This window comes from Hyla sarda, chromosome 1, assembly GCF_029499605.1.
Source record: "Hyla sarda isolate aHylSar1 chromosome 1, aHylSar1.hap1, whole genome shotgun sequence".
Classification (NCBI taxonomy): domain Eukaryota; kingdom Metazoa; phylum Chordata; class Amphibia; order Anura; family Hylidae; genus Hyla; species Hyla sarda.
In genome coordinates, this window is record NC_079189.1 from 467,553,088 (window position 1) to 467,670,007 (window position 116,920).

Here is a 116,920-nt window from a genome sequence, read left to right on the forward strand (position 1 = left end):
TCAACTCTGCTCGGGGCCCCAAGCAATTGCTTGGTTTGCCTGTCCTGTAGCGGCGGGCCTGATCACTGGTATACTGCAGCCTACAAGCTGATCACTGGTATACTGCAGCCTACGAGCTGATCACTGGTATACTGCAGCCTACAAGCTGATCACTGGTATACTGCAGCCTACAAGCTGATCACTGGTATACTGCGGCCTACGAGCTGATCACTGGTACACTGCGGCCTATGAGCTGATCACTGGTATACTGCGGCCTACAAGCTGATCACTGGTATACTGCAGCCTACAAGCTGATCACTGGTATACTGCGGCCTACGAGCTGACCACTGGTATACTGCGGCCTATGAGCTGATCACTGGTATACTGCGGCCTACGAGCTGATCACTGGTATACTGCAGCCCTACGAGCTGATCACTGGTATACTGCGGCTTACGAGCTGATCACTGGTATACTGCAGCCATCTCTCTGTTTTGGCACTTTTTGTTTTCTATGTTCCTATTTTTCCCCACAGTTGCCATAAGTCAGAGAGGAGTGGCCAGGGATCTACAATGCCCCGGGGCTGCCAAGCCTCTCTTCTCTGGCGTCACAGCACTTCCCCCAGTCTGACTGGCATGCAGCTCTATGAGTGAGCGGTGCTGGGGCGGTGCTGTGATGTGATGTCAGAAAAGAGACTGCAGATCCCTGACTACGCCTCTCTGACTTAGGGCAACTGTAGACAAGTAATTTACAGCATAGAAGACAAGGAGTGCCAAAACAAATGTATGGCTGCAGTATACCAGTGATCAGCTTGTGCTGTGCTGACAGGTTATTGACCTATTTTTATGTGACAGTTGCACTTTAAACAAAAAGTATTCACTATGGGAGAGATTTATGAAAGCCTATGTAGAGGATGATACTCATTTTTTAAAATGGCCTCTGATCGGTTGAAATGGGCAACTCCACCACTGATCCTCTGCACAGGTTTTCATAAATCTACCCCTCTATAGCTTTGATTTGGAGCCTATAATGCATTTGTGTTATGGCCTTCAGCTGAGATGCAGCACAATTCAACATGGTGATCTTTGGTCATGTGACCCATGGGTCCCATTTTTATTTTTGCCCAGGGCAACACTTAGTCTAAAACCGGCCCTGTATATGGCAAATACTCATACTACAGTGGGACCAGAGAAGAGCGGCCGGCCGCCCGCATCTATACATTATACAGGACGATCGCATCGGGTGTCAGAAGTGACACTTGCTGCGATCTGTCTATTAATGCAGGTACTACAGCTCCCAGCATGGTGTAGAGTGTGCTCCATGTCTAGAGCATTAGTACCTGCAGTTGAGGACAGATCACAGCGGGTGTCACTCCTGACACCCTATGCGATCGTTCTATCTAGATGTGAGAAAGCCGCCTTCATCTATACATTATAAAGGACGATCGCAGAGGGTGTCAGGAGTGACACCCAGGGGGATCTGTCTATTAGCACAGGTACTACTACTCCCATCATGGAACAGTCTGTTCCATGCTGGAAGTAGTAGTACTACCTAAAAAATAAAAATAAAAAATTTTGGAAAAAAAGTGAAACACACACTTTATTAAACACATTATTAAAATACATTACTAAGAAAAAGTTGCAGAGAATTTATTTGGATCGAATCGATTTTTTTTTTTATTCGACGAATTGGCCTAATCGAATTTTCAAAAATTCGCTCATCTCTAGTTTTTATCTTAAAAAAAACAAGTCTACGCAATACATTCCCTTTAACCCCTTAATGACACAGGGCGTATCCATACGCCCCCGTTTCCAAATCCTTAAGGACACAGGGCGTATGGATACGCCCTGCGCATTTCCGGCCCCCGCCGCTAGCCGGAGGGGAGCCGGTGCCGGATGCCTGCTGAAATCGTTCAGCAGGCATCCCGACATATCGCCCAGGGGGGTCATGATGACTCCCCCCCCATGTCGGCAATGGCCGCAGATCGCTGAACAATTCAGCCCAGCGATCTGTGGCGGATTCCGGGTCAATCGGGTCTCCAGTGACCCGGTGACCCGGAATTACTGGCTGATCAGGGCCGTCTCTGACTGCCCCGAACAGCCATAGCCAGCAGGGGTGAGGTGGCACTGGTGCCACCTCACGATCGCCCTGATTCGTCGGCCGGTTTACCGGCCGACCAATCAGGGCACCTGCTGCGGGTGTCACTCCCGCAACCCGCTCCACCCCTCTTCCGGAGGACGTGAGCGGGTGCGGGAAGAAGACCCTGGGAGCTGGGGACCCCGATCCCCAGCGTCCCTGTTGGGATCGGGGCCCCAGGAGTGACGGCGGCGGCGTGGATCTGCAGTTGGAGGTGAGTGACAGCCTCCTGCTGTTGCTTAGCAACAGCTCCCAGCATGCAAAAAGGGCATGCTGGGAGCTGTAGTTACGCAACAGCAGGAAGCAGACCACCACAACTCCCAGAATTCCCTTATGGGCATGCTGGGACTTATAGTTTTGCAACAGCTGGAGGCACATTTTTTCTATGGAAAAGTGTACCTTCAGCTATTGTATAACTACAACTCCCAGCTTGCACAAACAGCTAAAGTGCATGCTTGGAGTTGTAGTGGTGCATCTGCTGGTTGCATAACTACAACTCCCAGCATGCCCGTTGACTGACGATGACTGCTGAGAGTTGTAGTTTTGCAACAACTGGAGGCACTGGTTGTGAAACACTGAGTTAAGTAGCAAACCAGTGTGTCTCCAGCTGTTGCATAAATACAGTCCCCAGCCAAATTAGTATGCCTCCAGCTGTTGCCCTTCTGCTGTCGATACATGCTGGGGATTGTAGCTTTTGCAACAGCTGAAGGCATACTGGTTGCAAAACACTGAGTTTGTTACCAAACTCTGTGTTTCACAACCAGTGTGCCTCCAGCTGTTGCAAAATTACAACTCCCAGCATGCACTGATAGACCGTACATGCTGGGAGTTGTAGTTTTGCAACAGCTGGAGGTATTTCCCCCCCCCCCCCCCCAATGTAAACATACAGGGTACACTCACATGGGCGGAGGTTTACAGTAAGTATCCGGCTGCAAGTTTGAGCTGCGGCAAATTTTCTGCCGCATCTCAAACTGCCAGCGAGAAACTACTGTGAACCCCTGCCCGTGCGACTGTACCCTAAAAACACTACACTACACTAACACAAAATAAAATAAAAAGAAAAAAACACTACATATGCACATACCCCTACACAGCCCCCCTCCCCAATAAAAATTAAAAACGTCTGGTATGGCACTGTTTCCAAAACGGAGCCTCCAGCTTTTGCAAAACAACTACTCCCAGTATTGCCAGACAGCCACTGACTGTCCAGGCATGCTGGGAGTTTTACAACAGCTGGAGGCACCCTGTTTGGGAATCACTGGCGTAGAATACCCCTATGTCCACACCTATGCAAATCCCTAATTTAGGCCTCAAATGCGCATGGCGCTCTCACTTTGGGGCCCTGTCGTATTTCAAGGCAACAGTTTAGGGTCACATATGGGGTATCGCCGTACTCGGGAGAAATTGTGTTACAAATTTTGGGGGGTATTTTCTGCTATTACCCTTTTTAAAAATGTGAAATTTTCGGGAAACCAAGCATTTTAGGTAAACTTTTTTTTTTTTTTTAACATATGCAAAAGTTGTGAATCACCTGTGGGGTATTAAGGTTCACATTACCCCTTGTTACGTTCCCCCGAGGGGTCTAGTTTCCAAAATGGTATACCATGTGGTTTTTTTTTTTTTTTTGCTGTTCTGGCACCATAGGGGCTTCCTAAATGCGGCATGCCCCCAGAGCAAAATTTGCTTTCAAGAAGCCAAATGTGACTCCTTCTCTTCTGAGACCTGTAGTGCAGCAGCAGAGCACTTTTCACCCCCATATGGAGTGTTTTCTGAATCGGGAAAAATTGGGATTAAAATTTTGGGGGGTATTTTCTGCTATTACCCTTTTTAAAAATGTAACATTTTTGGGAAACCAAGCATTTTAGGTAAAAAAACTTTTTTTTTTTTTACATATACAAAAGTCGTGAATCACCTGTGGGGTATTAAGGTTCACTTTACCCCTTGTTATGTTCCCCGAGGGGTCTAGTTTCCAAAATGGTATGCCATGTGTTTTTTTTTTTTTGCTGCTCTGGCACCATAGGGGCTTCCTAAAGGTGACATGCCCCCCAAAAACCATTTGTCGCTCCTTCCCTTCCCTCTACTGTGCCCGCCGAACAATTAACATAGACATATGAGGTATGTCCTTACTCGAGAGAAATTGGATTTCAAATACAAGTAAAATTTTTCTCCTTTTTACCCCTTGCAAAAATTCAAAAATTGGGTCTACAAGAACATGCGAGTGTAAAAAATGAAGATTTTGAATCTTCTCCTTCACTTTGCTGCTATTCCTGTGAAACACCTAAAGGGTTAAAACACTTACTGAATGTCATTTTGAATACTTTGGGGGGTGCAGTTTTTATAATGGGGTCATTTGTGGGGTATTTCTAATATGAAGACCCTTCAAATCCACTTCAAAACTGAACTGGTCACTGAAAAATAGTGAGTTTGAAAATTTTGTGAAAAATGTCAAAATTGCTGCTGAACTTTGAAGCCCTCTGGTGTCTTCCAAAAGTAAAAACTCATCAATTTTATGATGCAAACATAAAGTAGACATATTGTATATGTGAACCAAAAAAAAATTATTTTGAATATCCATTTTCCTTACAAGCAGAGAGCTTCAAAGTTAGAAAAATGCAAAATTTTCATTTTTTTGATCAAATTTGGGGATTTTTCACCAAGAAAGGGTGCAAGTTACATAAAAAATTTACCACTATGTTAAAGTAGAATATGTCACGAAAAAACTATCTCGGAATCAGAATGATAACTAAAAGCATTCCAGAGTTATTAATGTTTAAAGTGACAGTGGTCAGATGTTCAAAAAATGCTCTGGTCCTTAAGGTGAAAAAGGGCTCAGTCCTTAAGGGGTTAAGGTTGGGTATTCTAAACAGCTTTTAGATGTCTGTTTTCCCTCAGGCCACATGTAATTTACCACTTTAAAGGTGAGTTTTGTCAGGGGCTCTTGACATTATACTAGCTGAAATGCCCTTTTGAAGTCACCTATGGAAATGTATTGAGCTTCACTTTACACGCACTGTTCAGAATACCAAATGTAATTTACTTTGTACACCTAAGGTATAACGTCCATGAAACTGAGTAGTTTAACCTTTAAACTCTGCACTGTAAGGTATTAGGCCTCATGCATTAACTCATTTGTAAAACAGCTCCCATAGCTGTCTATAGATCCATAATGCCATATTTTCATATGGAAAAAGATAATTCCATAGCCTTTTGGCTAAGATCAAGTGTAGTATCTGTTCTTATCAGTGGTTTAGTCTCTACCATTGATGTAGGATGGATGCTGCATGGAGGAGCAGGTGTTCCGGGGCGTTCCCGGGGCTGGTGCCACATAACCAGCTCAACGGCTGTCCTGATGTGACCTGTTTCCTACGGGTCTCGCCATGAGGTAGAGGGGTGTAGAGGCGAGGTACTTCTGTGCCACGGGGAGTGGTGACGAAACTCACTGGGTGCTATAACTCACTGAGTCAACGCGCTGCACCATTACTCTTCACCTTTGGCACTCACCCTTGGTATCCCGACCTTCTGGCTAGGATCCGGGAAATTTTTATAGATCCGGCTGGATGACCGGGCAGTATATCTGCACTTATCCACTTATTTATTTTTTGTTTTTTGTCACTGTGCCACTTTTACGTGTTGTTTTGTACACAGGATTGGCAGGATACGGTAGCCCTTCTGGGTGTCCCTCCTGGCGGTCTAGGGGAGGTGTGTGTAGCCATTAGGTTCCTCACCTCCCTGCAGCCACTGGGCATCTTGGCTTTGGTCAAGATGCCCTCAGTATACGGCTCCTCGACTGATCCCTTGGTTAACGCCTAGGTTGAAGCCAGGTGCATTTTTGGCCCCTTAGTAGCTTCGCCGAAAAGTGGCATCGAACCTGGATCCTTGCAGGTGCCTTTTGGCCCGGAGGTGAAGGGTAGGTTTGTTGGGGGGCCTCTCTCCTGTTGGAGAAGGGCTTAGCGATAGACCACATCCTTTGTGCACGTTTTTTTTTAGTGTGACACGTTTGAACTTTCTCTTGCACTTTGGGTGATAGAGAGCACTTGCCTCGGCTCTTAAAAAAAAAAAGTAACATAGGGCTGAAGAAACTCATATGTCCATATAGTTCTTCATTGAATTTATACAAAGTCTATTAACGCTTATATGTGGTGAGGTCCATGATTTGTTGCGTATCTGATGATCTGAGAGACATACTTCTGGGATGCCGGCTCGGTTGCATCATCTGTTCTTGGTAGGATCTGACACACAGAGCCAACACTTAGCAATTTGGTTAAACATTAGTGATGTCATCACCACCTTACTTACTATATAGAAAAACGTATGTGACGCACAAGTGTGTACAATGTAAAAGATGATTGTGAAGTGCTTGCTTAGTGCAATACCATAAAGATGTAGCAACAGGAGTTAGTCAGGGTACACATTGTGGACAGTGTTTGTCACATTACTATTTACTGGGCAAGGTGTGGCTTAAAGTATTCTCATATCACAGTGCTATACGAGAAGAAAAAAAAAACATGTCTGCACTCACCATATAAGACGAAGAAAGTTCGGACTTTATTGAAGTAATGTTAATGTACAAAACATATTTGGAGAACAACGAAGCAATGTCCATAAACAGAAATGTCCATTAACGGAGTTCACCCAGGTCCAGGGAGGGAAGGCAGCTACCAGCCAGCAGCCAGAGCATAACAGATGAACGATAGCGCGGTTTCGCGTCAATGACGCATCATCCTTTAAAGGGGTACTCCACCCCTAGACATCTAGATGTCTGATCATTGAGGTCCCGCCGCTAGGGCCCCCTGCAATCTCCCTGCTGCACCCAGCATTCGTTTAGAGCGTCGGGTGATGCGTCGGAGGGTCATGACATAACGGCCACGCCCCACTTGTGATGTCATGGCCTCTCAATGCTAGTCTATGGGAAGGGACGTGGCCGTGATGTCACAAGCCTCCGCCCCGCGTCGCCAGTCATCCGGCATGGAGCGACATTCTCTCCGTGCACCGGATGTCTGGGGTGCCGCAGTGGAGACCACGGAGGTCCCGCCGCTGACTGGCGATGTAGGGCAGAGGCGTGTGACGTCACAGCCACGCCTGCTCCTTTGGATAGGGGATAAGATGTCTAGGGGCAGAGTACCCCTTTAAGGAAGACCTATAGAGAAGAACATGGCCATCAATCTGGGCTTAGAAAGTATAAGAAAGAAGGAAGCAGTTAGGAGATTAGAAAGTGATGAATGTGCATGTGTGGAGATTTTAATGTCAGCAAGAGGCAAAATGTTTGAAGTTTCACAAGAAAAATATTTTATTTCTTTTAAAAACACATAAAATATTTAACACAAAAAAGTACTATTACTAACTTCTATTCCAGAAAATAGCAGTTATATCACCCTAGAATATGTGTCGCATCGCTTATAAGTGATATCAATTAGTGCATTCTCATGAACCCTATGAAATGCTACAATCTCATATTTCTTTCCCCACTGGCAGGATCATAACACTCCCAGCAGTGTGCAGAACGTGTGGAAAGAAGGCCGCTCTTCACTGTCATCAGACGGATTCCTGACACGATCAGCCTCTCATAGAATGTACACATTAGTTATTATTAATGCAGCCCAACCAAAGTAAAAACACTTGTAATACTAAGAATTGGCGCAGTAGTGGACACACTGGGGTTTATTTACTAAGAGTGGAGTGTAGGTTTCTTTGTGGGTTTTGATTTCCGATTGGTATTTTCCCAAAGTATTTACTAAGGTTTCCCTACATTTTGCACTTTTTCCTACGTTTTGCTCTTTTTTTTTTACACATGTTCTGATCTGTCTGGTTTTTCTCAGCTCAAATCCACCACATTTTCTGTGGAAACCTTAGTAAATATGTTGGGATTTTTCAAAACTGCCCTCTTGTCGGGACCATGGCCACTCCCCCTTTCCGGGTTTCTTTTCTTGTAAAATGGAGGGTTTTGTTTTTTTTGGTCGCATATTGTGTTGCAAGGGACGTGCGACTCAATTTGGGTGCAAAACCTGACAAAAAAAAGAGCATGGATCACGTTAGTAAATAAACCCCACTGTGTATATTTATTTATTATTATAATTATTATTATTTTTTTTTTTTAAACAATGGTTGTCATTGTATAGGCACCCGTATACTTCTAGAGCATACATTTAGTGACGAACTTAAAGGGGTACTCCCGTGGAAAACTTTTATTTTTTATTTTTTTTAAATCTCTCTGCTGACATCATGACCACAGTGCTCTCTGCTGACATCTCTGTCCATTTTAGGAACTGTCCAGAGCAGCATATGTTTGCTATGGGGATTTTTTCCTACTCTGGACAGTTCTTAAAATGGACAGAGATGTCAGCAGAGAGCACTGTGGTCATGATGTCAGCAGAGAGCTCTGGGTTCCAAAAAGAAAAGAATTTCCTCTGTTGTATTCAGCAGCTAATAAGTACTTGAACGATTAAGATTTTTTCATAGAAGTAATTAATAATTCTGTTTAACTTTCTGGCACCAGTTGATTTAAAAAAAAAAAAAAAAGTTTTCCACCGGAGTACCCCTTTAAAGACTACATATCAAACTTATGCCCAAAACAGCATGTGAACTGAACGTTCTGCATTATTTTGATGCATTCATTGTATGTTATATGAAAGAAAGAGATACGTTTTCATACAACAATCATAACTAATATCAGCAAAGCATCAAGCAAGAGCATCAGCTTCACCTCAAATAAATTATTTCTACTATATTCTTGCAGGATTTTCTGCGGTTTCAGTTTTAACGGAATTATCTTATTTCATTGTAATAATATATTTTTTCACTTTCACTAGACGCAGTACAGACTGGTCTCCAACCTGCGGACCTCCAGATGTTGCAAAACTACAATTCCCAGCATGCCCGGACAGCCAACGGCTGTCCGGGCATGCTGGGAGTTGTAGTTTTGCAACATCCGGAGATCCGCAGGTTGGAGACTACCGGACTAGAAGAAGATCTCAGAGACAATACAACATTTCCTATATCCATCACACGTATTGTTAGGAATAAATATATCGAGTGTCACTAAAACTGACACCTGTTACTGGTCTCTCTTTGCATGGTATTGTGGAATAGAATGTCATATTTCTTACGGATACATGCTATATATGAACTTTCACTGATCTAGATCATATATCCTTATTAAAAGTCTTTTTTTTTTTTCCAGGCTTCTTCAGGGCAGGATCCATCTATAAAATTTTCCCATTCTTTAACACTTTCTGGCAGATCACCAAAACCCAACATTTGATCACAGCCCTTCTTGCAGAGAAAGATTCCTTGGATTTTTCTGTAGTGTGTCCCTTAAATACAATGGCCATACTCCAGAGCTCCATTAAGAGTCCTTTTGATATGTCCTATAGCATCCGTGGCTTTTGATCATCAAAATGCAGAAATAATGCGTGGTTCTATGTAGCTATTAGAAGTCTGCATGCTGGCATAAAGATTCTTTTGAGATCGCAGAAGAGGAGTCTGTGTATCCACATCGCGAAAGTTATTTTGTTTCAGGCAATGAATCATTTGCTGTGTCCATCCATATGCCAAGCTGTTGAGGAATCCTTGGGAAACTGCAGTAAATGCCTGAAAGACAGAAGTTTTAACAATTAATTTCCTTATATTATTAGCCAAATAAACACCTGGTTTAACATAAAAAAAAAAACAAAAAAAAAAAACAATGTTGCAGACAAATACCAAGTATGTATGTAATAATTGAAGGGGTTATCCAGGAAAAATTTTTTTTTATTTATTTATTTTTTTAATCCTTTCAGTGCTTATGAGCTGCTGAAGTCGAGTTGTTCTTTTCTAAGTGCTTTCTGATGACACATGTCTCGGGAACTGTCCAGAGTAGAAGCAAATCCCCATAGCAAACCTCTTCTACTCTGTGCAGTTCCTGAGACAAGCAGAGATGTCAGCAGAGAGCACTGTTGCCAGACAGAAAACAACAACTCAACTTCAGTAGCTGATAATTATTGGAAGGATTAAGATTTTTTAATAGAAGTAATTTACTAATTTGTTTAACTTTCTGGAGCCAGTTGATATTTGAAAAAAAAGTTTTTTCCTGAAATACCCATTTAAATTCCAAGTAACAATACTACCATGTAAAGGGAACCTGCCAATTGTTTCATAAAGCCCAAACTACGGGTAGCATGATATGGGCAAGGGCTCCCTCACAACAAGCCCGATGATTTACTTTTAAACATTGCAGTGTATTGAAGATAAGCCAGGAATGGGGGTATAAATGAATGGGAAATCAAAGTATAAACTTTTATTACTTATAATGCGCTGTAGTAAGAAATTGTGCCCGTTTCATGCTGCCCGTTGTTGACATTTCTAAACATTCATGGCTAATTAGATAAGTCAGCTGGCAGCCCCATTTTTAGTCACAGCAGAGTCTATAACTATCATCAGGCAGGAGAGGCACGGACCTGGGTGTCTTATAAACCAGATGACAGCTGGAAACGGGGCTTCTGGCTGCCTTATCTACACATCACTTTGGTCCTGGGATGACACTAGGGGAAGCAGGGGTCAGAGCTCTCTGGTCAGGTTTTGACATGGCGTCACAGCTTACAGGAAGAAATAAAAGCTGAAATGAATAATCTATTTGCTTTGGATAATAACACTATTTTAGTAAGTTGCTTTAAAGGGTACCTCTCATCAAAAAAACTTTTGATATATTATAGATTAATGTATGCAGAATAACTTCACAATTGCATGTTATTAAAAAATATGCTTATTTCTATTTAATTTTCCACTTTGAAGAAATGACCACTAGGGGTCTCCCTACCAGTCCTGGCAGCAAGCATTTCAGACTCATGCTGGAGTCCTAAACACTACGAGCTGCCAGTCTGCTTTGTTCACAAAGGAGAACACTCAGAGCTGCCAGCCTGCTTTGTTCACAGCCTGTTTGGCTGTGAACAAAGCAGGCTGGCAGCTCTGAGTGTTTAGGACTCCAGCATGAGTCAGAAATGCTTGCTGACAGGACTGATCGGGAAAAATACAATAGAAAGAAGCATATTTTTCATTAACATGCTATTGGAAAGTTATTCAACATTCATTAATCTAAAATATATCAAAAGTTTATTTGATGAGAGGTACCCTTTAATAAACATTTTGATACCATACACATATTGACTCTTCAAGATGCCTATCTTTGGTCACTTGACTCACTGGATGTTTTCTGTTTGTGGGAATGTGTCGAATTTGAACATAAACACAGTTATGGTGAAACAATAATAATCATACTTATAAAAACTTCTAAGTGGATGTTAGAACTAAGTAATTCATCTTCAGAACAAATAGTTTGGACCAGCAGGATTTGCTTACATCAAAGCTGCTTTTAGTGTTCTATAATTGGTTTAACATATGAAACTCCAGATGCCTCTTTATTTTCTTTTTCCCATCTCCTTAACCACACAATGAGGCATGACTCATGAAACATCTGTACCCCCACAAACATTTCATTATGCTGAGTCAACTATTGAATGGATATAGCCATGGCAGCTTGTGTAAATAAGTGTTGTTCCTTAAAAACAGTTTAAGTAAACTGATTATTCATAATTAGATTTGTTTTCATTTTATATTTAAAAAATGTTTTCCCAAATAAGCCAAGTTTCTGAACCTTATGGTGATGTTCATTCAGGTAGTGTGGCTCTAATAGGCCATATAAATGGTCCGAATGACTGTTCTATGCTTAATGCCAAAAACAAAATCACAATAGTTGGAAAAAAAAACACGAGGAATTAAAGGAGATCTGTCTCTACAACAAATAGTCTATGTCCAAGCAACTACTGAGTCAAACAAGCCAAGAATATTAGGGATAATAAAAAATAAAAATAAAAAAACACAGTAAAAATAAAATCATGATTTACCCATGGCAACCAAGCATAGCTCGGCTTTCATTTTACCAGAGCTTGAAATGAATGCTGAGCTGTGATTGGTTGTTATGGCAAAACCAGACAGTTTTACAGTTTTGTTTTTACAGTTATTATTTATTTACCCCATTTGTGCTGTTTGTTATTAGGAATTATGAGGAGAGCGCCTCCATCAGCATTCTCAGCTTCTGCTTCTGTTGTTGGTTTCTCACCTTCTGTCATGTTTGTGATATTTCATGTTTGTATGAATTATATTTCAAAAATGCTAATTAATATTATCTGATTTAAAAACAAAAACTGAGAGGCCTCTCCTCCCCTTACCATCACGTTTTAAGGCTGACAATACGTCATTTGAATGGATCTGTGTGTTTCAGTTTCCCTATGACATTTGCTGTCTTTGACATACTCCCTGCTGAGCCCCCCCAGACCAACGCCTCCTGCTTTCCTGACTAACTGGGGATTGTATATGTAGCGCTCACTGGCACCTGAGCAGCTGTCCTGTATCTTCTATCATGTCCACTACTCTTCCATCAGTTTGCAACTTGTTTCTCCTTACTTCCTGGTCTTTCCCAACCCTTTTCTCCTTTTGGGATGGAGTCTCTTCTACTCTTCGTCATGTTACGGGGTTGACAATGGTATTAACACCCACTCTTTTCCTCCTGCATCACTGTGAGATTTCCACAAACATTTCTAGCTTGGGTTCTTGGTCATGGCTGCTGGGGCCTCTCCTCTGGAAACAAACAATGGCTCCATCCTTATCACTTTGGGTGGCGAAGGAAAAAAACCTTATGCAAACGGAAGACCTGTCCTGATCCTTAGCTGCCTCTCATGACAAGTTAAACCGCACATGGCCCCCCTGGATGCAATTCCAGGACACTGTTAAATATGCAGGTATTCTGTGTACTCTGTCCCCTCCTTTATCACAGTTGCTACTTTTCTTGCTTAGTTTTGGTGTCCGGATTTCTTGATACAATTGTGCCCTACCTGGCCATCCACCATGTGGAGGGGTTTCCACTACTCCCCCCCCCCCTTCCCCTTTCCTTTACTTATTCTGACTTCCCATCCTTACCCCTTCTTGTCCTACTTCTACCTTTCTCTTCATGTTTTGTTTTTATGCCTCCCCTTTCTGTCTCTCACTTCTTCTGCATTGTTGTTGTTCTGTAAGCTCGCTTTTTTTTTATTTTTTATTTATTTATTTTTGTTTATAGAAAATATCCTGTTTTTTGTGGTTGTACTATGACAGCATTGCTTCAATTACCCAAATTATATGTTGTACATCTTTTTCTCGGGTTTTCAATTTAATGTGGCCCATCACATTGTCCTGTTTGTACTTTATGCACTTTTTTATATTCTGTTCTGTATTTAGCTTCACTGAGAAGGGGGCTGTGATGGATCCCCATACAATGACTGCAAACAGAGAACAATAAGGAATTGCTACATAAAGTATGTTGGAAAATTGCACAACTGTTCATTATACATGGGAAAAGCTTTATTTGCTGTAACTGAAGTAGCCCTTTTAGTTATAGACCATTCTTATTCACTCACCTGGATATAACATAATGCCTGGTAACCAACATTTATCCTCTTCAAGCTAACAAGCGTGAGTGTAACACCTGTAATAAAAAAGCACATTCATAAGCAACGCACAGAATTGAATGGAAAGAAACCCATATTTTAATGAAACACAACGTTTCCAATAAAAGATGCAATATAATATGCTTAATATGTAGACTAGAATTGGCCTATAATTTGGGCAAAAATGAGTACGGTAGTTGAGCTGTTGCAGAAAGTACCAAAATAGCTAAAGAAGACTTTTTTCCTTAATACGAATAGTGACCGTACATGTTAATGGTAGGGTCACACATAGAGCATCTGTAGCTTATTTGACTATGTGCTTCCGGCAGTCACAGAGCGACTGTAGAGCGAGCTCCCTGCTGCAGCCGGGTAGTCCTGCGTGTCAGCTCATGACTGCCGGCGGGAAATCTGCCACTACAAGTGGGACACACGGGGAGATTAATCAAAACCTGACCAAAGGAAAAGTTGCTGAGTTGCCCAAAGCAACCAATCAGATTGCTTCTTTCATTTTTCACAGGCCTTTTCAAAAATGAAACAAGCGATCTGATTGGTTGCTATGGACAACTCAGCAACTTTTCCTCTGGACAGGTTTTGATGAATATCCCCCACAGAGCTGCTTGCTCTGCTTCACTCTGTGACTGTCAGCAGCGCATCCACTCGGGGAATTAGGAAAAATAGTTGTTTGGCCAACAGATATTGAAGGTGATTGACAATTGTGCCAGAATTATGCCACCCGAACCTTTAAATTATAACATCCCAATTAAACCATATAAGGTAATGAAGCCGTGATATACATATCACTCTTTTCTGTAAATACATACAAATGATCTTTAAGGGGAAGTCCACTAACATGATCTGTTGCTTCCCTTTAAGTAAATAGCTCAGTACTACAAAGGTCATAGTATAAACAACCACAATTTGACTAAATGGCGTCAGATCCCATGGTCAGCATGGTCGTTTTCTGTTGTCAAGAAGAAAAAAAAACAGGAGGGCAACAATGCTAAATGGCAGAACTTGTGTATGTAAAACTTACCTGGTAAGCAGCAGAAAAAGAAGATGGCGGGGAACAGTAGGAAGCTATGTCTTGTGACAGTGATGACAGCCCAGTGTTCTTGTAGTGATCTTGAGTCTTTTTGGTTCATTCTGAATAATTGACAGGAATAACCCAATATGACCTAAAAATAGAGAAAACATATTGGTTATGGCCAATATAAGGTATGTTTTGTCTATAAGAATGACAATACCAGTGATAGTATTCTATTCTAAAGTTCTGAGGGACCACACTGTTCTATTTGCTTTACAGCAAACATGAGTTCTTATATAAATACCATAGTCCCTTATGATTTATACTATATTGTTTAATATCATTATTGTTTTCACAGTAAAATATGTAAGACGTTAAATGAGAAAAACAAGCGTTTACCACAATTGAGGTTGAGGAAATTTTGGATTACTCTTGTTACATTGTTTGAAAGACTATTATTCTGATACCATAGAAATGACCATATGACCCTACCTATGTCATTTCAAATGAGCTATCTGGAAGTACCTAGATACATCTTTTTACAGGGGACAAAACTTAACTGTGTTCCCCAAAGCCACACCATTCTTATTCAAGTAGTCTTAAGAAGCAAAAAAAAAAAAAAAAAAAGCAGGATACCCATACAAGTAGCACAGGCTCTAAAAGAGCATTTTTATTTAGTTGTTTTTTTTCTCTCTGCTCTTTTTCCATTTTTCCCTTCATTTCATTTGTCCTTTTTTATTTTGTGCCAACATGGATGTACTCGATTCACAAAATACATGAAAGTCCAGTCTTGGCAGGAAAAGAAACAGAACATACCACATTGCAAGTACTTACCAAAATGCCTATGGTTGAAAGACAAAATGAAACCATGAAGACAGTGGTGCTGTATGTGTGCAAGGCTGCACAGCTGTCAGAACTGTTGCGGTCTAATGTAATGTGGGATCCAATGTTCAGCACCAAACAGCTGTGAGAAACATGGGGAAAAGTCAGTAAAGGACATTGTGTGTTGTTTATGTGATGAAAAGCTGCTTCCACTGCACATATATAATGACAAATACTATGTAGATGTGTAAATACAGCTTCCTGCTGGGGTCACACAAGGCATTTATGTTATAGTCTGGCCATGTAGGCCTATACAGGTATAGGAGTCAAACACTGCAGTTTTATCAGCTGTGTTTTATAGTTTAAAGGGAATATGTCATTAGAAAATTATCTATTTTAAAGGGGTATTCCGGGCAAAAACATCTTATCCCCTATCGAAAGGATAGGGGATAAGATGTCTTAGACATGAATGGAGGGGGCGTGGCGTGACATCACGGCCCCGCCTCGGAAGCCCGGCGGTTTCCGAAACTGCAGACGCAGCTATGCATAGAATGCGGGGGGTCCCAGCGGCGGGCCCCCCACGATCAGACATCTTATCCCCTATCCTTTCGATAGGGGATAGGATGTTTTTGCCCGGAATACCCCTCTAAAATCAAATTTTTATGTTAGGAAATCTGTCATCAGTGTCACCTGCACTAACCTGTTGGTACAAATAGGTAGCAAAGGTGACACTGATGACAACGGTACTTACCTTGTCCTATTCCATGCTGCTGTTCTCCTGCAATCCTCTTCGGTATCTTCAGCCCCAACTTGGAGCATGGGCGGAGCTTAGTGACGTCACTGCTGCTGTTCTCTGCTGGGTCCCACTGCTAGCAAACAGCAGCGGTGATGTCGCTAAACTCCACCCATGCTCAGTCGGGACCGGAGCTGAAGATACTGAAAAGGATTGCCAGAGAACCACAGCATGGAACGGGACAAGGTGAGTACCGTTGTCATCAGTGTCACCTGCACTATCTGTCTGTACCGACAGGTTAGTGCAGGTGACAATGATGACAGATTTCCTTTAAAGTGTACCTGTAACAAAAACTTTTTATATAATGTAGATAATACCATTATATGAATATTTGTAATTACATTGTTTAAAAATGTGCATATTTTTGTCCCTACACCTATTGTCTGTGTGTCTCTGTGAGGAGTCCAAATACAGGAAGTTTGGGTGGACAAGCAGGGCTCTGTGCAGTGAGGACAAGCAGGGCTCTGTTCACTGAGGACAAGCAGGGCTCTGTACACTGAGGAAAAGCAGGGCTCTGTACACTGAGGACAAGCAGGGCTCTGTACACTGAGGACAAGCAGGGCTCTGTGCACTGAGGACAAGCAGGGCTCTGTGCAGTGAGGACAAACAGGGCTCTGTGCAGTGAGGACAAACAGGGCTCTGTACACTGAGGACAAGCAGGGCTCTGTACACTGAGGACAAGCAGGGCTCTGTACACTGAAGAAAAGCAGGGCTCTGTACACTGAGGACAAGCAAGGGCTCTGTACACTGAGGACAAGCAGGGCTCTGTGCACTGAGGACAAGCAGGGCTCTGTACACTGAGGACAAGCAGGGCTCTGTACACTGAGGACAAGCAGGGCTCTGTACACTGAAGACAAGCAGGGCTCTGTACACTGAGGACAAGCAGGGCTCTGTACACTGAGGACAAGCAGGGCTCTGTACACTGAGGACAAGCAGGGCTCTGTACACTGAGGACAAGCAGGGCTCTGTACACTGAGGACAAGCAAGGGCTCTGTACACTGAGGACAAGCAGGGCTCTGTACACTGAGGACAAGCAGGGCTCTGTACACTGAGGACAAGCAGGGCTCTGTGCACTGAGGACAAGCAGGGCTCTGTACACTGAGGGCAAGCAGGGCTCTGTACACTGAGGACAAGCAGGGCTCTGTGCACTGAGGACAAGCAGGGCTCTGTGCACTGAGGACAAGCAGGGCTCTGTACACTGAGGACATGCAGGGCTCTGTGCACTGAGGACAAGAAGAGCTCTGTGCAGTGAGGACAAGCAGGGCTCTGTGCACTGAGGACGAGCAGGGCTCTGTGCACTGAGGACGAGCAGGGTTCTGTGCACTAAGGACGAGCAGGGTTCTGTACACTGAGGACAAGCAGGGCTTTGTGCACTGAGGCTCTGTGACACTCACCCAGCTCACACAGCAGGATGATTGACAAGACAGCAGCCTGCACAGAGCCCTGCTTGTCCTGCCCTAACTTCCTGTATTTGGACTTCTCATAGAGACACACAGGCAATAGCTGTAGGGAAAGCATTCACCCAAAAATAAAAATGAATCAATGTATATTAAAAATATACATATAATAGTATTATCTAGATTATATAAAAAGTTTTTCTTAACTACAGGTACACTTTAACCATATTAATGGTTATGTTTTTCTCAAGTTTTCCATCTTACCATCTATATTTTCTCAGACAGGATTAAGGTAAAAAGTGACACCAGTATCTAGATGCCCAGTGGCGTCTCCAATTCATCTGAATGGGAAAGGTCCTGTCTACTGTTGTCTATGGTCCATAGGCCCTGCTTTAAAGCATATCACTAAATGCTGTTAAAAACAGCTCAGGTAAGATAACAGTCTCCATAATTTTTGGTGCAAATACAATCCTTTTTGAGCAACCTTTAAAGCAGGCTGGGCAACACATGTGTATATCTCAGGTACTTTTCTATTTATGCAGTACATGTGGGGGAAATACAGCGCGGGGGTAGTACACATGATGTACACATGATGTACACCCAAGCAAAAGGGGAAAACATAACTTGATTTACACAGTAAAAGTGTAAGCTAAAGGAGAAACTATATATACATAATTGCATCAACTTTAATGTGGGGTTTCCAAATTTATTGGGGTGAGTCTCCCATTATATCACTTTGCCAATTCTCCACACATTATTACATGGATATATAGAAAATGAAAGGCGCTCACCAAACCTTTAATACCTTAAACTGAGCAAAAAACCTTCTAAACACCTATACCCTAAGTGTTGATAAATAATGCAAAATTGATGAAAAATTTATGGTTCTCAAAGTTATATGGACATGATAACTCATATTCAAAAATCACAATAATATTCACATTAAAATAGCTGTCTGAAAAGCCACAGGGCCCTTGTGACTAACATAGAATAAAATATGGTGGGGACTGCTGCTGCTGCAATAAAGTGCAATAATGGTACCCCAATAACTGAAAAGTATGGAAAGTTAATAGGCATTGAGCCACTTGTAGTCCTAAAAATGTTCTTTTGATAATAAAACAGTCTCTTGCTGTTTTATATTTATTTATATTTAATATAAGACAATGCGCAAACCGCTTGCTCCGGTAAAAGAATAAAACAATGTGCTTGTTCCGGCAAGAGAATATAATGTTCTGCACGCTCCTCAATACAGTAAGAATGTATAAATGAATGAATAGTACAGCGGTGCTATGCACCTCCCACCTATCCCACCAAGGACAACGGGAGACAGGAGTTCTGATCACGGCGGTCTGATCCTGCAGCTCCTCCGATGTCACGGGCTGTGATGTGCCAGCGCTGACCTTCTGCGGGTGTGTGCAGGTACTGGCAGGTGTGTTCATCTGGAGGGTAGATTGTGGACCTCTGCTCTGCGGCAGGTATACGTAGCATTGGCGTCCTTGTGTCTTTGGGCGCGAGGAGTTCTTTGATTGACAGGGCACTGTGTCAAGGGCACCCAATTCGGGCAAATAGTGGTAAGTTGGGCGGCAGTAATCCTCACTAAATAGTAATATAGTCAGGTTGATAGTCAAGCTGGACGCGTTTCAGGATCACCATAACCCATCCAGCTTGACTATCACAAGGACGAGGACGCCAATGCTACGTATACCTGCCGCAGAGCAGAGGTCCACAATCTACCCTTATGAACACACCTGCCAGTACCTGCACACACCCGCAGAAGGTCAGTACTGGCACATCACAGCCCGTGACATCGGAGGAGCTGCAGGATGAGACCGCCGTGATCAGAACTCCCGTCTCCCGTTGTCCTCGGTAGGATGGGTGAAAGGTGCATAACACCGCTGTACTATTCATTCGTTTATACATTCTTACTGTATTGAGGAGCGTGCAGAACATTGTATTCTCTTGCCTGAGCAAGCACATTGTTTTATTATTTTGCCAGAGCAAGCGGTTTGATCATTGCCTTATATTAAATATAAATAAATAAATATAAAACGGCAAGAGACTATTTTATTATAAAAAGCCCTATTAACTTTCCATACTTTTCAGTTATTGGAGTACCATTATTGCACTTTATTACAGCAGCAGTCCCCACCGTATTTTATTCTATGTTATCATACTAAGATTGTTATTATTGTATAGCTAGAAGTTAGCCACATAGGTTGGGTAGGGATATTCCTGATAATATCCTTAGAGATCTAGAATTGTTTAGGGGTTAATACCTAATTTTCCATATAGTTTAGGCTAATGAATTAAAGGGGTACTCCAGTGGAAAACTTTTATTTTTTATTTTTTTTAAATCAACTGGTGCCAGAAAGTTAAACAGATTTGTAAATTACTTCTATTAACAAATCTTATCTTAATCCTTCCAGTACTTATTAGCTGCTGAATACTTTTTTAAGAACTGTCCAGAGTAGGAGAAAATCCCCATAGCAAACATATGCTGCTCTGGACAGTTCGTAAAATGGACCGAGATGTTCCTAAAATGGACCGAGTTCCTAAAATGGACCGAGACCGAGGATTTTTTCTGGAGTTTTTTGGAAAACTGACACCGCAGTTTTTGAGCCAAAACCAGAAGTGTATTTAAAAGGAATAAGAAAAATAAAGGAAGGACTTCTCCTTCCTGCTGGATCCACTCCTGACTTTGACATAAAGGGGTACTCTGGTGCTAAGACATCTTGTCTCGCCCCCTCCCATTGGCTTGCATTGTGGGGGCGGAGCGTGATGTCACACTGGGGCGGGCCATGACGTCACACTGGGGCGGGGCCATGATGTCACAACGGTCCGGTCCCGTGATCGCCAGTAATCAGACCTGGAGCGAACATGCTCCGGGGACTGATTGTAACGGGGTGCTGCGTGCAAGATCACAGGGGTCCCCAGCGGCGGGACCCACGCGATCAGGCTTCTTATCCGCTATACTTTGGATAGGGGATAAGATGTCTTTGTGCCGGAGTACCCCTTTAAAGGGGTACTCCACTGGCCAGCCTTCTGGATGCATTAGGAACATTTAGTTCTGAACGCTGTGCTCGCGCTGTGGGGGTCGGCGTGACGGCCGCCATGCCCCCTCCCATAGACTTGCATTGACCTTGACATGGCCGTGACATCACGAGCCTCCGGCGATGCACCCGACGCTCTAAACGAACACCGGGTGCAGCAGGGAGCCTTTGCATAGGGGATAAGATGTCTAGGGGCGGAGTGCCCCTTTAAGACAGAGACATATGTCTATTAATTACAAAGGATCGGACATTTTGAAATCGCTCATGCCTGACTCTCCTGCCTTCTGGGAATATTTGGTAGGTTACCTTTATTGTAACAGAAGTATCTACCTACCTGCAGAAGAATCTACCTGCCAGCATATATCTTACCCTACTAGTTATTAACATTTAAACAAGGAATCTACATGGTATATGACTATGGAATTACCTGTAGCTGTTATTCCCAAAGCATTTCTTAGTGTTTCCATAATATAATACAGGGCAGATGAATAGTACAGGAACCACACTAAAATACAATTATATTATTATAAACACAGTGAATGTTTACGAACTTGAATACAATAAAAAAAATATAGAAAATCCAATTTTGTGTTTTCATTTTCTTTTAATTACATTCCTTAAAGGGGCCAAACAGTGTTTAAAAAATGATGACCCGTCCTCAAGGCAGGCCATCATTATTAGATCAGAGGGGGTACACAGTCCCAGCACACCCCTGTCAGCAGTATGAAGAGGCTATGGCGTCCGTGCTACTGCTGCAACCTGTTCAATGTATACTGGCTGCAGGCCGGGGCACATGTGCAAATGCAGAAATATTTGTAGGGGATAGGCCATTTACTTTTAAAGACTGGGTTACCCTTTTAAAGTGGCACTGTCATTATAAAAACATTAGACATGTTGCAGGGACTTGTCAAAAGTTTTGATCAGTCAGGGTCTGAGTGTTAAGCCCCCCACCGCTCGGCTGCGATCTTTATCTCGCTGAACAAGTTGAGCTTCACAGATTAGTTAGGAGGTTCATCTTGTGCAGCAAGACGGGGGGTAAAGCGTTCTAATAATGTCTAATAAACCCGCTGATTTTAGGACCAAGCAGGCTAATTAGTTATATTATTATATCATATGATCTTCTAAATACACATATTATGTGTTACTGTAACCATTAAGGTTTCCGGACACTTACTGGGATTATGTCAATCTACTACCATTTCCTCTGGTACGCAAAATATTTAAAAGTATGACAAATAATACTAGCTCCCGAAAAAGGTACCGCTATGTAGATCAATAAAGAAGGACAGCATTTTCACAACAGTCATAAGGGTGGGCAAAAGGATAGATGTGTTCACATGTTAAAATGCATTGCCTGGCTGGGCATTCTAGGCTATTTTGTATCCCAGTCGAGCTTATTTACTTGCAGTCTGACCCTCCTGAAGCTTATTATAAGACTGTTGCTGAGCATATAGATGGGCCTCTAAGGCATCTAAACAATAAGGGGGATAGTTCTGTACCACAACTGGTTACTCCTAATTCATTATTTATTGGTAAGGGGGGATACTGAGATTATAAAACCGCTAATAATAGTGATAATCGTCACCAACAATAGCATGATTTGTTTTACCTGCATAGAACTGTTGTAATTTTTCCCATCCAATATTCTTTATCTGAAATCTAAAAATAGAAGTTGTGATGCAATGATTAGTTTTTATGTTATTTCAATAGTCTATACAGAACACTCCACTTAAAGGAGAACTCCAGAATATAAAAATTGTTCCCCATACTGCCGGCAGTAAAAAAAACTAAAGATGTACATACCTTCCTCCGTTCCCCCGGGGTCTCCGGTAACCGGCTCCGGTCTCCGCCGCGATCCTCTTCCTGGTTGCCGGTGGTCGGAGAGTCATACTGCGCTCAGCCAATCACCGGCCACAGTGAAGTCCCGACTCGGCCAGCGATAGGCTGAGCGGCAGTGTGAAAACGCTTCAGGACACAAAATCCTTCACTACACCGGCACCTGCTGCCGGGGAAAAATCGTCACACTGCCGCTCAGCCTATCGTCGGCCAAGTCAGGACTTCACTGCGGCTGGTGATTAGCTGAGCTTAGTATGACTCTCCGACCACCGGCAACCAGGAAGAGGATCGCGGCGGAGACCGAAGACGGTTACCGGGCGCCACGGGGGAGGAAGGTATGTACATCTTTATTTTTTTACTGATGGCAGTATGGGGGACAATTTTTATATTCTGGAGTTCTCCTTTAAAGGGGTTGTCCAATAAAATGTATTATTTTCCTATTGTCCCCAGGCTGCCTAATAAAATAATAAACACTCTTACTCACCTTCCTCCGCTCCCTCCTAGCTCTGGTATCAGGGTGCCCTGTCTCCTGCCGGTCTCTGCTGACAGTTTGCTTCCCGGAGCCGGCTGGCGCTGTGCACATGACAGCACAGCACTGCTCAACCAATCATGGGTCGCAGCAGTTTTGCCATCTCTGCCAGTGATTGGCGAGCGGCACTGTCATTCCCCAGCTGTAGACAATACGCTCTGCAGCTCAGGGGAAAGCATAGTCACAGGTTCCGGACAAGGGTGCCATAATAACGGAGCTACAAGAGAGCGGAGGAAGGTAAGTTAAATGTTTTTTATTTTATTAGCCAGGCAGGGGACAATAGGAAAATAATACATTTTACCAGGCAACCTCTTCAATACTGAACTTGACCTTCACATTGCAGTCTATTTCCAGAAGTCCCAATATTAAGTCTGTTTGTTTTAGTAACTCTTGGTTATCTTTTTAAGAACTATTTTGAAGCACATCCTCCTGACCATAACATGTAGTTACACGTGAGTCCTGCGACCTGTGTCTACAAGTCTGCACTTAACAAGAGTAAAAAGCTGCAAGGCATAAACGGTCAGCTGACAGGTGAGTGAATAACATTATCTCATGACAACAGCACCTGCCAAACGGTAGGATGTAACAGGCAGCAAGTTAACAGTCAATTCTTTAAGCTAATGTAGTGATAGCTGGAAAATGGACAAATGTAAAGATCTAATAAAGTCTGGCAGGATCTAAATGAGTCAGAACATTTCCAAAACAGAAGGTCTTGTAGGGTGTTCTCGGTATGCAGTACTAAGTACCTACCAAAGATGGTCCTCTGAAGGTCAAGCAGCGACACAATCATGAAGCAGTGACAACTTCATGGCCATCCAGGGCTCAGTGATGTGAATGGGGAGTAAAGGCTAGCCTTTCTGATCGGATTCCAAAAAGAAGCTACTGCAGCATGAGCTGCTAAAAGACTGAATGTTGGTGTGTGTCAGTACACAAAGTGTATGAAAGCTTGCTGTGTATGGGATTGCATAGGCACGGACCGGTCAGAGTGTTCACGCTGAAACCTGTGCACTATCCAATTTGTATACGATGGGCACATAAGAACCAGAAATGGACCATGTACCTTCTTGGCAATGGTATCCCTAAGGCCAGTGACCTCAGCAGGATAATGCTCCCTACTACAAATAGTGTTCAGGAATGGTTTGAGGAAGATGTATATGTCTTGTTGCCAAGTACCACAGAATGCCTTCAGAAGTCTTGTCAAGTCCATGCCATAACAGATGAGAGCTGTTTTGGTAGCACAAGGGGGACCTACAGGTTTTAATATTATGGCTGATTGCTTTTTGGTCTGATAATAACCAGACTGAACTACTTACTACTACTTACCATAAGTGCAAGTTCTCCCACTTAAAAAGATGAGAGAGGCCTGTAATTTTCCTCATAGGTATACCTCAACTAAGAGAGAGTGAGGGGCCGTCAAATGATAAAACAACTTTAAGGCTAGGATCACATACAGTGTTTTCATTAGTTTTGAAGCACTCACATGGTCTTGGAGAATAAAAATGTCCATTTAAAGGGAGCAGGTCGGGCAAAGGTGTGGACAAGAGCCGTTCTGTCTGACCTGCTTCTTTTAAATGGAATTATTATTAATTGATAAGTATTATGATTCTCCAAGACCAGGTGAGTTCTGTCAATTCACCTGAATTGGGCACCACAATAAATGGTCTGGTTGTAGTGCACTTTCCCTGCTGTTTTGATCAGTATTTTTTAGCCAAATTGGGAGTGGAATTGACACAGAGAAATACTATAGTGGAAAGATTTGCCACTATTACTGGTTTTGCCTGGTTTTGCCTAAAATACTGGCCAAAATACTATGTGTGAACCCAGCACGTGTATCGTAAACATACAGGCAAAGCTTTTATAAATGTGCAGATTAATAAATATGATGACTGACCTGAATTAAGTCATGGCCTATTCTTCTTTTGAAATTATTGAAGGTCTGCCACACATAGTTGATCGTGTACAAAAATGTAGAAAGATAGAACATCTGCAGAGCAATACAAGACACGTTAGGAGAACATGACAATGACATCCTACACATAAAATAATTACAACCGGCCATAATGTATCTACTGGTGAGAGGCAACTATTATTTGTATGCACAGAGTCTTTCTTAAAGGGGTACTCCACTGAAAAACATTGAAATCCTTCCAGTACTTTTCAGCTGCTGAATACTACACAGGAAGTTCTTTTATTTTTGAATTTCCTTTCTGTCTGACCACAGTGATCTCTGCTGACACCTCTGTCCGTGTCAGGAACTGTCCAGTGCAAGAGAGGTTTACTATGGGGATTTGCTCCTACTCTGGACAGTTCCTAAAATAGACAGATGTGTCAGCAGAGAGCACTGCGGTCAGACGGAAAGGAAATTCAAAAAGAAAAGAACTTCCTGTGGAGCATATAGCAGCTGATAAGTATTGGAAGGATTAAGATTTTTAAATAAAAGTCATTTACAAATCTGTTTAACTTTCTGAGTTAAAAAAAATGTTTGTAAAGTACCCCTTTAAGGAAACGTTCACATGGGCGGACAAACATATTCAATCTTTCTGCAAAATCCGGGAGGCTGCTGCAACAAAATGTGCAGTGTGAATGGGGCCTTAGAATGGGTGCAACATAACAAGAGCATGGAATGCAACCGTCTCCTTCTGTTTGACTATGTACAAACCACTCGATAAACTTAACTCAAAAAAATACATTCTTTCTTTTCTCTGCGCAATTCAATAGCTCATTGAGGAAGTTCAACTACTGTTCATTTAAAGTAGGGCAATGACAAAAATAGCTGCAGGGGTTAATTCAGCCTTTACCGATAAAAGTAGAATGTATTTTATTCCATTGTACTTGACTTCCTGATCCTGACTTTGCAAGTTTATTTTATCCATATAAGATAAAGCATTTTTTTCTTTTGAAACAACTTTTCTTGTTCAAGGGGTCAATCTTTCTATTTGTGTGGTTTTCTTTCATGTGTATCAAGCTTTAGACAGACTACAATACAATACAGAACAAAAGTAGACTTTGTGTAACTATTCCAATCCCTTCCATACAATCTGCACCTCATATTTACTGTAATAAAAGGATTTTTTTTTTCCTGTCTCTCCATCCCTAGCCGTGTTCCCAAACCCCTTGGTCTCCTGCTGTTGCAAAACTCCCATCACGTTGGCAGGAGATGTAACAGCTAGAGGGCCACAACAAGTGAGAAGACACAGGTCTATATTACTATATATGTTTACACAGGGTATATTACTATATATGTTTAAAAATATACATATGCACCCATTGCTTTAATACAGAAAATCCACTTAAACCTACAAAAGCTAACCATCAAATCTAATATTCACTTTTATGAAACATTTGTTTTATGAAGTGACTTAGACAATAATGGAAATATTCTCAGCAAAATTAAAAGATGGTGCCAAAATGTTCTGCATTTTTTTTATTCAGATAAATTATGAAGCTGAAGGGGTACTCCACTGCCTCAGTTGAGTGCGGGCGCCAGGGCTCATGCCATCACACCACGCACCCTCAATGCAAGTCGCCTCTCCCCCTCCCATAGACTTGCATTGAGGGCGCGTGACGTGACGGTATGAGGAAGCGTTGCCATGATGGCACAAGCCCCGGCGCCGGCACTCAGCGTTCAGAACAAAGTGCTCCAAAAGCTGAAGCAGTGGAGCACCCCTTTCAACAAGAGGATTATGATGTTGCTTATGAGTACATTCACCCTACAGCAGGGTTTTTTTCTTTTCTTTTTTTTTTTTTTTTTTTTTTTTACAGTCAGAGAATCCACAACCTGTTCATCAAAAACATGATCAATGAACCTCATCTTCAGAGCGTATTGGTCACCGAGATTGTACAAGTAATCAATCATGTAATGGGGTTTCCACCCTCTGAATAGAGGGAACCTGGGTCGGATCTCCATTTCGATAGAGTCATCCAGAATCAGCAGGTGGCTGGTAGAGATGTTACTGATTTCATCCGATTGCCCCAATAGGAGACTTCAGTAACATGGGTCCTGCTGGTAATAGTTAAGAAAGGACAATTGTTCTCATGGTGAACCTTTAAGACATCATTGCTCCAACCCAAAATATCTTTGAAGGGACCATATTCAATGGTGTCATCTGATCGGGATGGATTTCCAAGCTTCGTGTAACTCTTGACATTCCGGGAGGAGAGCTTTACACACGTTGTTTGGGATGTGGTTGGGTATGGAGAATAGAAGTAATGGTTGCCTTCAAATATTACAAACTGTTTCTCTGCTTGTGTGATCTGGGTGGGATATGGGTGCAGGATGTGAGTGTAAACGGCTTAAATAAAGACTTTGGTCTTGGCTCCGGGAGACAAAGGGGATGGAAGCTGGACTGAGAATTGTTTTCCACTCTTTCCTTTGACTTTTGTTTCCCGTACTTCCAGGTATACGTCCTCTTCATCCTCTGTTTTCACCCCCAGGAAGGCCAGGTGTCCGGCCAGCTCCAGCTCCAGGGCGACCAGGACCCGGGTTGGATAGCTTCACCTCGGCCGTCACTTTGGCTAGATGGCTGCTGAGGTCCACGGTGCACTTCACATCCTCATTGAGCAACTTGTGGGCCCGGGCGGCGACAGTCAGGGCTGTGAGGAGATAAAGGGTGCGGATGGCGGAGCGCTCCATGTCCGGGGAGCGGAGGATGGACACAGAGAGAGCAGAATCAGAGATCCTCTACCTCATTTCTTTTTATATTTCTTCCAAGGTTCTGGGTTATTTTACTGTATGCTCAAAAAAAGACACCCACAGACAACCATGAAACATTTCAGTATTTGACATGCTTTTTTAGTTATGTCCGTTTTGTTATGTAATACATGACAAACGTGTCTCATAACATAATGTCTCACAAACACTGTCGGAAAGTTTATGAAAATTAACCTAAATTTCAAATGACCCCTTCCGCATTCAGCCTATTTTGGGCGTTGAGGTTTTTTTTTAGTTTTTTTTTTGTTTTAAGAGCTAAAACGTTTTCATTTTTCAATCAATAGCCATATAAGGGTAGTATTTTAAGGTTTAGATGCATGTCTTTACATGTCTTTCAGTCCCAGGGCAACCGTTTGTAAACTGGTGCCCAGAACGGCGTATTCCAGATGAGGACACATCAATGCGGGTCCAAATACAACAATATCCTTCAGGCCTTAGGAAGCCAGAATTTTATTATTCAGCTCTATGACAATAGATAAGCAAGCTACCATGCTTTCCATTTCTTTCAATAAAAAGTGTACTGGAGTAAAGCAGATAATACATAGTAAGGCTGGGTTCATGTGTGGTGTCAGCGGGGTGCAATGCAGGGTAGATGTTATAACCCAAGGGGCAGATGTTATTAACTAGCATCAGTTTCCCTCCGGTGCACGCCGAAGGGAAACTGTGCCGGATGCCTGATATATGTGAACCCAGCCTAACAAAGTAGACTACTGCAGTATATGTTTAATATCATTCCTACATATACCTACAGTAAAGACTATAAATTTGATATGAATAAGGCCCAATAGCGTATGACAAATTGCTGTCCATTACATTCTTACGAGTTTCATCATCTTATTATATTCTATTTGTGGCCCATAGCAACCAATCACATCTCAACTTTATTTTTACCAGCGCAATGAAAAATTAAAGGGGTATTCCAGGATCTTTGTTGCCAAATTATTAAAGCCCATGCTGCCAAATTATTATACTGTGTAATATCCTTCTATTACCTCTATGCGCCAGTTTGTTACATTTTTTATTTTTTATTTTTTTTTACTGTTGTGTCTGACATTTCCCAACATTCCATGTGGCCAGAGACAATGGCCCTGATTTACTATTGTAAACCCAACATGTTTTGTCGGGTTGTGCGTCAAATTCTGTTTGCACCATAATTGGTGCCAGAATTTAAAAAAAAAAACAGACCAACTCTCCACTTTACTGAGAGAACCCGAAAAAGGGGTGTGACTGGCTGGGAAAAGGGGCACAGTTACTGAAAAGGGGACGTGTCCCCAACATTTTCAAAAAATCCCAACATATTTACTAAGGTTTACACATAAAATGTGGTGGATTTGAGCTGAGGAAAACCAGACACATCAGACCTTGTGTAAAAAAAAGCAAAGTGTAGAGAAAAGTGCAAAATGTAGAGAAACCTTAGTAAATACTGTGGAAAAATAAGTGTTGGGAAAGAAACTCACAAAGAAAATTACACTCCACTCTTAGTAAATCAGGGCCAATATGTAATAAGTCACATGGTCTCCAGGGGGCGTGGCTATGCTTTAGTGGGTGGGTGGATAGCATTACTTCAGTACATCCCTTCGACCCTGTAATTTACCACTCATTGCTGTATAATCACTCCCCCTGGAGACCATGTGACTGATTACATATGTCTATGGCCACATAGAATGCTAGGAAAGGTCAGAGACAACAGTGGAATAAAATGACTTGTACTACAGCACTTCAGGGTGTGGGTTTCATGCATAAAAACAGGACAAAGCAGTGCACGGTGGTAATAGAAGCTTATTACATAGAGTTATAACTTGGCATCATGGGCTCAAAGGCTGAATAAAATAAATCATGGAATACCCCTTTAAGGTGGAGCTTTGATTGGTTGATATGGGCAACAAAGAGAATCGTACAATAAGACAGACTGATAACTCTCCCCTACATATGTATACATACGTATTGTTTTTAGCCCTATCCTTATATTATATTTATTAAACATCTCACTCTTTCCTCCACCAAAGCTCCAAGGAAAGTGGGTGAAAATTGCATTAAAGTGATCTTGTATTCTAATGATGTATTTGCAGCCAAGTGTGTTACTTGACTAATACTGCTCAAATTGTTTATAGCCAGATATTCCAAAACAGAAGCTGGGGACTTTTTATGGCAGAAATGGAAACCTCAACTGATGTTGCAACAAACTTAATAGAAGTGAAGTATATTGGAAGAGATTTATTAAAACTAAACTGTATGTATATATATATATATATATATATATATATATATATATTGCATCAGCTGCAAGGGAGACGGGGGCTAGCTTAGCTAAAGAACGGCCCGTCCCTTTTCAAGCATTTCACTGTTACAGAGCAAGGAGGAAGCACTCTGACCATGGTGGAATGGGATCAGTAATGTGCGGAGAGGGGGTCTGGAATCAGACAATAGTCACAGTACAGAATTACAGTTTTGTTAACTTACTTTGGGCAGCTGCCAAATAACTTTCTTTGTTACTGGTAAACTCCTTTAAAACTTCTAGGCGTGAACATAAGTAAAACATTTTCTGCCCTCTGTCTATGTACATGTTTAGTTTTTCTGTATACTTTTCCCATGACAAGTCCCATGAGAAAAATGCATAATATTGTATCAAGATAGGACAATGGAAATGTTGTGCAACTTACTGACATTTGTTACAAAGGAAAAATAATGTAATGTCTGCTAGGCTGTTAATTTATTCTTTTTTTTAGTTATGACAACCATTTGCTCCCACGCAAACTGACCTGGTTTTCCAGTCACCTCTGATGTACTTAGATTGTGCTTAAAGGGGAACTTCAGTACTTTAAAACATATCCCCTATCATCAGAATAGGGGATAAGGTTCAGATTGCAGGTGATTTGAACACTGAGACCCCCAGAGATCTCCAGGTGGGGCGCTGTCTCTTCCTGTGCAAGGAGCGGTGCTTCGGCACCTGCTCCATGCACTGTCTATGGGAGCACTGACATACACGAGTGATGTTCTTGGGTATCTCCAGCACTTTATAGATATGCCAACACGCCCCTCCATGCAGAGGAAGAGTAAGGGCCCTGTTCTGTTTTGTTTGTGTATACAAATTAAAATGAAAGGAAAATACATAAAGTGATATTTAAAATAACACCTATATTGCCAAAAGGAAGTGAACAATGTTATGTATAAACAAGTGTGACTGTACCTATTACTAGTACACTGGATGTAAATATTGGTGCCATACTTGATATGAAATACCTGCCACCCTCCAGCAATAATGATTAAAACACCCCGACATGTTTCACTTTGTAGGGCTTCCTCAGAGGTCTGGGCTTAATGTCAGAGGTCGATTAAAAATACTATATTCACATATACAGTGCAAGAAAACATGGCCCAGGATTATTATTTCATAGAGAACACAAGTATTTAATAATACATACATAAGACAGGAGGGCAGACAGATCCTCACAAAGGGAAAGTAATATGTTTGACCTGAAATATCCATTCATATCTCAGTACGGAACACAGGAAATGAGCAATTTAGTACAGGTTATTGTAGGTAGTTACCTTATCTACATGGATGACTACTGACCAGCACTATAGGGTTTGTTTGCTAATACTTATCGCTATGTAATTAAGATAACTGTCCGTTAAATGTATGCTTATATCTGGTACTATTTAATAAAACAATAAAAATGTATAAATAATTGAATTATAAGAGAGTTATGGATTTACAGCTTTACAGTACCGAGATGAATGCCGCAAATTTAAAGGAATGTCAGCTGTCAGAAAATATTAATGCTTAGTGAACAATGCCTTACAGACTAGTTTCTATAAATAGTATGTCCTTACCTGCCCCAACGCCTGAAGATTAAAGCATGGCAAATTCGGTTTTGGGGCATGCGGTCTGTACAGTACAGCCCCAAGGAGCCAGCAAAAAGCCAGAAGCAAGTTAGAGACACTGAGATAAAACAGTGGCCGAACCTGAGAATAAAAAAATAATTACATATAAAAAAACTTTTCTGGGGTACAATATAATTGGGAATATTATACCTCCAAAAATAGGCAATCAGAATGATGCCACAATTGGTTTAATGCATAACATGAACCACTTATGTAAAATAGCAAATTTCATTTAACACGTATCAAGAAATCTGACATACATTTAAAAGCATGAAATGGAAAAGTAAAAACAAGGCACTGTAGTGACAGATACAGAAAAGGGAAGCGGAAATAAGTAGCAGCAGTACATGGATTACAGGGCACACAGAACATCTGTAATCAAATAGCAGCAAGAAACTCCGTAATGGTACAAGGATCCATAATCAATATTGCTACTAATGATACAAAAGTAGAGGAGATTCCTTTGCATGAAATAAACGGACAACAGCTAGAAGTAAAGGAAAACCAAGCTGAAAACATATAAGTAGCCTGCCATGTGTGCTGCCACCTACCAGCTCCAACCCCAACGTACGTTTCGTGTTGTGATTCATCAGGGGGCTTGTGGTAGGTGGCAGCACACATGGCAGGATACTTATATGTTTTCAGTACAGTATTATTGGAACAGCCATATTGCCTGAGCTGCTTTTAATAGCATTTAGAGATGTGCTAAACAGCAAGCACCAAAGACATAGGAGCAACAGAGTGGAGGGAACCCTTTTCACTTATATGGGAGAGATTTCTAGGCATGCTCTGTGACTGCTGCAAAGGTCATTGTGAAGGGAGGGAGAGACCCTGAGCTCTGATAATCACTTACTGTGAATGGCCGAATCCCATATTAATACTCCTGTCCACCCACTGTGCAGGACTTAAAAGGTGCTGTGCAGGGGCATAGCTATAGAGGTAGCAGTCGCACCCTGGTGCCTAAGGGGGCCCCAAAGCACATCTGCCCCATTAGAGACCAGTAATATAATTGGCATATGGGGCCCTGTTGCAGATTTTGCATCGGGGCCCAGAAGCTACAAGCTACGCCTCTGGTGCTGTGTTGTAGTTCCTTGCATAGGACGTGGACAGGAGTGCCTATATACAAGGAAAAAGCTGAAGAGAACTCACTCCCTTAATTTTAAAAATCAGCAAGGGGCCTAGAGGTCAATACCCACAGTTCATAATGTTATGTCATATCCTAGTGATATGAAAATTAAAAGATGGGAATGCCACTTTAAAATCCATGGAAGAAGATACCACATATTTCACTTAAGTTTACAAGAACCTCACCTCTGGGGATCTAACAGCATTCTGAAATACAGCATACCCAATGATCGAGCCAGAACCTACAATACTAGAGAGAAAACATAAAAATAAGAATTCATGTATTTAAATAAGGAAGCTGTGCTTGTATATCAAAAATATTAGAAATTGGTTTCCTCGTGGGCTTTGTCTACATCTGCACTGTGGATTCTATTTATAAAGGACAGGACAACAAATTGCCAGATTTGTTTGCAGCAGCATCCATTGGATCCAATTTTTTTGTTTTTAAAATTTTTATTATATTTTGTTTACATTTTTTTTATTAATTTACACAATAAAATATAACATTCTGGAAAAATGGATACCAAAAACAAATCAATGATTTGTTCCCAGTACCCATTCCATTTCAGTTACCAGTATTTATCAGTACATTTTCCCCAATATTGTTCTACCTAAGAAAAATCCAACAAATCCATCCATATTTCACTAATCCAACCTCTATATAAATCCGAACTCACAAAGAGAGAAAGGAAGACAAACAAACAAAAAACAAAAAAAAGAATAAAGAAATATAAATAAATAAATAGTGTTGCTCGCGAATATTCGCAATTCGAATATTATTTGCGAATATCGCATATTCGCGAATTCGCGAATTTCGCGAATATAGCGCTATATATTCGTAATTACGAATATTCGTTTTTTTTTTTTCTTCACAGTACACATCACAGTGATCTTCCCTCTCTGCTTCCAGCTTGTGTGGTGTAAAGAAGGCTGTAATACTACTGTGTGAGACTGGGGTGCAAAAATTCGCATATACGAAAATTAGCATATGCTAATTTTCGCATATGCGATTTTTCGCACATGCTAATTTTGTATATGCTAATTTTCGCATGTTAATTTTCACATACACTAATTTTCGCATATGCGAAAATAAAACGAGAATATAACGATTATGCGAATATTCGCGAATATATGACGAATATTCGTCCATTAATTCGCGAATATTCGCGAATTCGAATATGGCCTATGCCGCTCAACACTATAAATAAATACCTACCCATACACATATAGATGTTGGCCCTCATTTACTAACAGGATTCCTTCTCTTTTTGTCGGGTTTTGCGTCTAAGTTCTGTCGCACGGATCATGGACACTCAGAGTGAAAAAAAACCTACAAAATGGGCGTGGTTTTCGGAAAAAGGTGTGTGTTCCCTATATTTCATCCAAAATCACTCGTCTTTTCAAAAAAAACACACTGGAATTCCCCCCCCCCCCTTTTTTTTTTGAGGAAAACACCAAGAAAAACGCCAATTCTGCCGCATGGCATTTTTTTGGCAAAAAAATGCTGCAGCCAGATGTTAGCTGTAAATCAATGAGAAATCGCTAAATTCTTTTTCCACTTGGCGTTTTTCAGTTTGACGTTTTTTTTTTAATCCTTTTGGTGTTTTTTCAATCTTTTTTGGCATTTTTCAGCCCCTTGGCGGTTTTGCAAAATCGCAGCATGTTGAGCCTATGGCGTTTTTTTCCCTGAAATCATGGTGTTTTTTTCTCTCATAGAAGTCTATGGGAGTAAAAAAAAAATGCCAAGAAAAACACCATGTTGTTGCTGGTATTTCTAAAGGAAGAGGAGACCATGACATACTGTAGCAGGTGAGTCCATATAATGACTAGCAGCGGAGTTATAACACTCCCCTGACCACACTTCTTGTTGCTTCTGTGCTAAGATTCTGTATGTGTGCTATATGATGATACACTACTCTCCTTGGAGTAAAAAATACAATAGCAGGGAGAGAAAAAAAGAGAGAAACAAGAGCTGTATCTCATCTAACAATCTACAGTGTTGGACATGGAACTGAAGTTCTATGTCACTAATCTATCCTTAATAAGTAATCAAATATTGTGAGGATTTCTTCCTGAGGACTATGCCTTGAAAAACACCTGCATGATGGTATTTCAAATATTCAGAGGTATCTATGCTGACATATGCTAAGCTAAGCATTGTGAATTATTCAACATGAAGTGAACCTAAACTTGATGGATAACATTAATGCAGTAACGCGGAAGAATTATTTAAAGGGGTTGTCCAGCAAATTTTTCTTAAAAAATGTGCCTAGGCTGCCTGATTAAATAATAAAGCCTCAACTTACCTTCCTTTGCTCCCCGCAGCCACAGCACCCAGTCTCCGCCACGCTCCAGTTCTCAGAGCGGCAGACAATACATCCCATTTCTCCTCTGTGGTCAGTGATTGGCTGAGTAACAATGTGATTTATTGTCTGCAGCTCCGGAAGGGGAGGGGGTGCTGCAATAAGGTTGCGGGGAGCGAGGGAGATAAATAGAGGCTTTTTTGTTTGTTTGTTTTTAATCAGGCAGCCTGGGTACGTTTCTTTTAAAAAAAAAAAATGCTGGATAACCCCTTTAATGATTCTTCTGTGTTCCTGCATTAAAGTTATCTATCTTTTTTTATTCTCCTAGACCAGGGGTCGGCAACCTGCGGCTCCGGAGCCGCATGTGGCTCTTTTACACCTTTGCCGCGGCTTCGGTGTGAGGTGAAAAAGGGAGGGGCAAGTTTTCCGAAGCTACAGTGGGGAGGATCGAGGGCAGAGCCATGGGTTTGATTTTTTCACCGCACGTCTGCAGATAATTAAGCCACGCCCCCTCACGGAGGATGGAGAGCGCAAGAGCGCAGCTCTGCATAATACAAGGAGACAGTGGGAGAGTGGGGACGGACATAGCTCCTCCCTCCCCCTTCTCTGTACAGACAGGACCTCATTTTTCACGGGGAGGTTTCATGTTTTCATGGGGGAAAAGCTCCTCCCCTCCCCCAGCTCTGTACACACAGGACCTAATTTTTCACGGGGAGGTTTCATGTCTGCACAGGGGAAACAGAGCGGGTGAGGGGAGAGGAGACATACTGCACTGCAGGGGCTGGGGAAGATTTCTATGTGTGAGGAGACATATTACACAGGCTGGGGATGTAAAGACTGCAGGGGAATAAATATCATACTGGGAATGATGGGGGGACGGGGACTGCTGAATGACACATGCTGGGAGTTGTAGTCCCTCTTATGTGTGTGTATGCCAGTGTTTCCCAACCAGGGAATGCTGGTCGTAGTAGTTTTGGAACATCTGGAGGCACCCTGATTGGGAAACACTGGTGTATGAACTGCAACTCCCAGGAGATTACTGGTATAATAGAGGTGTTGGTGAACTACAACCCCCAGGAGACCACTCAGATACAATATAGGTGTTGGTGAACTACAACTCCCAGGAGACTACTGAGATAAAATAGAGGTGTTGATGAACTACAACTCCCAGGAGAATACTGATACAATAGAGGTGTTGGTGAACTACAACTTCCAGGAGACTACTAAGATACAATAGAGGTGTTGGTGAACTACAACTCCCAGTAGACTACAGAGGCAGCATGCTGGTGTTATATCACAGACTGAAGACTCCTGAATAACACATGCTGGGAGTTGTAGTCCCTTTTGTGTGTGTATGCCAGTGTATCCCAACCAGGGCATCAGAGGGGAGGGGGGTTTTGCGGCTCCCAGTTTTCTTTCTTTCTTCGGAAACGGGTCCAAGTGGCACTTTTTGTCTTAAAGGTTGCAGACCCCTGTCCTAGACAGACTGGGCACATTTCTTTAAAAAAAAAAAAAAAAAAAGTAGCTGGATAAGCCCTTTAAGGTAAGTATGTTGCAAAGTGTTTACAATGTTTAGGTGCATACAATTATATTTTTTTATGCAGATACCAACATACAAAAACCCTTGTATTGTCACAAGTATGTCAGACCATTTCACATTTGGCTCTTAAAAATAAATGCTGTGTTGGGATTGGTTGGTATTGGCAGATAAGCCAGATTTGCTTCGATTTTTAGTCACCGGCCATTTACCACTTATTTCAGAACATGTATAACATCCGGGGGGAAAAGAAACCACCTACTTTCTCTTCATTATAGCAAATGCGCACGCGATGCGAGCAATCTGCCTCAGATGAAATATGTAGTATTTTATTTTATTTTCACTTATATATCAATTTTATTTTTATTTTCATCTGTATTGTTATTTTTTATTTTATGTCTATATATTGCATTTCTATTTGCATTTTCATTTCAGATGGTATTTTTATTTGGTATCTGTATCTATTTTGGCAGATATATATCTATTCTATACCTATTTTTGTATCTATTTTTATATCTAGTCTTACACTATTTTTTATAGTAACATTTGTTGTATTCCTTTTTACACTCTTTTTTATATTCCTGCATCGATATATTACGGGCCATTTATGTGTGGCCAAATATTTGACTATTGTAGATTGATCCATTCCATGTTTTATGCCAACCACAAGTCAGAACCTGATGCTCCAATCAGAGTCCTTATATAAGTGACTTCCTATGCTATTATTTTTTCTCTATATGGTTTATAATGTTTTACTGAGGAAAGAACCTAAGGCGGTTCCGAAACGCATCTAACTCAGCAATATTTTATTACCAAACATACAGTACTCGCTCAAGCAATACCCACCACTATTCTCAGTGGCTGCGCATCCCTTCCAGTACCCGTGTTCTTGTTTACATTTGGCGCGCATTCATACCATGAGGACACTATCAGAGACTGGACACTGCTACACACCGTCCAAGAACACTCTGACAACAGTAACTTCAGGGCACCATTTAAGGAACATTGTCCCTCTCCTTCATCCAGGTCTGCACGCGTGGCCGGTCCCCATCTACGACCACGGGAGGCCGCAGTCTGTGAAAAAACCAGAAGTCCCACACGCACAGCCCAGGTGAGCGGTACAATGCTCCTAATTTCTATATCCAGACTGTATACATAGCTTATTATGTGCAACTATATGTAAAGGGGTACTCCCTCTAGTGGAATTTTTTTTTCTATTATTTCAACTGGCTCCAGAAAGTTAAAAAGGTTTGTAAATTACTTCTATTGAAAAATCTTAATCCTTCCAGTACTTATCAGCTGCTGTATGCTCCAGAGGAAGTTGAATTGTTCTTTTCTGTCTGACCACAGTGCTCTCTGCTGACACCTCTGTTTGTGTCAGTAACTGTCTAGAGCAGGAGAAAATCCCCATAGCAAACCTATCCTGCTCTGGACATGGAGAGAGGTATCAGCAGAGAGCACTGTGGTCAGACTGAAAAGAACAATTCAACTTCCTCTGGAGCATACAGCAGCTGATAAGTACTGGAAGGATTAAGAATTCATTTACAAATCTGTTTAAGCACAGACTACGCAATATGCATCATTTTGATGCACTGATATGGATTGAACACAACCTGTTCTCTAGAGAAGAAGGAAAAGTAATTTTTATGCTAGAACTTTACAATCTCAACCTGGATATTAACCCCCTAACCACTTCAGGACAACAGATGTAAATGTACATCCTGATCCGGTGGTACTTAACGCACCAGGACGCACACTTACGTCCTGTACATCACGCAAGCACCGGACCGGTATTCGCATCATGCACGCATCCTGTACAGTAGGTCCCGGCTGCTATCAGCAGCCAGGGACCCACCTGTAATGGCAGACATCAGCCACCAAGCTGATGTCTGCCAATAACCCCTCAGATGCCATGATTATTACAGATCATGGCATCTGTGGCAATGTGGGCGTTTAAATGGATGATCGGATCGCCCGCGGTGCTGCCGTGGGGATCTGATCATCCAACATGGCAGCAAGAGGTCCCCTTACCTTCTCCAGCCATCATTCCAGGGTCTTCTGCTCTGGTCTGAGCAGACCAAAAAAGAAGATCGCCAATAATACTGATCAGTGCTATGCCTATGCACTGTTCAGTATCTGGAATCTAATGATCGCTATAAATAGTCCCCTAGAGGGACTATAAAAGTGTAAAAAAAAAAAAAAATGAAAAAGCCCCTCCCTCAATAAAAATGTAAATGTCCTTTTTTCCTATTTTATCCCAAAGAAGCGTAAAAAAAAAATTATAAACATATTTGGTATTGCCGCATGTGTAAATGTCTGTAAATAATGTAAAAGATCCTTACGGTGAACAGTGTAAACGTTAAAAAAAAATCCAAAATTCCTGCCTTTTTTGTCCCATTTTATTCAAAAAATTTTAATTTAAAAGTGATCAAAAAGTTAAATATAAGCAAAAGTGGTATCAATATAAACTACAGATCATGGCGCAAAAAATTAGCTTCCATACCGCCCCGTATATGGAAAAATTAGAAAGTTATAGGTGGTCAAAGTAGACCAATTTTAAACATACTATTATTTTCTTTAAAAAGTTTGAGACTTTTTTAAAGTGGTAAAATAATAGAAAGGAATGTAACCATGGGTAGCATTTTAATCGTATTGACCCACAGAATAATGAAAACATGTATTAAATTAAATGTATTAAATGTACAATGTAAAAACAAAACCTTCCAAAATTTGCTAAATGAAGGTTTTCTTTTCAATTTCCCCACATATATAATATTTTTTGGTTCCGCCGTACATTTTATGGTAAAATGTGATGTGATGTGAGTGATGTCATTACAAAGTACAATTGGTGACGCAAAAAACAAGCCCCATTTCGGTCTGTGGTTGGAAATATAAGAGTAATGATTTTTAGAAGGCGAGGAGGAAAAAAAGGAAAATTCTAAAATAAAATTGGTCTGGTCCTTAAAGGGTTAACTTTCTGGCACCAGTTGATTTGAAATTTTTTTTTCCACCAGAGTACCCCTTTAAGCATACCGGGGCCGCAAGTATTTTCTTGCGCATATTAGACATACCTTTTCCAGCGGTTGAATATATGCTTCGTAGTTATATCTGTCATCCCTATCAGGTACTGACTATTCTATCACGAGTAATGGCACTGAGCAGTGTTGGACTATTTCCTTGTGCTTGTACACTAATATCTATTTTTAGTTTTTGTTATATTTTGCTTTTACTAGCTCGCTAACCTTGTTGCTTTTAGTCTGCATATTGTTCCATCTGTTAAACTCACCTACAAGGGCCCTGTGGAGGAGAACACAACGTAGTGCTGCTATTTTTAGTGTTAATAAATATTTATATTATTTTTTATATTTTTATATATTCTTTACCCATGCTGTATACTCATAGGATCTTGAGCACCAGTGCATAGTATGTTCATTTTGTCTATCCTTTTTTGCACCAAGGGTGCTATCTGGCTAGCCCAATACGCATGAAGTGATCTTTAAAGGGGTACTCTGCCCCTAGACATCTTATTCCCTATGCAAAGGATAGGGGATAAGATGTCTGATCGCAGGGGGCCTGCTGTTGGGGACCCCCGCGATCTCTCCTGCAGCCTCCCATTCATAGGTTGAGATAGCAAAGATCACTCCATGGCTGATGATGGGCGATACAGGGGCCGGGGTATTGTGATGTCACAGCCCCGCCCCCTCAATGCAAGTCAAGTCTATGAGCTCTGTGAAGCTCATGAACGAGGTGCTGCAGGAGAGATGGGGGGGGGGTCCTTAAGATAGGGGATAAGATGTCTAGAGGCGGAGCACCCCTTTAAGTGTGAGCCATTCCAATATCTTGCTTCTTCACATTTTATATGGAGGGAAGAAAAAGACAGACAAAAGTGTGCAGCAATGTGCCATTATTCTGGTAGAATGGAGGAGCAATGTGGGGTAATCACAGTCTGCTCACCTGGAAGTGTTGCGCTGAGAGTGCAACACCTTTAGTAGCCTCTCGTCCGTTATCAGGGTAGTTAGCCGGGGTGCAGCCAGGAGATCTCCCGTCCGGAGTAGGTCTCAGGTCGGTCAGGTAATATGCACAAAGATCCACAACTGTGGGTATGAAAAGGCTCCAATCGGCGCTTCTCCCGGGATTTCCAGGAATATCAGTGTAGCAAGGAACACTCGGATAATCGAGTGATGAAAGGACAATAACATTTATTCACATAAAAAAGCGCTAGGACTACGCGTTTCAAGGGGAGTGACCCCCTCTTCTTCGCCAGGACCTGACGAAGAGGGGGTCACTCCCCTTGAAACGCGTAGTCCCAGTGCTTTTTTATGTGAATACATTTTATTGTCCTTTCATCACTCGATTATCCGAGTGTTCCTTGCTACACTGATATTCCTGGAAATCCCGGGAGAAGCGCCTTTTCATACCCACAGTTGTGGATCTTTGTGGCTTCTTCACATTTACCACTTATGTTACTTTAACTACAGATCTTTACTATAGGCATCACCCTGTACTGTCATGCAGGTGAGTTGGTAACATCAGAGATCCGGGCTGCATGCCCCAGATGTTTCCCTCAAGGCTTCGGATCCCTAGGGGACCCCCACATTCAACCACACATTGCTGCTCCAACATATTTTGAAGGCACTTTCAGCGTTTTACACAATGAATAACTCTGTACCACATTCACTGTACCTGTGTTTGTGCCATGCATATTATCTGGGAATCTTTTCCAAAAACACATGACCTTGGTGAAGCCATGCAATAAATATATGTCAAGGTATAATCTATAACTTTATGATGAGCATGGGTATTGGGGGAAATTTACTAAACAAGTATTTTATACTTGAGACTTGACGTTATGCCTCGCCCCCTTGTGACATCACGCTACGCCCACTCCATTCATGTCTACTGGAGACATGATGTTACGCCACGTTTGCTTGTGATGTCTGGCCGCGCCCACTCATTTTATGTCTATGTGAGAGGGCGTGGCGGCTGCCACACCCCCTCATATAGACATTAAATGAGTGGGCATGGCCAAACATCACAAGCGGACGTGGCGTAACATCATGTCTCCAGTCCCGGAAACACAGAGGTTTCCGAGACTGGAGCAGCAGCCCGGCAGAGAATGTCTATGGCTGGAATACCCCTTTAAATGTGTTGGAATACAATAAGCCCCATTTTTTAAGAAGTTAACACTTTTAAATAAATTTGCCATATTTTGGATCATCCTAAAGCAAAAAAATTTATTCTACACCTTCTATTAGCAAGATTTGGGTTACAGCTTACACCATTTTCTATCATTTGCTATAACAAATCTATCAGAATCGTGCTTGACCACTCCCCATTGACCCCAGGTACAAGAGAAGAGAAGCCTGGTGCAAGAGAGAGCCTGCGCTCTAGCAATGGCAAACTGTGATAAATGCGGGAATGTGGGGCGGCCCCTCTACTGCAAGATGATCAAAGAGTTGCATCATTTTTGCACAGGGAAGTTGCTTGGGAAAAAATGATGCAACTTTTTTATTTTTTTTCACCAGTTTTTTCATAAATGCTCCCCCAATATGTAATATTTTTTTTCCTCCCAAAAATAATAACAATGTTATCATGATTGTAAATACATCTGATATGAGAATGGTCGAAATGACACTTCTCCAAGAAATAATGGATGGATGTCTTTGCACAGTACACCGTATTGTTACTTGCCTTAGCATAGACGTAACCACCTGTATCCATTTCACAGCACAGTATACCTACAGAAAAGGAAAATATTACTGGTGTTAGGAACAGCTTGTGGCACAGCAATACAAACAAACATTAATAGTGCTGTTTAATATAAATAGTGATTGATTTATCAAACCCATATACAAACCTAAATAATCACCAAAAAAAAGAATGGCTCTTCATATTGCAATCTATGGCCACCCAAGTGTAATCACCGAAACATAAGGCCACAACATATCATAGTGTATCAAAAAGATTAATCCAACTTTATTGAATATACATAAGAAATACATACAATATTAAAAAACATATACCGTATATACTCGAGTATAAGCCGACCCGAATATAAGCCAAGGCCCCTAATTTTACCCCAAAAACCCAGGAAAAGTTATTGAGTTGACTATAAGCCTAGGGTGGGAAATACATCATCCCCCCATGTCCTCATCCAGACCCCTGTCATTATCCCCCCCCCCTTTTTCATCACCTCCTCAGTGGTCTTCAACCTGAGGACCTCCAGATGTTGCAAAACTACAACTCCCAGCATGCCCGGACAGCCGAGTTGTAGTTTTGCAACATCTGGAGGTCCGCAGGTTGAAGACCACTGAGAAGGGATTGACAGGTGGAGAGTTCACTCGAGTATAAGCCGAGGGCGGCGTTTTCATCACGAAAAATCGGGCTCAAAAACTCGGCTTATACTCGAGTATATACGGTAATAGGCACAACAGACATATAAAACAGAAAAAAAGAGGGGTACACTCCAAGTAGATAGTAAAAATAGTCCATGGTCACAGATATAAATAAAGAATAAGACTACATATTGCTCATAAGAGGACTATAGCATAATGCACACAATGAGTATGGAACACAGCTGCCAAGAATACAAATGAAGGTATATAAGGAAATGAACTGTGCACCCTGTAGGGAGATAGTTAACCTCAAGCCCCGAATGTACGTTTTTGCCCTTCACTTCCTCAGGGGGCGTGTACGAAGCGAAGGGCGAGAACGTATATTCTACTTGGACTATACCCCTCTTTTTTTCTGTTTTGATGTCTGTCGTGCCTATTATATGTTTTTTAATATTGTTTGTATTTCTTATGTACACTGCTCAAAAAAAATTAAGGCAACACAATGTAACTCCAAGTCAATCACACTTCTGTGAGATCACACTGTCCACTCAGGAAGCAACACTGATTGACAATCAATTTCACATGCTGTTGTGCAAATGGAACAGACAACAGGTGGAAATTATAGCCAATTAGCAAGACACCCCAAATAAAGGAGTGGTTCTGCAGGTGGTGACCACAGATCATATCTCAGTTCCTATGCTTCCTGGCTGATGTTTTGGTCACTTTTGAATGCTGGCGGTGCTTTCACTCTAGTGGTAGCATGAGACGGAGTCTACAACCCACACAAGTGGCTCAGGTAGTGCAGCTCCTCCAGGATGGCACATCAATGCGAGCTGTGGCAAGAAGGTTTGATGTGTCTGTCAGCGTAGGGTCCAGAGCACGGAGGCGTTACCAGGAGGCAGGCCAGTACATCAGGAGACGTGGAGGAGGCCATAGGAGGGCAACAACCCAGCAGCAGGACCGCTACCACTGTCTATGTACAAGGAGGAGCACTGCCAGAGCACTGCAAAATGACCTCCAGCAGGCCACAAGTGTACATGTGTCCACTCAAATGGTCAGAAACAGACTCCATAAGGGTGGAATGAGGGCCCGATGTCCACAGGTCCGGGTTGTACTTACAGCCCAACATCATGCAGGATGTTTGGCATTTGCCAGAGAACACCAAGATTGCCAAATTCGCCACTGGCGCCCTGTACTCTTCACAGATTAAAGCAGGGTCACACTAAGCACACGTGACAGACGTGACAGAGTCTGGAGATGCCATGGAGAACGTTCTGCTGCCTGCAACATTCTCCAGCATGACCAGTTTGGCCGTGGGTCAGTAATGGTGTAGGGTAGCATTTCTTTGGGGGGCAGCACAGCCCTCCAGGTGCTTGCCAGAGGTAGCCTGACTGTCATTAGGTACCGAGATGAGATCCTCAGACCCCTTGTGAGACCATATGCTGGTGCGGCTGGCCCTGGGTTCCTCCTAATGCAAGACAATGCTAGACCTCATGTGGCTGAAGTGTGTCAGCAGTTCCTGCAAGAGGAAGGCATTGATGCTATGGACTGGCCCGCCCGTTCCCCATACCTGAATCTGATTGAGCACATCTGGGACATCATGTCTCGCTCCATCCACCAGCGCCATGTTGCACCACAGACTGTCCAGGAGTTGGGGGATGCTTTAGTCCAGGTCTTGGAGGACATCCCTCAGGAGACCATCTGCCACCTCATCAGGAGCATGCCCAGGCATTGTAGGGAGGTCCTACGGGCATGTGGAGGCCACACACACTACTGAGCCTCATTTTGACTTGTTTTAAGGACATTACATCAAAGTTGGATCAGCCTGTAGTGTGGTTTTCCACTTAGATTTTGAGTGTGATTCCATCCATATCCAGACCTCCATGGGTTGATAAATTTGATTTCCATTGATAATTTTTGTGTGATTTTGTTGTCAGCACATTCAACTATGTAAAGATGAAAGTATTTCATACGATTAGTTCATTCATTCAGAGCTAGGATGTGTAATCTTAGTGTTCCCTTTATTTTTTTGAGTAGTGTATATTCAACAAATGGTTTAATCTTTTTGATACACTATGATATCTTTTGGCCTTATCTTTTGTTGACCATATACAAAACAATCAAACCCATTTACAAACCCATATAGTGAACAATGCAAAATAGACTCCTGTATTGTGAAAAAAAAAGATTAGAGTGGTTATTTGAGCTGCTCTTTAGTTTGGTGTAGTCACTTGAGAGCAAAACATGATCTATGCAGTGCTGTCCTGCGGGGATGAGTAGTGTAGAGCTCTGATGAGACTTCTCATAGGGGGGAATTGGCAAAACTCCTCCCGGCGCACATGTTCTGCGTCCAGCGCATAGGCCTGTTGGATTTGTGTACAGGCGCCCGCCTTTCGGACCACCCTCATGGAGTCTGTTTCTGACTGTTTGAGTGGACACATGCATATTTGTGCCATGCTGGAGGTGATTTTGCAGGGCTCTGGCAGTGCTTCTCCTGCTCCTCCTTGCACAAAGGCGGAGGTAGCGGTCCTGCTGCTGGGCTGTTGGCCTCCTACAGCCTCCTCCACATCTCCTGATGTACTGGCCTGTCTTCTGGTAGCGCCTCCATGCTCTGGACACTACGCTGACAGACACAGCAAACCTTCTTGCCACAGCTCGCACTGATGTGCCATCCAGGATGAGCTGCACTACCTGAGCCACCTGTGTGAGTTGTAGACTCCATCTGATACTATCACTAGAATGAAAGCACCGCCAGCATTAAAAAGTGACCAAAACATCAGCCAGGAAGCATTAAGTGTTCCCTTTATTTTTTTTGAGCAGTGTACTTATTTCATAGCCTTAACATTAAAACCACCTGGTTAATATTTTGTAGGTTGCTCTTCCTTTGTGTTCATTAACCCCTTAAGGACACATTCCATTTTGACCTTAACCCATCAAGGACTCAGGGCGTACCTGTACGTCCTGAGTCCGCTCCCATTCTATAGCGGGTCGGGCCCGGACTCTAACAATGGCCGGGACCTGTGGCTAATAGCGCACGGCACTAATCGCGGTGCCGTGTGCAATTAACCCTTTAGACGCGGCATTCAAAGTTGATCGGCGCATCTAAAGTGCTGCCTGCTAGCTCAGGGGGCTGTTCAGGACCACCTCGGCATCCCGCACCGCTGTAGGACACAAGGAGTGTCCCTTACCTGCCTCCTGGTGTCCGATCACCGAATGACTGCTCAGTGACTGAGATCCAGGCATGAGCAGTCAAGCGGCAGAATCATTGATATATGGTTTCCTATGAGAAACCATTTATCAATGTAAAAGATCAGTGTGTGCAGTTTTATAGCCCCCTATGGGATCTATAACATTGCAAAAAAAAATTGAAAAAAAAAAAGTGAGTAAAGATCATTTAACCCCTTCCTTAATAAAAGTCTGAATCACCCCCCTTTTCCTATTTAATAAAAAAAAAAAAAAACTGTAAATAGAAATAAACATATGTGATATCGCCGCGTGCGGAAATTTCAGAATTTTTTTTATATATCATTAATTAAACCGCACGGTTAATGGTGTGCGCACAAAAAAATTCCAGAGTCCAAAATAGCGTATTTTTGATCACTTTTTATTTCATGAAAAAATTGATAAAAAGTGATCAAAAAGTCTTATCGATATAAGAATGGTACCGCTAAAAACTTCAGATCACGGCGCAAAAAATAAGCCCTCATACCACCCCATACGCAGAAAAATAAAAAAGTTATAGGGGTCAGAAGATGACAATTTTAAACATATAAATTTTCCTGCATGTAGTTATGATTTTTTTCAAACCTACATAAGTAGGGTATCATTTTAACCGTATGGACCTACAGAATAAAGATAAGGTGTCATTTTTACTGAAAAATGTACTGTGTAGAAACGGGAACCCCAAAAGTTACAAAATGGCGGTTTTTCTTCAATTTTGTCACACTGATTTTTTTTCTGTTTCACCATATATTTTTGGGTAAAATGACTGATGTTACTACAACGTAGAATTGGTGGCGCAAAAAATAAGCCATCATTTGGATTTTTAGGTGCAAAAGTGAAAGAGTTATGATTTTTTAAAGGTAAGGAGGAAAAAACGAAAGTGCAAAAATGGAAAAAAGTCCTTAAAGGGGTACTCCGCCCCTAGACATCTTATCCCCTATCCAAAGGATAGGGGATAAGATGTCAGATTGCCAGGGTCCCGCTGCTGGGGACCCCGGGGATCGCTGCTGCAGCACCCCGCTATCATTACTGCGCAGAGCGAGATCGCTCTGCACGTAATGACGGGCAATACAGGGGCCGGAGCATCGTTACGTCAAGGTCCGCCCCCGTCAATACAAGTCTATGGGAAGGGGGCGTGGCGGTCGTCACGCCCCCTCCCATAGACTTGCATTAAGGGGATGGGCCGCGATGTCATGAGGGGTGGAGCCATGACGTCACGCTGCTCCGGCCTCTGTATCACCCGTCATTACGCAAAGAGCGAACTCGCTCTGTGCTGTAATGATAGCTCGGTGCCGCAGCGGCAGCGGGACCCCGGCGATCTAACATCTTATCCCCTACCCTTTGAATAAGGGATAAGATGCCAGGGGCGGAGTACCCCTTTAAGTGGTTTTAAAGGGGCACTCCAGTAGAAAGCTTCTTTTTTTTTTTTCTTTAAATGAACTGGTGTCAGAAATTTTAACAGATTTCTAAATTACTTCTATTTAAAAATCTTAATCCTTTCACTACTTATTAGCAGCTGTATGCTACAGAGTAAATTCTATTATTTTTGAATTTCTTTTTGTCTTGTCCACAGTGCTCTCTGCTGACACCTCTGTCTGTGTCAGGAACTGTCCAGAGCAGCATATGTTTGCTATGGGGATTTTCTCCTGCTCTGGACAGTTCCTGATACGGGCATCAGGTGTCAGCAGAGAGAGCACCGTGGACAAGACAAAAAAGAAATTCAAAAAGAAAATAATTTCCTCTGTAGTGTACAGCTGCTAATAAGAACTGGAAGGGTACAGATTTTTTAATAGAAGTAATTTACAAATCTGTTTAACTTGCTGGCACCGGTTGATTAAAAAAAAAAAAGTTTTCCACCGGAGTACCTCTTTAAGGACAAAGCAAATTTCATTTTTGCGTTTTTGGTTTTTCCTCCTCGCCTTCTAAAATTCATAACTTTTGTATTTTCCATCCACAGACCCATATGAGGGCTTGTTTTTGTGAGACCAATTGTACTTGGTAATGACACCTTTTATTTCACCATAAAATGTATGGCGCAACAAAAAAAATTATTTTGTAGGAAAAGTGAAAAGAAAAAAGCAATTTAGCAAATTTTGGTGGGTTTCATTTTTACGCAGTGCACTTTATGTTACAAATGGCATGTTATATTTATTCTGTGGGTCAATACAATTGAAATGGTGCCCATGTTTGCATGTTTTTTTTATTACTGTACTCCTTAAAAAAAGATCAAACTCTCTAAACAAAATTAGTATGTTTTAAATCACCCTATTCTGACCCCTCTAATTTTCTAATTTTTCTGTATAAGGGGCTGTAGGAGGGCTCATATTTTGCGCCATGATCTGTATATTTTATCGGTACCACTTTTGCTTATATGTGACTTTTTGATCACTTTTTATTTAATATTTTCTGGGATGTGATGAGACCAAAAAGTAGCAATTTCTGACTTTTTTTCTTATACGCTTTTTTTTATGCTTTTTTTGTAAAATGGGGAAAGGGGCCATTTAATTTTTTTATTGGGTGGGGCTTTTACACATTTTCTAAAAACTTTTTCTTCACATTTACTTTTTATTTTTTATGTTCCCATAAGGGACTATTTATAGCAATCATTGGATTGCTAATACTGTTTAGTGCTATGCATAGGCATAGCACTGATCAGTATTATCAGCAATCTGCTTCTCTGGTCTGCTGGAAAGCAGATCAGAGAAGAAGACGCCAGGAGGATGGATGGAGGTAGTTCATGGGATCTCTATCTGCCACCTTGGCTGATCTGATCCCCAGGGCTGTGCCGCGGGCGAACAGATCTGCCCTTAGAAGTGCTGCATTGCCGCAGATGCCATGATCTGTATTTATCACTGCACCTGAGGGGTTAATTGCAGACATCACCACGATCGCTGATGTACACCATTACCGGCTGGTCCCTGGCTGCCGATTGCAGTCAAGATCTGCAGTGCATGATGCGTCATGAACAGGACGTCAATGTACGTCCTTGTGCGTTAAGTACCAGCGCATCAGTATGTACATTTCAGTCCGTTGTCCTTAACACCAATTTTCGTTTTTGCACTTTGGTTTTTTCCTCCTCCCCTTCTAAAAATCATAACACGTTCAATTGTGCACCTACAGACCCATATAAGGGCTTGTTTTTTGCGCCACCAATTGTACTTTGTACTGACATCACTTTTTTTATAACAATCTGTGGCAAAACAAAAAAAAATTATTTGTGGGGTGAAATAAAAAAATTCCATTTTGCTACTTTTTAGGGCTTCCATTTCTATGCAGTGCACTTTTCGGTAAAATAACACCTTATCTTTATTCTGTAGGTCCATACAGTTACAGGGATACCCAATTTATGTAGGTTTTATTTTATTTTACTACTTAAAAAAATTATAACTACATGCACCAAAATTAGTATGTTTAAAATTGTCACCTTCTTTAACTCTTATTTTTCTGCATACGGAGCTATAAGAGAGCTCATTTTTTGCGTGTGATCTGTAGTTTTTATCGGTACCATTTTTGTTTTAATGGGACTTTTTTTATCGCTTTTTATGAATTTTTTTTATTGTATATGAAGTGACCAAAAATGCACAATTTTGGACTTTGATATTTTTTACATGTACGCCATCAACCGTGCAGTTTAGCTAATCTTATATTTTAACAGTTTGGACATTTACGCACACGGTGGTACCACATATGATTATTACTTTTATTATTACATTATTCTATTTGAAAAATGGGAAATGGGGGGTGATTCAAACTTTCATTAGGGGAGGGGCTTATTCACATTTATTGACATTTTTTCTTTACACTTTTAACTTTTTTGAGTCCCCATAGGAGGCTGTAACATGCAATCTTTTGATTGCATTTACTGATCAATGTTATGCCATAGCATTGATCAGTGTTATGCCATAGCATTGATCAGGCTGCTCCAGCCTGCTGAAGTTTCCTGAATCAGCAGATCACCGATCGGACGGCGAGGAGGCAGGTAAGGGCTCTTCCGCCGTCCTCTCAGCTGATCGGGACATCGTCATTTCCTCGCGATGTCCGGTATGCTTTCACGATGTCCGGCATGCTTTCACTTCCGGTATGCTTTCACTTTAATTTTAGACGCATCTAAAGGGTTAATGCTGGGCATCGGCCCGATCGGTGATGCCCAGCATTAATCCTGGGTCATGGCTGCTGAGCGTGTTTTAAACGCCGGTAACGGGACCAAGGCATACATGTACGCCCTGCGTCCGCACTAGGTTAAGGTGTCCTTAAAGGGATACTCTGGTGACATTTTTTTTTTTCCTATCAAGCGGTTCCAGAAAGTTAAACAAGTTTGTAAATGACTTTTATTAAAAATCTTAATCCTTCCAGTACTTATCAGCTGCTGTATGTTCCAGAGGAATTGAGTTGTTCTTTTCTGTCTGACCACAGTGCTCTCTGCTGAAACCTCTGTCCCTGTTAGGAACTGTCTAGAGCAGGAGCAAATCCCCATAGCAAACCTCTCCTACTCTGGACAGTTGCTAACATGGAGAGAGGTGTCAGCAGAGAGCACTGTGATCAGACAGAAAAGAACAACTCAACTGCCTCCTAGCATACAGCAGCTGATAAGTACAGGAATAATTAAAGAGTACCTGTCATCAAATAAACTACTCTAAACTTACTCAGGCTATGTTCCCTAACTATCCTAACACCCCTTCTGCCCTTAAAAATGTTTTTGGAGCTTTAAAAAGCTCTGTATCATACCTCCATTATTGCTCACAGAGTGTGAGCTGCCGGCAGGAGGAAGTGGGCGCTTCCCAACAGGCGCAACATCACTGAAGCCTGCTGGGGGACTGCTTCTGCCTTTTCATCGCTGCTGTCTCCCTGTAGGTAAAACTAATGCTGTGAAGAACAGAAGATCTTTCTGTGCAGCTGTCAGTCAGGCAGGTTCAGCCCAGCATTCTTCTTTGGGCTCCAGCGCTGCACTGAGCCTCAGCCGACTCTCATTGAGCGAGAGCTGTGCCTCGCTCACTTCCATAGTTCAGACTCCTGTCAGGCCGGGAGGAGACCGAACTCACTGTATATATTGCAGCACGGATCAGAACAGCACCACCTAGTGGTTGTTTTTTAAATCACAGTTTAAACATATTTCTTTGAATAATTTTTAAATAAAGTGAATGGGAAAGTGTCTGGAAATTACATAAAGATCACTATATTAAAAGTTTTACTTGGTGACAGGTACTCTTTAGAAATTTTTTTAACAGAAGTAATTTACAAATCTGTTTAACTTTCTGGCACCAGTTAAGTTAAAAAAAAAATAGTTTTCCACTGGAGTGCCCCTTTAAGGTTAAGCATGGACTTCACAACATTTCTAAGTGTCTTGGCACCAAGGCTTAAAGGGGTACTACCGTGCTGACAACTTATCCCCTATCTAAAGGATAGGGGATAAGTTGCCTGATCGCGCGGGGTCCCGTCGCTGGGTACCCCCGCAATCTCACACACAGCACCCCACTCTCATCAGGCCCCGGAGCAAACATCCACTCCGGGTCTGATGACGGGCCGGTGATCGTGACGTCACAGCTCCGCCCCCGTGTGATGTCACGCTCCGCCCCCTCAATGCAAGTCTACGGCAGGGGACGAGACAGCTGTCTCGCCCCCTGCCATAGACTTACATTGAGGGGGCGGATACTCCGGCCCCGTGATCGGCAGTCATCAGACCCGGATCGATGTTTGCTCCAGGGCCTGATGAGAGTGGGGTGCTGCGTGCGAGATCGCGGGGGTCCCCAGCGGTGGGACCCCGCGCGATCAGGCAACTTATGCCCTATCCTTTAGATAGGGGAAAAGTTGTCAGCACGGTAGTACCCCTTTAAGCAGCAGATCGGATTTGTCTCTCTGGCACATCTCACAAATGCTCAAAGGGATATAGGTTTGTAGGCCAAGTCAGTTCCGTGAACTCTTTGTCATGTTTCTTGTACCCTTCCTGAACACTGTTTGTAGTGTGACAGGGCCCATTATGCGCCTCTAAGAGGCCACTGCTATTTGGAAATACTATTGCTATGAAGAGGCTTACTTGTCTGCAAAAATGTTTATATAAGTGCTTGTGTAAAAGTAACATCCACATGAATGCCAGGCACCAAGATTTCCCGACAGATCATTGCCTAGACCAGTGGTTTCCAAACTTTTAGAAACCACGATTTTCAGTCCGTGTCAAAAATCTGACATGCTGAGAAAATGACCAAATCATAGTCACTAGCTGACTACGATCGCATCTGCAGCCCCATAATAGTTAATGGGCCCGTACATGTCCGTGCACAGATACGATGTCAGCCGATTTGAGCTTCTGAAATCGTATCTGTGCAGCGGACACTCAAATCGTGGTGTGAATGCAGCCTAAGCAATGTAGTGGACAGGGGTCACATATGAAGAAAGTTAGTGTGCACTGTGGGTTTTGACACACTTATATTACCAGGGCACCCTGGTTGGGAAACACTGGTCTATGTAGAGGACAGGAGCTTCTTCGAGGTCCTGTACAGAACACGCAATGTCCTAAAAAGTAACATGGAGTCGCCCTCACCTGATGTTCAAAGGAGCAGGTAACCCTGGTACAGGTAAAGTGTACAGAACATGTAATACCTCCTGTACTGTAGGGGGCGCTACCAGACAGCAGTCAGTGCATACACTTCAGTAATACAGGTGTTTTACCAGTAAATTGCCCATTCTGATTGTTTGGTTCTTCCAGCCATTGACATGTTTCACAGATCTGGACTGTCCATAGCATTGTATGTTGAGTCTGGTTTCAAGTTACAATGGTCCAGAAAATACCATTGTATGTTGAAACTATTGTATGTTGAGGCCATTGTAAGTTGAGGGATCACTGTAATTTCTGATTTATCAACCACTGTGGGATTGAACTGGATGGGTTAACCTTTGCTACCTCGATGCATCAATGAGCAATGGACCTCCATAACTCACACATACATTCACATCTTGGCCCTTGTTCCCGTTGCTCAGATCTTTACAAATGGTATGTTTTTTTTTCATAGCTATCATCACTGTAGAAGGTTTTCAGATTTTACAATTAATATATCATTTTTATATATACTGCCTAACTGCATGGAGAAGGGGGGGGGGGCAGGTCAATGGCTACTGGTCCCCCCTTTTTGTAACAAGGAAATGAGAATTTAGGCAGATAAAGCAGCATAAAAAACATCATGTACCAGCAAAGAATTTCTAGGACTATTATCTATTATCTTCGAGCCTCCAGATTGTCCCATCCCTGTTGTATGAGAATTAGGTCATGTAACAGAATTGGAAGTTCTGCTCTGGCAGCATTCTATGCTAATCCAGTCAGTAAGAAGTTAATAGAAGCAGCAGATGTCACCCAGAAGAGACATGTTGGGCACAGGCCTCATACGTGGAGGTGGTTTCTATCTTTAGGGCACAAGCAGTTTATTTTCCAGAACTCTCCCAAATATTAAAACTCCTCAATGAAAAATAGTGTTGGAGGCTGAATAGATATGATAGCAATTCTAAAGTGCTGCTCTACTGGGATGATCACATTACTCTGTTCATCTATCTATATACAGTCATGGCCGTAAATGTTGGCACCCCTCTAGAAAATGAAGTATTTCTCACAGAAAAGGATTGCAGTAACACATGTTTTGCTATACACATGTTTATTCCCTTTGTGAGTATTGTAACTAAACCAAAAAAGGAGGAAGAAAAAGCAAATTGAACATAATGTCATATCAAACCCCAAAAATGGTCTGGACAAAATTATTGGCACCCTTTCAAAATGGTGGAAAAATAAGATTGTTTCAAGCATGTGATGCCCCTTTAAACTCACCTGGGGCAAGTAACAGGTGTGGGCAATAGAAACATCACATCTGAATACAGGTAAAAAGGAGAGAAGTTCACTTAGTCTTTGCATTGTGTTTCTGTGTGCCACACTAAGCATGGACAACAGAAAGAGGAGAAGAGAACTGTCTGAGGACTGAGAACCAAAATTGTAGAAAATTTTCAACAATCCCAAGGTTACAAGTCCATCTATAGAAATCTTTATTTGCCTTTGTCCACAGTGCGCAACGTTATCAAGAAGTTTGCAACCCATGGCACTGTAGCTAATCTCCCTGGGCGTGGACGGAAGAGAAAAATTGATGAAAGGTGTGAACACAGGATAGTCCGGATGGTGGATAAGCAGCCCCAAACAAGTACCAAAGATATTCAAGCTGTCCTGCAGGCTCAGGGAGCATCAGTGTCAGTGAAAACTATCCGTCGACATTTAAATGAAGCGAAACGATATGGCAGGAGACCCAGGAGGACCCCACTGCTGACACAGAGGCATAAAAAAGCAAGACTTAATTTTGCCAAAATGAACTTGAGTAAGCCAAAATCCTTCTGGTAAAATGTCTTGTGGACAGATGAGACCAAGATAGAGCTTTTTTGTAAAACACATCATTCTACTGTTTACCGAAAACGGAATAAGGTGGAGTTCAATGATGTTTTGGGGTTGTCTTGCTGCCTCTGGCACTGGGTGCTTGAATGTGTGCAAGGTATCATGAAATCTGAGGATTACCAACAGATTTTGGGTCGCAATGTACAGCCCAGTGTCAGGAAGCTGGGTTTGCGTCGGAGATCTTGGGTCTTCCAGCAGGACAATGACCCCAAACATATGTCAAAAAGCCCCCAGAAATGGATGGCAACAAAGTGCTGGAGAGTTCTGAAGTGGCCAGCAATGAGTCCAGATCTAAATCCCATTGAACACCTGTGGAGAGATCTTAAAATTGCTGTTGGGAAAAGGCGCCTTCCAATAAGAGAGACCTGGAGCAGTTTGCAGAGGAAGAGTGGTCTAACATTCCGGCTGAGAGGTGTAAGAAGCTTATTGATGGTTATAGGAAGCGACTGATTTCAGTTATTTTTTCCAAAGGGTGTGCAACCAAATATTAAGTTAAGGGTGCCAATAATTTTGTCCTGACCATTTTTGCTTTTTGTCCTCCCTTTTTTGGTTTAGTTCCAATACACACAAAGGGGGACATGTATCAAAGATTTTACCCCTGTTTTGTGTGTATTTTTTTCCGCAAAATTTTGCGCAAGCCCTTTTTTTGCGCAATTTTTTTGCGCACGTTTTGGTAGAGCATGTCCTCCAGATGTGGCTGAATCAGGGTACCTTGGAGTGACATCTATAGTACACATGGATTTATTAACTGCGTACTTTTTTTTTACACCAAAAATTTTGCCGCAAGAGCTGTTTTTTTTTTGCGCAAATATAAGCCATCTTGGACTTAACGTAGCAAGATGCTCTAAATCATTGATTCTATTTTCCAAAGAGTGGATTGAGGAGATTACTATATTTACCCGCAATTTATGAAGCTCATTGCGCTTGATTGATAAATTTAGCGCTTCTGCTCATAATTTAGAATTCGGGAAAAGGGGTAAACTGCTTCTACGATACACAAATAATGATACATGTCCCCCAAAGGGAATAAACATGTGTATAGCAAAACCTGTGTTACTGCAATCCTTTTTTGTCAGAAATACTTCATTTTCTAGAAAAATTTCAGGGGTGCCAACATTTACGGCTATGACTGTATCTATCTATCTATGTATCTACCTGTTTTCAGTATTTCAGTGATCTTCAACACTTAAAAAAAAAAAAAGCAACATCACATGCTTTTAATGGCATTTAGGCAAGGTTCGCAGCATGTTTGTTACGCCGAGCGCTCCGGGTCCCCGCTCCTCCCCGGAGCGCTCGCTTCACTCTCGCTACCGCAGCGCTCCGGGCAGCTCCACTAACCCGGTACGCTGCGATACCGTCTCCAGCCGGGATGCGATTCGCGATGCGGGTGGCGCCCGCTCGCGATGCGCATCCCGGCTCCCGTACCTGACTCGCTCTCCGTCTGTCCTGTCCCGGCGCGCGCGGCCCCGCTCCCTAGGGCGCGCGCGCGCCGGGTCTCTGCGATTTAAAGGGCCACTGCGCCGCTGATTGGCGCAGTGGTTCCAATTAGTGTGTTCACCTGTGCACTCCCTATTTATACCTCACTTCCCCTTCACTCCCTCGCCGGATCTTGTTGCCATTGTGCCAGTGAAAGCGTTTCCTTGTGTGTTCCTAGCCTGTGTTCCAGACCTCCTGCCGTTGCCCCCGACTACGATCCTTGCTGCCTGCCCCGACCTTCTGCTACGTCCGACCTTGCTTCTGTCTACTCCCTTGTACCGCGCCTATCTTCAGCAGTCAGAGAGGTTGAGCCGTTGCTAGTGGATACGACCTGGTCACTACCGCCGCAGCAAGACCATCCCGCTTTGCGGCGGGCTCTGGTGAAAACCAGTAGTGACTTAGAACCGATCCACTAGCACGGTCCACGCCAATCCCTCTCTGGCACAGAGGATCCACTACCTGCCAGCCGGCATCGTGACAGTAGATCCGGCCATGGATCCCGCTGAAGTTCCTCTGCCAGTTGTCGCCGACCTCACCACGGTGGTCACCCAGCAGTCACAACAGATAGCGCAACAAGGCCAACAGCTGTCTCAACTGACCGTGATGCTACAGCAGCTACTACCACAGCTTCAGCAATCATCTCCTCCGCCAGCTCCTGCACCTCCTCCGCAGCGAGTGGCCGCTTCTGGTCTACGACTATCCTTGCCGGATAAATTTGATGGGGACTCTAAATTTTGCCGTGGCTTTCTTTCCCAATGTTCCCTGCACTTGGAGATGATGTCGGACCAGTTTCCTACTGAAAGGTCTAAGGTGGCTTTCGTAGTCAGCCTTCTGTCTGGAAAAGCTCTGTCATGGGCCACACCGCTCTGGGACCGCAATGACCCCGTCACTGCCTCTATACACTCCTTCCTCTCGGAAATTCGAAGTGTCTTTGAGGAACCTGCCCGAGCCTCTTCTGCTGAGACTGCCCTGTTGAACCTGGTCCAGGGTAATTCTTCCGTTGGCGAGTACGCCGTACAATTCCGTACTCTTGCTTCAGAATTATCCTGGAATAATGAGGCCCTCTGCGCGACCTTTAAAAAAGGCCTATCCAGCAACATTAAAGATGTTCTGGCCGCACGAGAAATCCCTGCTAACCTACATGAACTCATTCATCTAGCCACTCGCATTGACATGCGTTTTTCCGAAAGGCGTCAGGAGCTCCGCCAGGATATGGACTTTGTTCGCACAAGGCGTTTTTTCTCCCCGGCTCCTCTCTCCTCTGGTCCCCTGCAATCCGTTCCTGTGCCTCCCGCCGTGGAGGCTATGCAGGTCGACCGGTCTCGCCTGACACCTCAAGAGAGGACACAACGCCGCATGGAGAATCTCTGCCTGTACTGTGCCAGTACCGAACACTTCCTGAAGGATTGTCCTATCCGTCCTCCCTGCCTGGAAAGACGTACGCTGACTCCGCACAAAGGTGAGACAGTCCTTGATGTCTACTCTGCTTCTCCACGTCTTACTGTGTCTGTGCGGATATCTGCCTCTGCCTTCTCCTTCTCTACTATGGCCTTCTTGGATTCCGGATCTGCAGGAAATTTTATTTTGGCCTCTCTCGTCAACAAGTTCAACATCCCGGTGACCAGTCTCGCCAGACCCCTCTACATCAATTGTGTAAACAATGAAAGATTGGACTGTACCATACGTTTCCGCACGGAGCCCCTTCTAATGTGCATCGGACCTCATCACGAGAAGATTGAATTTTTGGTCCTCCCCAATTGCACTTCCGAAATTCTCCTTGGACTACCCTGGCTTCAACTCCATTCCCCAACCCTGGATTGGTCCACTGGGGAAATCAAGAGTTGGGGGCCCTCTTGTTTCAAGGACTGCCTAAAACCGGTTCCCAGTACCCCTGGCCGTGACTCTGTGGTTCCCCCTGTAACCGGTCTCCCTAAGGCCTATATGGACTTTGCGGATGTTTTTTGCAAAAAACAAGCTGACACTCTACCTCCTCACAGGCCTTATGATTGTCCTATTGACCTCCTCCCGGGCACTACTCCACCCCGGGGCAGAATTTATCCTCTGTCCGCCCCAGAGACTCTTGCTATGCCTGAGTACATCCAGGAAAATTTAAAAAAGGGCTTTATCCGTAAATCCTCCTCTCCTGCCGGAGCCGGATTTTTCTTTGTGTCCAAAAAAGATGGCTCTCTACGTCCTTGCATTGACTACCGCGGTCTTAATAAAATCACGGTAAAGAACCGCTACCCCCTACCCCTCATCTCTGAACTCTTTGATCGCCTCCAAGGTGCCCACATCTTTACCAAACTGGACTTAAGAGGTGCTTATAATCTCATCCGCATCAGAGAGGGGGATGAATGGAAAACGGCATTTAACACTAGAGATGGACACTTTGAGTATCTGGTCATGCCCTTTGGCCTGTGCAACGCCCCTGCCGTCTTCCAAGACTTTGTTAATGAAATTTTTTGTGATCTCTTATACTCCTGTGTTGTTGTATATCTGGACGATATCCTGATTTTTTCTGCCAATCTAGAAGAACACCGCCAGCATGTCCGTATGGTTCTTCAGAGACTTCGTGACAATCAACTTTATGCCAAGATAGAGAAATGTCTGTTTGAATGCCAATCTCTTCCTTTCCTAGGATACTTGGTCTCTGGCCAGGGACTACAAATGGATCCAGACAAACTCTCTGCCGTCTTAGATTGGCCACGCCCCTCCGGACTCCGTGCTATCCAACGTTTTTTGGGGTTCGCCAATTATTACAGGCAATTTATTCCACATTTTTCTACCGTTGTGGCTCCTATCGTGGCTTTAACCAAAAAAAATGCCAATCCCAAGTCTTGGCCTCCTCAAGCGGAAGACGCCTTTAAACGGCTCAAGTCTGCCTTTTCTTCGGCTCCCGTGCTCTCCAGACCTGACCCATCTAAACCCTTCCTATTGGAGGTTGATGCCTCCTCTGTAGGAGCTGGAGCGGTCCTTCTACAAAAAAATTCTTCCGGGCATGCTGTTACTTGTGGTTTTTTTTCTAGGACCTTCTCTCCGGCGGAGAGGAACTACTCCATCGGGGATCGAGAGCTTCTAGCCATTAAATTAGCACTTGAGGAATGGAGGCATCTGCTGGAGGGATCAAGATTTCCAGTTATTATTTACACCGATCACAAGAACCTCTCCTATCTCCAGTCTGCCCAACGGCTGAATCCTCGCCAGGCCAGGTGGTCTCTGTTCTTTGCCCGATTTAATTTTGAAATTCACTTTCGGCCTGCCGATAAGAACATTAGGGCCGATGCTCTCTCTCGTTCCTCGGATGCCTCGGAAGTTGAACTCTCTCCGCAACACATCATTCCTCCTGACTGCCTGATTTCCACTTCTCCAGCCTCCATCAGGCAAACTCCTCCAGGAAAGACCTTCGTCTCTCCACGCCAACGCCTCGGAATCCTCAAATGGGGTCACTCCTCCCATCTCGCAGGTCATGCAGGCATCAAGAAATCTGTGCAACTCATCTCTCGCTTCTATTGGTGGCCGACTCTGGAGACGGATGTCGTGGACTTTGTGCGAGCCTGCACTGTCTGTGCCCGGGATAAGACTCCTCGCCAGAAGCCCGCTGGTTATCTTCATCCTCTGCCTGTCCCCGAACAGCCTTGGTCTCTGATTGGTATGGATTTTATTACAGACCTACCCCCATCCCGTGGCAACACTGTTGTTTGGGTGGTCGTTGATCGATTCTCCAAAATGGCACATTTCATCCCTCTTCCTGGTCTTCCTTCAGCGCCTCAGTTGGCTAAACAATTTTTTGTACACATTTTTCGTCTTCACGGGTTGCCCACACAGATAGTCTCGGATAGAGGCGTCCAATTCGTGTCAAAATTCTGGAGGGCTCTCTGTAAACAACTCAAGATTAAATTAAACTTTTCTTCTGCATATCATCCTCAATCCAATGGACAAGTAGAAAGAATTAACCAGGTCTTGGGTGATTATTTACGACATTTTGTTTCCTCCCGCCAGGATGATTGGGCAGATCTTCTACCATGGGCCGAATTCTCGTATAACTTTAGAGTCTCTGAATCTTCTTCCAAATCCCCATTTTTCGTGGTGTACGGCCGTCACCCTCTTCCCCCCCTCCCTACTCCCTTGCCCTCTGGTTTGCCCGCTGTAGATGAAGTGACTCGTGATCTTTCCACCATATGGAAAGAGACCCAAAATTCTCTTTTACAGGCTTCATCTCGCATGAAAAAATTTGCCGATAAGAAAAGAAGAGCTCCCCCCATTTTTGCTCCCGGAGACAAGGTATGGCTCTCCGCTAAATATGTCCGCTTTCGTGTCCCCAGTTACAAACTGGGTCCACGCTATCTTGGTCCTTTCAAAGTCTTGTGCCAAATTAATCCTGTCTCTTACAAACTTCTTCTTCCTCCTTCTCTCCGTATTCCTAATGCCTTTCATGTCTCTCTTCTCAAACCACTCATCATCAACCGTTTCTCTCCCAAGTTAGTTTCTCCCACTCCTGTCTCCGGTTCTTCTGACGTCTTCTCAGTGAAAGAGATACTGGCCTCCAAGACGGTCAGAGGAAAAAGGTTCTTTTTGGTGGATTGGGAGGGCTGTGGACCTGAAGAGAGATCCTGGGAACCTGAGGACAACATCCTAGACAAAAGTCTGCTCCTCAGGTTCTCAGGCTCTAAGAAGAGGGGGAGACCCAAGGGGGGGGGGTACTGTTACGCCGAGCGCTCCGGGTCCCCGCTCCTCCCCGGAGCGCTCGCTTCACTCTCGCTACCGCAGCGCTCCGGGCAGCTCCACTAACCCGGTGCGCTGCGATACCGTCTCCAGCCGGGATGCGATTCGCGATGCGGGTGGCGCCCGCTCGCGATGCGCATCCCGGCTCCCGTACCTGACTCGCTCTCCGTCTGTCCTGTCCCGGCGCGCGCGGCCCCGCTCCCTAGGGCGCGCGCGCGCCGGGTCTCTGCGATTTAAAGGGCCACTGCGCCGCTGATTGGCGCAGTGGTTCCAATTAGTGTGTTCACCTGTGCACTCCCTATTTATACCTCACTTCCCCTTCACTCCCTCGCCGGATCTTGTTGCCATTGTGCCAGTGAAAGCGTTTCCTTGTGTGTTCCTAGCCTGTGTTCCAGACCTCCTGCCGTTGCCCCCGACTACGATCCTTGCTGCCTGCCCCGACCTTCTGCTACGTCCGACCTTGCTTCTGTCTACTCCCTTGTACCGCGCCTATCTTCAGCAGTCAGAGAGGTTGAGCCGTTGCTAGTGGATACGACCTGGTCACTACCGCCGCAGCAAGACCATCCCGCTTTGCGGCGGGCTCTGGTGAAAACCAGTAGTGACTTAGAACCGATCCACTAGCACGGTCCACGCCAATCCCTCTCTGGCACAGAGGATCCACTACCTGCCAGCCGGCATCGTGACAATGTTTTAGCATCTTGTTGAAAAATACTATTTTTTGAGTATGTTTCCCAACAATGGTGCATCCAGCTGTTGCAAAACTACAACTCTCAGCATGCCTGGACAGTCTTTGTGGTGGTGCCCAGGTTTTTGTCAGCCCTTGCCAATAATGATTGACCATCTTTAAAAAACAAAACAGAGAAAAAACTGTTTTACTTACCTCTGCCTGTGCTCCATGGTTAAAGGGGTACTCCGGTAAAAAAAACATTTTTTTTTGTTTCTAAATCAACTGGTTCCAGAATGTTTAACAGATTTGTAAATTACTTCTATTTAAACATCTTAATCCTTCCAGTACTTATCAGCTGCTGTATGCTCCACAGAAAGTTATTTTCTTTTCTGTCTGTCCACAGTGTTCTCTGCTGACACCTCTGTCTGTCTCAGGAACTGTCAAGAGCAGGAGCAAATCCCCATAGCAAACCTATCCTGCTCTGGACAGTTCCTGACATGGACAGAGGTGTCAGCAGAGAGCACTGTGGTCAGACAGAACTTCCTCTGTAGTATACAGCAGCTGATAAGTACTGGAAGATTAAGATTTTAAAATAGATTAAGATTTTGAAATAGAAGTAATTTACATTTAACTTTCTGGCGCCAGTTGATTTAAAAAAAATAGTTTTTCACCGGAGTACCCCTTTAAAGAAACAGTGGATATCAGGTGACTGCTGCAGCCAATCTGGGGCCTCAGCAGTGATGCTTCATACTCAGGAGTATGGAGCGACACCACTGAGACTGCTGATTGGCTGCGGCAGTAACGGGACACCAGAGTGCTAACCTGGGACCACCACTGCTAAAGGCCGAAGCGTTGACTAAGACATCCAGTGTTTGTTCATTTGTTTTTTTTAAAACATGTGAGGACACTTATGACTGTGACACACAGGGGAGAGATGAGGGTACACTTATGACTGTGAAACACAGGGGGGAGATGAGAGGGACACTCATAACTGTGACACAAGAGGCAAAAAGAGAGGGACACTTATAACTGTGACACAAGAGGGAAAAAGAGAGGGACACTTATAACTATGACACACAGGTGGGAGATGAGGGGACACTAATAACTGTGACACACAGGTGGGAGATGAGGGACAATAATAACTGTGACACACAGGTGTGAGATGAGGGGACAATAATAACTATGACACACAGGTGGGAGATGAGGGGACACTAATAACTGTGACACACAGGTGGGAGATGAGGGGATGAGGGGACACTAATAACTGTGACACACAGGTGGGATATGTGGGGACAATAACTGTGACACACAGGTGGGAGATGAGGGGACAATAATAACTGTGACACACAGGTGCGAGATGAGGGGACAATAATAACTGTGACACACAGGTGGGAGATGAGGGGACACTAATAACTGTGACACACAGGTGGGATATGAGGGGACAATAACTGTGACACACAGGTGGGAGATGAGGGGACAATAATAACTGTGACACACAGGTGGGAGATGAGGGGACAATAATAACTGTGACACACAGGTGTGAGATGAGGGGAAACTAATAACTGTGACACAGGGGGAGATGAGGGGACACTAATAACTGTGACACACAGGGGGAGATGAGGGGACACTAATGACTGTAACACAAGGAGAGATGAAGGGAAATTTATGAATATGAAACAAGGGACACCAATGTCTGAGATAAGGGGCACTAATGACTGATAATAAGACGTTGCATAATGTACAATTGTGTGGCGTAATGTTACATGATGTGCGGCATCCTGGCTTCTAACATTTTTTTTGCTGGCTACTAGATTTATAACAAATTTGTCAAGCCCTGATTTATTAAATTATTGTGTCATAAATCTGGTGCACTTTAGTTATCTAACTTTATACCACCTATTAGTTGTCTTACTTTCTGCCAAAAATTGGAGCCAAAATGTCACATTCCAAGCAACACTCCCTTGCTGAGCTGCGCCCCCTTGTCAAGTGAGGTGCAAACAATCTCTAAACACATAAAAGTGTCTAAAACACATAATGGTGATGGCAAGGCATGTACATTATCTGGCGATATAATGTGCACCAGAATTTTGGCACATTTGCAATAACACATCCGCCCCATAATATGTTTCAGTACATGCATTGTTTGGTGTCTTTTTTCTTTTTCTTGTATGCAGCACTTTGCCTGGGACAAATGATGTGATTCATTGATAATTCCTCTTTAAATCAAATGGTGTATAAAATGCCACAAAAAAAAAAAAAATGTAATAAATCACAACGCAATGGGTTAAAGAGGACCACGAAAAATACCATAACTAGAGCATGCTGCATTAAAAAAAATGAAAAAACACCACAAAAGTGAAGAAAAAGAATACAAAAACATTGCTTGTGGTGCGTTCTATATTTCCCTATTGACGTTCAGCTAAAAGTATGTCTGTAAAAACAATAACACTCAAAAAAAATGATGCATTATTTCCTAATACTGCTATATATATATATATATATATATATATATATATCTACACGATACAAAGTGACTGCTATCAGTTTGCATTCGTTTTTTTATACGTCTCTCACTAACCACAAAAAAAAAAACTGATCATGATGGGACAGATAAAAACGGATTCACTTGGGGGTGAAGTCTATTGTTTTTTTTCGCACCAATAAACAAAACACTTAAAAAAAATGCTGCATTTTTTCCTAATACCGCTATATATACGATACAAAGTGACTGCTGTCAGTTTGCATTATACGTTTTTCACTGACCACAAAAAAAAAAATGATCATGATGGGACAGATAAAAACTGATTCACTTGGGGTGAAGTCTATTCTTTTTTTCGCACCAATAAACAAAACACTTTAAAAAATGCTGCATTTTTTCCTAATACCGCTATATATACGATACAAAGTGACTGCTGTCAGTTTGCATAATACGTTTCTCACTGACCACAAAAAAAAAAAAAAAAAAAAAATGATCATGATGGGACAGATAAAAACTGATTCACTTGGGGTGAAGTCTATTCTTTTTTTCGCACCAATAAACAAAACACTTTAAAAAATGCTGCATTTTTTCCTAATACCGCTATATATACGATACAAAGTGACTGCTGTCAGTTTGCATAATACGTTTCTCACTGACCACAAAAAAAAAAAAAAAAAAAAATGATCATGATGGGACAGATAAAAACTGATTCACTTGGGGGGGAAGTCTATTATTTTTTTCGCACCAATAAACAAAACACAATAGATACAGATCAGCACCAAGTGCCCTAAAAAGCGCGGTGACTACCATTCTTTTAGCCACAATCCAACAATGTTTTCGTTTTAGCCACATCCATTGATGTCTTCGCACTGTAGTACAGTGGTCTCCAAACGGTGGACCTCCAGATGTTGCAAAACTACAACTCCCAGCATGCCCGGACAGCCAACGGCTGTCCGGGCATGCTGGGAGTTGTAGTTTTGCAACATCTGGAGGTCCACCGTTTGGAGACCACTGCTGTAGAACAATAAAACCTTGCTAACAAAGGAATTTCATGATTTGGACTAGATCAGAGTATGGGTGGATGGGATGGATGCTATTCCAGCCTGTTTACATATCAGGATTATTACACTGGACATGCTTTATACTTGAAGCAAGAGTTAAACTACATTAATAGTATATATATATATATATATATATATATATATATATATATATATATATATATAATAAAGTAGAGAAAAAAGCAGTGCTTACCCCAGGCAGTTCATCTGCATCTGTAACATTGCTCCACAAAACGTTATAGTCCACTGCTGCACCCATGGAGGAAGGTGTTGAGTGTCTATGAGACACTATGGGGGTTAGATGAGGGTTAGATAGAGACCAGTCCAGTAGTGAAGAGTCCAGTAGTGAAGAGTCCAGCAGTGAAGAGTCCAGCAGTGAAGAGTCCAGCAGTGAAGAGTCCAGCAGTGAAGAGTCCAGCAGTGAAGAGTCCAGTAGTGAAGAGTCCAGTAGTGAAGAGTCCAGCAGTGAAGAGTCCAGTAGTGAAGAGTCCAGCAGTGAAGAGTCCAGTAGTGAAGAGTCCAGTAGTGAAGAGTCCAGCAGTGAGTGTCCCTTAGCCCATCCTGAGGAGCAGACAGCACAGTGCAGGGATCGCATGCTGCAGCTGGTTATAAGTCTTGTGGGCGGGGCCAGTGGCAGCAGACAGTGACAGTGACAGTGACAGTGCTCCTGCTGCTCAGACATCACTCTCTTTTCTTTCTTTCACTTGAATTTTATTGAAAATGTTACAAATATATATCGTTACACACCACTCTCTTTTACAGTCTCTATGTTAACACTTAGCATCCCAGATGAATAAGACCCCTAATTCCCATTATCCATAACCATGAGTATTAAGTGCATGCACAGTCTCTTTATGTGAGTATATGGCTTATTTGTTGGATATGTGCAGCATCCCTATAGATTTCATGTATCCATCACGGCATTCACTAGCCCAGCTTCTAAATGAACAGGACCATGAAGACTTTGGCCCAGATTTATCAAACTGTGTGAGAGAAAAAATGGAGGGATTTTCCCACAGCAACCAATCACAGCTCAGCTTTCACTTTACCAGAGCTCGTTAGCTGAGCTGTGATTGGTCGCTGTAGGAAAATCCCACCATTTTTTCTCTCACACAGTTTGATAAATCTGAGTCTTTGTGCTGTATAAGGCTAAGTTTCTACTTGTTTTTTTTCTTTTGGGAAAAAAGCCAATTCTGCTGCATGGCGTTTTTTTGGCCAAAAAACGCTTCGGCCAGATGTTAGCTGTAAATCAATGAGAAATCGCAAAATTCTTATTCCACTTGGCGTTTTTCACTTTGGTGTTTTTTTTTTTTATCCTTTTGGCGCTTTTTCACTCTTTTTTCAGCTCCTTGGCTGTTTTCCAAAATCGCAGCATGTTGAGCCACAGCATGAGCCGCAGCATGTTTTTGTTTAGGGGGGGGGGTGACCCAATAGTGTGGTCGACAACATTTTTGCATGAAGCTAAATCAAACAGACTGTAACAGAAACAGTGAGGGAAACATAAAGTGGTGTGAATGCGCCCTTTAAATTTACGGTTGTACCAAACACATACTGTACGTGTGTGGTATACCACAGATGTTTGTACCAAAACAAGACTGAGGCTGCATTCACATCTCCTTTTAGCAATACGGTTCCCGTATCCGGTTTCAGTGAAAAAAACGTATGGAACCGTATTGCAAACCGTATGTATAGACATTTCATAGAAAACCGTATGTCAACCGTAGCATCCGGTTGTGTACGTTTTGCATCACTTACAGTTTTATCCGTTTTTTTCTTAGTCTACTACAGTTTTATGCCCGGGTGAAAAACTGGATACAACCCATATACAGTGGTCCCTCAACATACGATGGTAATCCGTTCCAGACGGGCCATCGTTTGTTGAAACCATCGTATGTTAAGGGATCCGTGCAATGTAAAGTATAGGACAGTGGTCTACAACCTGCGGACCTCCAGATGTTGCAAAACTACAACACCCAGCATGCCCGTACAGCCAACGGCTGTCCGGGCATGCTGGGTGTTGTAGTTTTGCAACATCTGGCGGTCCGCAGGTTGTAGACCACTGTTAGACGAAGTTGCCCCCACCTGTCCCCGCCGCTCCGGACCGTCACCGCTGCCGTGGTTGTCGCCGTCCATCGCTGTCGCCGCGTCCCTGGGGTGTCCGCGACGCTCCGGCAAGGCCTCTGCTTCCCCAGCATCCGCGCTCTCCGTCACCGCCATCACGTCGCTACGCACGCCGCTCCTATTAAATGATGGGATGGCGTGCGCAGCGACGTGATGACGACGATGGAGAGCGCCAACGATGAAGAGGATCCCGAAGAGGACGCGCCGGAGCCCCGAGGACAGGTAAGTGACCTCACCTAAGCTCACAGGGCCCCATAAACGGCTATCCGGCGGCAGCTGAAGCAGTCAGCTCTGCCGGATAGCAGTTTATGCGATGGCCCCGACATAGAAATGCATCGTATGTTGATGCTGCCTTCAACATGCGATTGCCTCTGAGAGGCCATCGCATGTTGAAATTATCGTATGTCGGGGTCATCGTAGGTTGAGGGGTCACTGTACGTTTTTCTTTTTTTTTTTTAAATGGTGGTCTATGGGAACTGTACTGAACTGTATGTGCGTACGGTTCCATCCGGTTTGCACAATACGGTTTTGCAGTTTGCACATGCGCAGTGCACGCCGAAAGTTCTTCTCACAAATAGAACAAGAAGAACTTTATTTAATTAAGGACAAACATAAAACCGTATCTGTGTTTTCAGCTTTTTTTTTTCAAAAACATATTAAACCGTATGCAACCGGACATCAGTTTTCAATCTGTATACGCTTTAAAACCGTATAGAGGTATATACGGATGTACACGGTTGTATACAGTTCAGTCCGGTTTTGCGACATACGTTTTTTACAAAAAAAACTGATACGGGAACCGTATTGCAAAAACGAGATGTGAATGCCGCCTGATATTTGGCTCAAAGTTGCATATGTTTTTTTATCATATACGGTTTTATTGGCATACGCTTGTATGCGTTTTTATATGTAAAACCAGCCAAAAGAAAAAGTACTGTATATAAACATAAACTCACCATAGACCTATACCACCCAATACGTCACTGAGGCGGATTTTACATCATGTTCAAGACATACGGCAGACGTTATCCCTGCCGAACTTGCGCCATACCCCATTCCTTTCAATGAGCCTGATAGAGTCAGCTAGTGACTCTCTGGTGGGGTCATTTTTGTACTGTATCCCATTAAACCGCAGCAGACCATGGTTTTCAGTCACAAGCTGACTCCGCTCAGCTCACTGAAATAATGGAGTATGGCATGGCTTCCGTTATCCCCAAACGCATGATGTGAATGCAGCCTTATATACTTCTTACTACTTTAACCACAAAAAGATTGTAGCAATATTGTAGCCAATTGTATAGGAGAAAAAACATAGGAAAAAGTGCCACATCTTTGACTATGTTGGCATAATGAAAGTCTATACAGTACAGTAGTACCTCAAGTTACAATATTAATTGGTTCCAGGACGACCATTGTATGTTGAAACCATTGTATGTTGAGACCAGAACTCTATGGAAACCTGGTAATTGGTTCTGAAGCCACCAAAATGTCATCCAAAAATAGGAAAAAGTGAGAATTAAAGAAAAATAAGTAGATAACTAATGCAGATAAAGAAAAACCTTACATATAAAAGTAATAAAGATCTGCTGGGAGCTGTAATCACTGTCTATGTCAGTGTTTTCCAACAAGGGTGCCTCCAGATGTTGCAAAACTACAACTCCCAGCATGCCTGGACAGCCTTCGGCTGTCCGGGCATGCTGGGAGTTATAGTTTTGCAACACCTGGAGGCACCCTCTTTGAGAAACACTGGTCTATGTAGAGGAAAGAAGCTTCTGGGTCCTGTAAAGAACATGCAATTTCCTAAAAAAAGGAAAATGGAGCCGCCCTCACCTGGTGTCGAAAGGAGCAGCTAACCCTGGTACAGGTACAGAGAACAGAACATGTAATACCTCCCTGTACTGTAGGGGGCGCTACCAGACACCAGTCAGTGCATACACTTCAGTAATACAGGGGTTTTACCAGTGAAATACCCATTCTGATTGGTGGGTTCTTCCAGCCATTGACACGTTTCGCAGATTCCATAGCATTGTATGTTGAGTCTGGTTTCAAGTTACAATGGTCCAGAAAAGACCATTGTATGTTGAAACTATTGTATGTTGAGGCCATTGTAGGTTGAGGGATCACTGTAGATTTGAAAGCCATTTAAATGTATCTCTCGGATATGCTGCCATGCTATAGATGTGAAACACACACACCTTACACAGCAAAAGCTCCACTAATACAGAAACCCAGCACTGCGCTCCAATATGTATCCCAGGAGGATAGCAATATTCCCAGCATTGGATTCCTAGGTAAGTAGTTATATCGATGTGGCCACAGTGAAGGAGAGGACACACAGGACCATTCTCTTTTAGCCAGATTGGATAGCCTTGGTTCTGGAGGTCTCTGCCATTACATGGTTGGCCATTGATGTACGCCATGAAATACTACTAGCAATAGTGTAAAAAAAACATGTAATTGCCTACAGCTTTTCCACCCGGGTTCTCAACAGGGATGAATAACAAAGGTTGACAAACGAAAAAAGGTTGTTATGATAGGACGACGACTCTGGGGTTCACTCCCACAATGCAGCTGGTTCATGAAGACAAAACCATGTCTACATGTGGTGGCCAATGGCTATGGCTGTATGATTATGCTGGCACCATGTGTCCACTGGATGCCACATGTTGGCATAGGTTCATCTATTTGCAGCAGCCACAATGTGGGAGCGCACCCAGGAGGAAGTTTTTTTTCTTTCTAACACAATTGAATAAATAAATCCCATAATTTAGTTCAAGAAGTTAAGATTAGTGCAAGGGAAAAGTGGAGTCATCCAAAGAAGCCATCAGATTCCAGCTCTAATTTCTCATGCAGTTGGAAAATAGTAGCAGAAGTCTATTTTTTAATAAGCCCACCTCCCATTCCCTGCCGCATCCTTCGAAGGAGGGTGCTGAGTAGAGATGAGCGAACTTACAGTAAATTCGATTCGTCACGAACTTCTCGGCTCGGCAGTTGATGACTTTTCCTGCGTAAATTAGTTCAGTCTTCAGGTGCTCCCGTGGGCTGGAAAAGGTGGATACAGTCCTAGGAAAGAGTCTCCTAGGACTGTATCCACCTTTTCCAGCCCACCGGAGCACCACAAAGCTGAACTAATTTATGCAGGAAGAGTCATCAACTGCCGAGAAGTTCGTGACGAATCGAATTTACTGTAAGTTCGCTCATCTCTAGTGTTGAGCTCTTATCTGCTTCTACATTCTCCTATGATTTAGCTGCTTTACCTCTCGAGTGCACTTCCAAAGTGTTATTAAAATACCTTCTCTGGAGCACTTCCACATGCCAGCATCGAAGGCTTCATACAAATTATTATGTAACTGCAAAGATCACTAACGTGAAGATACATATAGGGCGAACACTACTGCAAATTTACTATACAGATGGGATTTGACAAAGACTGTCAAAATGTGTGCAGGACAAATGGAAGACCTGCTGACAGTTGGATTGGATTAGTTGGGTGAGTAATAGGATAACTAAGGACTGACAAACCAAATCTGACAACATATGGTGAATGATCAGCCTATTCAGCTAAGCCATGAGGTGTGAGGGGACAATGGACAAGAAGAGCTTCATGTCCAGTGAAGGACAATGAAAGCCAAGTTTTCATCAAAGTGTGATGGTTGTGTTAAGAGGGTCAGTCATCTCTCCTTGACCTGGCAAATACCTGCATTGACCATGCTAGAACAATTCTGAAGCATCTTTTTTGAGAACTCTTCGTTGTGCTGTTCCTCTGTTACAATCCCTCCTCCAAACTCTAAGAATAAATTGACAACTAGGGGTCATTGTCCTCCAAACTGTGGACCTCCGGATGTTGTAAAACAGTTGTAGTTTAGCAACATCCAGAGGTCCACTGTTTGATGACCAGTAAACTAGGGGGTGCCCAAGGAGTTACACACTCAAACTGCACCTTCAGGGGCTACAAAAGAGAATTTTGCTACATTTTATTGACATAAGTTTGAGAACTAATACAGATATAGCCCCTGATTTATCCCATAGGCTTGCATTGAGGGGGCGGAGCGTGACGTCACACGGGGGCGGAGCCGTGACGTCACAATGCTCCATCCCCGTGATTGACAGTAATCAGACCAGGAGCGAACACGCTCCGGGGACTGATTCATAAGGGGGTGCGGCGTGCAAGATCACGGGGATCCCCAGCGGCGGGACCACCGCGATCAGGCATCTTATCCCCTATCCTTTGGATAGGGCATAAGATGCGCCAGAGTACCCCTTTAAGGACCAGGACATTTTTTTTTTGCATTTTCCTCCTCTCATATGAGGGCTTGTTTTTTGCATCAACAATTTTACTTTGTAATGACATCACTTATTTTACCATAAAATGTACGGCGCAACCAAAAAAAAAACATAAAAACGATTTAGTTGATAAATCAACTAGGTACCAGTCCTCAAGGTATATGTAAAAGAAAGTTAGTGGAATGTAAAGAATAAGAATAGATGGAGATCCAGATATTAATTGAAAAAATATAATATATTTATTAAAGGTGATGTTATTCGCTGGTATCGAGTGTCCCTGCAGGGCCCTTGCATGGGACAAAAGGCGCAGCGTAGAATAATAAAAATGTATAAAATCAATGAATTAATAATTCAATAGAGAGAATAAAATAAAATAGAATAAAACTTGCATCTATAGTTCATCCAATGTTGGCATCAATAATAATCAGTTAACAGTGTGCTTAACTGCTCAGTCTCTTATAAGCACGATGTGATGCCGATAGCCAAATACACTGTCAAATAACGGCTTGTTGTAACAGTTGCAGTGTCCAATCTCAATGAATTAGCCGATGGTAGTGCAGTGTAACAAACTGTCTCACAGATGTGAAGGATAACGAAAGTCCGGTGCACAGCACCACTCACCACCCTTGCGACCGCTGGTGTTGCTGGTATCGGCAGAGGAGCTGTTTCGGTAATGTGGCACGGAGGTGTCAGGCCTCCGGCAGTGAAGGTCTGTATCTCATGTGTCCGGCAGCGTTATAGGTAGCGCTGGAGTTGTCCTCTCCGCAAGGTCCGCGGCTGGCACGGATGGCACCGGCCTCGTAGGTAAGCCGAAGGTCCTTGGCTGGTGGAATAAAGCGGTGCGTTCAAGGTAGCGGTGGGAGTGCGTGCAGCGCGCCCCGTGTAGTTGAGCGCTTGCACGCGCGCAGAGTGGCAGTGAAGCCGCAGTGGTCCCAATACTGGGGGCTTCCAGCAGTTTCAAATGGAGTTCGGTATAGAGCTGGGATATGGAGATGATTATAGATGGATGCAAGTAGAATACACAATTCTAGATGCATTTCAAGGCCTCAGACCTTTTCTTCAGTAGAGGTATAGGTGTATGGTTTGTGCGGGAAGAGTTTTTTATAGTGTGAACTGTGATAAGTGGAAAACCAGAAAGTCTGGAAATTCCAGGTTGTAGGTAAATTCAGGAACATGTCATTGTGTCTTCCCTGTCCTGCTGCCCTGCAGGGACACTAGATACCAGCGAATAACATCACCTTTAATAAATATATTATATTTTTTCAATTAATATCTGGATCTCCATCTATTCTTATTCTTTATATTCCACTAACTTTCTTTTACATATACCTTGAGGACTGGTACCTAGTTGATTTATCAACTAAATCGTTTTTCTGTACTATTTAGACCTTTGGGTGAAGGTAACACCAGTTAACCTCAGGTATATTCACCCACTGAGTGAGCTACACCTTCTTTTATCCAAAAAAAAACATCATTTATGTGGGAAAATTGAAAAGAAAACCGCAATTTAGCTAATTTTGGAAGGTTTTGTTTTCAGGCTGTACACTTTCTGGTAAAAATGACATGTTTTCTTTATTCTGTGGGTCAATATGATTAAAATGATACCCATGTTATATGCTTTTCTATAATTGTACTGTTTTAAAGAAAATCTCAAACTATTTTAACAAAAATAGTATGTTTGAAATTGTCCTATTTTAACCACCTATAACTTTCTAATTCTTCCATATACGAGGCAGTATGAGGGCTCATTTTTTTGTGCCGTGATCTGTAGGTTTTTTTTTGGTACCACTTTTGCTTATATTTTACTTTTTATAAATTTTTTTTATAAATTTTTTTGGGAATAACGTGACAAAAAAAAAGCAGCAATTTTGGACTTTTTTTTTTACGTTCACACCGTTCACCGTACAGGATAATTAACAATATATTTTGATAATTCAGACTTTTACGCATGCGGCGATACCAAATATGTTTACTAAAACATTTTTACGCTTTTTTAGGGGTAAAAGGGGAAAAACGGATGATTTACATTTTCATTGGGGGAGGGGATTTTTAACTTTTTTTTTTTTTTACACTTTAATAGTCACTTGATTGCTAATACTGTTCAGTGCTATGCATAGGGCATCAGCTGATCAGTGTTATCGGCTATCTTCTGCTCTGGTCTGCTCGATCGCAGAAGACCCCTGGAGACGGATGAAGGCAGGTGAAGGGACCTCCGTCCGCCATTATGGATGCTATTTAAAGTACCGCACTGCCGCAGATGCCATGATCTGTATTGATCACAGCATCTGAGGGGTTAACGGCAGATATCCGCACGATCGCGGATGTCCGCCATTACCGGTGGGTCCCTGGCTGCTGATAGCAGCCGGGACCTGCCGCGCATAACGCAAGCACCGGTGCTTGAGGTCATGGTGGAGCGTAAATGTATGTCATGGTGCTTTAAGTACCATCGCACCATGACGTACATTTACGTCCATTGTCGTTAAGGGGTTAAATCAACTGGTGCCAGAAAGATAAACAGATTTATAAATAACTTCTATTTCAAAATCGTAATCCTTCCAGTACTTATCAGCTGTTGTATGCTACAGAGGAAGTTCTTTTCTTTTTTAATTTCCTTTCTGTCTGACCACAGTGCTCTCTGCTGACACCTTTGGTCAGACAGAAAATAGATTCAAAAAGAAAAGAACCTCCTCTGGAGCATACAGCAGCTGATAAGTACTGGAAGGATTAAGATTTTTAAATAGAAGTAATTTACAAATCTATATATATGGTGACACTGGTGCTCCGTGGAAATGATCTGCATATCCTGACGCCTGGTATATTGTGGGTCCCTGATACCCAACAGAATGTGAATAAAAATAAAATAAAATAAATACTGGCACAGATAACATAGGACTTACTGTTTTTATTGTTTTAAAAGGGTGGAAGAATTGGTAAAGTGCATATGCAAATATTGGCCAATAAAAGTGTCTTTAGTTCTGCCAGAAGAACTAAAGACACTTTTATTGGCCGATATTGACTTATACACTTTACCGATTCTTCCACCCTTTTAAAATAATTTACAAATCTATTTAACTTTCTGGCACCAGTTGATTTAAAAAAAAAAAAATTCTATCGGAATACCCCTTTAATATTTTTCCTGACCATTTTTTCTGACCGGCCCATCAATACAAGAAAAAATATTCTGCCAGGAAATGTTCTACTGGCTATAGGATCCCTGGAGGTTCTTATAGTTGGCCTACACTAAAGCTGTATCCACACACACTTATAATCTTTTTGAGCAGGGTTCTCTTACATGATGGGCTTCAGCTATTTTTCCCAACTACAGTATTTCTTTATGGGTTCCATATATTGGACTGTTTTTGTGGTACCTGTTTGAAGATCTGTGAAATTATATTCAGCATGCAGAATTCCACACATATCAGTATAATAGACCAGGGGTCCTCAACCAGGGGTACGCAAAAGGTTATGTGGGGGTACGGATTTTCGCTGACAAATACCGACCATGCATTGGCCAGAGCTCAGTTTCCACGGCAGCACACTATAATGTTGGAGCTACGGCTGCGGCCACTTTACGTGAGCTGCAATGGCTGTCAGGCCTGACGTTGCACGGAGGTGCCAGAACATTGCAGAAGGATGTTACCCGTCAGTTCGGCCCTCCGAATTCCGTTGAACGGGATAGACACAGGCCTGGTAAGCATGCTAAACTTAGTGTAACACCGCAGTATTGGAGGGCATTATTGTATATATCTCATATATTGGCCCAGGTTGATCGAAGGGGGAAATAATGGCACGAGGGGATTAAGATGGAAAGGGGGGGGGGTAATCATTATTCCCCCCTCCCCCCCCATCTTATTCCCCTTGTGTCATTATTCCCCCCTCCCTCCGATTCCCTTTTGCCATTATCCATTATCAGATTATGGTAAAAGGGGATAAGAGGGAGGAGTGAATAATGGCACAAAGGGATTTAGAATTGCATTGGTATCGCATTAGAAAGGTAAACACACACCATTATGAAATTAAGTACTTTCATCATTTCTTTTGTCCACAGGTACCCCTCGCTCATAAATCCTGTACAAGGGGTACCCCTTTCACCCTTTGAGGGTACAGTTGTGATAAAGGTTGAGAAGCACTGATGTAGACAAATATTTCTTTGACCTGTTTATTCAGACTTGACCATGATATTAATACCTTTCTCATTCTATTGGGTTCTACATCTAGGGATTAATTAAGTCTATTACCTTGCCAACCATTAGACCACCTTTTATGTATGGTGGTCCATGTCCAGTGGCTTCAGTGTATCAGTGATAACCATCAATAACGTTCTCTCTTATTGCCTTGTAATTTCCAATTCTTTTCACATAATAACTTTACACCACTCCTTTATGCTGGTATTTGTTCAGCTAGTACTAAGACGTAGCAGCCAGCCTGAACATGCACACTTGCAATGATACTCCAACAGGTTGATTTCATCCTACCCCACCCTACCATGCAGTTCATCTAAGGCTAGCTCCACACTGAATTCTTCTGTGCTTTCTAGATCTCCAAACATACATATTCCCGATGTAGACTGCATGAGTAGATTACATTTGGTCCATCACACTCAATGGTCTCGCCACGAGTATGCCGTGATATACATTGGCCATACCTTTTTTCTGGTGTACCAATGTTCCAAAATACTGGATTCAATTATAACTGAAACTTTAAAAACGAAAGAAAGGGCTACAGAAAGCAAATGACCTTATCTGGCTTTAGATGTTTAGATCTGGATTTGCATATAAGGAAGCAATATCAGGCAGCTGAAAAATTATTCTTGCCTAAATATTTGTCCTGCTGTATAAAATGCTTTCACAGAAGAAGGAAATGTTATTTCATATAATTATTTATCTTGGACTTTTTCATTTGTTATCTATTGTGTTTTACTGTATACTGACATGAAGGGAAAAGTCCACATTGCTAGACCTGAGTTCATCTCAACCGGGAGGCAGCTACGGGGATTGAATGTGTTGCTGTCTAATGGTGTAATTCAGAGCCAAGAAGACAAGTAGTTTTTTGTACAGGTGAGGAGTTACAGCTTTAAAGGGGTTGTGCGCTGCCCTACAGCTCGGAGCTTCGCTCACAGTGTCCGGAAGTTCCTTACTCCGAACGCTGTGTGCGGGCTTCCGTGTTCGCCGCCGCCGGGCGTGATGTCACGCCCGGCCACTTCGTGACGTCACGCCCGCCCCCTCTACCAAAGTCTATGGGAAGGGGGCGTGACAGCGGTCGCGCCCCCTTCCCATAGACTTTTGTTGAGGGGGCGGACGAGACGTCACAAGGGGGCGGGCGAGATGTCACGAAGGGGCCGGGCGTGACGTCACGCCCGATGGCCGCGAACACGGAAGCCCGCACACAGCGTTCGGAGTAATGAACTTCCGGACTCTGTGAGCGGAGCTCCGAACTGCAGGGCAGCGCACAACCCCTTTAAGACCAGTGTCCTAAATACTAAGGCTTCATCCATAACACTGTATGGACAGACAGGGCAATATACACTCACTGGTCACTTTATTAGGCACACTAGTTAAATTGCTTGTTAACAAAAAACTAATCAGTCAATCACATGGCAGCAACTCAATGGTGGAGATTTATCAAAACCTGTCCAGAGGAAAAGTTGCTGAGTTGCCCATAGCAACCAATCAGATCGCTTCTTTCCTTTTTCAGAGGCCTTTTAAACAATGAGAGAAGCGATCTGATTGGTTGCTATGGGCAACTCAGCAACTTTTCCTCTGGACAGGTTTTGATAAATCTCCCCCAGTGTATTTAGTTGTGTAGATGTGGTTAAGACAACTTGCTTGTTGTTAGTGCCAGACAGGCTGGTCTGAGTATTTTAGAATCTGCTGATCTACTGGGATTTTCACCAACAATCATCTCTATGGTTTACAGAGAACAGTCTGAAAAAAAATAAGATATCCAATGAGAGGCAGTTGTATAGCCGAAAATGCCTTGTTGATGTCAGAGGTAAGAGGAGAATGGGCAGACTGGTTTAAGATGACAGAAAGCGAACATTAACTAAAATAACCACTTGTTACAACCCAGGTAAGCAAAATACCATCTCTGACCACAAAATATGTTCAACCTTAAAGCAGATGGGCTACAGCATCAGAAGGCCACACCAGGTGCCACTCCTGTCAGCTAAGAACAGGAAACTGAGGCTACGAACAGGAAGGCTGGAAGAACATTGCCTGATCTAATGAGTCCTGATTCAAGCTATGACATTTAGATGACAGGATCAACATTTGGCACCATCAATTTGAAAGCATGGATCCCTCCGGCCATGTATCATGGCACACTTTGCAAGATAATGCAGCATGTCACAAAGCTCACATCATCTTAAGCTGTTGTCTTGAATATGACCATGTGATCACTGTAACATCTGCCCTCAGGCCAGACACGCTGGCCATGAGCGTTCTCTTGTCATATCACCGCTGCCGGCGGGGCTGGGAAAGTTAAACAGATTTAAAAATTACTTCGATAAAAAAAATCTTAAAGGGGTACTCCGCTGCCCTGTGTCGGAAGCTCCGCTCCCCAGCATCCGGAAGTTTATTGTTCCGGACGCTGTGTGCGGGCTTTCGTGTTCAGGGCTGCCCCTCGTGACATCACGCCCGCCCCCTCAACGAAAGTCTATGGAAAGGGGGCGTGAAGGCCATCGCGCCCCCCTCGCATAGACGTTTGCTGAGGGGGCGGGCGTGACATCACGAAGGGGGTGGGTGTGATGTCACGAGGGGCGGCCCTGAACACGGAAGCCCGCACACAGCGTTCGGAACAATAAACTTCCGGATGCTGGGGAGCGGAGCTTCCGACACATGGCAGCGGAGTACCCCTTTAATCCATTCAGTGCTTATGAGCTGCTGAAGTTGAGTTGTTCTTTTCTGTCTAAGTGCTCTCTGATGACACCTGTCTCGAGAACTGTCCAGAGTAGAAGCAAATCCCCATAGCAAACCTCTTCTACTCTGTGCAGTTCCCGAGACAAGCAGAGATGTCAGCAGAGAGCACTGTTGCCAGACAGAAAACAACAACTCAACTTCAGCAGCTGATAATTATTGAAAGGATTAAGATTTTTTAATAGAAGTCATTTACAAATCTTTTTAACTTTCTGGAGCCAGTTGATATTAAAAAAAAAGTTTTTTCCTGGAATACCCCTTTAAGTGTCTACACCCGCACCCTGTCTTTAAGTATCTATTCCTCCATTTGTTCCCGGCCGGATCTTTGTTGCCTTGTACCGTAGTGAAAGCTTACTGTGTTCCTGATATCTGTGTTCCTGATCCTTGTTCCGTTACCTGACCCTGCACCTGTGCCACCTGCCCTGACCTACTGCAACCATGACCATGTTTTGCCAGTTTCCTTTTGTGCCACGCCACATCCCAGCAACCTGTGTGGACGAGTCGTGCCAAGGGTAGCGACCTGGGTGCCGCCTGCCGCAGCAAGACCATCCCTCTTTGTGGAGGGCTCTGGTAAAAAACAGTGGCACCTTAGACTCCGCTCCCTGGCACGGCTCACGTCATTATCCACACAGGCCCAAAGGATCCACCTCCTGCCATGACCCGTTACAATCACTGTACTCCAATGGCCTCCATAGTCACTTGATCTCAATCCAATTGGGCACCTTTGGGATGTGATGGAACAGGAGATTCACATGATGAATGTACAGCAACTGCATTATGCCATCATGTCCATATCGACCAAAATCAGGGAATGTTTCCAGCACCTTGTAGAACATATGCTACAAACAATTAAGGCAGTTCTGAAGGCAAAAGGGGGTCCAACCCAGTACTACCAAGGTGTACCTAATAAAGTGGCCAGTGATTCCTTTCTATACACAAATAGAAAGAGGCCTGCCAATCTAACCCAGCAGGGCAGAGACAAGCTGGTTGTGAGCCACTTGTCCTCGGCTCATTTTTACAACCATAAGTACATAAAATGCTGCAGTGTTTCAAAGCTCATTGTAATGAATGCCCTGTCCCTGCTCCATATTGCCTATGGTTCGGACAGCATTCAGCACACAACAGGATCCCTTTAACCTTTTTTTTTATTATTATTATTCATAAATATATTTACATTGTAAATCTACGTGTTGAGATAGAGGTATACATTTTGTTTATATTTTCTTAAATATACATTAAATAATAATAATATAAACCAGCTATGCCACTAGAAGGACACCTGCCCTACATCACAGGGTTTCCAAAGTTATACTAAGCTCTTGAGATTAAGCAATTGTCTAAAACTGGAATTTCACTGTGTACATATGTTAGTCATAAACCTGGGCCCTACCTACAAAGATTTTATGAAAGTTTCTCAAGTTCACTAGTTGCTGTGTAATAAATCTCACACTATCTTATTGGTTATAATACACTTTACAGTAGAAGTCCTAATGTATACACACGGTTGGTAAGTTATTGGCTACACTACAGATCAAACTTCGTCATTGCAAAGTTTCCCTCCATCATACGATCACTTTATTATATGTTTATTACTCCAATGTGGCATAAAAATACACAGCGATTAAGGAAGGTTTTTTATTACTTCAAATGAGAAACCACACTATGGCTGAAAACAGACAACATTTTTGTATAAAAAAAAACATAACAAAACAGAAATAAACAGCAACGCCATACTCACAGCTTGCCATTTTTGGGGCCAACAACTCTGTGGCAAGATGTTAGCTGAGAGTCAATATGAAAATATTAAATAGGTAAGTTTTTATTTGCCTTTTTTTTCAATTTTTTCTGTAATTTTTAGGATCAGTAGTTGTTTTTCAGCATGTTCTTGGTATGTCTTTTTTAAAGTACCGGTAGTTGTGTATTTCCCTCCATAGACTTCTATAGGTGCAACAAATATCAGGGGAAAAAAACTGCCATGCGTGCATGTGTGGTAGACCACCCCTGTACCATTGTTGCCCTGTCAGGTGGACTCTATTTCAGTGACCCCTGGGCCTCCCTTTCTTCTATGTTCTATAAATAGCACTTAGTGCCTATGTTATTGTTTTGTGCCTTTAAATAATGTTGTCATGTGTTGTAACCAAGGAAGGTTCCAGTGACCATGTGATTTATAGGGTGACCTATGGGACCCCTCCATAGTCTCCCCCATATAAACCCTGGGAGGAGCTAGTTCAGTCTCTTCTCTCTTGAGTGCTGAGTACAGTGAAGTGAAGTCCAGAGAGAGAGTGTCTAGTGTCCTGAGGAGTCCTAAAGCCTACCACACAGCCACGCATCCACAAGTCCACTACCCCAAAGGTGAACGTCAAAACCTGGTATGCTAGGGGTGAAGTCTGTCTAGTCAGTCTCAGTCAAGCCAGTCAAGATTAATTTGTGTTATGTCAGCGTGGTCCTGCATCAAATAATCCAAGTCTACTACAAGTCCCAGCAAGCCCTAAGGTATCTGAAGTCACTGGTCACCTCTGTTGGCCTACCTAAGCTGTTAAAACTGTTACACCTGTCTACCACAGTAAAGCTGCCGATGTTCAGAAGCTTGGCATCGGAGTCATTATTTGCTCCGTGCCTAGCCCAGGATCAGGATCTAGTGGTATACCTTCTGGTGGTGAAGAGGTTAATGCCTTCTGCCCCTAGAGCAATAACGTCTGCCCTCATCACACCCTCACCACAACTTTTGGCGTCCTACGAACAGGATACGGGTATGCACTTTATGCAGAAATTACCCCCCCCCCCCCCCCAGGTCTGAACTGTGTCCAGTATTACAGAGTAAAACGCACGAGTGTGTGACAAAAATTGCGCAAGAAAGTGTACAGACTTTGTCAGTCAAAAGTGTTTATTCCAAGGCACTTGTGAAATAGAGGGAGAGGTGAAGAAAAGTCTTCTATCTGCCATTGTGAACTGTACAAGAATTGTGCCGACCATGTGTGTAAAATTCTGTCTGAAGTTATGCTATGTAACAAAGTACTGGCTGTACCTGAAAGGGTTAAAGATGTGCCAGAGAAGCATGTGAAAATGTCCCTCGCTGGTCAGCGCCCCGCCCCTGGGCGTGGAAACCATGTTGCTGTATCGAATCCCAAATGGAACTGTAAAGATCCGCCTCTTGGTGCTGGGGGAGTGGAAGTCAGTGATGCACCGCTGAAGCACTTCCGTCCGGCAGCCATTTTCCCGATGTCCTGTATAAAAGAAACAGTGCCGCTGGACCTCTTCAGTTTGCTGGAAGTCTGTGGAGTGAGCAACATGGCGGAGCAAGCAAGCATGAGGTCAGAGAGTCCCAAGATGGCTTAGGAGGCCCAAAAAGTTGCAGCAACCGCAGTGCAGATGTTTCAGAAGTTGGCGGATCGTCTGCAAAGGATCTCCATTGGGGATGAAGAAGGCTATCTCAAAGTCCCGCTGCCCGAGGAGGACGGAGAGTGGTCAGCGACTCCAGCGTGTGGAACACGAGCATCTTCTAGAGGAGCATTGCCAATGAGGCTGTCCCCTCACCACCGGACCTGGGGATCCTGGGCAGAGCTCCACACTGAAGAATCACTTTTATACCCCTCCATCCACTCCTAGCCCAGAGTCTACACCCCAGGTCAAGAAGGCTGCAGCAGGCCTCTGGTCACCACCGCTGCCCCAGTGGTTATTTGGCGATGAGCCTACTCTAATCCAGTTCATGAGAGAGCACCTTTTACCCCTTCCAGGGAAGCCCCATGCCCCAGTTCCGACAGCCCGGTCTGAGAGGGCTAAACGATAGGCCCCGGTGGCATAATAGTGGAGGAGATGAAGGCACAAAGGAGAAAGGAGTATGGTCCTAAACCACTACCGTATGAAGTGTGCCAAGCGCAACAGCAGGACATAAAAACCCTTGAGGCCCTGTATATTAGGATGCTAAACCACCCCCGAGAGGGAGAGCCACCCCTGGAAAGGCACCGAGCTGCAGTCATAAAGTTTGATAAGGTCCAAGGGTTTGGTACCCTCATGGACTGTCGTCATGGTGGGACCATCCCGAGCAGTTAAAAGAGACTATCTCGCCACACATTTGCATTCTCTGGAGAGCGGGGAGATTGTGGAGTATACTCCAGTTCAAAGCGTGAGAGGAGAGTGGGCGGCAGCGGTGACCTGCTGATTCCCTTCTCATACTTTCCGTCGGACAACTGGGATGCAGATACCTTCGGTTTACTGTCTCCTAAACTCCAAGAGCCGTGTCCAGATGAAGAGGAAGAAAGATGTGCCCAGGACTACTCATGTTGCTGAGGAGGTTTGGCCGGCCCAACAGGCACCGACACTTTGTACCCCAGTGGCGCAAGCTGCTGCTGTCCAAATGGTGGTTAACATTAGTCCCATAATAACAGAGTCTACCCTGTCTAGAGTGAATTGGAACACCCGAGTTAGTCCTTTAGAGGGGGCACAGTCCCATGGAACCATACAACATTTTTCATGAATCGTCTTTTGTAACGTAACTTTAAGAATCCAACATGGGGGAGATTTATCAAAACCTGTGTAGAGGAAGAGTTGCCCGTAGCAACCAATCAGATTCTTTCTTTCATTTTTAAAAAGGTCTCTGAAAAATGAAAGGAGCAATCTGCCAGGGGCAACTGCACCACTCTTCCTATACACAGGTTTTGCTAAATATCCCCCATATTTAATTTTTTGCACAGATCGCCAATATCAAGGTATGCTGTAGAGTATCTATACTATATATAGAGCTCAACAAGAGTGGAGCCACAGGGACTCCTTATGCGGACATACGATATACAGAGAAGGCACAACAGTTTCCTTCCCAACACATCAGCTGCTTTGTTTCTCTTTGTTACATTCATGAGCAAAATGTGATCAGAACAGTTGTAAAGAAATCCAAGCAACTTGTATTTATTTTAACATAAAACCCAGTCAGCCTACATTCACACTACGAAATTTCCCAGTATTCCTGGTATACCAGCCTTTTGCCACGATAATTCAAATTCCGGGCTTTGACAAAAGAATGAACACGTCTTGGTGCCTTTATTACTAATAATACTAGTATACAAGGAGAAAATATTACCCCCATACAGTGATCATATAGTGATAGATATCAGCTCTACACAGGCTCTGCAGACCATATAGGATTACATACAGTTACATCTGGTGACGTTGTCTCTGATCGGAGTCGTTCACTTTCCTTTTTCTTCTCCATCCGGCCCAGACCGTCATGATGATTTCTTACAGCCACAACTTGTCTCCACAGAACCTACCAGACAAACATTTTAGACTCTGCACTTTCCCAGCACATAAAGTGCTCTATACAGTAATAATAACCCACTTAGTGTCCTACACAGTAGAGTGGGTAGATTTGTGGGTTGGCGTTGAGTAGGTAGCCCCCCTCTCATTAGGTAGACAGTTCAGTAGGTAGACAGGTCCCTTCACTTCTATATTAGTAGAGTAGGTTTCATGTAGAAATAAAACAAAACAAAAATATACTCATCTGCATCCAGGCCACACACAACATCTATGTCATGGCGCTGGCGGCACAATGATATGACATCATTGCGCCGCCGGCGATGTGACGGATGTTACATGTGGCCTCCCGGGTCTGGGAGCTTTTAGGTTGTAGATCTGCCACTCTGCGCACGCTGTACACAAGGTCCTGACAGGACCTTGTTTGCCAGCATGAGAAAGCAGTCGTCGGGTGGCCAGTCAGGGGCCGGCCCCTGCTGGCCGACTGGGCAGGTGGCCTACTGGGAATTTTCCCGGTATTCCAGTAGGCCAATCTGGCCCTGTGGGCATCCCTGGTTTGGCAACACTGTGTAAGGCTATGTTCATACAGAAAAATATTCTAACTGAATCCATCAAAAAAAAATTCTGCTAGGAAATTGTTTGCAGCAGAGTCCCATGGTGTTAAATGGAATTCTGTTGCACCTTGGTTTTCGCCACGGAAATTATGATTTTGGCCACTGCATGACATGTCTATTCTTTCTGCAGAATCGGCCTAGAAATGCATTGCTGTCTAGAGAGATAGCTATTTCTAAGCGGTCCTAGTGCTAGCATTTTTAGCTGGCATTTCCATTCTGCGTAATGTCTGCTTGGGGATTTTCTGGGTGGACATTCTGCCGTGAAAAAATAGCCTGAGAGAGTGAGCAAAGAAACAGAGAGGGCTCATAGGTGTATATAAGTCTGTACACATACAAACTCATTTATCAAAACTACCTTACAGAACTACTTACCCTGTTGCCCATAGCCACCAGCTTATTTACCATATGGTTTTATAATCATGACTTTTGATGTATTTGTTTTATGTTACTGAACAGCAACAAAACAATGTACAGTACTCTCTTTTCTAGATGACACAGACTTGTTACTTGAAACACTATGATTCATGAAAGCCTTTTAAAAGAATGAAACCAGACATGTTAGCATGTGATATGCGTGACTTTAATGAAAAACAATAAAAAGTTGCTGGACAAGATTTATAGAAAGTGAAACGTTAAAGGTATAGAAAGTCCCGCTTTTGTGAAAATATCTTTGCCTGACATAGCCCATTTTCTAACTAACACATTTTCTACCTATTTCTAGAATTACATAACAATTTTTGGCTGTTGAGATCACAGTAAAAACTGCAGAGTCACTTCTCAGACTGCTCCTACATGTTATCACATTCTGGAGACTAATCTCTATAGAACAAATGGGAATACATGTAAACAGGGTTTGGTAACTGTGTTATTGAATGTGTTCCTCAGATGGGATTTTGGGTGCTTTTACAGAATCTGAAGCATTTCTTCAGGTAAATCTATTCCACACCAAATCATATGAATTTTATGTGTGGAATTTGCCACTGTGGATTTCCTCTATTTTCCATACAAACGGAATTAATTAATTCAAAGGGGCCAACTGAGGCTTTAGCTACGGGAAAATAACAGTGATTCTTCTCCTGATCGGGTAAATAATTGGTATTCCTACAGTAAGCAAGAACATTCTTTGGGTATGACTAAGCATAGCATTGCAAACCTGTCTGTCCCAGTTCTGAAACCACTAAAAAAATCAATTTGTTTTGTGTGTCTGTGGGTCTTTTCCTATTTTAGATAATTACTATGCTTCCTGTTTGAGCAGTTGCTCAGTATTACAATTCCCATAATGCGTTGATTTCCCTCAGCTCTTCATCACAGTTCTCCCATCCTTCCTACTTCCCTCCCACAGCACTTCTGCCAGTTCCCCAACCAGAGTTGCTTCAGAACATTGCTCTACAGAGCAGACTATCTCTCCACACAGCAAGTTTGCAAAAACTGCTGTATTCATTGCCTGTCTGCTCCTCTGCCTGTGGCATTACTCAGCATAAGGCAGCATGCTGTAAATACGCCTCATTCCATAAATGTCCCAATAAAGATATATATGAATATGTACATATAAGAGGGAGATGGGGATGTAGGCTGTAAAGGCAGGTCAGTGGCAATGACATCGCTCAGGAGGCCGGGCTTTAGCTCAGAGACATGATCCAGTCAAGCCTTCTGAGACAGTCAGTCAGCTATCAGTCATAGCCAAGTGGAGGGGCCATAAATGTTTTCAATACAGAGATCTCCAGGCACCTAACAAGAAGAGCCTTCCTCCTGGGCACTTGCGGTGGTGGCCAGGACCTTCAACAATGCTTGTAGGACACTGACATCAGATATGTATAGACTCCCTCCCTGACCTCTATATGGGCATGTCAGCAATTTTGATAGCTCAAAAGTGCTGACAGATCCACTCTAAAGGGGTTTACTACTGGGCTGCTGAAAAAATTACCCAGAATATATATATATATATATATATATATATATATGTGTGTGTGTGTGTGTATTAATTTTTTAGCATGAAAAACCTCTTCATATGTGAGTGGTTAATGCTATAAGCTATCAGATCCTGGTTGGGTCACCTTAAACGCTTTCACATATACATTGGATGACCTCCTCCTCCTGAAGAATATTGTTAGAAGTAAAAAGTCTTTCACAACTATTTTGCCTGGTGGGTCAACAATAGATAATATGGTCAATAAACAATACACGCATGTCCTGTGCATGACAGCTGCCCAAATGTTGACCCACTTTCGGCTCAGTAGAGCCGTCACAGGCTGTTATGGTGACATCCAGGTTCACAGCAGATTGCATTCATTAGTCCTAATTGTATCTGATGTGCCATATATTGGCCTCTATTCTGCTGTCAACTCTGTATAAACAAAAGATTAAGGGTGGTGTACTTTTACTTCCAGAACAATTATTTGAGTATTTTAGGCTGAAAAGTTTTGCATGAAATGTAGAAATATAATTCACCACTATTTACCAGTATCGGGTATCATTCCTGACATACACATCTAATAATGACCATCAATAAGCCATAACCTGTCCATTAACCTGTAATACAGTATAAATCCAAGTACAGCTTCATGAAGGGCTTTGTCAATGTCATAGCCAAAAATGTTGGTTATCTTGGTGGACATTGTGGACCACCTTTTATGATCATTTTTTCGTGTTTTTTAAGTATGTTTTAGTACCTTTAGTACCTTTCCCTTTATAAATAATATGATTTGAGGATCATGTGATTTAATGATTTCTCTTTGAATCACATAATTTTTAATGGGGGAAACCACCCTCAGAAATGCTACAAAAACACAACACATACCTTTTCTTAGGTGATTGTAAAGCAGGAAGAAAAAACAACAATGAAGGTCAATACAGCTGCAAGACTAAATAAGCAACGTAGGTAAAGCATGCTGCATTTGGGAGAGAAAAAACACATGACAAAAAAAACAACCACAGTCAAGAAAAAAGGTTACAAAAAGCACATTGTTTGTAGGGAGTTTTATTTATTTAATAATTTACTTTACTACTTACGACCTGACAAAAAGTTTTTCCAAAATTGCAGTGTGTGACACCAGACTACTGGGGGTTTTACACAGGGGGGAGATTTATCAAAACCTGTGCAGATGAAAAGTTGCCCATAGCAACCAATCAGCTTGCTTCTTTCATTTTTAAAGAGGCCTCTGAAAAAATGAAAGAAGTGATCTGATTGGTTGCTATGGGCAACTGGACAACGTTTGCTCTGCGCAGGTTTTGATAAATCTCCCCAACAGTGTTTCTTTTAGGTAAAATGCAGTGTTTCTATAGATTTTTTTTTTCTTGTGTTTTGGGACAGATAATATATGAAATTCCTAAAGGAGTGTCTCCCAACCAGGGCACCTCCAGCTGTTGCAAAACGACAACTTTCAGCATGCCCAGACAGCCGAAGGCTGTCTGGGCATGCTGGAAGTTGTCGTTTTGCAACAGCTGGAGGCGCCCTGGTTGGGAAACACTGGTCTAAAGTGAAATATTAAATATACTACAACATTGTGTTTTTCTTTGTTTTTCTAGTGTTCTTTGGGGCATTTTTTTAGTTTATTTCAACACATAGCATGCTTGAAAAAATAATAATAATGTATATATATATATATATATATACATATATATATATATATATATATATATATATATATATATTTACCCACATAGTCACTAAAATGCTGTATGCCTGATCTGTCTCAGATTCGTTTTTTTCCAGATTTCCAGATATTTGCTGGGGATTTCACCAATACAATGAGTAAAATCTACACCTAAATCTTAGAATTAGAGTACAAACACATTACATTTCTGCCCCATTTAATTGTATCTGTCGACATCCCGATTTCAGTGGACCCCATTCACCTACTGACTCCGTTCCGGATGTTGCGTCTATATGTTCTATTACCTGTTATAATGTTATGGCTCTTTCATAGTGTGCTATTGAATTGTTTAACATTGTTTTTTTCTGTATGTTACTGAAATAACACATCTAATCACACTAAGCCAACACTTTAAAGGGGTACTCCGGTGGAAAAATGTATATTTTTTTATCAACAGGTGCCAGAAAGTTAAACAGATTTGTAAATTACTTCTATTTAAAAATATTAATCCTTCCAGTACTTATCAGTATGCTCCAGAGGAAGTTCTTTTGTGTTTGAATTTCCTTTCTGTCTGACCACAGTGCTCTCTGCTGACACCTCTGTCCATTTTAGGAACTGTCCAGAGCAGCAGCAAATCCCCATAGCAAACCTATTTTGCTCTGGACAGTTCCTGACATGGACAGAGGTGTCAGCAGAGAGCACTGTGGTCAGACTGAAAAGAAATTCAAAAAGAACTTCCTCTGGAGCATACAGCAGCTGATAAGTACTGGTAGGATTAAGATTTTTAAATAGAAGTAATTTACAAATCTGTTTAACTTTCTGGCACTGGTTTATTTCCACTGGAGTACCCCTTTAAAGCCAGTATAAAATAGTCTATATGGATATAATATAAAGGATGGGATCAGGGAAATAAAGCATGATATGGTTATACAAACTGGACATAAAATGTTTAAAAATAACATGTTGTGCTTTTTAACTATGCTTAAAAGAAACCTCATTTCTGTAATAAATTGGGCCTGAGCCATGAAAGAGAAAAATGCTTTGACTTTTTCCAAGCCCTGACAATGAAATTTAGCTTTTCCTAAACACTGGCCAGCTGGCAAAAGAGAATACAATAGGAGGGGCAGTATTAACCATTGTACGCCAAAGTCATTATAGCGATTAACTATTTCACTACCCTAAAGCCAGTGTTCTGTGTGTATGATATGGTTATTCTTGCAGTTATCAGGTTTTAAGTAAAAGAAATGCACAATCAGACCCAGCACTGTAGTGAATGAGGCTTTAAATATAGTGGCCCATATGTAACCAGCCTGAAACCAAAGCTGCCTGGTTTTGCCCACAACAACCAATTACAGCTCAGCTGTCACATCTCAGCAAGCTCTGATCAAATGAAAGCTGAGCTGTGATTGGTTGTTATGGGTAAAACCAGAAAGTTTTGGTTTTAGGCGGATTGAGAAATCTGGGCCATTGTTGCCTCTAAACTGTAAACTCTGGAAAAAGGTAAAATAGTATACAAAAGCCAGGGCTCCAGCTGCATCTGACTGCACATTTACATGCCTGGCAAAAGCATATAAATATTGCACGTAATGTTTTCCTATGGGATTGCATAATATGATATTTGTTGTGCTGGATTTTTTTGGGATCATTGCATTAAAAACTGAATCTGTCTCTCCTTCTTCCTACCACTGAAGGTAACATATTTCATCTTTGCACCACATGAAATGTGCTGATGTTTGAGCAAGGGAGGTAACTCCTGAAACGTTCTGACTGTTGCTCGCACGCCAGCGAGCGCTTCTATTCAGCCCTCAGGAAGGCGTCTCTCAGCGGCCAGGAACATACTGCCCCAGGAGGGGATAAATATGTTCTGAAGACCCGTGCTGAGCATGTTATCTGCGATATCATTGCAACGGGTGAATATAATGTCCTATGTTCTGTATACTGCACTTTTGTATTAAAGGGGTACTCCCGTGGAAAACTTTTTTTTTTTAAATCAATTGGTGCCAGAAAGTTAAACAGATTTGTAAATTACTTCTATTAATAAATCTTAATCCTTCCAGTACTTATTAGCTGCTGAATACTACAGAGGAAATTATTTTCTTTTTGGAACATAGAGCTCTCTGCTGACATCATGACCACAGTGCTCTCTGCTGACACCTCTGTCCATTTTAAGAACTGTCCAGAGTAGGAGAAAATGCTGCTCTGGACAGTTCCTAAAATGGACAGAGATGTCAGCAGAGAGCACTGTGGTCATGATGTCAGCAGAGAGCTCTGTGTTCCAAAAAGAAAGCCATTTCCTCTGTAGTATACAGACCCTAAAAAGTACTGGAAAGATTAAGATTTTTCAATAGAAGTAATTTACAAATCTGTTTAACTTTCTGGCACCAGTTGATTTAAAAAAAAAAAAAAAAAAAAAAAAAGCGTTTGAATAAAGTGGACATATAAATGCAATCCCTATGAAAGTGTTATTTTTCTGTATGTGAATTGTTTAATGCGGCTGGGGAAACGGAGCCTCTAGCTAGACACAAGGGAGCCACCCACAGTGTTTTACACCTGCTGTCCGTCTATATATGATTGTATGTGAATTTGCTGGTGCTCCGAGGACAAGCATATGGTGCTAAGTTTGGACATTTAGAATTGAAATATGTCTTTTGAAACGATTGCTAACAGACAAGATTGCAGATACCTTTGCCTTTTCTGATGGGGACTGAGATAGTATTTTAAAAGCGTCCGATGTTGCAGGCCTGAATTTAAGAGAAGCAAGTGCTAACATAAAGATTTATTTAATTATGCCAGAAGGTTGAACCAGTTAACTTAAAAAGAAGTGAGTCTGACCCTGCATGCCTCGACGTTAACAGAATACCTCAAGGTTCAGAGGATTCCCCTAGGACTCCAGAGTCCTATATCACCAGTATTATTACAGGATGACTGTGTTTATCAACAAAAATGGTTTGCACTATGTAACCAGCACTCATTGGACTTGATGTATTTGACAGTGCAACATCTTCATCAGGCAATAAAGGAAGTCCAAAAAGAGATTACAAGTGTGAACAAGGAATATAAAAAACAAGAAACGCAAGAAGTAATTGAAAAAACGCATCAAGATATTAAAAATAATGTGGAGAAACTAAAAACATCTATACTACAGGTGAAGTGAACGAAAAGTGAAAGGGATACAAGAGATTACATGATGGACAGAGTATACACATTAGCAGAGGAAAGAAGGAAGACACGGAGAATACAGAGAGAACAAAGAAGAATTCAATGTATTTGATTATGGACCTACCGACAGTGAGAAAAACGACAGGGAAAGTGTGTCTGAACAAGAGCCAAAGAAAGATTTTTTAGGGGTACGCCTAAAGACAAAAAGAAAAGGAAAAGAAGATATCAGGAACTCAGAAGGGGTATACACCAGAGCCCAAAACAAGTGACAGACTCAAAAGATGGTGAGCTCTTAGTTAATATATCGTCTGCCCAATTGACTGTAGCCCAACAAAATGTCATCAATAAGGGACTGGGTTTTGTTCCGTCGGATAATGTAAATAGTTTAGATTTTTTGATTGATTTTTATAAATTTTGCAGGTCCATTCGGCTCAAAATTTACTTCTTCGATAAGAACAAAAATGAGGAAGGTGAAAAAGGTGGTATCAGCCATGATTTAAAAGGGAAATTGAAAAAAAGAAGTACATTTGACCCAAATGTGAATAGTGGTTCATTGGAAAGCTTTCAGAAGGTAGTGATAAGTGAAATTACTGAGGAATGGGAGAAAGATAAATATAAAATGGGCTCTAATTTATCTAGAGAAGAAAGCACTTAACTACAAAAAGATAGGACAGTCATTTTAAAGAAAGCGGATAAAGGGGGAGCGACGGTAGTTCAAGAGAGAGAATTGTATTTGTCAGAGGCCGATAGTCAATTGAGTAAAACAAGTATGTATATGAAATTATAAAAAGATGCCATGAGCGAGATCAAAAGTGAAGTAGATGGGATACTAGATGATGCATTGAATAATGGGCTAATATCCAAGGAGGTAAAAGAAATGCTTACTAACACAAATCCCTGTGTTCCTGTACTATACATTTTGCCAAAAATTCATAAGGACATGAGTCGGCCCCTGGAACGTCCCATAGTCTCAGGGGTCGATTCAGTCCTTTACCCACTAGCAGTGTATGTTGATTCTTTTCTTCAAAAAATTGTTAAGAAATTGCCAAATTGCCTACAGGACACTAATGATTTTTTGAATCATGTTTCAGAACTGACCGCAGAAGGTGATGTACTGTTATGTACGCTTGATATAAAAAGCCTGTATATGAATGTCCCCACACAGGAAGTTATGTCTGCTATTAGAGAGGAATTGATCAAGGATGTAATATTGGATAATGTGCAAATTGGATTCCTAATGAATTTGCTGGAATTAATTCTATACAAAAATAAATTTCGGTTTGGGGCAAATTTTTATTTGCAGCAACAGGGAACTTAGATGGGGTCCCCTGTGGCCCCCAGTTTAGCTAACATTTTTATGAATAAGTTTGATGAAAAGTATGTTCCAGCACACATTAGGGATCCACGTAAAAAAAAGTGGCTAAGATATGTGGACGACGTCTTCGTCCTGTGGACAGGGATGCAAGAAGAACTGATTAAATATTTTGAGTATCTGAATAGTTGCCATCTGCTAATAGAGTTGACATGTGAATTTAGCCCTAATCTTACACACTACCTTGATGAGGAGGTGTGTATAAGAGAAGGGAAATTCGAAGGAATGTCATAGAAACAACCTACTACATAAAAAGAGCGGACATGCTCCACAAGATTTTAAAGGGATATCTAAAGGGCAATTAATAAGGGCAAAAGGAATTTGCAGTACAGAAGAAAGATACACAAAAAATAGAAAGAAAAAGAAAATCATAAATAAATTTGTCCAATGAGGTTATGAGAAGTCTGAATTGATAGAAGTGAGTAGGATAGTGGATCAAATACCCAGAGATCAGTGACGAGGGAAGAATGGTACTAAAAAATGAAAAGAAGGGTGTTTCACCTTTCTGTCTACCTATGATGGCCATTCAAAACTTAAGGTGGTTAATAAATACTGGAATGTGTTGGAAGATGAAAAATATGGGAATCTATTCAAGCAGAAACCTAGGTTCACTTACCATAAAAACAAATCCATAGCGAAGTATTTGGTTCGTTCTGATATTACTGAAAAGAAAGAATCTAAACAGAGTTTTTTTTAACTAGAAAAACAAGGTACCTTCCCTTGTAGGGCCTGCCAGAATTGCAATAGTATAATAAGAGGGGAACACTGGTACACATTCTATGAAAGGGAACAGGTTTCTAATAAAAGGTTACTATACTTGTGAATCTAAACAAGTCATTTATATGTTGAAATGCCCTTGTGGGATGGCATACATCGGCCAGACATCCAGACCTATATAAGAGTCAGACTAAAAGAACATAAAAGCTCTATTAGGGCCTTTAAAAAGAAACTAGAAGAAGGGAAAGGTGATGAACAGAGTAACAAATATGGGAAAACAATATTAGCGAGGCATTTTATAGAAAAAAGACACCAGATATGTGAATTAAGGTGGTTAATTTTGGAAGAAGTGGAAGGAAACAGTAAAGAACAGGTTAAAAGGAAGCTGAACCAGAGAGAAGTGTATTAACGGTTAGAAACGCTGGCACCGAATGGCATTAATGAGAGCTGTAATTTTAATGTGTTTTTTGTAGAAAGTTAATACTGTTTTGGTCAGAGTTTAGTACTTTATACACCTTTACTAATTTAAGTATGCTTTTATACAATTTTAATGTTTCAGACAGGAAGATCTCGCAAGAGTATACCTGTATGTATTTTGGTGATGGGTGCACAGAAGTTAGGTTGAGAAAGGGTGGTAACTCCTTAAACATCCCAACTGTTGCTCGCATGCCAGCGAGCGCTTCTATTCAGCATAGAGAAGGGAAAAACTTACTTCAGCTCACCACCCAATACGGACATCAGTAGACAGGACTGCAACTGTAATGCGGCACTGCAGGAGTTCTTGGAGCATGGACAATGGGGCCGTATCCCGTATGATATGGACGAAACAAAAATAGGAGGGGTCCAGCCTATAAGTGCATTAAAAACAAAACACCAACGCATTTTGAACTTCCAAAGAGTTCTTAGTCATGGCCACTCTTGGGAAGTTCAAAACGCGTCTGTGTTTTGTTTTTAATGCACTTATAGGTTTCTTTTGTTTTTTGTTGATGTTTTGATCTCAAGCAGTTAAAGTTATGTTTTAATTTTTTGTGAGCTGGACCCCTCCTATTTTAGTTTCGGCTTCTATTCAGCCCTCAGGAAGGCGGCTCTCATCGACCAGGAATGCACTGCCCCAGTAGGGGATGAATATGTTCTGAATATGCCGTACTGAGCATGTTATCTGCGATATCATTGCACCGGGTGAATATGATGTCCTATGTCTTATATTTTCTAATTCTGTCATTAGGGCCCAATGACAGTTTAAGATAACATTGACATTGCTCTGATATTTTTAACCATTTAGGTTTTTTATATAATACTGTTTTAATAAAATCTGCATTTTTTATAAAACTTTATGTCTCAAACAATTATTCACTGTGTACCCTAGGGTAGTATTCTTGAGGTGTGGTTAATTTTTGTCTTAGTTTTTACCCATTTGGATTGGTGGGGATCAATCCTTTAACCACAATAACCTCGAATACCTGGTTGTGAGTGTCACGATGCCGGCTGGCAGGTAGTGGATCCTCTGTGCCAGAGAGGGATTGGCGTGGACCGTGCTAGAGGATCGGTTCTAAGTCACTACTGGTTTTCACCAGAGCCCGCCGCAAAGCGGGATGGTCTTGCTGCGGCGGTAGTGACCAGGTCGTATCCCCTAGCAACGGCTCAACCTCTCTGGCTGCTGAAGATAGGCGCGGTACAAGGGAGTAGACAGAAGCAAGGTCGGACGTAGCAGAAGGTCGGGGCAGGCAGCAAGGATCGTAGTCAGGGGCAACGGCAGGAGGTCTGGAACACAGGCTAGGAACACACAGGGAAACGCTTTCACTGGCACTAAGGCAACAAGATCCGGCGAGGGAGTGAAGGGGAAGTGAGGTGATATAGGGAAGTGCACAGGTGAAAACACTAATTGGAACCACTGCGCCAATCAGCGGCGCAGTGGCCCTTTAAATCGCAAAGACCCGGCGCGCGCGCGCCCTAGGGAGCGGGGCCGCGCGCGCCGGGACAGAACTGACGGAGAGCGAGTCAGGTACGGGAGCCGGGGTGCGCATCGCGAGCGGGCGCTACCCGCATCGCGAATCGCATCCCGGCCAGAGGCGGTATCGCAGCGCCCCGGGTCCGTGGAACCGACCGGAGCGCTGCAGTGAGAGGAGTGTAGCGAGCGCTCCGGGGAGGAGCGGGGACCCGGAGCGCTCGGCGTAACAGTACCCCCCCCCTTGGGTCTCCCCCTCTTCTTGGAGCCTGAGAACCTGAGGACCAGACTTTTGTCCAGGATATTGTCCTCAGGTTCCCAGGACCTCTCTTCTGGACCACAACCCTCCCAATCCACTAAAAAGAAGGTTTTCCCTCTGACCTTTTTAGATGCTAAAATTTCTTTGACGGAGAAGATGTCCGAGGAGCCGGAGACAGGAGTGGGGGGAACAGATTTGGGAGAGAAACGGTTAATGATAAGTGGTTTAAGAAGAGAAACATGAAAGGCATTAGGAATACGAAGAGAAGGAGGAAGAAGAAGTTTGTAAGAGACAGGATTAATCTGGCGCAAAATCTTGAAAGGACCAAGATAGCGTGGTCCCAACTTATAGCTAGGGACACGGAAGCGGACATATTTGGCGGAGAGCCATACCTTGTCTCCAGGGGAAAAAATGGGAGGAGCTCTTCTTTTCTTATCCGCGAATCTCTTCATGCGTGAAGAAGCCTGTAAGAGAGAATTTTGGGTCTCTCTCCATATGATGGAGAGATCACGAGAAATTTCATCCACAGCGGGCAGACCAGAGGGCAAGGGGGTAGGGAGGGGGGGAAGAGGGTGACGGCCGTACACCACGAAAAACGGGGATTTGGAGGAAGATTCAGAGATTCTGAAATTATACGAGAATTCGGCCCAAGGTAGAAGATCTGCCCAGTCATCCTGGCGGGAGGAAACAAAATGTCGTAAATAGTCACCCAAGATCTGGTTAATTCTTTCTACTTGTCCATTGGATTGAGGATGGTATGCAGAAGAAAAATTTAATTTAATCTTGAGTTGTTTACAGAGAGCCCTCCAGAATTTAGACACAAATTGGACGCCTCTATCCGAGACGATCTGCGTAGGCAACCCGTGAAGACGAAAAATGTGTACAAAAAATTGTTTAGCCAACTGAGGCGCTGAAGGAAGACCAGGAAGAGGGATGAAATGTGCCATTTTGGAGAATCGATCAACGACCACCCAAATAACAGTGTTGCCATGGGATGGGGGTAAGTCAGTAATAAAATCCATACCAATCAGAGACCAAGGTTGTTCGGGAACAGGCAGAGGAAGAAGAAAACCAGCGGGCTTCTGGCGAGGAGTCTTATCCCGGGCACAGATAGTGCAGGCTCGCACAAAGTCCACCACATCAGTCTCTAGAGTCGGCCACCAATAGAAGCGAGAGATGAGTTGCACAGATTTCTTGATGCCCGCATGACCTGCGAGATGGGAGGAGTGACCCCATTTGAGGATTCCGAGGCGTTGGCGTGGAGAAACAAAGGTCTTTCCTGGAGGAGTTTGCCTGATGGAGGCTGGAGAAGTGGAAATCAGGCAGTCAGGAGGAATGATGTGTTGAGGAGAAAGTTCAATTTCAGAAGCATCTGAGGAACGAGAGAGAGCATCGGCCCTAATGTTCTTATCAGCAGGCCGAAAGTGAATTTCAAAATTAAATCGGGCAAAGAACAGAGACCACCTGGCCTGACGAGGATTCAGCCGTTGGGCAGACTCGAGGTATGAGAGGTTCTTGTGATCGGTGTAAATAATAACTGGAAATCTTGATCCCTCCAGCAGATGCCTCCATTCCTCAAGTGCTAATTTAATGGCTAGAAGCTCTCGATCCCCGATGGAGTAGTTCCTCTCCGCCGGAGAGAAGGTCCTAGAAAAAAAACCACAAGTAACAGCATGCCCGGAAGAGTTTTTTTGTAGAAGGACAGCTCCAGCTCCCACTGAGGAGGCATCAACCTCCAATAGGAAGGGTTTAGATGGGTCAGGTCTGGAGAGCACGGGAGCCGAAGAGAAGGCAGACTTGAGTCGTTTAAAGGCGTCTTCTGCTTGAGGAGGCCAAGACTTGGGATCGGCATTTTTTTTGGTTAAAGCCACAATAGGAGCCACAATGGTAGAAAAATGTGGAATAAATTGCCTGTAATAATTGGCGAACCCCAAAAAACGTTGGATGGCACGGAGTCCGGAGGGGCGTGGCCAATCTAAGACGGCAGAGAGTTTATCTGGATCCATTTGTAGTCCCTGGCCAGAGACCAAGTATCCTAGAAAAGGAAGAGATTGGCATTCAAACAGACATTTCTCAATTTTAGCATAGAGTTGATTGTCACGAAGTCTCTGAAGAACCATACGGACATGCTGGCGGTGTTCTTCTAGATTGGCCGAAAAAATTAGGATATCATCAAGATATACAACAACACAGGAGTATAACAGATCACGAAAAATTTCATTAACAAAGTCTTGGAAGACAGCAGGGGCGTTGCACAGGCCAAAGGGCATGACCAGATACTCAAAGTGTCCATCTCTGGTGTTAAATGCTGTTTTCCACTCATCCCCCTCTCTGATGCGGATGAGGTTATAGGCGCCTCTTAAGTCCAATTTAGTAAAGATGTGGGCACCTTGGAGGCGATCAAAGAGTTCAGAGATGAGGGGTAAGGGGTAGCGGTTCTTAACCGTGATTTTATTAAGTCCGCGGTAGTCAATGCAAGGACGTAGAGAGCCATCTTTTTTGGACACAAAGAAAAATCCGGCTCCGGCAGGAGAGGAGGATTTACGGATAAAGCCCTTTTTTAGATTCTCCTGGACGTATTCAGACATGGCAAGAGTCTCTGGGGCAGAGAGAGGATAAATTCTGCCCCGGGGTGGAGTAGTGCCCGGGAGGAGGTCGATAGGACAATCATAAGGCCTGTGAGGAGGTAGAGTCTCCGCTTGTTTTTTGCAGAAAACATCCGCGAAGTCCATATAGGCCTTAGGGAGACCGGTTACTGGAGGAAGCACAGAGTTACGGCAAGGGTTACTGGGAACCGGTTTTAGACAGTCCTTGGAACAAGAGGGCCCCCAACTCTTGATCTCCCCAGTGGACCAATCCAGGGTTGGGGAATGAAGTTGAAGCCAGGGAAGTCCAAGGAGAATTTCCGAGGTGCAATTGGGGAGGACCAAAAGTTCAATCCTCTCGTGATGAGATCCGATGCTCATTAGAAGGGGCTCCGTGCGGAAACGTATGGAACAGTCCAATCTTTCATTGTTTATACAATTGATGTAAAGGGGTCTGGTGAGACTGGTCACTGGGATGTTGAACCTGTTGACGAGAGAGGCCAAAATAAAATTTCCTGCAGATCCAGAGTCCAAGAAGGCCACAGAAGAGAAGGAGAAGGCAGAGGCAGACATCCGCACAGGCACAGTAAGACGTGGAGAAGCAGAGTGGACATCAAGGATTGTCTCACCTTTGTGCGGAGTCAGGGTACGTCTTTCCAGGCGGGGAGGGCGGATAGGACAATCCCTCAGGAAGTGTTCGGTACTAGCACAGTACAGGCAGAGATTCTCCATGCGGCGTCGTGTCCTCTCTTGAGATGTCAGGCGAGACCGGTCGACCTGCATAGCCTCCACGGCGGGAGGCACAGGAACAGATTGCAGGGAACCAGAGGAGAGAGGAGCCGAGGAGAAGAAACGCCTCGTGCGAACAGAGTCCATATCTTGGCGGAGCTCCTGACGCCTCTCGGAAAAACGCATGTCAATGCGAGTGGCTAGGTGAATAAGTTCATGAAGATTAGCAGGCATTTCTCGTGCGGCCAGAACATCTTTAATGTTGCTGGATAGGCCTTTTTTAAAGGTCGCGCAGAGGGCCTCATTGTTCCAGGATAATTCAGAAGCAAGAGTACGGAATTGTACGGCATACTCGCCAACGGAAGAATTACCCTGGACCAGGTTCAACAGGGCAGTCTCAGCAGAAGAGGCTCGGGCAGGTTCCTCAAAGACACTTCGAATTTCCGAGAAGAAGGAGTGTACAGAGGCAGTGACGGGGTCATTGCGGTCCCAGAGCGGTGTGGCCCAAGCCAGGGCTTTTCCAGACAGCAGGCTGACTACGAAAGCCACCTTAGACCTTTCAGTGGGGAACTGGTCCGACATCATCTCCAAGTGTAATGAACATTGGGAAAGGAAGCCACGGCAAAGCTTAGAGTCCCCATCAAATTTATCCGGCAAGGATAGTCGTAGTCCAGAAGCGGCCACTCGCTGCGGAGGAGGTACAGGAGCTGGCGGAGGAGATGGTTGCTGGAGCTGTGGTAGTAACTGTTGTAGCATAACAGTCAGTTGAGACAGCTGTTGGCCTTGTTGCGCAATCTGTTGTGACTGCTGGGCGACCACCGTGGTGAGGTCAGCGACAACTGGCAGAGGAACTTCAGCGGGATCCATGGCCGGATCTACTGTCACGATGCCGGCTGGCAGGTAGTGGATCCTCTGTGCCAGAGAGGGATTGGCGTGGACCGTGCTAGAGGATCGGTTCTAAGTCACTACTGGTTTTCACCAGAGCCCGCCGCAAAGCGGGATGGTCTTGCTGCGGCGGTAGTGACCAGGTCGTATCCCCTAGCAACGGCTCAACCTCTCTGGCTGCTGAAGATAGGCGCGGTACAAGGGAGTAGACAGAAGCAAGGTCGGACGTAGCAGAAGGTCGGGGCAGGCAGCAAGGATCGTAGTCAGGGGCAACGGCAGGAGGTCTGGAACACAGGCTAGGAACACACAGGGAAACGCTTTCACTGGCACTAAGGCAACAAGATCCGGCGAGGGAGTGAAGGGGAAGTGAGGTGATATAGGGAAGTGCACAGGTGAAAACACTAATTGGAACCACTGCGCCAATCAGCGGCGCAGTGGCCCTTTAAATCGCAAAGACCCGGCGCGCGCGCGCCCTAGGGAGCGGGGCCGCGCGCGCCGGGACAGAACTGACGGAGAGCGAGTCAGGTACGGGAGCCGGGGTGCGCATCGCGAGCGGGCGCTACCCGCATCGCGAATCGCATCCCGGCCAGAGGCGGTATCGCAGCGCCCCGGGTCCGTGGAACCGACCGGAGCGCTGCAGTGAGAGGAGTGTAGCGAGCGCTCCGGGGAGGAGCGGGGACCCGGAGCGCTCGGCGTAACAGTGAGCTACACACATTTTTCTAATTTACAAATATGTTTAACTTTCTGCCACCAGTTGATTTAAAAGAGAAAAGGTTTTCACCGGAGTACCCGTTTAAGCAGGGGGACACGTCTGGCACTGCATGATGTGAGTCCCTGGCAGCATAGTGTGTTACTGATGGTAGTCTTTGTTAATTTGGTCCCAGCTATCTGCAGGTCATTCACTAGGTCCTCCCGTGTGGTTCTGGGATTTTTGTTCACCGTTCTTGTAATCATTTTGACACCACGAGGTGAGATCTTGAGTGGAGCCCCAGATCAAGGGAGATTATCAGTGGTCTTGTATGTCTTCCATTTTCTAATAATTGCCCCCACAGTTGATTTCTTCATACCAAGCTGCTTGCCTATTGCAGATTCAGTCTTCCCAGCCTGGAGCAGGTCTACAATTTTGTTTCTGGTGTCCTTCGACAGTTATGTGGTCTTGGCCCTAGTGGAGTTTGGAGTGTGACTGTTTGAGGTTGTGGACAGGTGTCTTTTATACTGATAACAAGTTCAAACAGGCGCCATTAATACAGGTAACAATTGGAGGACAGAGGAGACTCTTAAAGAAGAAGTTACAGGTCTGTGAGAGACAGAAATCTGGCTTGTTTTTAGGTGACCAAATACTTATTTTCCACCATAATTTGCAAATAAATTCTTAAAAAATCAGACAATGTGATTTTATTTTTTCTCATTATGTCTCATAGTTGAAGTATACCTATGATGAAAATTACAGGCCTCTCTCATCTTTTTAAGTGGGAGAACTTGTACGATTGGTGGCTGACTAAATACTTTTTTGCCCCACTGTAGCTGGCATTAGGAACTACAACTTTGCTAGTACTTTTATTCCATTTTGTGAAGAGTAAGCCTTGTAGAGGATACCTACCGGTAATCTTTAAACATGTATCACCATTTTCCTGTAGTCTCATGACAGTCAATGACTATATCTAATGTGCTTCACGGTTACCTTAGACAGCATCAAGCTTCTGGTTGGAGCACATTTAAATCTTTATCTGTGTTTTCCAATATAAGGTATAAGGAAACAGATGCCTGCCAGACCTAGTGCCTTGGGCAGGGGAAAAAACAACAACATTTCTGCCCTGCCCTGGATTTCTGCCATGAGTCATAGTTCTTTTGCAAGTTTGGCAAGTTTTCATGGTAAGACTGCTTTATAGGCGTTAGATCATCGAGCACATTGAAATAATTCAGATATTACTTTAGCCTTGATTTGTAATGTGCTTCACAAGTATCATGCTGCCTTGTCCAACAGCAAAGAAAAGTATTCTGGTTTATATAGATTTATTGCTGCAAAGATAGAAACCAGATAAGGGAGTATACATGTAAATATGCCAAAGGCTGAGCACCAGCCAGCAATTCACAGTGGTTCTGGATGCTCAGACAACTTGATATATACTTTTAAACTAAGATTTGGTCTTTAAGAGATATTACTCTGTTTCATAGTTATATCTGATTCTGGGAAGGCTGGGTAACAACAACAGCATATGCATTAGGAGTGCCAGAAACATGACTGACAACTTCTCTAGCATTCTTTTATGGGACAGTAAATACTGAACATGAAATTTATTCTGCATACACCTGTTCTGTTTACCCATAACATCATAGAGGAACAGCGATACTGCCACTGTAAATGCCAGTCATCCTTGTCATGCTCCTGCACCAACTGGTTGAGAACACAAGACATGTACATTGCAGGGGAGAGGGATTTAAAGGGAATGTATCACCTAGATTTTTAGAGCCAAATACTGAAACATGTTCGCTTTTCATTTTCTGTTTCCATTGTCTGACTGTAAATTTTTTGTATAGTATTATGGAGGCAGTCGTCGTACCTGAGCCCCCTTTAACCCCTTAAGGACGCAGGACGTAAATGTACGTCCTGGTGAGGTGGTACTTAACGCACCAGGACGTACATTTACGTCCTAAGCATAACCGCGGGCATCGGAGCGATGCCCGTGTCATGCGCGGCTGATCCCGGCTGCTGATAGCAGCCAGGGACCCGCCGGCAATGGCCGACGCCCGCGATCTCGCGGGCGTCCGCCATTAACCCCTCAGGTGCCGGGATCAATACAGATCCCGGCATCTGCGGCAGTTCGCGATTTAAATGAACGATCGGATCGCCCGCAGCGCTGCTGCGGGGATCCGATCATTCATAACGCCGCACGGAGGTCCCCTCTCCTTCCTCCATGCGGCTCCCGGCGTCTCCTGCTCTGGTCTGTGATCGAGCAGACCAGAGCAGGAGATGACCGATAATACTGATCTGTTCTATGTCCTATACATAGAACAGATCAGTATTAGCAATCATGGTATTGCTATGAATAGTCCCCTATGGGGACTATTCAAGTGTAAAAAAAAATGTAAAAGTAAAAAAAAAGTGAAAAATCCCCTCCCCCAATAAAAAAGTAAAACGTCCGTTTTTTCCTATTTTACCCCCAAAAAGCTTAAAAAACATTTTTTATAGACATATTTGGTATCGCCGCGTGCGTAAATGTCCGAACTATTAAAATAAAATGTTAATGATCCCGTACGGTTAACGGCGTGAACGAAAAAAAATTTAAAAAGTCCAAAATTCCTACTTTTTTAATACATTTTATTTAAAAAAAAATTATAAAAAATATATTAAAGTTTTTTATATGCAAATGTGGTATCAAAAAAAAGTACAGATCATGGCGCAAAAAATGAGCCCCCATACCGCCACTTATACGGAAAAATAAAAAAGTTAGAGGTCATTAAAATAAAGGGATTATAAACGTACTAATTTGGTTAAAAAGTTTGTGATTTTTTTTAAGCGCAACAATAATATAAAAGTATATAATAATGGGTATCATTTTAATCGTATTGACCCTCAGAATAAAGAACACATGTCATTTTTACCATAAATTGTACGGCGTGAAAACAAAACCTTCCAAAATTAGCAAAATTGCGTTTTTTGTTTTAATTTCCCCACAAAAATAGTGTTTTTTGGTTGCGCCATACATTTTATGATATAATGAGTGATGTCATTACAAAGGACAACTGGTCGCGCAAAAAACAAGCCCTCATACTAGTCTGTGGATGAAAATATAAAAGAGTTATGATTTTTAGAAGGCGAGGAGGAAAAAATGAAAACGTAAAAATTAAATTGTCTGAGTCCTTAAGGCCAAAATGGACTGAGTCCTTAAGGGGTTAATAGCATTTAGAGATATGCTTTACAGTAAGTCCAATGGACATAGGCAGTAATAGATTAAAGCTCTCCCATTGACTTAAATATTAAAGGTCTCTGGGTGTTTCCTGTGACCTTTTCAGAGTTCACTCTGCAAGGATAGGTATGGCTGATCAGTGAGCAACAGCTATTGTGTATACCTATACCTCTGTTATCTATACACTAGTGTCACCTTTCATTGTAATCCTGGTTACAATGATAAGGAGGGCACTGCTTGAAAATCATACATTCAAAAAACAATGTGCTTAAAGGGTAGCTCCCACCATCCTATATTTTTTTTTCTGTCCCTGCCTATTACCCATCTATCCCTAACCCCCTCCCTGCTTTTTTTTTTTTTACTATTAAAAATAACTTTTTGTCTGCCTGGTTGTGCTCACTACCAGGCAGACTTCACCAGCAGGCACCACATCACTGATGCCTGCTGGGGGGGGACTTCCACCCTTAGTTCACCTATACAGGGTGCCTCCAGATGTTTCACCACTACAACTCCCAGCTTGCCCTGACATCTATTGGCTGTCAGGGCATGCTGGGAGTTGTAGTAGTGAAACAGCTGGAGGCACCCTGTGTAGATGAACTATAACGCCCGCCGCCGCATACCCCGTTCCCTCCATCACAAACACCCCGCCCCCGCATACCCCGTTCCCTCCGTCACACACAGCCCCCGCATACCCAGTTCACCCTGTCACAAACACATACCCAGTTCCCCCTGTCCCCCTCCTTCTGCAGGGTCAGCGACGGCGACGACACGTGCGGGAGGAGTGGCCTCCCAGCCAGTGGCCGGGGAGCCAATGTGCTCGCTCCCGCCTGTCTGATTGACAGGCAGGGAGCGAGAGCAGCCTAAATGAAAAAGGACTGATTGCCAGGCCAAAATCAGTCCTTTTTCAGGCATGACGTCACGCCAGGCTGCAGCCGGCCACTAGGAGGGTGCCCCCTAGTGGCCGGTTTTAAAACGTTAAATTCACCCTCAAAATGAAAAAATAAATAATGAAAATATATTACTGATATGTTGTAGTACATAAGTACTACAACATATCAAAAAATAAAGTTGGTGACAGTGCCCATTTAAACAATAAAAACATAATTTAAATAATCAGATGATTAAGAAAACCTCACTCATCCAGTGCATAAAAATGTGCAGGTGTATGTTGGTGCTTGCTGCAGAAATGACAATTCACATCTTCCCTGTCTGTTGCAGATTGTCCACACTAATGCCATGGATTGTATAGAAATAGATGACATGAATAATCTGCAGGAAGGAGAGAGACAGTTAGACTAGATAGATATATTTAAAAAAAATTAAGTTTGTAGTAGCCATGGTCATTTTATGTTAAGATGTAGAATGTGGGCTAGATGAAATGCGTCTCAACATGAAACAACCATTGCTACCACACGCTACATGCCATATGTCATAGCCTGCATTTGTCTGTGACTACTTTATGGATTAAACAAACCATATTTTACCAGCATATGGAGTGCTGCATTCTTCTATTTTTTCTAAATATAAGATAAATAGATAAATTCTATAGGCAGATAGAAATTCATGATGAACAGAGACAGACAATAGATAGATAGATAGATACAGGGGGATACCTAGAGCATTTGGCACCCGGAGTGGAGGGCAGGTAGCCAGGTATGTAGGTGGGTCACCGTTTCCCCAACCATGGTGCCTCTAGCTGTTGTGAAACTACAGCTCCAGGCATTTTTACCCAAATATCCTTGGTAAAATGAGGGTGCGTGTGTGTGCGCATGTGTATACCTCGATACACTGTTTCTGACCCCGCAGAAGCCCCCAGGAAAGGCAGGGGGAGAGAGGCCATCGCTGCCCGCTTCTCTCCCCCTGCCTTTCCTGGGGTCTAGAGCCCTGCTGCTGCCGCTTCTCTCCCCCTGGCTATCAGCACCGCTGCCCCTTCTCTCCCCCTGGCTATCGGCGCCGCTGTCCCATTGCCGGCGCCGCTGCCCCGTTGCCTCCCCCATCCCCCATAGCCACGACGCATTGGACGCCACACCGGAGGCCAGAAGCAGCACGGACCCGACCCCGGCAACAGGTAATTATACAACCGGGGATGGGGGAGGCAACGGGGCAGCGGCGCCGGCAATGGGTGCCGCTGCCCCTTTTCTCCCCCTGGCTATCGGCGCCGCTGCCCCATTGCTGGCGCTGCTTCTCTCCCCCTGGCTATCGGCGCCGGCAATGGGGCAGCGGCGCCGATAGCCAGGGGGAGAGAAGGGGCAGCGGCGCAGATAGCCAGGGGGAGAGAAGCGGCAGCAGCAGGGCTCTAGACCCCAGGACAGGCAGGGGCAGAGAAGCCGGCAGCGACGGCAGGTCTCTGCACCTGCAAAAGCCGCTGCAGTTCATTGATTTAAAGCTCCCGCTTTAAATCGTTGAACTGCAGCGGCTTATCGGCGTATAACATGCAGATAGACTTTAGGCAAAAAATTTTTGCCTAAAAAATGCGTGTTATATGCCGATAAATACGGTATATACTGAATATCAGTTGTTCTAAATGTGAATACTAGAAAGTGATATGGGGAAATAAATAAATACGCAAAATAAAAAAGGATCATAGGTAGATGCTAAAGGGAGATGTGACTAGATTTATATAGAGACCACAGATAGTCAAATCTATAAACAGTGTAGATATAAAATGTGACAAACACATAATGAAAACTACAGAATAGGGTCATCCAAATTATTATATGCATTTATTAAAGATATGATTACGTATAGGTATGTAGTATAGAACATGTAATATAAGGTAGGTGGCTCGAGACATCAACCGGAGTCCAAAAACTTCAAGAATCTATAAGAAAAAGAATAAAAAAGTATACGTACCAAGCAAAAATATAACCAAAATTTAAAACATGGTTAACTCTACAATGGTGTTACTATGCACAATAAATAGCGGGGTAACGGTAAATTCCACATTCATCCCCCTAGGCCGCAAGGTATCCAATGTATCCAATACAGTTCTCTCTTTTTCAATCTGCTAATCTGATCTCCCCCACGTATAGCATAGATAATTTTCCGTATGACCCGCCTCTGTAAAGTGTTTCGACACCGGTAGATCCATAAGTGTTTTACGTATGGAATACCAGTGCTGATTGAGGTGGGTGTGGAAATCCAACGTGGTCTCTCCTATATAAAGGAGATGACAAGTACAAGACAGCACATACACAACATGGTCTGATTTACAAGTCAGATAAAAGCAAATGGGGTACTCTTTCCCTGAGTTCGGATGACAAAATGCAGTACCTTTATTCCTACAGGGACAGTTGATACATGAGCGACACGGAAATGACCCCTTTTGCATCACTGTGATGTATTTTTGTTGTACCCCCAAGCCTGTAAAGACATTGGTTTTAACCAGCTTATCTCTCAGGCTGTTTTTTTTTTTTTTTTTGATAGGCCATTAAAGGTGGGTATTGAAACTCGGTCACCCCAGGATAACAGTGTTTCACCACAGACCAATGCTTACGAATGACTCTCGCAATTGCATTAGATTTGGGATTGTATGTGCTTACAAAGGCAACTCTCGAAGGTTTCTGTACAATATTGGTTGGCTGAATAAGTTTACTGCAATCAAGTTGGAAAGTTTGCTCTTAACTCTGTTGTAATAGTGGGGTAGGGTAGGCCCTGTTAGAAAAATTTGTAATCATCTGGTCCAGGACAGGTTCAATTCTCCCCTCCATCACCACTATACGTCGTGCCCGCATCATTTGGCTGGAGGGGAGAGACCTAATCATGGGCCACGGATGGCAGCTATTGAACTGTAAAACTGAGTTACTGTCTGTTGGTTTAACATAAAGATCGGTAGTGAGTCGGTCACCATCGATAATAACCAAAGTATCAAGAAACTGGATGGATGTAGAAGAAAAGGATAATGTAAACTTAATGTGTTGATCAACCTGATTCAGAAAAAGTAAAAACTCATGTAACTGTAGTTCTGTGCCTGTCCAGATGAGGAAGATGTCGTCTATGTAGCGCCACCACCCCAGCACTAGGCTGAAGTGGTGGCTGCCATAGACGTACATCTCCTCCAGGGCTGCCATGAACACATTGGCACTTGTAGGTGCCACATTCATGTCCATGGTGGTCCCTGACAACTGTAAATAAAAATCATCATTAAAGGAAAAATAATTATTAGTCAGTACAAGTTCGAGAAGGGAGAGAATAAACTGAGATTGTTCTGTGATAAAATCTTGAGAGATGGCTCTGTGTACTGCCTTCATCCCACCTTGATGGTGATGGAGATGTACAAAGATGTTACATCAAGTGAAGCTCGTATCGTATTATGAGGAACTCTGTTTGGTAGAATCTCTCTCAAAAAATCTGATATGTCACAAATAAACGACCGGGTAAATGTGTCAAGATCTGATCTAAAAAAATAGAAATCTGGCAATTTATGGATTCTCTCCCAGAGACAATAGGTTGTCCGGGAGGATCCACTACAGATTTGTGGATCTTGGGCAATAGGTAAGGAGTAGTGGCATGTGACACAATCAGATAATCAAACAAAGATCTATTGTTGATCCGTTTTTCAATCTCATGTCTAGGATCTTGTTTCAGTTTACAGTATGTAGCGGAAACACCGAGTTATCGGTTAACCTCCTTGAGATATTTCGAATGGTCCATGACCACAACTGCCCCGCCTTTATCGGCGGGCTTGATGATCAAGTTGTGGTCATGGACTAATTGATTAACCCCTTAAGGACACAGCCCTTTTTCACCTTAAGGACTGAGCCCTTTTTCGCAATTCTGACCACCGTCACTTTACGAATTAATAACGCAAAAACGCTTTTACCGAATATTCTGATTCTGAGATAGTTTTTTCGTGATATATTCTACTTTATTTTGGTGGTAAATTTTCGGCGTTACTTGCATCCTTTTTTGGTGAAAAATCCCCAAATTTCATGAAAATGTTGAAAATTTTGCATTTTTCTAACTTTGAAGCTCTCTACTTATAAGGAAAATGGATATTCACAATACATTTTATTTTTCTTCACAAATACAATATGTCCACTTTATGTTGGCATCATAAAATGGACATATTTTTAGATTATTTTAGAAAAATTAGAGGGCTTCAAAGTAGAGCAGCAATTTTCAAAAATTTCATGAAAATTGCTAAATCTGAAGGGACAGATGTTACATAACTACAATTCCCAGCATGCCTGGGCAGTCGAGGCATGCTGAGAGTTGAAGTTTGGCAACATATGGAGGGCGACCGTTTGGGCACCACTGTAACAGCCTTTGGCTGTCTGGGCATGCTGGGAGTTGCAGTTTAGCCTTCTTAGTGGTTGCCACAGTAAAGATCGTTTTACTTTCACTTTCAATTCCCCCCCACCGTCGATTCTCTACCTGATCCAGCAGGCTCCAGTGAAGATCCCGGGTCCCCAGGCATCTTCTCCTGCAGGTACGGCCTCCATCTTCTTCCCAGATCCCCTCGACATCCAGGGGCAAGCAGAACGGGGGGTTTCCATGGCAACCCCCTGTCCTGCGCTGCCATTGGTCAGAACTCCGTTCTGACTAATGGCAGGGGATAGGAGGAGATCGCAGCTCTGCGACTTCACTCCTATCCCTTAGGCTGATCGGGGCTGTTGCTGACAACTCCGATCAGCCTTATTTTCCGGGTGATCGGGTCACCAGAGACCCGATCAGCCCGGAATTGGAGAAAATCGCATGTCTGAATTGACATGTGATTTTCTCCGATCGCCAACATGGGGGGGGGGACTCAGGACCAGCGATGGGGACCAGATTTCCCACGGGCGTATGGATACGCCCTGTGTCCTTAAGGACTCGGAATGCAGGGCGCATCCATTTACGCCCTGTGTCCTGAAGAGGTTAAGGGCCAAACGTTGTGTCTTGGTTAAATTGCAAGGTGTAAATTTGTTATCCAAAAGACATAGCTTTTCAAGATCTTGTTTAACCAGGACGCAAAAAGTGTCAATGGCACAAGACTCGACCTGTGGGTTGAAGCTGCTAAGGACCCTGAGATCAAAGTCTGACGTGCAAAACCCACAGGGCGAGTCTGGTCAATTACAGTAGGTAAACCTTCAATGCACTTTTGATCAAAAAAACTTTTAAACGGATTTTCCTAAAAAATTGTAAACAATCAAGTTCCAATTGAAACCAATCTGGTCTCGAAGTGGGACAAAAGTTTAAGCCCTTAGCAAGCAACTCGAGTTGGTCAGTAGAGAGAGAAACAGAAGAGATATTTACCACTTCTTTCGCTGGTGGGTCTTTGGCTGTGGTGCCTTGGGTGTCCGTTGTGGTCTTGTTCTTGTAGAACCGCCTGTGGCGCCGACCTCCTCTTCGGGTGGGGTGTCGTTTGTATCGTAGCTGTTCCCTAAAAAATCCTGTGAAGTAGATGTGGGTGTAAAATCATTGTTAGACATGTCCTTTTGTCTTTTAGATGCATCAGAATTGTTGTCTCAGGTTTTCCTGGGAAATCTCCTTGAAGTAAAGGATGACTGTCCCCATGTATACACTCGACCATTATTGTAATCAGATGAATCTCGGAACCATTTGTGTTTCTTTGCTCCTTCCAAATCATGTTTAAGTTTCTCTAGATGAATAGTGTGTCGAGTGGTCATTTTAGTATAGTCCTCTTCTGGAAGCAGGGTCTTGAGGGTCCTCTCCGCATTGAAGATCTTATCACGTGTGGAGATAACATCTTTTTTTAACATATTGAGTAATATCAAGTCTAGAGAAAAACAGTTAGATAAAAGTTCATATTTGTTCCGGTATTCCATGTTGTTCATATATGCATTGTCCCGTAGCGGGAACCGTATTCCGCATGGGACTCGCTGAGCTTTGTAATACTCACTTAACGTTGACAGATGAAGATTCAAAGCAAGTAGCCATTTTGTTTTGTTTTCATTTTGCCGCTGAACATCAAATGTGGTAGGCATATGCAGGAACGAAACATCGCCATCTACAGCACCTAGGATGCAGCTAATGTCCACCTCAGAGAAAACAGGTTCACGGGTGTTAGAAACAGAAGGTATATCCATGTTTGAAGGCAATAGTAAGTCAAAGGGTGCTTGACTCCAAGATTGATAAATCCAAACAGCACGAGGGGAGGGCCTGTGAACTGCCCCCATTGCCTGATGATGACGACGACTGGCCGGCCACCCCTCCGGGGGATTCTTCGGGGACATCAAAAGCAACATCACCGGTGAGACTGTCCCCTCACCACCGGACATGGGGATCGGACATGGGCCGAGATCCCGACGGAGGAGTCTTCTGTGAGTACCCTGGCGGAAGCCGCATTTTCATCCTCCTCCAGCCCAGAGCCAGAAGTACCCCTGTCCCAATTAACCCTGCCGAGTGCACAACCGCGCTCACCCCCTCTGCCTAAGTGGGTGTTTGGGGATGAACCGGAACTCATCCAGTTTATGCACGAGACTATCCTCCCTCAGCCCAGGAAGCCACTCTCACCGGTCCCTACAGCGCAAAGGGAGAGGGCCCGCAGGGAGGCCGAAATGGCTAAGCTTATGGAACAGCTTAAAGCTTGACATAGGCACTCTATGCTCCTAAGTCTGTTCATCTCCCATATGAAGAAAGGGTTCACCAGCAGCAAAATATCAAAGATCTGGAGGCCCTCTACATCCGCATGTGGGACCACCCCCAAGAGGGGGAAACACTGTTAGAGCGCCGCTGCGCTACGGTGGCCAAATTTGACAAGGCCTGGGGATATGGTACGCTCCTTGATTGCAAGACAGGGAGTACCATTATGGTGAACAGAAGGGCCGTCCAAAGGGAGTATCTTCACAAAAAATACCACTCCCTGGAAGTTGGAGAAATAGTGGAATATACACCGATCCAGAGTCTAAGGGGTGAGTGGGCTGCAGCGGTCACGAGGCCAAAGAACCCCACGCAGATCCCCTTCAAGTATTTCCCCTCCGATGATTGGGAGGCGGATCCACATGGACTGAGGACGAAGAGGTCCATCCCTATTGCCTCCAACGAAAGACATTTCCTCCCACAACAACCGGATGTCTCCATGCCTTGTAATGTTCCCAGGCCTACTACTACTGAAGAGGTTTGGCCTAAACTGCGGGCACCAACCACTGTGCCTAGTCCCACTCCATGCCCGGAGGTTTGGCCTACCCACCAGGCACCTACAAAAGTGCCGCGACCTACTCCTACTGAGGAGGTTTGGCCGGATCAACCGGCACCAACGAGAACAGCGGCCATTAATTTTTCGGTCAACGTATCTGAGTCTACCCTGACCAATGTTTCTTGTGACACCATCATCAACCCTGTCAAGGGGTCCTCATCCCATCCTCAGCCCCAGAGGCACAGGAGTGTCACCAAGAGAGGAGGGTTATCAGGAAGGGGTTTATGTAAAGTCTGCCTTAATGTTTTTTGTTTTTTTTTTGTTCACCTCTGTCTTGATAGACTTGTGCAACGTTGAAAAAAGTGTCCAGCAGGACTATGCTACGACAGTTCCAGTTATGTAACGCAACCACCAAGCTTGTGCCTGGTCTATGGTCAAGAGACTCCTAGTCCTTAGGAGATTCGAAAGTGTGTGCCCGGCTAAATGTGGCAGCCGTGTTATATTGGACTCCTAGCACAGGTGGACTGCTGATCCTAAAAATAACCCAAAAATAATATATTATCTTCTTACGTTGCTCATTTGTACTTCTATCAGGTGAATGCACCTGGAAATTGTTGTACTTGCTAATAAATGTATGGTAAAAGGTTAAATCAATGTAATTGGTTTTTGTGCAGAGATTTCAAACTCTGTACACCAAATGTTAAGGGTGTTATAGTAGCTGTATATAGGTGGCTCTCCCGGCTCCTCTGGGAGTAACCCTCATGTCACCCCTCGCTAACACCTTAAAGAAAAACTACCTCTCAGATACCAAGACTGACTTTCTAATAGTTTCATGTACACATAGTACATATCATAACCTCTCTAATGTACTTAACTCATACTCATTTCAGTACAAAAAACAAATATCTCACAATTAAGAAACTCAACACAAAAGCTTTAGGGACTGTAACATGTCATTACTCAGTTCCATACCACTGTTTGTGCACTAACTTGTTTCTCTGTTCTTTTCTGCGTGTAAATACGTATTCAGTAAGGTAACCCATGTCAGAGTTATAGAGAAAGAGTTCTAGGGATAAGTGCGTGTAGCCAATAGACCCTAGTAGCTAGGTATTGGTCAGACAACCTCAGGCAAGCCAGTACATCACAGTGTACGTAACAGGTACCACTATGTGGTATAAAACAAAATGTAAAGTGAGATTTCTAAAGTCTTAGTATGTAGTAACTCTCAGCTTAGCATACATACTTCTAGCAGTTTAGTCAAGTCAAGTCAAAAATAAAAAGTAAATAAATGCTAGGATGTATTTCATGTATAATAATGTCATCCTGTTCGTGAATTCATGGACAATACAATCTTGTTAGTGAGTTTACTAGTATCTCATGCTTTGTACATTTAAGTAATGTAATATAATTGTCACGATTCGGCAGGCTGGAGGTGGATCCTCTGTGCCAGAGAGGGATTGGCGTGGACCGTGTCAGTGGACCGGTTCTAAGTTGCTACTGGTATTCACCAGAGCCCGCCGCAAAGCGGGATGGTCTTGCAGCGGCGGTAGCAACCAGGTCGTATCCACTGGCAACGGCTCAACCTCTCTGACTGCTGAGATAAGCGCGGTACAAGGGAGTAGACAAGAGCAAGGTCAGACGTAGCAGAAGGTCGGGACAGGCGGCAAGGTTCGTAGTCAATGGTGGAATAGCAGGAGGTCTGGAACACAGTATGGGTAACACAGTAAAGCTTTCTCAAGGCACAAGGCAACAAGATCCGGCAAGGAAGTGCAGGGGAAGTGAGGTATAAGTAGGGCAAGGAACAGGTGCAAGCTAATCAGGGTGATTGGGCCAGGCACCATCATTGGTGCACTGGCCCTTTAAATCTCAGAGCGCTGGCGCGCGCGCCCTAGAGAGCGGAGCCGCGCGCGCCAGAGCATGACAGCCGGGGACCGGGACAGGTAAGTGACCTGGGATGCGATTCGCGGGCGGGCCCGTCCCGCTATGCGAATCGCATCCCCGCCGGCCATGTCAGTGCAGCGCTCCCGGTCAGCGGGTCTGACCGGGGCGCTGCAGGGAGAGAAACGCCGCGAGCGCTTCGGGGAGGAGCAGGGACCCGGAGCGCTCGGCGTAACAGTACCCCCCCCCCTTAGGTCTCCCCCTCTTTTTGTCGGGATGTCGCTCCACAGAGGACGAGGACATCGGGAGCGATTGTAGAGTCTCCTTCTGGGGGACAGTGAAGTCCTGGGTATAAACATGAATGGCAGACCGGTCAGAAGGAGTGGGAATGGGGAGGGGGGGCAGAGGGTGAGGCTTGGCACGGGGCAGAGTGTCACCAGGACGGGGACTATGAGGGGGCACGGCACAGTCCTGACAGGCCTTGGGGAGACCAGGCACAGGAGGAGACACTGAGGACCGACAGACGGGGCTGGGAGCAGACGTGAGGCACTCCTTGCGGCAAGCAGGACCCCAATTCTTGATCTCCCCGGTGGTCCAGTCAAGGGTGGGAGAATGGTGCTGGAGCCATGGCAGACCGAGGAGGATTTCAGAGGTACAGCCGGGCAAAACCAAAAATTCAATTTCCTCGAGATGCGGTCCAATGTTCATAAGCTGGGGCACTGTGCGATAACGCACAATGCAGTGCAGCTTGACCCCGTTGACCGAAGAAATATGGAGCGGCTTGATGAGACGGGTCACCGGGATGCAGTACGTATCAAGCAAAGAGGCCAGAATAAAATTTCCAGAAGAACCAGAGTCCAAGACAGCCACAGCAGAGAAGGAGGAGTTGGCAGAAGGAGAAATCCGTACGGGCACAGAGAGAGATGGAGAAGCAGACTCCGTACCCAGAGACGCCAGGCCCACATGAGCAGGTTGCGTGCGTGCATTTTCCAGACGTGGAGGACGAATAGGGCAATTCACCAAGAAATGTTCGGTACTAGCGCAGTACAGACATAGATTTTTATCCCTACGGCGAGACCTCTCTTCAATAGTCAGGCGAGACCGATCTACTTGCATAGGCTCCTCGGCGGGAGGCACAGGGGTAGATTGCAAGGGATACCGAGAGAGAGGTGCCCAGGGATTAAGGTCTTTTTCCTGGCGGAGTTCCTGGTGTCTTTCCGAAAAACGCATGTCAATGCGGGTGGCCAAATGGATAAGTTCATGCAGGTTGGCAGGAATCTCTCGTGCGGCCAGCACATCTTTGATGTTACTGGATAGGCCTTTTTTAAAGGTCGCGCAGAGAGCCTCGTTGTTCCAAGATAATTCGGAAGCGAGAGTACGAAATCGGATGGCGTACTCGCCTACTGAAGAAGTACCCTGGACCAGGTTCAGCAGGGCAGTCTCGGCAGAAGAAGCTCGGGCTGGTTCCTTGAAGACACTGCGAACCTCAGAGAAGGAGTGTACAGAGGTGGTGACAGGGTCATCGCAGTCCCAGAGCGGTGTGGCCGAAGACAAAGCCTTCCCAGACAGGAGACTGACCACGAAAGCCACCTTCGACCGTTCTGTAGGAAATTGGTCCGACAACATCTCCAAATGAAGGGAACATTGTGACAGAAAACCACGGCAGAGGTTAGGAGCGGCCACTCGCTGCGGAGGAGGTGCAGGAGCTGTTGGAGGAGATGGTAGCTGCTGTTGCAGTTGCTGTAGCTGCAACTGAAGTTGCTGTACCATGGTGGACACTTCCGACAGCTGGTGACTTAGATGGGCGATCTGTCGGGATTGCTGGGCGACCACCGTGGTGAGGTCAGAGACAACTGGCAGAGGAACCTCAGCGGGATCCATGGCCGGATCTACTGTCACGATTCGGCAGGCTGGAGGTGGATCCTCTGTGCCAGAGAGGGATTGGCGTGGACCGTGTCAGTGGACCGGTTCTAAGTTGCTACTGGTATTCACCAGAGCCCGCCGCAAAGCGGGATGGTCTTGCAGCGGTGGTAGCAACCAGGTCGTATCCACTGGCAACGGCTCAACCTCTCTGACTGCTGAGATAAGCGCGGTACAAGGGAGTAGACAAGAGCAAGGTCAGACGTAGCAGAAGGTCGGGACAGGCGGCAAGGTTCGTAGTCAATGGTGGAATAGCAGGAGGTCTGGAACACAATATGGGTAACACAGTAAAGCTTTCTCAAGGCACAAGGCAACAAGATCCGGCAAGGAAGTGCAGGGGAAGTGAGGTATAAGTAGGGCAAGGAACAGGTGCAAGCTAATCAGGGTGATTGGGCCAGGCACCATCATTGGTGCACTGGCCCTTTAAATCTCAGAGCGCTGGCGCGCGTGCGCCCTAGAGAGCGGAGCCGCGCGCGCCAGAGCATGACAGCCGGGGACCGGGACAGGTAAGTGACCTGGAATGCGATTCGCGGGCGGGCGCGTCCCGCTATGCGAATCGCATCCCCGCCGGCCATGTCAGTGCAGCGCTCCCGGTCAGCGGGTCTGACCGGGGCGCTGCAGGGAGAGAAACGCCGCGAGCGCTTCGGGGAGGAGCAGGGACCCGGAGCGCTCGGCGTAACAATAATCTTGTTAGTATAAATATATAAAAAAAAATACATATAATAATATTTTATTTAGAGCTTGCAAGGACATTTCTCATAAGCAAGGACTCTTTTGTTATGTGTTAAATACAGCCTGACTAAAAGGACATTTCAAATTATGCCCAGGACGGTCTAAGAACTCTCAGTACTTCGTCCCTCTGCCTCAGGGTGACAGTCGTCGAGGTCGACTCATTTCAAGTACGGGGGTTTGTGGTGTCCCGGTACCGTACGTGTACTGTACCTTGTGTGGTAAGTCCACAAAGTCAGAGTTTCTCCGTACTGATAGGAGTCTCTTAGTGGGATAACCCCTAGTCGCCTCTTCCTTCTTTGATTATATGTATATTTCGTATATTGTATAGTGTAAATATTCCTTCCAGGACCTTAGGTCACATGATTAATGATTATATTGTTCTGCTAAGGTTAAGGACCTTCCAGGTCAGGTGCTCATGTCACGTGACGTACCACAATGCTTTGTAATAGGACTGACAGGTTTGGGGGTCCAATAAGCTTTGAGCCTGCCCCTTGCCATATAAGGGCACTGTATCCAATGATCGCTCTCTTTCCCCCGGGATATGACAGCGAGCGGAGCTTTGTGCAACCCTACAAGATAAATCTAGGCCTTAAGCCTGCTAACTTCAGCTGAATACAAAACCGTGAGTTCAATCTAACTCAGTCCTAATTCTACGTGACTACTGAACCTAAATCAAACCCCTAAATTCAGTGGAACAGCGTAATCAAGCATCAAAGCTTATTCACTAAAAGGTCCCAACCAAACCAATGAGGAGCCTAAAAGTCAGGTCCTCTGTAAAGACTGTTACTACGTTTAACCTGCATAAAATCTGCAGTAAAGTTATCTTCAGTTTACTTAAATTCCGGTTGTGGACAATCCTTTATTTCTCCCTATCGTTCCTGGGACGAGTGGCGGTAGGATATATATACGTGAGGAGAACCCGCACCCTGGTGTCACGACAGTTAAGGGTTAATCCAACACCCTTTCATGACTGCACAGCTACACCACCTATACCCTACACCCCTAAGCTACCACAGTATGATG

The 116,920-nt window shown here is 43.6% G+C and overlaps 1 protein-coding gene and 1 long non-coding RNA gene across 2 annotated transcripts; one reads left to right on the forward strand and one right to left on the reverse strand.

The window, feature by feature from the left end:
• Positions 1-9,008: 9,008 nt before the first annotated feature.
• Positions 9,009-65,426, reverse strand: TMEM116 (transmembrane protein 116). The gene is made up of 11 exons (XM_056536556.1): positions 65,149-65,426; positions 42,269-42,315; positions 32,924-32,987; positions 31,562-31,693; positions 24,908-25,000; positions 22,261-22,310; positions 21,079-21,156; positions 15,424-15,553; positions 14,599-14,740; positions 13,536-13,603; positions 9,009-9,699 (listed from the first exon to the last, which is right to left on the reverse strand). Exons 1-11 carry the CDS (start codon positions 65,212-65,214, stop codon positions 9,502-9,504), a joined length of 1,068 nt encoding a protein of 355 aa, XP_056392531.1. The 5' UTR covers positions 65,215-65,426; the 3' UTR covers positions 9,009-9,501.
• On the forward strand, positions 23,072-75,484 carry LOC130285227 (uncharacterized). Its single transcript, XR_008847300.1, has 4 exons — positions 23,072-23,253; positions 23,424-23,547; positions 37,604-37,688; positions 75,409-75,484. It is a non-coding gene; the product is annotated as an uncharacterized LOC130285227 (long non-coding RNA).
• The last annotated feature ends 41,436 nt before the right edge of the window (positions 75,485-116,920 follow it).

Coding starts and splice junctions, on each gene's coding strand:
- TMEM116 (XM_056536556.1), bottom strand. CDS start 65,214: ATGGGTGCAGCAGTGGACTATAACGTTTTGTGGAGCAATGTTACAGAT. Junction 25,001..31,561: donor ATCTTCAGGCGTTGGGGCAG/GTAAGGACATAC, acceptor ATTGCTCTGCAG/ATGTTCTATCTTTCTACATT. Junction 21,157..22,260: donor ATTACAACAGTTCTATGCAG/GTAAAACAAATC, acceptor ATTGTATTTTAG/TGTGGTTCCTGTACTATTCA.